This window comes from Ostrea edulis, chromosome 3 (genome assembly GCF_947568905.1).
Source record: "Ostrea edulis chromosome 3, xbOstEdul1.1, whole genome shotgun sequence".
Taxonomy (NCBI): Eukaryota; Metazoa; Mollusca; class Bivalvia; order Ostreida; family Ostreidae; genus Ostrea; species Ostrea edulis.
This window is the reverse complement of record NC_079166.1, coordinates 71,314,997-71,421,823: the sequence shown is the minus strand read 5'-3', so window position 1 is coordinate 71,421,823 and position 106,827 is coordinate 71,314,997. Positions and strand designations below refer to the sequence as shown.

The window sequence follows — 106,827 nt, the reverse complement described above, 5'->3', positions numbered from 1 at the left end:
AGTTTTGCATAAAAATATATAGGAAAAATCTTCTCAAGAACCACTGAGCCAGAAAAGCTGATATTTACATGAAAGTTTTCTGAAAAGTGCAGATTCAAGTTTGTTCAAATCATGGCCCCCGGGTAGGATGGGGCCACAAGGGGGAATCAAAGTTTTACATACAAATATAGGGAAAACCTTTGAAAATCTTCTCATAACCATTTGACCAAAGAAGTTGACATTTACATTAAAGCTTTCTGACATAGTGTGGATTCAAGTTTGCGAAAATCATGGCCTTCATGGGTAGGTTGGAGCCATAATAGGGACTAAGGTTTTACATACAAATATATATGGAAAGTCTTCAGATATGGGCCAAGGTGACTCAGGTGAGCGATGTGACCCATGGGCCTCTTGTTTAAAACATGTGCCAATGAATTATTTTGTTTTGATTTAAAAAAGCCTAAACAACTTTTGGCCTAACCAAAAAGCTCATATTTGACATACCTTGGCACGCTTATTTTCCTATAAGTGTCTTGGAGTACATGCGCCACAAAAAAGACGCATTTACACACAAAAGAGATGATCTTGTAATATACGAAGTTATTTGCTAAAATACTTGATTCTGAGTTAAAATATCATAAAACCAGCATATATTCACTTGTTATAAACATTTTAAAAATATTTACCCCCCAAATTTTTTTTTAAAATAATCTGATGTTTAAGCTGTTCAGAATAAATCTCAAAATGTCTCAATTTTCAAAATCTATATTATTATATAGGTACTCTTTTCTTTTAAAGATTATTTAGAATAATACTTAGCAAAAATCTATGGTTTATCACAATCGTTCACAGATATTTTGCATAATAGACTTTTGAACATATGTACCCCATATTGTGATGTCAGGTTATGCAAGTTATTCCTAATGTAAACCTTAAAAAAAACTTAGATATGCAAAGCAGATATGTATTACAATAAAGAATATTTCAATACAAAGTAAATTGTGTGACATAACTACAACTTTGGACCTAATAGAAGGTGGTATACCTCCCACCCACCCGTGCATTTTTCCAATTATACTGAGGTTTTGAAATGCATCCTATCAAACATATCCAGCTCAATCACACTTCCAACACTTCTCAACCATTCTTCCCTGCTACTATTATATAAGTCATAAGATGGATGAACTATTTTCACATATGTGAGGGGAAAGAAGGGAAGGGCAGAATCATTTTATGAGTGTTCATGTCCAACACCTGACAATAAAACATCATCTGATCTCGATACAATGGTCGACATAGGCCTAACTATGACGTCAATGATTTTAAACTGGGCATCATTATTTTGACGGGGGTGGTGGCTTAAGGTGACCCCACAGATTCCCTGCCTTCTTTAACGTGCACATCATTTCGTTCTAGCTCTGCCCTTGCAATCTTTAAAGGAAACAATTGTACAAATTACAATGTACATATTATTTGTGTATATATGTATATGTACTATATACATGTATTTTGCATTAAAAAAGAATTATCTGTTGTAGTATTTCTCTGTTGAAAACCTAGATTTATAGCAAGCGAAGCACTAGATCTCCTCGCGTAGCGACATGCTTGCTCCAATGAAAACAGATGCATGTATATGCATGAGATATGTGATTTGCTCTTCATGATCTAAAAAATGGGGATTACTCATAATGCTTTTGGAAAATTGTCACTGTCACTGTAGTATACTTCACTGACAACCCCGTAAATAAAATGAATAGTTTGGAAAGTACAACAAACGTTTTTAAATTCCAGACAAACTTCCAAATAATGTACCTTCTTACGTTTCATTGTTGTTGATAATTGCTTGGTTTGAAAGGCAAAAAAAAACAAACAAAAAAAAACAAACAAAAAAAAACACCGCAACTGATATGACGTCTATGACAAGCCCTTTTACTATTTATTCGTAAAGTAAGATATCTCTTTAAATAAAAGTGATATCTTTTTACACTACAGAGAAAACTTAGAGAGATGTCTTTTTACGCAAGGGAGACATGCAAGGTGAAGATAACGAACAGTGATCAATCTCATAACTCTTTAACAAAAAGAATTATCTTTTTAACTAAAATATATATCTATTTAAACAAAAGAGATATCTCTTTACGTTATGATATATCTCGTAACACTAGAAAAATATCTCTCAAAGGGAAAGATACAGCTCTATAGCAATGTAAAAAGAGATATCTCTTTTAAGTTAGAGATACATCTCTTTGAATTAAACAGATTTTCCCCCGGTGATCATTATAACGACTTCTCCCTGTTGCATCGCCATTAATATGATGCAACTGTATTTTTTAGCTAATCAAAATACTTCGAGTTAAAATTGAATGGCGAAAAAGGTTGAAGAGGTGGTTGGGGTAACGTTATCAAGTTGCCGAGAGGCTGTAAATGTAAATTCAGTCTAGCTCACATATTTTATCAATCTATTGTCTTTCTTTTTTGTTACCTCTATACACTTCATATGCGGTAAATGCAAAATCTTCGCTCGGGATTGCTACCATCATGATAAAATTTGTTTTGGCGGGCTTCCGGTTTAGGGAGAATTTCTTAACTAATACAACACATTGGAAAGAGATATCTCTTTCTCTTTGAGAGATATCTCATTTTAACGATTAAAGAGATATCGTTAATACTTTGAGAGATATCTCTCCAAGAAGTCTTAGAGAGATATCTCTAACTGAAGGAGATATCTCTCAAATCAATAGAGATCTCTCATAGTAAAAGAGATATCCCTTTAAGTGAAAGAAATATCCCTCTAATTGAAAAAGATACAATGTATCTCTCAAAGTATAAGATATATTTCTTAAAGTATATGAGATATATCTCTAAGTGTAAGAGATATCTCTAAAAGTAAAAGAGATATCTCTATTTCTAGAGATATATCTTAAAAGTAAGAGATATCTCTCATTTTATAGAGACATCTTATTTTTCGAATAAATGGTAAAATGGCTTGCCATACACGTCACAATGCATTGTTTATATCGACTGGGGTGACTGGTCGACAGGGGATGCTTACTCCTTCTAGGCACCTGATCCCACCTCTGGTGTGTCCAGGGGTCCGTGTTTGCCCAGCTCTCTATTTTGTATTGCTTATGTGAGTAATGAGATTGATCACTGCTCGTTATCTTTGTAATTCATTTCCCACGTTAAATGAAATTTTTCCACTCTCATCTTCTACGACTTTATTGCATACAAAACAGTTTATAAAACATCACACATTGGATATAAGATAGTTTACATCACTGGCTAACAGACGTATTAAAACAACTTTGTAGATATTGGGCCATCCTTCATCAATTGTTGATTTGCTATCCAAAATAACTAATTTCATCACAACTCTCAATGCCATCGTTTTAACAACAAAATAAATGGAGAATACTGGGACAACAACTGAGCGAATTTCTTTTCATCAGACAGCTTTCAATGATTCAGTCCTGTAACAGCAAATCAACAAATTTTCTACGAATATGCGTTTTTTGATATGCATTTTGTTAATAAGAGAGATGACAAGATAATTGTCTCAGTCCTATACAACCTACTGAACGTACCAAAATCAGATCCTTGCATTAGTTCATGCTTTGTCTCACAAAATATATAAAACGTGTACATATGAATACCTTTACCTAATGATCTTATCTTCAAATATCATCGACAATTCAACTTCACATAAAAAACACATGCGGGCCTTTGATTGAAAGACAATGGAAAATAATACGATCATTAACCTTACAATGATTACAAAACTGTACACAATGTGAGGAGAACTGTATCTCCTATGAAATCTTTATCGATACACGATAAATCACAGACAGTTATTTGTAATGATACTACGGATTATATACAAACTGTATAACACGAACTGTTAATTATTCAACAGTACTATATAAAACGAGGGAAACACAAAACAGCACTTCTTATGTTCATTCCCTACTGACCCTAAACGCGAACTACGTGTGTGAACTTTTGCCCCATCAGTCAATTATCATAGGCATCCTCGTAAATATGATCGTTTTATGCCACGATCAGGTGCCCATAGCCTTAACCCCAACTCCCCTATTCACACACAGACAAAATTCTCCCCGATATCTAATATAGACAAACACTTCTGTATGAGCATTCAGGAATTTCAAATTACACTAATTATAATTGCTCCTAAATTTTCCTTCAGAGATGATATCTTGTTTGGGACTAAGAATTAATATTAAGGCACATTGGAGGGGTTTGGGTAGCTGCGAACGCTTGCTTCTAATTGTAACATAAAACTACAAAATCAATGAAAAGAAAACTAAACTCTGTAAGGTAATACCAAATCTTTGATTACAACACTCTGTCACATTATAGAAGTTGGATAACAATGCACACGTGTCTATAACTCTTAGTAAAATTGTAACAATCGTGTTCGTATTAACTGTACAGAAAGGTTGTAAAAAAAATTTAGGTACTTTCACAGAGGTTTCGTAACAGTTTTTGATCTTGAATGAACTTTACCCTAAGTCGCGGTAATGTAGCATGCATTAGATTGATTGTATATTGTTTAATGTCCCTCTTAATAATCTTTCACTCATATCGAGACGTTACCACTGTCGGTGTTCCTGTTTGCTACGAATTTCTTCGCATGGCTCAAAAATGCCCTCCAAACAATATACTAGTATTCTGAAGTTGAAATAAAGAATCTACTACAGTTCCTCATTGACAATATCTTCATGGTCTTTGGTGATCAGGTCTTCCAACAGTCTGTTGGAAATCCCATGGGCACGAATTGTGATCTTTTGTTAGATGACCTATTTCTATATTCATATGAAGCAGAATACATTCAGAAACTTTTACGTGAGAAAAAAAAAAACCTCTTGCTGTGGACTTCAATTTGACATTTAGATATAGCGACGACGTTTGATCTATTATCGATATTAGCTTTCATTCATATATCGATTCGATATATCCCTGTGAGCTCGAAATAAAAGACACCACAGAGTCGTCCACTACTGCTTCATATTTAGATATTTTATTGAAAATAGATATTAACGGCAAACTAACAAGTCAACTTTATGATAAACGGGATGAGTTCAACTTTTCCATCGTCATCTTCCCAGATTTATGTAGCAATATTCCATTATACCTGCATATGGTGTTTATATCTCTCAACTGATTCGATGTGCAAGAGCTTGTTCTGCGTATGGTCAGTTTTTAAATCGAGACAAGCTACTGACATACAAGTTGATGGAACAGGGGTTTCAACAATCTCGTTTAAATTTAGTATTTCTCAAACTCTGTCGTCGTTATAACGATCTGCTTTGTCAATACAACCTATCATTGGGTCAATTGCTGTCTGACGTGTTTCATACCGATTGTTAGACCGTTCGTGGCACACTGATTTTAACTATGGATAACATCGTTTACCTGATCAAGATATAGGACTCAAGGCGGGTGTGACCGGTCGACAGGGGGTACTTACTCTTCCTAGGCACCTGATCACACCTCAGGTGTGTCCAGAGGTCGGTGTTTGTCCAACTATCTATTTTGTATTGTTTATGGGATGTATGAGATTGGTCGCTGTTCGTTATCTTCATCTTTCATACAGTAATCCTATATTCGAAAGCTAAACATTACAACAAAGACAGCATATTTCAAATTATGAGCACTATGTAAACATATTTGTTTGTTTTATAAAATTGTAGAAAGAGATGTATTTAGGTAAGTTTGTAAACGTGAGCGACATATGTACAATATGAACGAGTTCGGGATGGAGATGTCGAAAGAGGGTTAGTTAACTTGAAAATATGAACTACTGTATCAATACACACTCTCTATCAAACAGTTATATTTAATATTTTACACAATATGCGGGCATCGGGATGGATCGTCAAATATGTAAAGACCAACGTACAATTGACAGCCCAACAAAACGTATTCACGAAAGACTCCCCCCTTTTTATAGGTTTTAGGATGTATTCCTTTCTACCTGACTAAATTCATTCTATTTTGTCACCATGCATTAAGCTTTCTCTTACTACTTTGTGAGTGCCTATCAAGCGGAACCTATTATGGACAAACTTTGAAGAGTATGGAAATCGGGAAAATTGTTTCATGAATTTCCTATGCCTGTCGCTTATTAGATGGTCAAAAAATAGACAAACAAGAGTACGAACTCTGAAATTTTAACATGCCATTGATTCCAAACAGATTATTTTATCCTTACTTGAGGATCAAGCACAGGGGTGAGAGGGGAGAGGAATTTTTGCCATTTCGCATTTTTACGCGTAGACTGTGGAACGATTTGGTGTGCTAAAATAATTTTGCAAAATGACCAAATAAGCCGGTATGGTGTTACAATATGTTAATTTGAGTGATTTAGCTGAATACAAATACCTCATGAGTACATCTTGCCTTATAATCATGGGCGGATTTAGGATTTCAATTTACAGGGACGTGGAAAAAGGGGTCTGTTGGTCGACTTTAGGTTCCCAGTTGACCCTAATGGGATCCAAAGCCTCCCGAAATGTCCTGTGTTCAACTGTACTGTATTTCAATAATGAAATGTGGTGTAAAACTAATAGAGTTTTCAAGTACATATGTAACAATCTAATTTGGGAATAAATAATGTTTCAGTTTTTAAACTTAATCCAGTCATGCTTGATAACGCTCTTGTTTGCCTGTGTCTAACATATCATTTCCATAGACAGACTTGGGTGACGCCCGTACTATTTTATGTTTTTTTCTCCTGAACATCCCCAATTTAAATGTGTAGCACTCGTAATTTTAAGATCTTTTGGGGCGAACCTGCTGATTTCAAAATGATTTATTTTAAGCTCTGCTGCAATTGTAACCGGACACATCCAATATTGAAACTTAAAAATCGATAATTCATACATTTATAGTTTTAAAAATCTTAAGTGCTGTTACATAAATGATAGTGTTAATGCTTATTGATAAGTGCACATTCAAACCTTTTCTTACGTTTGTTTCCATATTTATAGAAAATTCTTCATATAACAATTTCCGTGTGTTTCTTTGGAAATAGTTTAGAATATTTAAAATTTTAGCGACCTATTTGATGCTTTGCATTAAAATTATTTTGTAGGAGTTGTGAGATTGATCACTGTTCGTTATCTTCACCTTTTTATATTTATATGACATTACTTCAACTTGTTAATCAATCTAATTAATGCATAGAGTTTTATGCATCAGACCCTGAAGCATGCTACTACACCTCCAAAGCGTTTTGTTTCGTTCCATGCAAACCGTTGACCGTTCCGTGCAGACCGTTCAGCGTTTCGTGCAAACCGTTCACCGTTCCGTGTAAACCGTTCATCGTTCCGTGCAGACTGTTCAGCGTTTCGTGCAGACCGTTTACCGTTCCGTGCAAATCGTTTCGTGCAAGAATCGGTCCGTGTATGATCAAGCCTTGCCCCTAGAAACGTGCAGATCGTTCAAGCCACGCCCTTAGAAATGTACATACCGTTCAAGTCATGTAGGAGGGGTAATTATTCTTGGGAATTTTAGCAATTATTTCAAAATGTCTCTAAGACGGGCTTTTAACAGTGAACATCTTCAAATAATCGAACAAAAATCAGTTTATCATAAAACCACCGGGCAGAGAAAAATCCGATATACCATTTGATCACCCTTGGTATATTCTAGCAAGTGTAAATATCTGCCCACAGTATTTTTTGTACATGTATATAGGAATAATTTATTTTACTTGATACATTTGTATGATCAAGTTTCACTTTTTAAATGAAAAAAACAAATATTCAAAATTATTTATTGGAACTGTCTGCATAATGCAAAGACCGACCTGTGTATAACTTGTATAATCCACGCAAATTCCAAGGTTGTTTTTTTTTTTACCACAGCAGAGGTCAGATAATCCGGGTAAGGTGTGAAAATCGGCGGGGGCAATTGAAATATGACAAAAGAGGGGTTTATATCTTTTGTCTCTCAAAAATGAATGCAGTTTTTTTTATACATGTTTAAGATTGAGGCAAATGTAACAATCTAATTAAAACTGGTTGTTAGATCCGCTCGCATATCTGTTGACCATAACAGTTAGTCATTATTTGTTTTATCTATTCATTTATATGCTTGATTTGTTTCTCAATCTATTTCAATCAGATTTTGATTGTTTCGTTTTGTTTTGTATTTTTCCTTCTTGTCCAAGGTGGCATGTTCTTATTGACTGGTTAATTCCATGTCTAGATACCACCACCCCCTTCCGCCTGAGAATATGTTCCAAGTCTTACCTGACGAGAAGTTTTTAAAAATAATTTATCTGTCTTTGAGAAGAGGCCTGGAATATACTAATTGCATACGTGTTTTAACGGTAATCAGATTGAATGTACAAAAACAGCGCAACAGATGCGACTTATTCAATGAATTTAATAGAGCAACGAATAAATAAAGTTGAATAATTAATATTCCATGACGATACAATTTATGCATCTTTTTCCTATATTTCCGAAGTTAAGAAATATTAATTTCCTTTTATTCCAACGTGTTCATAAGTCAGTTAACTATTCCTTGTTTAAACTAACCCCAGTATGAAACAAATAATGCCGGAAAAAAATCAAACCGTGCAGGTCATGCCTATCGTTTCGTGCAGACCGTTCACAACCCTCTCCCAACCAAAATATGTTTCAATCGTTCCTGACAAGAAGTTTTTTTTTTAAATCATTTTATCTGTTTTCATACACGTACACATGTATATATGATGTATAGATTTATTTAACATCTGTCGTTAGAAAGAGGCATGGAATTATATACAAATTGCAAATGTATTTCAACGACACTCAGAATGAATGTACAAAAATAGCGAAACAGACGCGACCATATCATATTCAGTTTCAATTAATTGAATAGAGCAATGAATCAATAAGATTTGATTAATCAATATTCTGTGACGATACGATTTTTGTATATTTTTCTTTTATTTCCGAAATTTTAACAAAAAATCATCTGTGTTCATTCCAATATGTTCATAAGTCATTGATCAAAAAAGTAAAAATGAAATTTACTGAGTCGTACATGAGCAAACATTTTAAAATGAATCAGTATAACTTCTTTCTCAACCTTTTTCAATATCTAGAATGGTGTCATTATATTGAAACTATTTGAACCAAATAATACCAAAAAAATAGAAGCGTGCAGGCCACGCTTACCGTTTCCTGCACACCATTCACAAAGCGTGCAAGCCACGCCTACAAAGCGGTCAGCATTTCGTGCGAAGCGTTTCGTGCAAACCGGTCATCGTTCCGTGCAGACCGTTCAGCGTTTCGTGCAAACCGTTCACCGTTCCGTGCAAGAATCGTTTCGTACCGTTCCTTGCAAGTGGTGTAGTACTGCGCTTCAGGGTCTGTATCAAGTTGAAAATGTCAATCACATATATATTTACTACAATTAAATTATAAAGAGAATTGAACAATGCAACATGAAAGGAGGGGTGAATCCAGGAATTTTTAAAGGAGGGTCTACCATTAAGTTTGGTTTTCAAAGGGGGTCCACGCCCAAAATGTGTTATTTTTACCCCTTTAAGCAAAATTTTCGGACGAAAGGGTAGTGGTGCATACCCCGGACCCACCTCTGGATCCGCCACTGAAACGTATTCTTATTGACATGGAATTCTTAAAATTCACAAACTTGAAACCAGCAATGATCTTATACATAACAGAACAAATTAATTATAAATAGCGGCTTCTATCCACAGACTCCCCACGTCTTAATTATATATGACAAAAATCTCTTTTTTTGGAACCACGTGACCACTGACGGTGATGGTCGTACTTTAGATCGGAGAGAGTAATTAGTCAATTTTGGGGTATGTAAACTATTTTTGGACCCTAAAAATTTGCACTGGTGTGGATATATATAAATATTTGCAAGTGAATTAGTGCGATTTCAGCAGTTTGTGCTATACAAAAGTGACTTTTTGTGATTGACTATTCCCACAATGAGCGAATCTAAGATGAAAAGTGAGAACTCCTCACAGGTACGAAATCCTGGTTTAACGTCTCGGTGTCTTCCCACTTAGCCAACATTTTGAAAAAATACAGGTAACTCTGTGTTGGCTAAGTGGGAATTGGGTGCAGGTAGAGAACAAAAGAATTTAATTACAGGTAGGCTATAGTCTGTTTTCAGATATAACCAGAATAAGGCAATAAGAATATTTTGTAGGATATATACATGTATAATGATAGAATATATTGAGATTCTGTCCCTTTTTTAAATAATTCATTTAATGATATTATGATTTCTATAATCAAATAACTTTAAAAATTATCTTTTTTAAATAATGAGTTGGTTTGTTTTCCTTCTATTTATGAATTTTATTTTGCTGGATATATAATAGTTTGTCTTCTTTGTCTTTTTAATCTTAATTTTGTAAATCAATTACTTTAAATTATAGCTTAACGTTAATGTACCTAAAAAATACCAAGTTTCAAATGATAAACATTAAATATTTATTTAGTTATTTTGTTTTATCATGCAAATATATATGAAATCTCAATTTAGAATTACATTTATGGTAGATACATTCATAACCATTTTTTAACATAAATATATGCTTTTGTTTATTTGTTTTCATATTATTTTAAAGCAAGTCCTTCTCAGGTAAAACATTTACCTGTGAAAACAGACTATAGCTTGCTGATCACTCAGGTGCAAAAATCAAAATGTTGGTTATGTGGGAATAGGATTTTTCAAAATGTTGGCTAAGTGGGAATAAACCAACGTCTCTGCCTTCAGCAGTCACTGGGGCGTTAAGCCATATTTCTGTAATTGACACCAGCCTAAGGGCAATAACGGCGATGTTGGACTCTTTTAATACACTGCAGGAATCGGTGAATAACATTCAGAAAGATTTGTGGAATGAAGATGGGCTAGATGATATAATAAGATATATTGCGCAGCATCATGAAGAATTTTTTGATTGCAGATGTGTCTATTGAAGGTTTAAATTTACTATTGGTAAATATGTATGGTCCAAATTGAAATGAAATGTATGACAATCAATTTTACAACAATAGCATTCGACAATAAAATCGTATTAAAATACAAGGAACTCAGAATTCTGCCGATCTTCCAGGTGGATATATTACAGAAAAGGAAGTAGTTGATTCTATAACACTATTAAAATTAAAAAGAAAGCCCCTGGGCCCGACAAAATTCAATCGGAACATTTGATTCATGGAAAAAGTGTATTATCAAAATATTTATGTGTATTATTCAACAGCATAATAAAACTAGGTAAAATCCCCTCTGGATGGAAACAAGGTTTTATGGTACCAATTTTCAAGGGTGGAAACAAACAAAAAACTTCTCCTGACAGCTACCGACCCATTTCATTATTGTCTACTATATTCAAAGTTTTTGAAAAAAATCATCTACACAAGGATTATGAACGTAACATTCAAAGAGAAATACCCGAGTCCTCAACAACAAGGTTTTCATAAAGGTTTAAGTTCAATATTCACATCTGCAATCAAAAAATTGCCACTATCATCTTTACGAACTTTGTGTACTTCTAATTCACAATTGTTATTAAAACGTATTGCTACCCCACGAGATTTTGACTTAAATGAACTATAAATCTTGATACACCAACATTCTACTCAAACCTTTTGAATAAGATTGAAGATTTTTATTCCTCACAATACATTGTAATTGGAGGTGATTTTAACTTAATTATGAATAAGAAATTGGACTACATGAATTATAAAAACATAAATAACCCAAAAGCTAGATATGAACTCTTACGTTTAATAGATAATTTGATGTATTTCGAGAAAACAACCAAAAACTAAAGTGTTTCACATGGAGAAGAAAAACTCCAATCAAACAAGCCCGGCTTGCTTTTTTCTTGATGTCTGAAATTCTATTGCCCATGTTACCAAATGTAAAATATGAAAACAGTTACCGCTCTGATCATTCTCCAGTAGTTGCATATTTTAATATAGATGAATTTAGAAAAGGAAAAGGTTTCTGGAAATTTAACAACTCTTTGTTACATGTAACAGATAAAGCTTATGTGGACTTAATAACGCAAAAAGATAATCGATATCAAAACCGAGTATGCATGCCCTGTTTATAACATAGGAAATTTATGTTCTGTTAATGATGAAAAGTTACAATTAACAATTTGTGATAAATTATTTCTGGATACTCTGATAATTGAAATCAGAGGGAAAACTATCTCATACTCTTCCTTTAAGAAAAAGAAAACAAAAGAGCGTGAAACTCAGTTAGAAAAAGAGATATTAAGATTAGAACAGAATTTAACAGAAAATACTGCAAATGATTTAGCTAACATACAAAAAGAAATTGAAGAGATTATAAAAAATAAAATGAAAGGTCATTGCATTAGATATTGAATTAAAGCTGACATGAATTAATAAATATAGTATAATTCTATACTAAAACGTTTAAGAAATTTTATCATAAACGACGTCGTGTGTCAGGATTGAGGCAAGTTTGTCTACTTCATGATAATGCTCCATCACATACATCTGAGCTTGTGAAGCAGTTTTTTGAAGTAGGAGAAGTTTACCGTCTTGCCACACTTCATGAGCGGTAAATGCGAAATCTTCGCTCAAAATTATTACCATCATGGTAAGATTTGCTTTGGTGGGCTTCCGGTTTAAGGATAATTTCTTAACTATTAAAAAGCATTGAAATGAGATATCTCTTTCGCTTTGAGAGATATCTCATTTCAACGATTAAAGAGATATATCTAATACTTTGAGAGATATATCTCCAAGAATTCTTAGAGAGACATATCTAACTGAAGGAGATATGTCTCAAAGTAATAGAGAGATCCCATAGTAAAAGAGATATCCCGTTAAGTGAAAGAGATATCCCTCTAATTGAAAAAGATACAATGTATCTCTCAAAGTATATGATATATTTCTTAAAGTATAATATATATCACTCTAAGTGAAAGAGAAATATATCTATAAGTGTAAGAGATATCTCTAAAAGTAAAATAAATATCTCTCTAAGTGAAAGCGATCTCTTTATTTTTAGAGATATTTCTTAAGTAAGAGATATAAGTAAGAGATATCTCTCATTTTATAGATATCTTACTATTCGAATAAATAGTAAAAAGGCTTGCCATACACGTCACAATGCATTGTTTACATCGACTGGTGTGACTGGACGACAGGGGATGCTTACTCCTCCTAGGCACCTGATCCCACCTCTGGTGTTTCCAGGAGTCCGTGTTTGCCCAGCTTTCTATTTTGTATTGCTTATGGAAGTAATGAGATTGATCACTGTTTGTTATTATCGCAACTTATTTCCCACGTAAAATGAAATTTTTCCACTCATCCTCTATGACATTATTGCATACAAAACAGTTTATAAAACCTCACACATTGGATATAAGATAATTTACATTACTGGTTAACAGACGTATTAAAACAGCTTTGCAGATATTGGGCCATCCTTCATAAATGGCTGATTTGCTATCCAAAATGACTAATTCCATCACAACTCTCAATGCCATCTTTTTAACAACAAATAAATGGATAATACTGGGACAAAAAACTGAGCAAATTTCATTTCATCAAACAGCTTTAAATGATTCAGTCCTATAACAGCAAATCAACAAATTTTCTAAGAATATGCGTTTTCTGATATGGATTTTTTTTAAATAAGAAAGATGACAAGATGATTGTTTCAGTCATATACAAAAACCTACTGAACGTACATGTACCAAAATCAGATCCTTGCATTAGTTCACGCTTTGTCTCACAAGATACATAAACTACATACAATTTAATACCTCTACCTAATGATCTTATCTTCAAATGTCATCGACAATTCAACTCCACATAAAAACATGTGCAGGCCTTTGATTGAAAGACAATGAGAAACAATGTATCATTAACCTTACAATGATTAGGAAACTGTACACAATGTGAGGAGAACTGTATCTCTTGTGAAATCTTTATAGATACATGATAGTTTTCTGTAGTGATACTACTGATTATATACAAACTGTATAACACGAACTGGTTAATTATTCAACAGTACTATATAAAACAAGGGAAACACAAAACAGCACTTCTTATGTTCATTACTTAAACCATGAACTTGAACTACGTGTATGAACTTTTGCCACATCAGTCAATTTTCATATGCATCCTCGTAAATAGGATCTTGAAATTTAGAGTAGTTCTCGTTTTATGATCAGCTCCCAGAGCCTTAACCTCAATTCCCATATGCACACAAAGGCAGAATTTTTCCCGATATGTATTATCGGAAATCGCTTCTGCATGAGCATAAAATCATTACATATTACAGTACTTATAAGTGCCCTTAAATTTTCCTTGAAAATGATAATCTTCTTGGAGACTAAGAATTAATATTAAGGCTCATCAGAGTAATTTGAGTAGCTGCCAACACTTGCTTTTAATTGTAACATATATATACATAGCTGTAACCAATGCTATCTTAACACCCGTTTTCAAGTGGCAGGATTATCCAAAAGGTGCTGATTCAGCATATTCTGGATTAGATGCAGAACTGTACCTCCTTTAGGTCAGTCCCAAACGTTCTAGATCGGTAAATTGCAAAATTAACTAATTACACAAAAATATGTAGTGATATTTCATTTTCACTCCGGATTTTAAAAAATATATGTTTCTATAGAAAATAGAGTAAAAAAAAAATCACCATGATATTGTCAAATAATGAGATATAGATGGGCAACTGAAATTGAATAGGAAATAAAAGATTTATTCAAACCAGACACTTAGTAATTTATGTTACAGAAGTAAATGTTCTTGAAATCCTTGCTCTAAAGTTGTACTTTTCAATATTTTTGGTGCATGGGCATTTCTTTCTTGAAAATCAAATAAAATTATGCATCCATCATATCTAAATAAACGCAAAAAGTTTATCAACATGAACTCGTATTGTGTTTTGATATACGAGTCTCAAAGTCGTGGGATGCAAGCTGGTGGCGTGAATTTCCCATTGTGATTTTATATTGTTAAATTTACCATCCCACAAGCATTCCAACATTGCACCCCTTTTCGTACACAACGAGAACATCACTTCCATAAGGATGCAATGATAATGTATACGATGTAGGAAATTTGACCAGTCCACGAGGAAATAATGTGAACTTTCCATATACTCAAAGACGGAAACGCAGTCATGGACATCGTATATATACAAAATACCAAGTATACACGATGTCGCTTTTGGCTCACTTTTGCCATACGTCAACATACATTTAGGGCCACATCATATTCACACAAAACTTTACTCTGTTCCATTGAAAGTTTTAAACACGTTATTTGAAGAAGCCAAAGCTAGTCTAATACTTGGACTTTTAACACCTGAACTAAATCTGTGATTATGTATGTTGCCTATCACAGGCTCTTTAGACCACCGTGGGTCATGGATGGTTTTTCTTCCGAACCATGCCGCCAATTCCTTAAGCTTAAATTTACAAACAATGGAATACATGCCGTCAACATAAACAACATTCTTCGTCAGTCTTGTATTCCAATATACTTCAAGTTTAAGTATACACCATGTATTTCCTACACTTATACCTCTACTATTGCATCCCAACTTTATAATTATCAACAAACTTTGTTGTGCCTAGATATAGACCATCTCATACTTAATCTACCTACGTGTTCTTCTTCGTCTTCTTTCAACTTTGAGGAATATGTTTTGCTTCCAGCTGACAAAGCTTGTAATAATTAACATTGTCTTTGTTTGTAAGGCTCAGTATTACATCTGTATTTAAACGACCTTGACATTAACTCCACTTTTGGCAATCATAGTTATACTCCAACTGCCCATTCAAAAGATGAAATTCTTCAAAAGCATGCTTCAGTTTTAGACACATTTAATATCCCAGTCAATGGGTCGGATGAATATTTACAGTTACATTACCTTCACTGGATTCCTAAACTTCATAAAAAAACGTACAAAGATACATTGCTGGATCCAGTAAATGTTCTACCAAGCGTCAATCTTTGCTCCTCACAAAATTATTAACAGCTGTGAAGGAGAAACTTAAAACGTACTGTACGACTACATTTACCAGAAATGGTGTGAATGAAATGCGGATTCTAAAACATTCTAAAAAACTTTTAGTAAATTTAAAATCGCAAAACTTTTCTCAAAGTAACATCATCAAAACACATGACTTTTCAACACTTAACACGACCATTCCTTACCATGAATTAAAGAGTATACTTTTTGACATCATAGATAGTTTCTTCTTCACCAAAAATGAAAAAAAAGGAAATATCTAGTGATCAGTCATAAAAAAAATTGTTAAACACCACTCTGATTCCACGCACAAGTACTCTGAAGATTAAATAAAAGCATGCTAGAGTTCCACATTGAAAATATCTTCGTGGCCTTTGGTTATCAGGTCTTCCAACAGTCTATTGGAATTCCCATGGGCACGAATTGTGCTCCTTTGTTACCTTACCAGTTTTTATATTCGTATAAAGCAGAAGTTATTCAAAACTTCTACATCAGAAGGAAAATATATCTTTCTGCCACCTTCAATTCGAAATTTAGATATACATGTATCAACGACGTTTTATCAATTAACAATAATCATTTCCATTCATATGTCGATTCGATATATCCCAGTGAACTCGAAATAAAAGACACTACAGAGTCGTCCACTTCTGCTTCATACTTGGATATTTTATTGGAAATAAATATTAAGGGCAAACTAACAACTCAACTTTATGACAAACGGGTTGATATCGGCTTCTCCATCGTCAACTTCCAATATTTATGTAGCAATATTCCATAATCACCTGCATATGGTGCTTATATCTTTCAACTTATTCGATATGCAAGAGCTTGTTCAGTTTTTAAATAGAGATAGACCACCGAGAAATAAGTTGAATGTTACAGAGGTTTCAAGAGCCTCGTTTAAAGTCAACATTTCGCAAATTCTATAGTCGTTATAACGATGTAGTTTGCTAATACAACCTATTATTGACATTGGGTCAAATACTGTCTGACTTGTTTCATACCAATTGTTACGCCGTTCTTGGCATGCTAATTTTGACTACGAATTTCTCCCTTTAACTGACCAAGATATAGGTTTCACGATGGGTGTAATCGATCAACAGGGGATGCTTACTCCTCCTCCACGTTTTATTGTTAGCGTCTGTCTTTAAACACCGTCACATAAACACAAAATATTTTAAAGCAACTATTTTGTACTGATGAAGTCGAGCGTCACTATTGGATAAAAGACAGGCTTATCAAGACCTTGTTTCAGCAAAGCTCGTACAGTATGAAAGGTGAAGATAACGAACAGTGATTAATCTCATAACTCCTATCGAAGCAGGCTACTGACAAACAAGTTGATGGTGCAGGGGTTCCAACAGTCTCGTTTAAAGTCAATGTTTCGCAAATTCTATGATCGTTATAACGATCTAGTTTTGCAAATACACCCTATCATTGGGTTAAATGCTGTCTGAAGTGTTTCATACCGATTGTTAGGCCATTCTTGGAACATTGATTTTGACTACGGACAACTCCATTTACCCGATCAAGATATAAGGCCCACGGCTGGTGTGACTGGTCGACAGGGGATGCTTACTCCTCCTAGGCACATGATCCCAAATCTGGTATATCCAGGCGTCCGTGTTTGCCCAACTCTCTATTTTGTATTGCTTATAGGAGTTATTAGATTGATCACTGTTCGTTATCTTCACCTTTCATTGCTGCAAATTCATGCAATACATGCTATATATGTATAAATGAAATGCATAAATTTAAAAATTCTAGTGTTAACGTAAAAATTAATGCATTTTGATGGTTCATAGAATTTTTTTTACATTTCCTCCTTTCCATCTTTAGACGCATGCGCAGAAGACGGTAAACAGTGGCGCAAGTCGTGTAGTGAGAACAAGTGTAGTGGATAAACCCAGAACATACACTTTTTATATGTAAACTAAAATTTACGTTGAGATCAGTATGACCGTTGAAAAACCAAGAGAAAGGAGAAACCCACACAGGACTTGGTGACGGGCCCAACAAGCACCTGAAGTGTGGATAACTTATATAGATCTTATGTAATACCCCTTCTCTCTTCTAGACTGACATTACTTTTATACAAGGCTAATAATTTATGCAAAATATGCTATTTTCCCACAGATCACCCTCAAAAGTCGTTCTGAATAGTCCGTTTCTACCTTCTGTAAGCTTTTGAGCAGACCACTTGTGAGATACTAATATATGTACATATAGTAGTGTCGCACAAGTTGTCAGCTAATATTATGAGTCAGTGGGATAGGACAATTTTTAAAACGTGGATAATTGTTGTTCTGTGGTATTGGCAAATACAGTTAATCTATCTGACACATACAAAAATGCAAAAAGAGACACAATAGATCGGAGAGAAATATTTATTAGTGTTTACATATAAGTTATAGTCCAATACCATTGACCCAGGAACCTCATTCTCCACCCAGAGTTCCGTGCGCTACTCACACTATACCTATGTTAACGACTTTTTACAGAAATTTTGTTAAAGTTTCTAGTATCCAACATTTATGTTTTGGACTAAATATTTAGGTAGATCATATGAAATATGAAATCATTCTCTCATCAGAAGGTGTGTTATGAAAGCTTCACATACACCTCTGTCAATGCTTGGAATCACGTGACAATATACAAATGTAATTACATGATATAAACAACCATTCTCGTTTCCTTTCCCTTTAAAAGTTCTGGCAACAGGTGATACATCAGGCTCTTTTCATAGCCCACTGACACTTTGACACATATTTATCATTTAGCTGTTTGTCTCTTATTTTACAAGTTTTATCGTATTTTTACAGCCTTTTTTACTTTTGATTCCATTTTTACATCTAAATCTCCACCACATGAATGTCCTACATTCATACGCATATTACGAGGTAGTTCCAAATTGAGGAAGTGAAGCTTGCGTAACGCGCCCTCTGGTGAGAGAATGTAAGTGAAGCTTACGTAATGCGCCCTCTGCTGAGAGAATACCAGGCGCCCATGTCTTTCTCTTTCTATTCTGTGAGCGCCTTTCAAGCAGAACCTATACCGAACAAATTTTGAAGAGAATGGAAATCCGGAAAAGTGTTTCATAAAATTCCTATGCGAATAAAAGGGTAAAACAAATATAGACAGAATAGAGGTAAAACTTTAACATGCGATAGAATACATCTTTCTCTTGTCATTCAATCTAAATATATGTTATGATATCCTTCCTTGAGGGTCAAATTCAGGGGAGGGGGATAAAAATTTGTAATTTTTGCCATCACACATTTTTTCGCATGCAAGAATATGGAACGATTTAATTTGCTAAAATAATTTTGAAAAGTGATCACATAAGCCGTTATGGCGTCAAACTATGTTAATTTTAGTGTTTTACCGGAGTACACAAAACCCCAGAGTACATATTCCCTTATAATCATGGAAGGATTTAGGTTTTCAATTTAGAGGGAGGTGGAAAAAAGGGGTCTCTTGGTTGCGATTTTAGGTTCCCAGTTGACCATGATGGGATCCAAAGCCCCCGGAACGTCCCGTGTTCAACTGTGTTTCAATAATGAAATGTGGTGTAAAACTAATAGAGTTTTCAAGTACACATGCAGCAATCTAATTTGGGAATAAATAATGTTTCAGTTTTTAAACTTAATCCAGTCATGCTTGATAACGTTCTTGGTTGCCTGTGGCTAACATATCATTTCCATAGACAGACTTGGGTGACGCCCGTACTTTTTAATATGCTTTTTTTTCTTCTAAACATCCTCGATGTACATGATGTAGCACTCGTAAGTTTAATATCTTTTGGGGCGAACTTGCTGATTTCAAAATGATCTATTTTGGGGTTTGCTGTAATTTTAACCGGACACATCCAATATTGAAACTTTAAAAAAGACCAGAATTCATACATTTATATTTCTAAAACTCTTAAGTGTTCTTACCTAAATCATAGTATTAATGCTTATTCATAAGTGCATTTTCAAATTGTGTCTTAAGTTTGTTTCTATATCTAGATAGAATATTTCATATAACAATTTCCCTATGTTTCTATGGAAATAGTTTAAAATATCTAGCATTTTAGCGGCCGATTTATCTTGTAGGAGTTGTGAGATTGATCACTCGTCACCTTTGCATTTATATATGATGTTACTTCAACTTGTTAATTATTACAATTAATGCACAGGGTTTTATGCTATCAAAATGAAAATGTCAATCACATATACATTCACTACAATTAAATTCTAAAATAAATTCAACAATGCAACATGAAAGACAGGGGCCGACCCAGGATTTTGTAAAGGGGTCTACCATTAATTGTGGTTTTCAAAGGGAGGCCACCCTTAGAATGTGTTATTTTTACCTCTTTTAAGCAAAATTGTCTGACGAAAGGGGGCTTGCAATCCCCGGCCCCACCCCTCTTTATCCGCCACTGAAAGGTATTATTATTGACATGAAATACACAAGACTCACACACTTGAAACCAGCAATGATCACATGTAAACAGAACAATTTAATTATAAATAGCTGCTTCTATTCACAGTCTCTCCACGTTTTCAATATTTATAATAATAAATGTCTTCGTGTAAACAAACTGGAATAATTTGTTTACAGGAAGAGAGTATATATATTTTTCGGCGTTCTAATTTTTCTTTATTAACCGGTTGAGTTAAATATATATATATATATATATATATATATATATATATATATATATATATATCGTCGAGAGCATGTGCATCTATCATAAGATTAAGAGGTTATATTCATAACCATAAAGAACCAAAAATAAGAGCAAATAAAGTTGGCCTTTCCAGATCAGAACATCTACTGACTAGCTAGCAATGGATTCCCCCAATATAACACCTGGAATGTAAGTAACTATTTATGATTTTAAATCAAATATGAATTGTATGAAATTCGTTCTATAGTAAAAGCTATAATAATTCATTTGATTTGTTTTCTCATAAAAGTTTCTACATTATCTCAATTTTATCAGTGAAACAGGTATACAGCATTTGTCAGAATCCGTGTTTGTGGGGCTGTGCCGTATAGTGGGGACCTCAGAACAGGTGAGGATGCGGAGAGATCTCATCGACATTGATGAAACAGTGGCAAATAAAGTAAGAACAAGTAACCAGGACATGAGGATGTGGAGTGGAAGTCAAAGAGAGGGGTTCAGATTGAAAGGATCTGATGTGGATTTTATGTATTGGTTTAACAACCACCCAGTGATCTGGGACTTATCTCAGACTCAATTTTACAATGTACATAGACAAACCCTGGTTCTCTCTGTCTCTTCTGAAAGTCCACCCGGATTTACTTTACTTCAATTACTGACACGGAGAGCAGACATCAGAGTTCTCTCAGCATTAGTCACAGTGAATGGTGGACTTTACATATCTAGTTCTAAATACAGAGAGATCACATGTTCTGAGGTAGTCCCTAACTCTACAGTACATGGTCCATGTGGCAGTGGAACTGTAGGGTCACTAGAATATGACAATGCCCACTGTTTTGCTTGTGACTTTTGGCCTCCGTCTGCCTCCTCGTGGATAGACAGATGTCACACATGGCCCCAGCCACAGGTTGTAAGGGATATAGTCAGAAGTGGATGTCACTTTGTAGCAATAGGACACAAATTAGGAAATCATGAAAGCATTGAATGGAGAATTTCATTTTCTCAGGCAGAACAAATACTTGTGTACTCAATGAATCACTGTCAATTCTTAACTTACGGTTTGCTGAAATTGCTCTTAAAAGAAGTCATTAACAATGGAGTAGGTGATAATGAGAAATTACTGTGTTCCTATCACATGAAGACAGCAGTTTTCTGGATGATTCAACAAAACACAATACCTAACTGGTGTCCACAGAATCTCCTGAAATGTTTCTGGCACTGCTTTAAACTCATCCTTAAATGGGTGTATGAGGGAGTTTGTCCTAACTTTTTTATTCCAGAAAACAATATGTTTCTCAGCAATATCCACGGAGAAGCACAGAACAGATTGTTCGTTAAACTGTTTGGTTTTTATGAAAAAGGTTTAGCATTCCTGCTACACAGTCCTTCATTGAAGTCCTATATTACAAATGTCCTTTATAATCCCAGACTCAGTATTTGTACAGATGAACACACTCTGGTATCTGAGATTAAGTTTGATGGAGAAATGTTTGGTGAGTTGAGTGACAAATCTTCAATATCCCCATCAAACCTCTACCTCAGTATGAGGTACTTAAACACAATAGAACAGTTGACAGTCTCGCCCCTGACACAGTATCAAGTTCTCATGTTACAGGTACACACAGCCTCCATCCTCCACGGTGCTGCTTTTACATTACAAAACATGTACAGCAGCACCACTGAAAACAAGCAGATGTATATTGCTGACAGAATGTCCTGTCACATGTTGAAACTAGCAGCCAAATTTGGGTGTATTTCTGACAGGTTGTACATGGCAATATATTATTACAAAACACTCAGATACACAGAAGCTTTGTCTGTAATAGAGATGACAAAGATCAATTATCTGAGGGATGACCGGTCAATAGACACAGAGATATATACCGAGGCTGTAGGGGGACAGTCCTTGTCTACAAAGTTAAGACATACTGTAGCATGGAATGTCTTATTAAACAACAAAATAGTTTATATCAATGAATTAATGACAGTGCAGATGGTTTCCTTACAGAACCATGAAAATGTATTGTTCATCCCTCCCCTAGTTGTGTTACACATGCTGGAGTTCCTGTGTTACAGACATATTGACACAATGAGAGCACAAACAGCTCTTAATGATCTACAGGTCTTAGTTCACAATCAGAGGTTGTCTGTGAACGGTAGAGACATATCATGGCAGATCCTGGGTATCTGTCAACAGATCTCGGGGAATCTCCAGGCTGCTCTATATTCCTACTAACGATGCCTCAGACAACATCCGGACAATAATGTATGAAGTGCTACACTGATGAGAATACATTGACTCCAACAAGGACAGTATAGCTCAAATGCTTTTAACTATTGAACGTCTGTCAATCATCCGTAAATCGAGTTAAAAGTGTTAATCAAAGATATTTCAGATGTTAATGTGATACGTTGCTTGATTTGTAATAAATGTGTTGTTAGATTTATGAAAGATTATTTCATTTATGCCTATTCAATTAATCAGTACACATGAAAACTTGATATACTGGATTCGACACATTTAGTAACAATATGTTAAAAACTCTTTTGTAAAAATCCAGGCCACATTTTTGGTAAATTGAATATTTTAAATCAGGACTAATGAGATAGCAACTGAGGAAATTTTGATGCATATAAAATCAAGTCATATAAGGTACATGTAGGTCCATCTAGTAATAAATAAAAACGTATCAAATAGTCTGTTTTCATTTATAGCGTAACTATTAATACTACCAACAAGCCCATACCAGTATTTAACATACCTTACCTCGTTTATTTTTCTATGCTATGTTTCGGAGCAAATGCACCCAAATATAAGGCATATACAATTTCACACAAAAAAGAGGATCTCATAATTCATGTAGTTATTTGCTAAAATACACCATGTTTGGATAAAATATGATAAAACCAACATATATTTACTTGTTGTGAATATTTTTGAACATTTACAAAGGAAAAACATAAATGATCTGATGTTTTGAAAGCTGTTCGTGGGTTTGAGAAAAAATCACAAAATGTCTCATTTTTCAAAATCTATGTTATCTAGGTACCCGATTATCTGGAATAATACCGTGCATTAACAAAAATGCATGGTTTATCACAATTATCCACAGTTATTTTGCATAATAGAGTTTTAACATGTATAGCCCCATATTTGATTTGTTTAGATTTTGTAAGTTAGTCCTAATGTAAACATTGAAGACAGTCAAATATGCAAAGAAGATATATATTAAAGTAAAGAAAATTTCAATACAAAATAGAATGTGTGACATGTGCTATTTCTAACTTAGATATATTGTAACAGAGGAAGGTGGTAACACCCCCCACCCCCACCCCACCCCACCCAATCACCCCCAGCATTTTTCAAATTATTTTCAGGATTGTGTTACTTCCTATCCTTTAACTGACAGATCATTTATAAATTCTCACATATATTTCAAGCTCACCACACTCCTGCCAACACTTCACAAACGCTAAGCCCAAAGAATTCCAAGGGCTTTTTTCGTGTCTCCAGTACGGTTTTGTCCAGGACCCACTGAGGGGACATTCAGGAGACACCCAATACTCCCTGCCTTCTTTGACATGCACATCATTTCGTCTAGTTATGCCCTTGCATTCTTCACTGTTGAGGACAATACTTGTGCAAATTACAATGTACATTCTGTAACAATTAAAATCAATGCGTACTATACATGCTAAATATACATGTATTGTAAATTTAAAAAAAAATAGCATATAGTTATCATCAGTTGTAGTATTTTTCTGTTGAGAATCTAGTTTTATATTAAATAATAAGACTAGAATATCTAAAGGTGGATTGTTACATCAAAATGTCATCACATGGCTTGCTAAAACATAACATCTGAAGTATGATTTCACAAACAAACAAAACATTCCTATAAAATAATTAAGAGCTTTTGTCACTCATTTGATGGTGATATCGCACAGGTTACTCTTACACCTCCGTGTCCTTAGGAGCGGGGCAAAAACAGCCACAATTGACCAAATTTTCTAAATCTTATTCCTCTGCAACTGCATATATTTAAGAACAAGAGGCTCATGGGCCACATCGCTCTCCTGAGCAGCAATTCCTACCAATAAACAAGCATGAGCAAAACTATCATTAGATAAGCAGCTTGGTTCAGAAAAAAAACTTTTCAAAGGTAACGACAAAACATTCACCAATTTTCAAACTTAATCATTAAACTTGACTACAGATTCATCAAATACCATATCCCCCTGCAGACGGATATGGCCTTTCATATTAACAAATATCATTTAAGGATGCTATGTACCAAGGTTGGTTCCCTATATATTCGCATATAAAACTTTAATCCCCTATTGTGGCCCCTTCCTAACCCCTGGGGACATGCTTTTTACCAACTTGAATCTTCACTTTATCAGAAAATGTTCATGTAAATTTCAGCTCTTTTGGCCCAGTGGTTCTTGAGAAGATTTTTAATTGATCCAACCCTATTTTTGCACTTTTATAATTAACATCCCTTTGAAGGGGACATGACCCTTCATTTGAACAAACTTGAATCCCGTTCACCTAAGGATGATTTGTTTCAAGTTTGATTAAAATTAGCTCAGTGGTTCTGGAGATTTTCCTATATATCAGCATTTCAAACTTCGACCCCCTTATGTGGCCCCATCCTACCCTCGGCGGCCATGATCTGAACAAATTTGAATCTACTCTAAATTAGGAAACTTTCACTTAAATCTCTACTCATATGACCTGGTGGTTCTTGATTAGAAGATTTTAAAGATTTCCCCTATATATTCGCATGTAAATTTGATCCCCTATTGTGACCCCACCCTACCCGCAGGAGTCATGATTTTACCAAACATAAATCTCCACTATGTCAGGAAGCTTTCATGTAAATTTCAGCTTTTTTGTCCAAGTGGTTCTTGAGAAAAAATATATTTTTAAATGCTCCTTTCCTAATTTTGCAGTTTTGTGATTATATCCCCTTCGAAGAGAACATAGCCCTACATTTCAACAAACTGAGATCCTCTTCACCCAAGGATGATTTGTGTCAAGTTTGATTGAAATTGGCCCAGTAGTTCTGGAGAAGATTTTCCTACATATCACCATGTAAAACTATGATACCCTTATGTGGTCCCATCCTACCCGGGGGCCATGATCTGACCAAATATGAATCTACTCTATATCAGGAAGCTTTCAGGTAAATATTCACTCTTCTAGCCCAGTGGTTCTTGAGAAGATCTTTTGAAGACTTTTTTTTTATGTTTTCGCATGTATGACTTTAATCCCCTATTGTGGCCCCAACAACTCCCTGGGGGTCATGATTTTAACAAAATTAATCTTCACTATGTCAGCAAGCTTTCAGGTAAATTTTAGCTTTCCTGGCCCAGTGGTTCTTGAGAAGGTTTTTAAATGACCCCTTCCTATTTCTGCATATCTGTGATTATCTCCCCTTTGAAGAGAGCATGACCCTTCATTTGAACAGACTTGAACCCCTTCACCCAAGGATATGTTGTGCCAAGTTTGGTTGAAATTTGCCCAGTAGTTCTGGAGAAGATGAAAATCTGACAAAACCGACGACGCCGACAAATTTTGATCAGAATAGCTCACCTAAGCCGAATAACTGCGATATTGCTATTGTATCTGAACACAAACTCAAGTCAAGTAATGTTTCATATCTGGATTCAATCCACTCTAACTACCACAACTTTGCTCGCATAGAACCCAGTTGTGATAACAATAGTTTCTCCAATCAATACTCACGTTATCTAGGTAAGGGCGGAATTGGTATCATGTATAAAAAGGAACTCAAACTGTCTATATGCGAGTTAACAGACATTGACTCATCACGTATTATTGGGTTAGAAATCACATGACCCTGTGACCCCTCCTTGTATATTTTTGGTGCATATCTCCCCGCAGATGTAATCCAATCCTATGTAACTGAGCTTAGTTTACTTGAAGATCCTGTAGCTCTTTTTTCATCTTTAGGAGATGTGGTTGTAGGAGGTGACCTTAACGCTAGCTGCTACGATAGAGATTCTGGTTGTGTTAAAGTTTGCTTAAAGACTTTGTAAAGCGCAATTACATAGGATGTCCCCGAGTCGATTTCGATGCATCTAGTCCACAATATACTTTCATTCAAACTAAGTCCACACTTGATTATATATTTTGTAGCAATTCTCTTTGTAAGAATGTTAAACTGTATCATGCTTTTGAGGAAGGTTCATTTAGCTGCACATCTGACCACTTTCCTGTTTTCATGGCTCTTGATATCGATGTTTAAAATCGTGTTATAGACAAAGCTTTTAACTGTTTACCAGCCTGTCACAAAACTGACTCTTATAAAATCCAAGAGCATCAACATTTTGTCTCTAGGGAATATGTTGCCTTGTTACAAAGAAATCTTACATGTGTACATGATACTGATATTTTTTGTTCTGATCTTAACTGTCTGTTGCATGATGCTGCATCCAAATATATCCCTGTGTCGAAAAAACCGGAATGGACACCAAAAGTAAAGCAACTTCATGATACAGAACGACAGAAACGTGGGATATGGATACGTGAAGAGCGACCACGTGGTATGTGCCACGAGTCCTACAGAAACTATAAAGGCGCCAAACGAAAATTCGCAATGAATTACAAACTGTACACGACGACTTTATGACAAATGCATTCAAGGACATCGACGAAGCTTCCGAGTGTGATGCACGACTATTTTGGAAGCTGATTAAGCGCCAACGACCTCGGAGCTCCCGCATAATGATATATCCTGAAATTGAACTTGGGAATGTAGTATTCAAACCCAGTAGATATAGCTAACTGTTTCGTGCATCACTTTGAAAATATTTACCATCCACAGGACAATGGAATCTTAAACGCTGACTTTTTCCATTCCATTGAAAATTCTTACTGCGACTTAAAAACAACCAAAAGTCTGACCGAAAACTCAGGTGGGTCCTAAACTCCAAAGTTATTCTGTGATAATATGACATACATCATCCACAGACTTTTATCAGTATAGACACTTTCATGGGCATTTAAGTTTTAAGAACGCATCTTCTTCCATACTGTTGCTAATCATTAAAATTTAGCCTAGATATGCAGAACAGGTAATTTTTTCTAGATGGCATAGCCCTTGCGACTTGTGATACTTTTAACTAATAATAAAGTGACCAAAAAGGCTGACCAGTGACGGTCTCGTTTCTTATTTCCAACAATTTTCTCCATAACACATTAAAGCTTCAATTTCTTAACTTCTCGATTGCCTAAAATTGGAGTTGTTAAGAGTGCATGGAAGACCCATTGTGTTAATGTTTCCAAATGGCAACAAATGTTCAATTACACTACAAAATGAAAGAATATTCACAAATATATATATATATATATATATATATATATATATATATATATATATTCAATTATAATATTGATATTTATTTCTATTCGAAAACTTTAATTTATATATATGTAATTCAACTTTCCTTGTAACATACAATTTGATTGGATGAGCACATTGAAAAAAAGATCGTTCATATTATATAGTGTAACTTAGTATGGGGACATGCCCCCTCGACAACCAGTACAGCACTATTTTATATACATTGAAGCACTTTTCTATGAAATTGAAAATAACAGAATTAAAAGTGCACAATAAAATACCTTTCAGTTATTGAAAATTTTTGGTATATCAAACAAGACGTATATTTTGAAGAAAAAAAAATCTTAAAAGTAATCTTACACAAAGCACTAACAGTCAAAATTCAATACAAACTCTTTGTGGGTTATAAACTGTAAATAAATTATGACCTCTGTATACTAGTCATTAGTACACAGAGGTCATAGCATATTCACAGAAACAAGTGCCTGTGATTATAAAGCGAAACTGCACGAAGTTAGATTACATCTTATAACACAGGTTAAATTAGCTTTCTTCCTTCAATAGATCAACGAAAGGTATGTAAATACATGTACATGTATACCTATAGTATCCAGATACTGCACATGTACTACATGTATCTAAAACACAAAAAGAAATAGGTGGCCTCCTCAAGAACAGATTTTCCACTCTCATCTTCTACATCTTTATTTCATACAAAACAAATTATAAAACATCACACATTGGATATAAGATAGTTTACATCACTGGCTAACAGATGCATTAAAACAGCTTTGTAGATATTGGGCCATCCTTCATCAATTGCTGATTTGCTATCCAAAATGACTAATTCCATCACAACTCTCAATGCCATCTTTTTAACAACAAAATAAATGGATAATACTGGGACAAAAACTGAGCAAATTTCTTTTCATCAGACAGCTTTAAATAATTCAGTCCTGTAACAGCAAATCAACAACTTTTCTACGAATATGCGTTTTTTGATATGGATTTTGTTAATAAGAGAGATGACAAGACGATTGTTTCAGTCATATACAACAACCTTCTGAACGTACATGTACCAAAATCAGATCCTTGCATTAGTTCACGCTTTGTCTCACAAGATACATAAACCACATTCAATTTAATACCTTTACCTAATGATCTTATCTTCAAATGTCATCGACAATTCAACTCCACATAAAAAACACATGCGGCCCTTTGATTAACAGACAATGAGAAACAATGTGATCATTAATCTTACAATGATTAGGAAACTGTACCCAATGTGAGGAGAACTGTATCTCCTATGAAATCTTTATAGATACATGATAAATCACAGACAGTTATGTGTAGTGATACTACTGATTATATACACACTGTACAACACAAACTGGTTAATTATTCAACATTACTAGATAAAACGAGGGAAACACAAAACAGCACTTCTTATGTTCATTACTTAAACCATGAACTTAAACTACGTGTATGAACTTTTGCCCCATCAGTCAATTATTATAGGCATCCTTGAAAATATGAAATTTAGAATAGTCTTCGTTTTATGCCATGGGCAGGTGTCCACAACATTGATCTGGACTACTCCCATATTCACACACAGGCAATGACCAATACATTTGTCAAAACTTCTACCCAATATATAATATGGGCAATCACTTCTGCAAGGGCATCAAGTAATTACACAATAATTATAATTGCCCATAAATTTTCCTTAAGAAATGATAATCTTGGAGACTAGGAAATTAATATTAAGGCACATCGGGGTAATTTCAGTAGCTGCCAACGCTTGTTTTTAATTGTAACATAAAACTACAAAATCAATGAAAACTTAAGCTCTGCAAGGCAATGCCAAAACCTTGATTACAACAATCTATCACATTATAACAATATTCAAATGCTGGATAACAATACACACATACCTGTATCTATAAACTCTCGGTAAAATTGTAAAATTCATGTGTGTATAAACTGTAAATAAAGACTGTAAAAAAAATTAAGTACTTTCATAGATGTTTGGTAACACTTTTCTGATTATGAATGAACTTTACTCCAAGTCGCGGTAACGCAGCATACATCAGACAACCTCTGCTTTATGGATACAATTATCCCTACATATATATATAGCTCTAACCAATGCAATCCTTATGCCCATTTTAGAGTGGCAAGATTATCCTAAAGGTGCTGATTCAGCATATTCTGGATTAGCTCCAGAACTATACCTCTCTGGGTCAGTCCCAAAAGTTCTAGATCGGTAAATGCCAAAATTAACAAATTACACGAAAATATTTAGCAATATTTCATTTTCACCCTGGATTCAAAAGAAGCATGCTTCTACAGAAAATAGATCCAAAACTCCCAATGATTTGGTTGAATAATGAGATTTTTGTAAAGTAAATGGGCAGATGAAATCCTTGCTCTAAAGTTGTACTTTTTAATGTCAATTTGATGGGCGTTTCTTTCTTCAAAAATCAAATAAAATCATGCGTCCATCATATCTAAATACATGCACAGAGTTTATCAACATGAATTCATATCGTGTTTTGATATATCTAAAAGTTGTGGGATGCAAGCTGTCGGCGTGAATTTCCCGCAGTGAATTCACATTGTAACTGTACCGGTACTTTAAACAACTAAATTTGAAATCTGCATTGCTGCAAATTCATGCAATACATACTGTATATGTATAAATGAAATACATAAATTTCAAAATACTGTGGTAACTGGTAATAATATATAGGAAAGGAGAGAATTTATGGCTGGACCAGAAATTGAACCTGGGATCATCCTGTGCTGTAACCACTGAGCTATCCAGGCCGATAACCACGGTCCATATAGCCCTAACTACTAGACATCTTTAAATTCATAGCTTTATATAAGAGAATGCTGTTGATCAATGGCAAATGGTACATGTAACACTACATTTTAAATTCATAGCTCTAAACAAGAGAATACTGCTGATCAATGGCAACTGATGATCTTGCATTCAAAATTCATACAGCTCTCTAAAGAAGAGAATACTACTATTAATCAGATCATTAATGCACCATATTTTGGCCATCATACATTTTTAATGTTAATTAGCAAAAATGTCTCCCATGGGTATCCAGATGTTTTTGACCTGCACTGAGTGATATAGAAACTCCTCCCCTTGACCTTGCTCAAGGTCACACCAGTTTCTCTCAAATCCGTAATTCACCCAGGTTCTCTTGACATTCTCTGCAGAAGTGAACTCCACAAACTTTGACCCCTCCGCTGACCCAAAGTACCACAATGACTGGACATCCTGGTGCTCAGTTAGATATTTAGTCAGGTGATCCCGGTCTCCGGTCAGAATGTTGACCACTCCACCTGGTAAGTCTGAAGTGTCAAACACCTGGAGAAAACATCAGAAATTATTCATTGAGAACCATGTCATGCAGTCCTGCCACAAAAATATAACTGCCTATAATTTTGTGCCCCCTTTTTAATTAAGAGTAAAAACTGTTTCCATGTTAGACGTTTTAACTATATTGGCCGTGATCATTATACTGTATACATATACTTTACTATAATGAAACACTTGCATGTGTATGTGCTTTACTTAAAAAATCACAATATCATTGTTAAAAACCAACGTCTCCTTGGAAAGAAGATAAAATTTACACACTATTTTTAAATATGTTGGGGATCTTACTTTAATTAACAGTCACAGAATGTGACTGAAGTGTCGCCGATAAAACTCAGTTTGCAACCGTTAAATCAGCATTAACGGTTGCAAATAACAAATGAGAAAATAGTTTAATATCTCCTAATTATTGAGGTATAAATCATTATTGCGGTGTAATTAATCATTATTAAGGTAATAATCATGATTGAGATATTAATCATTATTGGGATATTAATCATTATTGAGATGTCACCAATACCTGATATAGATCTAATGCTGACAGTGGACATTTTTCAATTAATCATTATTGAGGTAATAATCATTATTGAGGTAATAATCATTATTGGGATATTAATCATTAGTGAGATAATAATCATTATTGAGGTAATAATCATTATTGAGGTAATAATCAATAGTGAGGTAATAATCATTATTGAGGTAATAATCATTAGTGAGGTTATAATCATTATTGAGGTAATAATTATTATTGAGGTAATAATCATTAGTGAGGTAATAATAATCATTATTGAGGTAATAATTATTATTGAGGTAATAATCATTATTGAGGTAATAATCATTAGTGAGGTAATAATCATTAGTGAGGTAATAATAATCATTAGTGAGGTAATAATCATTAGTGAGGTAATAATAATCATTATTGAGGTAATAATCATTATTGGGTTATTAATCATTATTGAGATGTTAATCATTGTTATACCTGATATAGATCTAATGCTGACAGTGGGTATCTCTCACTAGGAATAATGATCATAGTGTTGCCCCTGACAACAGCTGGTGCAAACAGGGAGACAAATCCTAGGAGAGGGAACTCGTCTGGACAAGCTATTCCAATCACCCCCATTGGTTCATGGATCTTCACTGTGGCTCCATATAATGTGGTTTCCTGCGAGTCAAGAGCAAAAAAATCACATTAGGACCGATCGCCTTGGACATAGCAGTGTGCAAAACTAACTTTAAAGTCCTATAGACTTTCGGTCCATAGTCATTTCATTTCCTATAGACCACAACAAATTCTTATAGACCAAAATTTAACATGCAATATTCATTGTTATTAAAAAATAAATAATAGGCACAAATTCGATTTGGTAATTCGTTCATAGTTTAATTATATTCTTTTTCAATTTCATGCACAAGCTTTTCAATTAGAATTTCATTTTCTTTTTCATTTTGTTACAGCTCAGTTTCACTGTCTGATTCTTCATTTAAGTCACTTCTACTACGTTTCGTTTTCTCATGATTTTCTGCGACTTTAGCCTTGCTGGAACTTGTACTGACCCCTTTCCATTTGATTCTAGGGCGTGCACCTTTCACATATTTTAACAGTTCAAAAAAGGACATTCCAAATTTGCACGAAAATGGTGACCATTGAAGTAAATATCAAATTGATCCCCACCCCCTGTTGAAAATGGAATAACCTCATTCAAATGATTTGTAATTACATTGTGGAACATTTTATTACAGTTAATAGGTGAATAGAAACATCAGTGTAATACATATAAACTGGTATATGTTTAAAAAGTTATTTACTCAGAATTCCTACAGACAAGTCGGTCTATAGCTATTTTGATCGTTATAGACCGACTCGATTTTCTATAGACATTGTCTATCGGTCCATGGTTAATTTCGCACACTGCATAGTGAAGTCATACTCCTGTAACTCGTATAACGTATGCCTTGTGGTAAGGGACATAACTCATCAACATCACATACCTCATGATCCAGCAATATAACATTTTAACATCTTATACCTTATGGTCAGTTTTAAAAATGAAAAATTGACAACCAATGAGAACATGAATGCTAGGAGCGGAATTTAGCATATTTTATGATTATAAGTTAAGTCTAGTTGTCTAAACAATGATTAGGTAAATGAAAACTGAATATAACACCATCCACCGGAGAGTGTCATCTTATGAAATCCAAAAGTGAATGTGAAATGATCAAATTCATTAGCCCTATGAGTGAGACTCTGTAAGTTGTAAATAGGATAAATTTATTTTCTGCTTCTAAACATTTCAATCTACTGTGCTATGAATTTACTGTGTACCGACTACATTTACTGTGTATTTTTGGTTTAGTCTGAACACATTGAACAATCAGTCTTCAAAATTATATAAAGGAGAGGAAAATATCAATATTTCCTCTTTAAAAAAAATAAAACATTTTTCCATAAAATAAAATGTATTATATTGCTTTAATCTGTCCATGTGTGAGGTTTATAATTCCTATAACTACACCCACCTGTACTCCGCCACCGTATTTATCACAGTAAGCTCCCCAGTGGAACAATCTTTGGACCGACAGATCTACTTCCGCCACACAGTCCTGTAGTTTACGCCCCGTCATCAGCTGGATCCGCCCCGCGATTTCCTCTCGCCTGATCTCCAGGTTCTCTGCCATGTAGTAAACAATCTGTGCTCTGTTGTGTGCGGCTCGCTTTCCCCAGCTAAATATATTTTTTTTAAAAAACCACTTATATAATTATGTACATGTTATCAACATCCGGGCCTGAATATATTTAAAAAAGATCCATTTACACATACATATTATCAACAATCATTCCATAATATCTTTACTTTGTAAAATTTTAAATTCAAGGTCCAATATTTTGCACATTAGGCACTTAGGTGATATATTTTGCTGTAAAATAATTGTCCATCTTCCAATATTTAATCCTAGCTACAACACACACACAAGGAGGGGGTGTTGATATGTGTTGTGGTTTACGTCAGTATGTTACATCATCGTAAGGACATGTGACATATTGGTCAATAATTTGTTCATTCCACAACATGTTTGCAGTTTTCCCAAGCATGTGCAAAGCTGAAGGATTCTACTTTTGTTAATTAGCTGTATCTTTAAATTTTGCAACAAATGCAGGAAAAACAAAACAAAAACAAGAAATTATAGATGCCTAAAGTAACACACCAGACCGAAACATAAACACTTCATTTCCCTTCCTTCACCCTCGCTGTTTATTTTAAATTGTTATCTGATAACTGTTTACATTTTGTGAGTAAAACATTTCTCAGTTTTTTCTCAGCAATATTAATTGATAGCTATTTTGCATTTAGAAATAATTTGATAGATTTCATCATATCTATTTATATCGTACCCTGGAGCTGCAGCATGGGCAGCTTCCACTGCATTCCTGACATCCTTGCGATTACCCTCCCCCACATGACCTACGACCTTTCCCTCGGGATTGATGACCGGTCGTACATAGGGAGCGTCTGGTCTCTTCTGGCCCCCACCATAGTACATCTTGAAGGTTCTGTCTATACTGCAAAGGTAAAAATTAAAAAAAAATGTATCTATCCACTGTAGTGAATTCATTATCAATAATACTATCTATCATAAATAATGCTATTCATCGTAAATAATGCTATTCATCATAAATAATGCTATTCATCATAAATAATGCTATCTATCATAAATAATGCTATTCGTCGTAAATAATGCTATCTATCATAAATAATGCTATTCATCGTAAATAATGCTATTCGTCATAAATAATGCTATTCGTCATAAATAATGCTATTCATCATAAATGTCACAAATAATGTTATTTATCATAAATAATGTTATTTATCATAAATAATGCTATTTATCATAAATATTGCTATTTATCATAAATATTGCTATTTATCATAAATATTGCTAACATTGGCATGGTAACTATTAACTGTGACTAACCTTGACATGGTAACTATTAACTGTGACTAACCTGGGCATGGTAACTATTAACTGTGACTAACTTTGACATGGTAACTATCAACTGTGACTTATCTTGACATGGTAACTATTAACTGTGACTAACCTGGGCATGGTAACTATTAACTGTGACTAACCTTGACATGGTAACTATTAACTATGACTAACCTGGGCATGATAACTATTAACTGTGACTAACCTGGGCATGGTAACTATTAACTGTGATTAACCTTGATATAGTCACTATTAACTGTGACTAACCTGGGCATGGTAACTATTAACTGTGACTAACCTGGGCATGGTAATTATTAACTGTGACTAACCTTGACATGGTAACTATCAACTGTGACTAACCTTGACATGGTAACTATTAACTGTGACTAACCTGGGCATGGTAACTATTAACTGTGACTAACCTGGGCATGTTAATTATTAACTGTGACTAACCTTGACATGGTAACTCCATTAACTGTGACTAACCTTGACATGTTAATTATTAACTGTGACTAACCTTGATATAGTCACTATTAACTGTGACTAACCTTGACATGGTAACTATTAACTGTGACTAACCTTGACATGGTAACTATTAACTGTGACTAACCTGGGCATGTTAATTATTAACTGTGACAAACCTGGGCACAGTAACTATTAACTGTGACTAACCTTGACATGGTAACTATTAACTGTGACTAACCTGGGCATGTTAATTATTAACTGTGACTAACCTGGGCATAGTAACTCCATTAGCTGTGATTAGCTTGTTATCCACATTTTCAAATGTTGGCCTCTGTGGAAGAGTTGCACCAAATTTCTTTAGATCCACCTCCACCTTGTTTGGCCTCGGTCTGTTCTCCCATGCTGGACGGACATACTCAAACAAGCCCTGTGTTCAGAAAATCTTAAACGTAAACGCTTTCCTTCATCAGTTACCAGAATTAGATGTTTATATCTGTCCTACATACACCTGTAATTGCGATTTCATGTCTGACTCATGTGCTTATGAGCAAAGTCTTTTGAATTGAACTTTTCTAGCACTCTTAAGATGAAAAAGTCTTAGGACATTTTAAAATTCTTCCATATCCATATCAAAGTTAATATGGGCTTGTCAGTAAATGTAAACCAAACTTCAATCACATACAAAAAATTCTTCGAATTTCACAACTGATCCTTATTCACAAATACAGTTGAACTTTGGTATTTTGAACACTGATATCTCAAATACCATGGATATGTCGAAGTGATTCGGAAGTTCGAACCACTTATTCTTTAAAGGTCATAGGAGACGGTTTTTAACAATACGTTTTCTATCCATAATTATCAACTTTGTTTCATAGACTCCTCATAAAAATACTTTTTAAAGATTAAAAACGATATTAACTCAAAGAAATTGAAGTGCAAAGGTAGTCGGAATAGAAAATCGTTACCCGATTATCGTTCCTGATTTCCTGAATTTGTGACGTCATAAGAGACCACACTCAGATTTGCGAATCAAAACAAAAGCACATCCATAGACGATTTATTCGCAACTGGAGGAGGTTTTGAATGGGGAACCATAGTTTGTTATACAAGGATATCACTTTGAACTCATAATTAATGTAAATGCCAGCCACATCGACGATTTTTCATCGGAGGACGAACAAGAAGATCGATCAAGATCCTATTTATTCCGAATCGGTTGAAACAATACTGACTGGTTAATGATAAATGTATGATAATTTCAGAGTACATTCTCTGATGACAATAAGAGAAATATAGATAGTTATTACTTGCGCTTTCTAATTCCATGCAGACACAGCGACGCAGCATCGGATTTTTCCCCAAGGGGGGTGGGGGGGGGGGGGGAGTGAAGGTTGACTGACAAAAAAGGTGGGCATCCCCCTTTGGTTTTATGTGCCCAAGTTCCACCCTGACTCGGATATATTTTATAGCCAGATCGAAATTTCCTTTACACGCATCGTGAGCGCCGTTTTTTTTTTAAATTTATTTCCATAGGATTTTTACAAGTATCATGTTCAGCGATTTTAGTTTAACAGGTGAATCTAATAAATATAAATGGATTTAACATTCTTTTACAATAAAATTTGCGACATTAGGGCCTATATGAAGAATAATTTACCATAACATTAGACGCTATAAGGGCTCTTTCTTGCGTATAATATTTGGAACTGGAAACCAGAGGAAGAACGAATTCTTCGTCTGGACCAGTTATTGAAGGAACTGTCGAAAAATCCGAATGTCCTGACTGTTTTTGTAGGCCATGCGTTATGGACGAGTCACACAGACAACTTTAGGTAGGCAAAGAATTCTGGAATATGTTGAGTCATCGTGGGGTGTGGGACGATGATCAGTTCATAAGCTGTACATAGCCAGAAAATCTGTACAGTATGCAGGAACTCACGTCGGGAACTGTATGTTTGGCTGTCATACATCGTTGGATACTGGGTATCCGACGAAGGCAGTCAAATCAATACAAGAAAACGTAGAAAAAAGAATAAACTGCCTAATTTATCATGGCTAACGTTCTCATTTATACAAAATAAATTTATCGAGCTTTAATTCTTACATGTTGATTCATTCAACCGACCGGTTGTTCAAAATCCTCGGCCTTTAACGTTATTATTTGTTTAATTTTTTTTACCCTAATAAGGAAACCAACGTGCAAATTAGTGCTTCATTTAAAGAAAAAAAAGTCATCCCCCAACTCTTGCATGACCGTAAAAATTGGTTTATTTCACCCGATATAAAAACTTGTAATTTCATTATGTTCCACCATTTGCTTTGAACATTCTTTTTCAAACAGAAAAGAGGGGGGGGGGGGGGGGGGGGGGTCTGATAATGCAACTTTCAACATATAATGTTAGACCTATTCATCTTCAATTTATTTACTTATGTATTCAGAGAGAAAAATTCTGATCAGAAGAGCTTGATATAACTATTTCATAGTCAAATTTCATTTATAAACTAATCAGATCATGCATGTTTATACTAAATTATGAATATCTGTACTACATGTAGTCTACTGTCATTATATACAGTCAACGTTTTGCAGGATTTTCTCGTCTTCGCCGTGCTTGCCGTTGGTTTGTAGCCTAGTTGAAAATAGTTAGAACTGCATCTGGTCGAAGATTTAATTTCATAAACCCATTAGTTTTTGCCAAAGTAGAGTGAATACAATAAAGAAACTGATCCTCATCAACCCCCGTAATCGCGTAAAATGATTGTCAAACAACTTAGAGTTCTGTGTTCTCAGTGTAGATTTCACACCCAAGTCTTTCTGAACGTTGGATCATTTAGACAAAAGTATATAGAAATACCTGACTTGCTAAATTACAGTTGAATGTAAGCACATTGAACATTTTGACGGCTAAAACCCGCAGTTGTTAGTATAAACAAATACACATTTGCGTCAGGCTGGTCTCTTTTGACGTCATTAAGCAAGGGAGATAAGTCATTTTACTATTTTGATACTTCACACCACGGCAACATTTGACGGTCTGTAGCGCCTGTTACCTTACGATTTTTTTCTGAATGACTTCTTTACATATGTTAAGTAATTAAAGAAGAACACATTTTCGTGCAAAACAATTTTTTTTTGAAAATCGTCTCCTATGACCTTTAAGTATTTTACACTCGATATCGCGAATCCTTGGATATCTCAAAGATATTTTCTAAGTCCCATCAGGTTTGAGATAACTAGGTTTGACTGTATATCTGACAGCCAATCATTCCTCTAATCTTTGTAAAGGATTACAAAATTGTGAAAACTTGTTGCAGCCACCTAACTTAAAACCCGTGAATCACAAAAAATGCACAATGATGTATTACTGATTTACAGTGTTTTGTCATCTAAATAAGGAATGCAATGTGAAACAAGAGGTACTGTGAGCAATGCTCACTAAGAATACCCCCCGCTTACCCCAATCTCCCAAAGGGTGTTGGTAATAGGTATAAACTACCTCTTTTCTGAGTGTAAAAAACAAATGGCATGACAAACCGAACCATATTGCTACTTCGATGTCCAGTGCGTGTGACCTTTGACCTTTTGACCCCAAAATCGATAGGAAACATCTTCATCCCATGGGTAGTCCATATGTATGATATGGTGACTGTAGGTGGAAAGGATAACGCTTTAGAGCCCGGAAACCATATTGCTACTTCAATGTCCAGTGCGCTTGACCTTTGACCTTTTGACCCCCAAATCGATAGGGAACATCTTCATCCCATGGGTAGTCCATATGTATGATATGGTGACTGTAGGTGGAAAGAATAACACTTTAGAGCCCGGAAACCATATTGCTACTTCAATGTCCAGTGTGCGCTTGACCTTTGACCTTTTGACCCCAAAATCAATAGGGAACATCTTCATCCCATGGGTAGTCCATATGTATGATATGGTGACTGTAGGTGGAAAGGATAACACTTTAGAGCCCGGAAACCATATTGCTACTTCGATGTCCAGTGCGCTTGACCTTTGGACCCCAAAATCGATAGGGAACATCTTCATCCCATGGGTAGTCCATATGTATGATATGGTGATGGTAGGTGAAAAGGATAATGCTTTAGAGCCCGGAAACCATTGCGTCTACAGACGGACGGACGGACAACCCGATTCCAGTATACCCCCTCACAACTTGTTGCGGGGGGTATAATAAATATTATCAGATTAGGCTACATTTTCTATTTTAATCGCGAGATCGAACAAAAACTGCCAAAACTACAAAATATATATCATAGCTCTTGCCTCCTTTCCTCCATCTCTTCCAAATCCACTCTGTTTGTATCCACCAAACCCAGCAGCAGAATCAAACAAGTTGTGGCAGTTGATCCATACAGTGCCTGCTTTAATGCCCAGGGCAACTTCCAGGGCCAAGGGCACATTCTCTGTCCACACACTCCCACCGAGGCCATAGATTGTGTTGTTAGAGATAGCAAGGGCTTCTTTAGCCGTTCTGAAGGGCAATACAACCAGGACTGGACCAAATATCTGTAATGAAATAGGTCAACAAATCCTATCAATCAATATGGCTAGATTTTTGTTCTCGACATGCAACAAAGTAGTCATTGTAATGTGATCTTGTAAATCAGGCCTGGATTTCTAAAACTGAACTTTAGTTGAAACCTGGACTTAAGTTTTAAATTTTACTCAAATTATGACTGCTCAAAAAGAAAACTCAAACTTAAGTTTGATATTTTTTTTTGTGAAATCCAAGCCAGATTTATGAATCAGAATTATGTAGAAAAGACATTTTGCCTAAATAAGATTTTATCATTGTAGCAATATTTAGGTCATAATGCAGTATACTAAAAAAATGATGAAGAAATTCCATGCACATGGCTTGTGTCACATCAAATATTGCACACTCTTCTCATAGTAAATTCTGTGATACGCATTTGCAGGTTTTCCTTAATCATTGCCAGTGATAATTTCTGAATTACAGTTTAAATTACTTTACCTCTTCAGCTACAACCCTGGACACTGTCTGGACATTTGTGATAAGGGTGGGGGGATAAAAGCAGCCAGTACTTGGTACACTCTCCTTTATTTGGTAGACCTAAAAATGAAATCAAGTGAAGCCTTAACTACCCATCTCAGTAAAAAACTTATTTTAGGGGGGGGGGGGGTTAATAATTCATTGATTTTGTTTTACGGAGATACCCACAAACTCAAATCCTCCATGAAAGGGAGAATATGAACTACCACAACTCTAAAATTGCGAAATTAACATCACCACAAACACATTAATTTTTTCTCTTTTAAAACCATGAAAATATGACCTCCATGCCTGTGCATGTGACTAATGATTTGACAGCGTTGGAAGTAATTTTCCCTTCCTCTTCCACTGTCCTGTTAAACTGAAACTATTACATGAATAATGCTCAGCTATGTTAATCTTGAAAATCAATATCATGATGAATTGTATGAGGGCTGAACTCTGGAAATCTCCTTTTCTGCAATTAAGAGTAATTGCCCCTGATTTCAAAATTATGATTGTGCTGCTTCCTAAAAATGCCCAGAGCATGTATTTGTGTGCATTGATGGTCAAGAGGATGTGACAGGCATTGGTCTTATCCTAAAAAGTATTCTAATTTTATTCTAACACTATTCCATTCAAAATACATAATTACAGTATGTGAACATAAATCCTAAAATATATCAATAAAGATTGCTACCAATCTTTCCAGAATTTTTAAAACACTTTCAAATCTAAATTACACTCTACAAAGCAATCCATTTTCAATGAAGTGCTCATTCTTGAATATTGACCAAAGAAAAAATTGGGGAATGTAAGAACGTTTTCAGAATTTGAATTTAATAAAGAAAATCGAACTTCAAAACTGAAGAAATCTCTACATTGACCATGGTCTTACATTTTTTGATACAATATATTGAGTATTTTGTCAAATCAGGCCTTATCTCAAACTTTTGTCAATCAGGGCTTATCTCAAACTTTGTCAAATCAGGGATTATCTCAGATTTTTGTCAAATCAGGGCTTATCTCAGACAATTAACGAAATGACAGTAGCTGCAGCAGTGTAAACATGAGATGACACTTTTATTGTTTGCCTGGCACATGTTAAACACACCACACAATCTCTGATCCTCCCCTTCATTTTACCTCAGCCCCCTCCTTTCTGGCCTCCTCCACATATTCCTCGATGGTCTTCCTCTGACTCGCATCTACAATGGCTCCCATGTCCATGGCTTTATCCAGACTATTGCCCACACGGAAATGTGTCAGCCTCTCTTTCAATTTATTTACCATTTTTTCGTACACTGATTCCTGAACCAATAGTTTGGAGCCTGCACTGCAGACCTATCATAGAACACAAAAGACATGACTGTATAAAAAACTCGATTTCCCATATAAATATTATATCTTCATGCATAAAATGTAAATAGTACATGTCTATGCATTTTAAACTCATTTCCAATGTAAATAGTACATGTTTATATGCATTATAAACTCATTTCCAATGTAAATAGTACATGTTTATGCATTATAAAACTAATTTCGAATGCAAATACTAAATGTTTATGCATTATAAACTCATTTCCAATGTAAATACCCCATGTTTATGCATGAGTGAGAGAAATGAGTACCGTAACCTATAAATAGGTGTACTCCACACACAAACATTACACCTACGTTGTTCCTGTAAATACAAAGACTCACTTCTCACTAGTTATACACACTATTCTTATGTAATATACAACATACAGACAGTGCTTCCCAAGGTCTTCTGGTACTTAATGGACATTTGGTCCAGAAGTGTTTGAGATATTACTGGACCAAATCACATTTTACCAGACCAAAATTTTATAAGCAAATTAATTCCCTATTGTGGCCCCAACCTACCCTTGGGGGCCATGAATTTGACAAACTTGAAGTTACACTAAATCAGTAAGCTTAAAAGTTCATGTAAATTTGAACTTTCTGGCCCAGTGTTTCTTGAGAAGAAGGTTTTTAAAGATGTTCCTTATATATTCCCATGTACGATAAAACTTTGATACCCTATTGTTGCCCTAGCCTACCCCCGGGGGCCTTGATTTAACAGACTTTAATCTGCACTATGTCAGGAAGCTTTCATGTAAATGTAAAAAAAATTCTGGCCCAGTGGTTCTAGAGAAGAAGCAAAAAAATATTGAATACTGTGATTGTGCCAATTAGAATTATCTTTATGGTTAATCAATTTGCATAAATAAAGAAATTACTGGATCAGAAAGAACTTCGGGGTGGGTGACGATGAAAGCAGAATTTTAGACTATTTTGAAGTGAAGTTTGGAGTAAAAATTTGTTTCATTCCTTGTGTTTATTTTTTTTTTGGGGGGGGGGGAGGGGGGGGCAGGGGGTATGGTATAGTCCCCTACTGTTTTAACAGACAAAATTACCAGTTCCTGTGCTTGAACTCTTATAATGTTTCCATGGTGATTAAAGTAAATAAAACATGTCATTACAAATTTGAATATGTCAAAACAAAGCCAATCACGTCCAACCTTTTTCATTTTTAATTTTTCAATGAATTTTCTTGTTTTCTTTTTCATACTCTTTTTGTTGTTTTTTTTTCTTTTCTCTTTGTCTGTGTCAGCTTTTTTCCTCTTGATATTTTTGCCTGGAATGGCATTGGGGATGTACTTTATTAACCCAAGCATTTCACTTCAGATTCGTCAGTGAAGTAAACTTTTCCAACCAGTGTTCAACACTAGTGTTATGAAATACAAGTTTAATCTAAAACTTTTAAATTTAAAAAAATTCAAATTGTTTAATTAAAAGTGCCCATGTTGTTAAAGTACTTCTTGATCAGAGTATAGTTAATGCTTTACTTACCTGTTACTTATTACCTAATTCAAAGCTTTAAAGATGTCTATAATTTTACAGGATATTGCTCAATACGCCAGTTTCGAGATACGCTCGAGTTATTTCCCTTTGAAGAACTCTCGTACATAGTAAGGCGCGAAACAACTTGTTTACATGCGGGAGTGGGACGAATATTCATCACTGCATAAGTGAATGTACTCATTAAGTCTCTCATATGCTGTTTCATCACCCAAATTCAACTGATACACAAACTAAGTAAGTGATAAGTATTCAGGGAGTAATTAGATACATGGAATTCTTATTATATCACGTAATTTTATTGTACGTAGGTATCATATCCTGAATATTACTTTCAAATATGACATTGTTTTTATGTTTCTGCTTTAGTAAAACGTTTCTTTCAATAGTATTTTGTGTTTCCAACATTTACATATTTAAAAAGAAGCCGCTTTTGATACATTTTATCGTCTTCCTCACTGACAGAAGGTTCACTCTGTCCCACTTAGGCCCTCAAAATTCTACTAAATGTACCTCCTACACAGGAGAGCTCTTATCTCGAAACTGGCATATTGTATTATCACCCTCTCAGGGGAATTGAAGATGATTGCAAGTTTGATAAATATTTGAGTTAAACGTAAACACATTTTCTGTTTGCAACATTTGACTAAAGAACAGAATAAATTTTGGGAAATGCTGCTAAAAATTGAAAAATTAACTAATCATGTATTTTATTGAAGAAAAAAAATTTAACGGACACTTGGTCCAGCCAGCAATTGATATTTATCGGACCAAAACAAAAATTACCGGACATTTGCCAATGTCTGACGGACCTTCGGAATCACTGTACAAAAAATCCAAATACTAATAAATGAACAATGTGAACATTAAACATCAGACATGGCATACAAGACATGATTTCTTCATGGATAACACTAAAATAATCTTGTGTAAACTTGTTCTACAATTCTATTTTCAATGAGTGAATGGTATGTTCATGCATACTCAGATGCTTACTTAAAACTTTGGAATATGCAATTAGAATTTGATCTTTCTCATTTGATCTATGGATAGGGCATTTTTGCACATGTTTGCAATATCTGATCTTTGATATTTCTTTCCTGTGCCACAGTATCGACATCATTTCTTCATAATCACAAACTTTACCATCCAGGTCATTCGGTTTTGTGTTAGCTATTCCAACACAAGTTCCTTCTAAATTATGGTGCTGACTCATTGCATCCCTATCCTGTTACATTTAATCTCATGTATTTTCAATGTTTATAGAACTGTTATTAATCTGTTTAGTGGGCTTATCAAGGGAGACTGACTGAGGATTATAAATTTGGATTACTTGATTGCTGGTATGATTTTTAAAATACCCAAAATTTCTTTCTCTTTTCACTATCAAAAATCAGAAAGCCTTCATTTTGCAACTGCAGAACATGCAGCAAATACATACATTATCTAAATACAGCTAATTAAAATTGTATCTATTGCTATGTACTTCACCACAAGTGGTGATGAACATATAGTAAACAGAACCTGGACAGATGATTTTAATTAGAACTACATGTATATGAATAGTGAGTATTTATAGCTTTGACACAAGGGTCATGCATGACACCAATACTCATGTACCATCAAGTATGTATATGAAAACAAAAAAATTTCCTATGGTAATAATAGCAATAAAACCCAAACCTTGTCAAACCAGCCAAATGGGAGCTTGTTGTGTTGTTTTTCTCACCTGTCCCTGATTAAACCAGCCAATAAGAGCTTGTTTTGTTGTTCTCTCACCTGTCCCCAGTTAAACCAGCCGATAAGAGCTTGTCATGTTGTATTTCTCACCTGTCCCCGATTAAACCAGCCAATCAGAGCTTGTCGTGTTGTTTTCTCACCTGTCCCTGGTTAAACCAGCCAATAAGAACTTGTATTATTGTTTTCTCACCTGTCCCTGGTTAAACCAGATGGCATCCACCACTCCTTCCACGGCGCTGTCTAAATCAGCTGACTCGAACACCACCACAGGGGATTTCCCTCCCAGCTCTAGGGAAAGCTTCTTCCCACTTCCTGCTGTCAGTCGACGAAGAGTCTGTCCAACCTGTGGGGTGAATTGATCAACTTCAATGCAACGCTTATCACAAAGAGATATTAAAACCTTAAAATAATGGCTTGCTGTGTCATGGTCTTAAAATACATGTACCCATCTATGTTTTTTTACTTTCAATATTAATCATCTGATGCTTCATACTTCAATCAATCTTTATTCAGTGAATCGAAAGATTCTTTCCTAGAGACAATTATTCACTTGATTTTTTATTTTTTTTTTTAAATTCTACATAACACCCAAAATTTGCAGAAAAAAATCTCTTCATTCATACATTTACTACATGATGATTTCTGAAATACACAAACCCCAGTGGAACCTGTAAAGGCCACTTTGTCCACAGACGGATGGTCAGCTAGCATGCTGCCCATGGCTCCACTGCCCGTAACTACATTGAAGACACCCGGTGGAAGTCCCGCTTCTGCACAGACCTCAGCCAACAGAAGGGCAGAGAGTCGTGTGTACGTGGCAGGTTTCAGCACCACTGTGTTGCCCATCGCTAGCGCTGGGGCTATCTTCCAGGTCAGCAGCATTAAGGGGAAGTTCCACGGCACTATCGCACCAATCACACCTATGAAAAAGTATTTCAAAAATATATCCACCCTCAGGAATGTGTAGTGTGTAGATTCCTTAACATACACGAGTAATCAATAACTGATTTCATATTATTCTTATCGAATGTTGATTATGCCGAATTAAGTAAGTAATATAATTACTAAATAATTTTCATTATATAGAAAATCTACAGTTACTGTACTGTCAAACCTAATCATCTCAAACTTGATGGAGCTGAGAAAAAACTTTGAGATATCCAAGAGTTGAGATATTGAGGTTTAAATCATAGATAATATGTGGTTGGAAATTCCAACTCATTTTGACATATCCATGGTTTTCGAGATATCGATGTTTGAGATATCAAAGTTTAAATGCATTTGGACAAACTTAGATATAACTTAAATTAAGACACCTGATTTAGCATTAAGGTCACGTACACCTTGGTATTTTCTTTATACTTTACAATGACAGTCACATGCACCTAGTCAATGAACTTAAATCCCATGCTTTCCCTCATCTGTCTGAGGCAACATAAATCCCAAAGCTATCTATCAATGTACATATACTAAGTTTGTTCAGAGAAATGCCAAATTTATATATTACAGAGTTTTCATTTATCATGAATTCCTAATCACTGACCTTCGAGATTTCTTACCAACAGATTTCCACCCCCTCATCTCAGTGTCCATTAGTTGAGCCCAGCCTGCATGATGGTAGAAGTGTCTGACCACAATAGGGATATCTGCATCCCGGGTCTCTCGGATAGTCTTACCGTTGTCCACTGCCTCCACGACACTAAACAGACGCATGTGCTTCTGGATGTGTCTTGCAATGCTGAAATTCAATACAGCTGAAATTCATTACATATAAAACTATGCATGAGAAACTCTTATCTTTATCCATAATGTTCATACTTGTCTTCAGTCATGAACTGTCATTTCAAGAATCAAGGTGCTATAAATAAAACAGTCATCATCAGTACCTTCCAATCTATTAAGTAAAATCAGACTTCTTAGATCCGCGCTGTATACTTTGCGTAAGAAGATCTGACATAACCTGATTAGGGGTCATGTTCAGATGAATTTTATATCAGCCAATCAGCGAGTCGGCTTTGAAATCGTCGGTGTTAACAATTCAAGGAAAATGGCTGCGATTGTTTGGTTTGAAAGAAAACATATCGCAGCTAGATGCGACGTCACAATGCACCGTTTACGTTGACTGGCATTATATTCCTCGTGTTATTTAAGTAAACCATCTTGAAAACTATTCAAATCGTACTTATCCATATTCATACATAAATCGAAATTCACAATTAATTTAATTTGGGTGTATTTCATATCGTACGTTTTGTTGTTTGTATGAACGGAATATATTAGGCATTATTGCGAAAGTTTAAAATTCGTTAATGGAGAATATACAATTTTACAGTGTGGAATAAACTTCGTGGAAGAGAGATTACAGCAATTTGTTTATGAATAGCCAGGAACCGCCTAAATAGCCATCATTGTCTGTATGGCGCAATCTGACTGGCTGATAGTCCTCATGAATATTCCAAGCTAAAGGTCATGCGGACATGACCTCCCATGGGGTTATGTCAGATCCTATTATAGGGCTTGTGAGCGTATCCTAGGATCTGATTTTCATTAGATTGCGGTACCTTCTTGATGTAATGCAGTTTTGATTTTCTTGATAGATGTTTTAAAATATCAAGGCAATTCAAATATTGAGGGGTAGTTTCCTTCCAAAATCTATCAATGTGTTGCTGTAACATCAGTCTTCGCCAAGGCTCCCGGAATTTGTTGAAGACTGTAACATGTGAAGGGAAAGTGAACCTGTAACTTACCTATATAAATGTCTCGCTCAAACATGAGGTGAAGTCAAGTTACCTGTACAGATGTCTTGCTCGGACATGGGGTGAAGTCTTACTCCAGCTTTGGTAGGCTTTCTCTGCAGCTTTTACTGCTAAGTCTACATCAGGCTTCTCTGCTTGTGTGGTATGTGCCAATTCTTCACCTATTGATATTTTCTTTTATTGATAATACTAATAATACACAGTCAACATGAATTAGACCATAAACTTATAAAATGCAAGTATACATATATCTGCAGGATTTGTTTCTCTAAACTCTGTAATACTGACCAGTTGCAGGATTCTTTGTCATATATTTCTTCCTGCCTTCTGGTTTCACCCATTTGCCATCTATGAAAAGTCCAAAGTCTTTCCCATGATCATCTAACCATGCCTGTTAATGAACATTTACATAGAAGCCTGTTAATAAACATTTACATAGAATAAAAGTTGCTCAGTGGTGAAAAAATCTACATTCATTCTCCATGAATTTAAGAATTAGTTGATGATTCTGGTCAGTTAAATACATGTGCAACAGAGATAGGATGATTTCAAAATATATGTGACTGGAATCGAACCAAGTTAGTTCTATAAAGACAATGAAAGTGATTGCTTCAACATGTTCAACTGGTGCATGGTCTCTATCAGTTTAAAGATAATGGGGGGAAACTAACCTACTGTATAGAAAATGTGGTGTTATCCTAAAACTAGATTACACTTTCAATCAAAATTGTTTACCATTTGGCTTGATTCCCATGCATAAACATGTCAAATCAAGATAAGGTCAGGTTGAATAAAGCCATTTCTGCACATTTCACTTCGCATGAAAGCAATAGGGCATATACACTAAAAGAAGCTGACTTAACACAAACAGGACCTACAATTCATAGGTGTAAATATTCGCTTTCACTTTATAGCAATCATTATCATAAAAATATTTTGTGTCCTGACCTTTTCACTTTCATATGTATATTTTAAAATGTTGCATCTGTCATTCATTTGTAATGGCACAGAACTAACCTTAACAACATTGTCTGCTTCTGGGGCAGGTCCATAGCTCATCGTTTTAAAGATTTCTTTTACAGAATCTGGGTTCTTCTTGCTGGACTTCGCGACTGTTTCAGCCATCGGAGCCGCTGCCATGTTGCAAGTATTTTATAGGTCAAAAATATGAAAAGTCCAGAAGCATCCGAATGTAGGTAACAGGTTTCGGTACTTTTTCAGACTTTACCATATATGCATATTTGTGACGTCATAACATGGCAGCCACCACAACCTATTAATTTCGAAGAAAGTAGTGGTAAGTTTTGGTAATTTACATAGAAATGGTTGAACACATTTACATTGTGTGCAAATAATCGTATACGCTCATGTTTACTGATTGAACTTTGAAGCCAAAAACAAAATTATTTAGTCGGTTTCAAGTTGAAAGTGATCTGAAATTCCCAAACCTGCCGATCATGGTCATGGCAGTTCTAGTCAAGTTCACGGGAAGGGAAGAAGAATAGATCTTTATTTTGTAAAGATGTGTTGTATGCAATACATTTCTTACAATTCTGTAGACATGGGTAACAATTAAACATTTTAAAAACAGTTATAAAACGTTTTCTGTTTTGTAATCATGCCTTGGTAGTTGGTCATGCACGGACTTGTCACTCCAGGGAAATGATGGACGAAGTGTAGATGCTAAGGGTATATGTTTCCATGGATTTTGTGTGCTTTAATAACTCGGGCATTTAATCATGTAGATCAAAAACACTTTCGAAGGCTTGAATTTATCTTTGTTTCTCTTTCTACTTTCATTATTAAAATATGTATAGACCTTGTTCACATTTTTTCCCTGTTGTTGCAATTATGTATACAATATCCACATGTTTCAGTTTTATTTTGTATTATATCTGTGGCAGTCAGATGGGTTCGATCACTGGTGGCCAGATAGCTCAGTTGAGCACCTATCAGACTAGAGATTCAGGGGACCCAGGTTGAAATCCCAATCTGATCCATTGAATTTTCTCCTTTCCTGTTTCATTTGATGTTGTAAACCAGCCCCTGCAATGGACAGGTGAAAATGTCTGAGGATAAAGGTCCTGGGGTGATGTCTTCAAGGTGTGAAGAGATTCAAGGAGGGAGAAATGCAGTGGTCAGACAGGTGCAATCGCTGGTAGAACACCTGAGAAAATTCAGGGGCCCTGGGTTCGAATCCTGGTCTGGACTGTTGCATTTTCTCCCTTCCTGTTAGTTATACATTTAAAATCTTGTGAGATCCAGGTATGGTGAGAATCTGAGCACGTCCAAAGTCATGTTTAAAAACAGTCTAAATTACCATTGATGATTATTGAAACTATTAACCAACAGTAATAACTCATAAGAGAGGAAAGCATGCAAAAACCTCAGAATGAAAGAGTTCTGAAGTTGAAATTTTCATCTTCATCATCTGCAAAGATTGAAAGCAGTATTTAGAAATTAATAAATGAATCATGCTGGTTTTCATTTTCAGTCCATTTAAAGTATAATGATTGAAAGAATTCTGAATCGCAATGTTTTTGCTTCATATTTCATAATCTGCATTTACTTTAGCCAAGTATGTGCATTCTGGGGGTGGGTGGGGGGTAGCTGCAGAGCTATATAACTGGGTAAAATATTAGACCTCTCTGGTCTGTCCCAATATTTTCCCCAGAGAGCTGCAGATCTATCTTGGGGAATGTTGCCCAAGCTCTGTTCATCTTTTCAGATTCCTCTCTTAATTTATCAGAGTGCCATTAACAGAGAATTTACAATCTTGTTTTTATGAAATTTTAGTGCAAATCATTAAAAAAAATCAAAACCCTCGCGTTAAGGACTGAAACGCAGGATCTACAGATTGCCACATTTTAATGTCTTCATGTACTGAGCTAACCACTCGTCCAAACAGACTGGTAGATCAGGAATAAGTTCAAGTATATATTTCTTTTTCTATTTACGCTGGCACAATGAAATTTCTGTATGGAAAATTGACACTACCAACGATTTTTCTCTACCCACTGGTACCGGTACCCATTCAGTTGGGGAAAAATAGCGTCAAAATCGAAGAAATTGTGAATTTTTTACCAATGCATCAGCAATGTTTTCAGCTAGAAGAAAAGAAAAAAGAGAACAAAACAAGAAGTAGTCATCTCTTTACAAACTTTTTTACGCTAAATTGTTGTAAGACATAAGGATCGTCATAGGCTCGTTTTAGAATCGTCATAGTTCTACAAAACATGCACACTGCCATGATCTGTACTTTGATTTAATACCGGAAGTTGACATTTTAGTTAATTTGTACAACATTTCAGACTAAGTAAATTACGATGTCAGCGGTCTATTTTTCGGCAAGTAAATTGGGAATTTTTAGTCTCAAAATTGGGAAAATTGAATGGTTTTTGGCATTGGGAATGGTACCGTTTATTGGTACAAGCTATATAAGGAAAAAAATCGCTGACTACGTTCAATTCCAGAGATAAAGCTTCATATAGCAAAATTGTTGGCAGAATCAGAAATTTCTTGAGTAGGGGAGGGGGGGGGGGAGGCAGAATTTGGCTTGGTGTCTCGGGGCTGTCTTGGGGCCTCCTGTTAGTCTAGGGTGAAGCCCAGGTGGGGCCTCTTGAATATACTGATTTCTGCCAAAATAAGTGTTAGACATATTTATTTTAGTGTTTATGAACATATTTCTAATATGTTGACAAAGCTACCATTAGAGCAAGCACAGCTACATTAATATTAGATGATCCAGAAATTTTTTCCAAGCGGGTTCCGTCCCATGTAATTTTCCAGGGGTCCAATCGAAACTATTGACTAACAATAGGTACATGTATTTCAAAACAGAAAGTGCATAAAAATAGGGAAATATATTTACTCTCAGACCCTCCATATCCCCATCTATAGGCCTGACATATTAGCCTCTCTTAATGTAATTAAGATATATATATGTTTATTTGATTTAAAAGAAAAATGGGAAAATCTGTAGTGCAACATGGTGTAATGAAAATCACACAATAGGATAATGAAATTCATCAAAAATCTCTATTCAATAGCAAGACAGTGATTTTTGTAAATAAAATGCTACATGTCTAACCCCTTTGGAGATTATGGTCTATGTGTGTTTGTCTATTTGTCTGCAGCAACTGTAACCTTGGCCATAACTTGAATGGGTGGTGATAGCGCTTTCACATTTCACATGTGCATTCCTTATAACCTTGACTTTGGAGTTCAGTTTTCTACAACTATGTTTTGTTGTAAGGATACATCGAGATCCATTCACAATCCAACAGAATACTAAAGATAAAATTGAGATAATCTTCGTAAGTTCGTAGATGTACGACTTTGTGAGATCTCCACCATTTTTTTGAAGGGACTTCTTGGATTATGTGAAAGAATTTTTCTACATGAATGTACAGCTTCCAGCACAGACTTTTTCACTTGCTTTAGTCATTAGACTTGTAAAGCTCACAGTGTGATCCACTAGTGCTCTGAACTGACTTGCTGCACTTCCTATCAAATGGATCATATTTCTGAGGGGGAGAGGGGCATGCACCTGGTGTTGGATCCGCCACTGAAAAAAAAGTAGATGTCATCAACACATAATTCTCGTACTCAATATACCTATCTCCAAGATAATAGTAATAATAATATATATACAGTGCAAGACAAAAAGACAAGCATGGGTTTTTCAACTATTCACATAATGACATTTTTAGCTTGTAATATATTCAGGTCATGTGCAATTTAACATTATTGTAATATCCTTGCTACCAAAAAAAAAAATTCAATGTATTAATGAATGACATCTAAATAGCGGTCACAAAACATGTTCATGATACTAAGGACACATGTAATAAACAAAGCTGAACAGTTGTAATGTATTTGTAAGGGAAAATAAGTGGGTGTGTTCACTGACACAAGTTGCTTGAGGGTATTTTGTCATTGCAATGTTCTGCCCATGAGAAGTATTTCAAAGCAGTGATTATAACTACCTGTAAGTGGGGGTATGTATACTGAATTCACTAATGAAGAAAATATCAGAGGAGAAGGTACAGTAATTGGTGAAATGCATATGGAGCTTTTGAATTCTTGAGTTCCTATAGAGAGATTGGTCAGTATTCTTTTTAAAGATTATTCAAGTAAGTGTTAAAGTAAATAAATATGCATCATAGGTCATTTTGCCTTTGGCGAGCTCTAGATTTACTGCCAGTGATTTGTCTTGCTTAATTGTTACATGTAGCTTATTACTGCTTATGTATTGTTGTAATTGTACATCAGACCTTGAGGAATGGTGTGGGTTGAGGGGGGCAGTCACTACACGAATTGTATGTAACAAAATATTTTGTGTAGTAAATTGATAACATTGTCATGTGTTAAACACATGTTACAGTTTTGACATACTGTCCCCCACCACCTTTTGATTACCCACGCTGCACTTTGATTACCCACGCTGCACTTTGAAATTACTTCCTACATGTCTAATTTATAGAATGAAGTGCAGAGTCACCGGGGCTCACAGAGTCAATGCTACTGAAAATTGCTGAGATTGAATATTATGATTTTGGTTTTGACAGACATTAGAGTAGGTGGTCCCAGCTGTCCTCACTTGTTACTGATTCAGAATCTTTAATATCCCTATAAACACAACTCAGATTGAGTGGTGGATACAACAGACAGGTTTGGGGGGTGAATCTAGTGTATTGAACTCTCATGGAATATAGAAAACCTGAAATGTTTATGTGTAGCATGATAATTCAAATATTCAGTACATATTCTAATTTTTGTGCTGAATTTGTATGAAATTCTAAGATTCTTAATTATTGATATATCGTCACTGGAGATAATTATGATCATGAGTTGATTATTTTCCTTCTAAACAAGAGGGGCATGCATCATCCTTCATCACATATGTTTCGATGACTAAGATCATCCGCACCCAATAATGTCTTAACTCATGTCTGAACAGACACAAAAAAAAAATTATACAGCGTCGTTCCTGCAGGTTTCCATACTTTATAATTCAAGAGGAGTCGCATTAGTTGAATGCTTGCATTTGGTACAGGATTGAAGTCATTCAAGATTTAAGCTTAACCAAGATTAACTCAGTATTTTGTGGAGATGTGATGGAAATTTCAAGAAAGTGATCTGGGATGGAATATTTTTTGACTGAGGCAGTGCATTGAGTCTCTTGGATATATTTATAGCTAGTGCATCTTAATCGTCTGTCACATTGTGCAGCACCAAAAAAAAAAGGGGGAGAAAGATTCTGATAGGATAACTGAGTGATGAGCTCTCCCCGAAGATAAACTGTTGCTATAGAGATGAACTGGTTTCCATGCCGACATATACAGTTTTGTCCTCTGACAACCAGCGTATGGTCATCTTGTGATAGAGTAGGAGCATGTTTGAATTTTGATTTAGATTTTTACATTGATTTAATTATTGTAATTGATGTTTTACACAGAGCAACTTAAAAGCGAGTTAGGGACCTTTTATCAAGTTTGGCTGACTGTTCAAATCTACAATAGATTGGTGGGAATAATTCTATAAAGTTAAAGATAACATTTATAGCATAAATAGATGAATTGTCAGTTGAATATTTCCTCTATTGTAGTATTTACTTTGATTCAAAAGGACATGTACAATAATATGCATTGTTGTTTTTTTCATTGTTATTTCATGTCATATACATTATGATAATAATAATGCTTTATTTAGAGAAGGTAGCCCGATTAGTACATAGTTCTATTCTTCCACAGGGCCTTCTGAAATACTAACAATTAATGTTCAATGTGTTACTATGAGTTTAGGAAAACAAGATTCATCTAAATCTCTTTGAGAACTAATACCCATTTTGGAATAATTGGGAAATTAGCTGAGAATATCTCCCTCCTTAAAAATTTTTTTTTAAAAACCCACCCTAACGTTGTTTTATTTTAGTAGGCTTTTCTTTAATTTCAAGATGTGAAATGGGAAAGTACAGACAATCATATTATGGCTTTATTATTAAGTCCAACATTAATGTTCGTACTGGTAGTGTTGTGTGAGGAAATTCTGTATCCAGCCCGTTCCATTACACTGTGTTATGCCTTCCAGATGGTGTATACACTGTACTGCTCAAATGGAGACTGACTCAACATGGGGTCGACATCTCCATATGTATTCATTACAAATGTATCTCCCAGTCTGCTAATGCAAAAATTGCTATAGCACATGGCTTTCTCTAATGCTAATTGTAGGTGAATTAACTAGGTATATATGGTTATGAACCAGTGACATAAAGCAAAAAAAAATGGGGGGGGGGTATGTTTTATTTTTAGAATTTACACGTGTAGAAAGGTAGGGGTGGGGGTGTTCTCCTGTACTATCGTCATAGTTTGTATCACACAGGATGTATTTCAATCCACCAACCATTTGGTATCCATTAAGATATTTGCATGAGATATTTTTTAAGCTAAAGTTGATTAATATTGGTGGTTAATTGGTACACTTTTGATGATGTTACTATTTATTTTCATCTTGAGATGATATTGGAAAGCGTAGAAGTGAAGCATTTGGCTAACATGACATTTCAAACTGGGGCAATAAAGGGGGCACAGATTGATTTCTTTAATGTGCTTATGAAGTAGAAGTTGTATTACATGGGCAATGATGGTACCGATTGATTCAAGACTTCTACAAGTAGCCTTAGGACATCTTACGATTGTGTAAGGAGGTTAACAATCTTATTTGTAGTTATGGGGTGGAGGAAGAAATTTGGAGTAAAAATGGTATCAGAATCAATACCTGTATTTGCTAAAGGTCTAGACAAGCTTGTAATAGCTGATTTTACAATCACTAATTGTTATCATGTGCTGCACAGCTTCATTACTGTAAACAGGAGTATGGTGTAATGCTCACTCTGGTCACCTGGTGTCTATAGGGCTGCATACAGATGTGCAGATATTTGGGAGTTGGTGAGGCAAAACCACAAATGTCACGGTCCTACTAGGAAAACGAGTTGTTAATTCTTTCTTGGAGGAAGAGTACTGAGATGCATGTTCAGATAAATGTCTGTTGTAGCTGACTGTGTGGTGAGATCGGTATTCAGAGCGACATTCATAGAGCACTGCATCCTGCACAGACTGTTGAGACCAACTGTCAGCTACTATACGATGCACATTCTGAAGGAAGAAGTGGTGATGAAACCGATAACTTGGCTGCAGGACCTTTACACATAGAGAAAAACGACTTGTACTGTGTAACAGTGATATATGTGTGGAGACTTACTAGCATTGTGTAAGGAGGAGAGACTGTGTTGTCTGAAGTTTTGTGTCGGTGCCTTAAAACCTGCATTGCTCAACCACCACTCTGCTTTTCTTATGCCCCCCGCTGCAGTTGTGTTGATGATGACCATGGAGACTAAAAGTTTTTTCATCTGATGGCTTCGTCTGGCTTCAGATCTCTCTGTTGTTGCTTTTGTGGATCTAAAAGGAAATTCCAAAAACTACAGGTTTGGTTTTATGTTTGTGCGAGCTTTGCGGGAAGATCAGTGTCTTGTTTTTCTTATTGTTGGATGGTGACCAAGAAGTAGGAATTAGGTACTGCTAGTTTTGGTGGATGTGTGGTATATAATGTAGGAAACATTTATTTAAAAGTGAATGGATATTTTACTGTTGTAATTGCGCAAAAGTTGGCAAAGAAAACTCAATTTATTGTGAGTTTACCAAGAAATCTTATATTTAAAAAAACCCACAAATTTCATCAAAACTGACATAGCAATGCAGACATAAGATTTATTAATAGAGAAAAACTTTAAGAGTTAAAATTGGCACATTGAGTCTCATTTAAAGATGTTTTCATGATTTCATCAAACCAGAATTAAATTCAATTAAAGTATGGCATAACGCACCACCAGGCTACGATTTTTTTTTCCAAACAGCAAACTTGGTGCACCTTAATGCTTTGCTAAGTGTTTTCAGAAACATGGTGAATTTTGTTTTATTGATTTCGACATCTCTGTGGTATGTAACAAACACAATACTTGTACATACTAATTTTAGATTGATACTATGTTAAGTAATTGAACATGATGAATTTTACACCTATAATGCACAAGTTCAAGTGCAGGTACTAATTAATATTCAGTGACAGTGTTTTTAAGTGGACTATTAATGTATCACATTTTTATGAAGCAGAGGGACTATTAATGTTTATTGACACAGTTTTGTTAAGTGGAGGGACTATTGATATTTAGTATCACAGTTTTGTTAAGTGGAGGGACTATTGATATTTAGTATCACAGTTTTGTTAAGTGGAGGGACTATTGATATTTATTGACATTTTTCTTAAGTGGAGGGACTATTGATATTTAGTATCACAGTTTTGTTAAGTGGAGGGACTATTGATATTTAGTATCACAGTTTTGTTAAGTGGAGGGACTATTGATATTTATTGACAGTTTTGTTAAGTGGAGGGACTATTGATATTTAGTATCACAGTTTTGTTAAGTGGAGGGACTATTGATATTTAGTATCAGTTTTGTTAAGTGGAGGGACTATTGATATTTATTGACAGTTTTGTTAAGTGGAGGGACTATTGATATTTAGTATCACAGTTTTGTTAAGTGGAGGGACTATTGATATTTAGTATCACAGTTTTGTTAAGTGGAGGGACTATTGATATTTATTGACAGTTTTCTTAAGTGGAGGGACTATTGATATTTAGTATCACAGTTTTGTTAAGTGGAGGGACTATTGATATTTAGTATCACAGTTTTGTTAAGTGGAGGGACTATTGATATTTATTGACAGTTTTGTTAAGTGGAGGGACTATTGATATTTAGTATCACAGTTTTGTTAAGTGGAGGGACTATTGATATTTAGTATCACAGTTTTGTTAAGTGGAGGGACTATTGATATTTATTGACAGTTTTGTTAAGTGGAGGGACTATTGATATTTAGTATCACAGTTTTGTTAAGTGGAGGGACTATTGATATTTAGTATCACAGTTTTATTAAGTGGAGGGACTGTTAATATTTATTGACAGTTTTGTTAAGTGGAGGGACTATTGATATTTAGTATCACAGTTTTGTTAAGTGGAGGGACTATTGATATTTAGTATCAGTTTTGTTAAGTGGAGGGACTGTTAATATTTATTGACAGTTTTGTTAAGTGGAGGGACTGTTAATATTTATTGACAGTTTTGTTAAGTGGAGGGACTATTGATATTTAGTATCACAGTTTTGTCAAGTGGAGGGACTGTTAATATTTATTGACAGTTTTGTTAAGTGTAGGGACTGTTAATATTGACAGTTTTGTTAAGTGGAGGGACTATTGATATTTAGTATCACAGTTTTGTTAAGTGGAGGGACTGTTAATATTCAGTGGCACAGTTTTGTTAAGTGGAGGGACTATGAATATTTTATTTTCACATATCCTGATATAGAACAGAACCTTATCGAATTGTTTATCAATGAATTTAGTAGAATTGCGAACTATATGAAGGATTCAATGTTTCTGTGAAATTTATCAAACTTTTCCAAATCTGACACCACATGATATATATGTAGTATGAAATTCTACAATGTCATGATGCTTTAAAAATATTGAATTATTGTGTTAGTTTATACAAACTGATCTTCTGACACAGTTCAATTAATGTGTTAGTTTATACAAACTGATCTTCTGACACAGTTCAATTATTGTGTTAGTTTATACAAACTGATCTTCTGACACAGTTGAATTAATGTGTTAGTTTAAATACAAACTGATCTTCTGACACAGTTGAATTATTGTTTTAGTTTATACAAACTGATCTTCTGACACAGTTGAATTAATGTGTTAGTTTAAATACAAACAGATCTTCTGACACAGTTCAATTATTGTGTTAGTTTATACAAACTGATCTTCTGACACAGTTGAATTAATGTGTTAGTTTAAATACAAACAGATCTTCTGACACAGTTCAATTATTGTGTTAGTTTATACAAACTGATCTTCTGACACAGTTGAATTAATGTTTTAGTTTATACAAACTGATCTTCTGACACAGTTGAATTATTGTGTTAGTTTATACAAACTGATCTTCTGACACAGTTTGTACTAGTATTTAAATTTGGTTTTTAAACACACATAATGGTACATAATATTTCTGATAATCATCTGTGTTTGAATTCAGGTGCATTATAGTGTGTGTTGTGTATCTTTGTAGTACAGGAACTGAATCTAAGCTAGCACACTGTAGACACACTAGATAGAAGTTAACCGTGACTCCCCGACTGTCTCTGTGTAATATGTAGATACTCAGATAGCGTGATGTTGGTATTGTACAACACACATTCTCCTTTGGACGAGAAGGGAAAAAAATCATAAGTAACTTGTGGGAAAGAATTCTACAATAGTAAGGCACTGACTATGAAGTTAATCAGATGAGCTGTGAGCTAAAACATGGCTATCTTCACTTTCGAATGTAGGCATACAGTATTCTTCTGACTGTGATTAATGCCTATATATTTTCTGAATTTGATTTAGTTGTTCATAAATGTCTGTCACCCAATGAGAGAAAGATTAGGAAAGGCTTAATATCTATCTGTTTCAAACTGGTTGAACCGACATATGTATTTATAGATCTATCTCCTGAAATGATTGATATATTCAACAATTTAGAATTTTAGCTCTCATTTCACCTTGTGAAACATTGACACATGTGAAACATTGACACATGTGAAACATTGATACGTGTGAAACATTGACACATGTGAAACATTGGCACATGTGAAACATTGACACGTGTGAAACATTGACACATGTGAAACATTGACACAATGTGAAACATTGACACATGTGAAACATTGACACATGTGAAACATTGACACATGTGTACATTATATGAATGATTTCTTAAAATTTCCAATGATTTTGTAGACTTTTGAATCTGGTGAAGAAACTGAATCTCTGCCTTTGAAAACTGTTCAGACGGAACAGCCAAAGTGTGCACAGCCTACGACTCCCGTCTCAGTGAAGGAAGACAGTCCCGCCCCTGTGTCAGAAAGGGAGGTGAGTATCGTCTCACCCGTGGCAGAGAAAGAGGACACTGCTCCCATCGCCCCAGAGGAGGAGAGTCTATTGTTAGAGTTTGAAGGTGAGGGCATATCACAAACTCGGAGTAGCACCTGTACGCCCTCCCTACCTAGGGAAGCAAAATCGGAAGTAAAAAAGGACAATACACCAGATTTGATACGACAACTGAACACCGAGACTACATTTGTTGATAGAGAAGTGAAATCTGACAGTACACCAGTTATAAATAGGCAACCCAAGCCAATTCCAAGTCTGCTGATTCGTAGTAAAGGTCCAGATACACAATTAGAAGCTGCTATTACTCAAGAAAACGTTAAATCGTTAGCTAATTCAAGTGGTCCCAATAGTGGGGAGGAAACTAAAGTGCAAGAGCTATTCACAGATAAAGGGGAAGTAACTGGAGAGTCTGAGAGTGAAGAACAGAATAGCCCGTGTGTCGACAAAGTCAAGCTTCTAGAAGTTCTCAACCTTAAATTGACAAATATCATGGAAAGAGCAGGTAAGTAATGATGATGGCACCCACGTCAAATGCTTCTTGATGTTGCTAGTTAGTTTGTTTTAATGTGCTGTCGGGAACAAAGAAGTGCTGTCGGGGAAAAAAGAGAGAGGTGATTAGTTTATATTTTTCTGTTGCAGATAATTTAGTGGTGGAGCAAGTATCTGTCAATATGGCTGCAAAATCTGAACATGTTGCTCCCAACACAGAAGTGATTTCCTCTCTGGTGGAGCAGTTGGAGGCACCTGCTGAAAGGGATGCCTCTCCGGAATCAGATGGCTCCATGCACGGTAGTTCAGGATCGGAGGCATTGGAGGAAGCCCTGAAGGATGCTGGGGTTGTAAATGGACAAAAGCATGAGAACAAAGGGGGAGACAAACAGGAGAAGGGAGAAAAGAAGGAGGAAAAAATAGGGAAAAATAAAAAGAAAGAGGACAAAACCATTGGTAGGTGTATTTATATAAAGATCGGGAGAAGTAAAGAAAGAGAAGAGTAAACCAGTGTTAGATGCATAAGTCAACTGCTTGTGTAAGGGGAGATCAATATCAGTTATGGAATGGGTATGAGAGAAATAACAAGTTTATGGTCTTCCAAGATAGAAAAGCTACTTCCTGAGGCAGTGAAGCTCGAGGGGGGGGGGGGGGGGGGTCACTCTGATAAGTTCCAAGTCTCATTTCTGTTGATCTGTGGTAACGTTTGCTACTAACATTAAATCACAGATCTCATGATTCTTTGAAAGCTCCGCCTACCGACCATTTTGATTGGTTGAGAATATGAATTGGGAGAGCACTGATTTTGCAAGGAGTAGTCCTCAGATGGGGAAATAGTTATTTTCAGGGAACAAGACAGATCTATCATATTACTTTGATACAGAGACAAATCAATAAAGGTAGAATAATAGATACTGTAGTAACTCTCAGACCTAAAACTTTCAAATATTTCATCCTGATCTTCTACTGTGATTTTTTTTAGCTTGCGAGGACAAATGTCTGGAGAGCTATTGTCATGACGCAGGTGTCAGTGTCAAACTAAAGTTTAACCTGGGCTATGAATGTTGAACCAAGGGGGATAGGACTTTGATATTTCACATATACATATAGATGCCACATGACAAGGCATTTCATTTGGTACCAAGACTCATCACCTAGTGACCTTTACCTTGGACTTTGACCTACTTTTCAAAAACTTAAAACTCGGCTATATCTTTTTAACTAAGGGGAATAGGTTAAGTAGGGTAAGTTGCCCGACGATCTACATTATCTTCTAACAAGTCTTGTTTTTCTGTGCAAAAATTTGGAATGGTAAAGTGACGAAATGTGGAGAGGTAAAGAGACAAAATGTGGAAAGGTAAAGTGACAAAATGTGGAAAAGTAAAGTGACAAAATATGGAAAAGTAAAGTGACAAAAAGCAAAGTGACAAAATGTGGAAAAGAAAGTGACAAAATGTGGAAAAGTAAAGTGGCAAAATGTGGAAAAGTAAAGAGACAAAATGTGGAAAAGTAAAGTGACAAAACAGGTTTCAGACCTAGTAGGATGTACATTTGTTATATTTTATGTACTTGCAGATCACATATTGAGAGCATTGAGCAGTTTAGAAACCACAGAAGAAAAACTTGCAGCTCTGTGTAAAAAATATGCCGATTTACACGAAGATCACCGTGTTCTACAGAGCACGCATAAACAACACCAGAGGAAGTTAGCCATGGTAAACAAAGCTCCAGTTTCAGGGGATTTTTGTTTGGTTTTTTTTTTTTTGGTTATTATTTTGTTTGGTTTTTTGCTTTTTTTAACCATATTGTGAATGAATAAATGTCAGTTTTCAAGGTTAAGATCAAGCATTAAAAGATTAGATTAAAAGACGAAACCAATTGTAATCTCATCGAAACACAAGTATTTCTCAAGAGTTCAGGTACATGTAGATATAGAATGTCCGTAAAATCTCAAATCTTTGGTGTATACATGTAATTAAAATCTTATGCATGCAGATAGACAACAAAAATTGATGAAATTTCTCATGGCTATAAAAAAAAACTCGGTGAATTAGTTGATACCCTCTTTTACAGAAGTTATCCGTATCATATCTGGTGTAAAAACATTTTGATAATGTTCCATGCTGTGTTAAGTAGGAGATTGATATGGAGATGCGTGATTTATTTTTAGGTAACAAGAGAGAAGGACCAGCTCCAGACAGAACACACTAAGGCAGTGATGGCTAAAAGTAAGCTGGAGGGACTCTGTCGAGAATTACAGAAACATAACCAGGTCATCAGGGTAGGTAACTCCCAAACAGAGATTTAAATGATATATATACAGTGTATATATGTGTGTGTGTATACATATATATATACATGTATATACTGATCGTTGATGTTATTATTTTGGATTTTATTCTTTTAAAACATTTAGCAAATATATACATACACACACACACACACAAACACATGTATAATGAATTTTTGACTATGACAAAGTAAGGGAAAACATCAATCTCAAACCTACAAAAGTTTATTTACATTTTAATGTTAATATTTGATGAAATTGTACAATAAAGTTTTAATTGATATGCAAAAATTCATTTATCGATAAATACTGTCCTGAGTTCACTGTTCAACATGAACTTGTGCCTTCAAGGTATTTAAATACTATTGCATAAATTTTCTTATGATGTATAAATTGTTTCTGGTATTTAGCAAATTCATGAGTTAGGTTATAGATTTGCTAATAATCATATTTACAGGATATAATCTCCATAGCTATGTTTATTATTAAATGTATTTGGGTGTCTTTTGTCTAATTGACAACTCTATGTAAATATATCATCAAGTGTAAATTTAAATATATTTTTAAATTGATTGACAGCAAGAGAGTTTACAAAGAGCCAGAGAAGAGGATGAAAAAAGGAAGGAGATATCCAGCAAATTCCAGGTTTGTTTTACATGTGTTAACAGATGACAGGTGTGAAAGGAAACCCAGGGAATATTACTGTGCACACAAATAGGATAGGTTTATCATTTTCCTAAAAAAAAAAAAATTCACCATCAATTTATATTTACATTTCAAATGATCTTTACAAATGTTAATGATGGCCATTTCCTCATGAATGCATCGCAGCTGTGAACAGTGCATGTAAGGGTCAATATAAATATAGTATATCTATTTTAATTGCTGGGAATTCGGATAGAAATGAAAGTAGGTATAAAAAATAAATTATATATGAAAATTCATGAGGGTATGAACAGCAACAATTCACGCTGGCATACTTTTTATGAAGCACTACGCGAGTTATGAAGTATACCGACATGAAATATCACAGTTCATACCCTCAATTCAGTTCATTTCTTGAGTAAACTGAAAACAATTAACTATGTTTTAGTGCTAAGTTCTTGACAAGTTCTTTCTTTGTGCCATGCAGAAAAAAGAAAATTTACAGTAGATCTACTTGAAAATACATTGAATGTCAATTTAGGAAAAATGTCTAATTATCTTGTGCTGCTCAAATCTGAAGATCACATCTGTATAAAGTGCATATCTTCATGCACCTTATTTGGGATTTTAATTGTGACTAGGAAGTTTCAATTTATCCTGTCATATGTTTAGAATACCTGTAAAGTTAAGCTTTGGGATTTTTTTTTTTATATAATACGTCTCTTCAAGAATTCTTTTACTCATATTTAGACATCACTGACTGTAGATGAAGTACTGCAAATTTAGACATATGCTTAGCACTTAAGATCGTAGCAGTGAGGACACCTTTAATGTACCAACACCTGCCATGACACAGGGCCTCTGTTTTTAAAGTCATATCCGAAAGACCTGTGAATCTCACTTCTAAATGCTGAGCGTTTTGTGAATTTAAAGTCATATCCGAAAGACCTGTGAATCTCACTTCTAAATGCTGATCGTTTTGTGAATTTAAAGTCATATCCGAAAGACCTGTGAATCTCACTTCTAAATGCTGAGCATTTTGTGAAGGAGCAATCAGTACTTGCGTTTAAGTCTTAGGTTTGACACGGCTGTGGCACGAGCAAGGCTCAAACTCGTGACCTCCCAGTTACGACGCGAATGCCTTACCACTGAGCTACCACAACCAGCAGATGGTCATATCAATTTAAACACCATCGTACAATGTACTAAACTCTAATGAGAAGACATAACACAATCTAGAGAGTGATTATTTCAATTCACAATCAACATGAGCTTCCTTTCTTTTAACAGCAAAGTAGTCATCTTTGGAGGAAAATTATATGGCTTAATTAATTTCTTTTTGAAATGTTTAGTATGATACTGTCAAATAAAGGTAGAAAAATAAAACATTTAGTAATTTTCAGTACTTTTTTAGTTATTTTCACTTTATTTAGTAACTTTCAGTATATTTAGTAATTTTCAGTATGTTTACTAATTTTCAGTATATTCAGTAATTTTCAGACAGAGTTAAGTGCCTTGATTTGACCTGATTTGACTTGTAGACCACCATCACTGAGATTCAGCAACAGATGACCGATCACCATGACAGAAACCTCAAGCTGCGGGAAGAAAACCAGGAACTGGCGGGCAAACTGAAAAAGTTCATCGAGCAGTATGAAGTCAGGGAGAAGGTGAGATTTTTAAATATTTAGCACATTGACATTATCTAAAAGGTAAGAATTTTACTGAGGAGCTTACAACCCCCCCCCCCCCCCCCCCCCCCCCCCCCCCCCCCCACACACACACACACACACACACACCAAAATAAAAGAAAAACCAAAAAACCAAATGTATCCATGCACGCATCCTCCTACAAATAAGATGTATGAATAGAACAAGTTCTTGTTGGTATTATTGAATGTATTTTCAGAGGAGAGATAGTTTGATTCTATGTATTTTTAGGTCATCTTAGTCGCTTAGGCAGGGTTTGACACTAAGGCACGTCCGACCGACTGAGTCTACTAAATGGTCGGGTAAAATGTTAATTTACTAGTCCAACTGGTCTCGTGTTGAAAAAATAAACAAACTTTGCTTTAAACCATAAGATGTTTTATTCTTAACTAAAAATGAATAACTGTAGAGCTTGCGAGCAATTTTGAACCATATGATGACACAATCTCTATTTTTAGTTCTAATAAATAAGTCGCTGTTGGAAGTGATGTTTTACGACATTTACTCAATGTTAATGTGTATAAAGTTATGTTTTAGATGAATTTATTTTCATTTTTTTTTTTAAAAAAACCCAGTTTATTTGAATCAAATATAAGAAAGTGTTTATCAAATTAATAAATTACGTCATAAACAGCCATTTTTCAGTGTTGACATATGTGCAGGAATGTCTCTATATTCAAATACGACTTCTCGTCCTCAAGGAAAGATGTCCCAAGAGAAAAAAAGTCAAAGGTAGGGAAGAAACAAAGCAGGACTTATGAAATAGAGATTTTAAAAAAAAACGGTTGAGTTCATTTTATTCTAAATGGACTAGAGAATTTCTGTGCCTGGTGGAATTTAAAGAAACAGAAAATGTGTTTGAAAATGAAAGCATTAAATTGAATGACGAGACTGAAGCTCTTTTTTGAGACAATTAAGTACGTTTTAGTTCATGCAAACTTAATGTTTGTCATTTGAATGAAGTACATTTAAATATGGAGAAACTATCAGTTTCTAGAAAGTTAGTCGGGGCTAGTGGATATAAGGTCAGGTCTAGCAAAAATAAATTGAAGTAGCCCGACTGGTCTAGTGCTCAAAAAAGTAAATGTCAAACCCTGCTTAGGTGATCAATTGCTATTGGTCTGCATCCATCGTCATGCATCATGCATTGGCAATTTAACTTTGCTAACATCTTCATGATAACTATCATTCCAACTCTTTTCAAATTTGTATGGAGCATCTTTGGGCCTTGTCAAGAGGCAAGAGGGACATAGATTGTAAATTTCAGGATTCCTGCATCCCTTGGGGTCTCAGGGGTGGAGAAAAACTGCCAAAAATTGACCAGTTTTCAAAAATCTTCTCTAGAACTGCACATCTGTAAGGAAAAGTAAATACATAGTCATTTCGAGCAGGAAGGCCTCTACTAAAATTGTAAATTTCATGATCCCCGGGATAGAGGTTCCGACTTCAGGGCAGGTCCAAACTTGGTATATAGTGTTTATGTGTAAAACATTTAGAATATTCCTTGATGCTATTGATACTAAATTAAAACTAAATAGGTACAGTCTTTAAAAGAAGCCTATCACCAAAATTGTAAATTTCATGATCCAAGGGGTAGGGTCTTTGGTTCCAGGGTGGGACCAAAATTATCATAGTGATTGTGAAAGACTTTGTCTTTAATTTTGCTGATACTGTTGAAAAACTGAATACATATTTAGGATCAAAATTGTGAATTTCGCAACCCCAGGGTTCTGACTCTTGGCCAGTGTTAATTTGATTATGTAAAATCTTCCATCAGTGTGAGTACTTTTGGGGGCATTTGTGTTTTTAAGAACACATCTTGTTTTATACTGCTGCAGAATATTATGATTTAGCTTAGGTACTGTATGTTGAATAGGAAAATTATTATAGATTGCATAGCCTTTGGGACTAGTGATATTCTTATAACTCAGGTGACCAATAAGGCCTGTGGGTCTCTTGTTCAGTATATATATGTAATTACCCACATCTCAATGAAATATCAAAATTAATTTATTGAAAGCCATAACTATTAGTAACACTTCAGAGTACACAAACCTGAATAGTGTATTACCTTGTTTTGGGATCCCGTGGTTTAATACACATAGCTGAAATGCTTTAATTGATATACATGTTTCCTAGTGGTAAGGTTAATAATTCTGGCAGAAAATAAGAAGTCTTGCCAGCAATTCTGAAGGAAATGCTGCACTCTTAAAAGAGACTTGAAAGCTTCACTCCCAGTGCCAATGTTAATGTAGAATACCAAATATTATTGTGATGGTCTTCCTGAATGCCACTTATACCATAATACAAGACGCACTGTAACATCTCTAGAAGACATATGACCCCTGCTTTCTCTTTAGTGTCCAGGTTTCCGGTTACTTTAGTATATTTTTTTTTTTACTATTATCTAAAGTGTAGCAAAATACTGAAATATGAAATAACCCCCCCCCCCCCCCCCCCCCCCCCCCCCCAATGACAAAGTTCACTCACCTGATGGTTCTGAATTTAAAATTTCAGCAGCATCTGTATTGCATTTAAATCATTTAGGCACATATCATTACAAATGATGAGATGGATACCAATGACTTCATTATAGTTTCTGTAATATATGTTAATTAATGAAATGATCTTGTCAGTGTAACAATGAATTTGTGAAAAGGGCTTCCCCAATTTTCTGTGCTGATTTATTTTAAAAAGCACACCATCTCTTCCCTGTGTAGGAACCGCGGGGTGCTGATTAGAAATCCGACAGCATTGTGTTTCTTGTGTGATACTTATCACAATTTAAAAACAAATAATTGAAAGCAGCTGTTATCTGTTATCTCATGAAGGAGGCAAGAGAAGTAGGGATAAATAACCACCTCCAAACAGAAAGGATGCATTTCAAAGCAAATAGAAAAATAAAAGCTGAAAGAAAAATGCAGTTCTTTATAAACTAGGAGAGGCTGTTTGGAGTTTTTCCCAGATCAGTGTCATTATGTTGGAACTGTATCATTTGGAATATTCAGTCACTCAGTCATTGTTGTGAATTTCAATGTAAGTTATTACTACATGTGTACTGTTTTTGCAGTGGTTTTTTGTTTGTTTTCTAAATTAGAATTGTTTGAAATGAGATGTTCATTCTAGACATTAAAATGGATGAACAATGTTTTGAATGGTTTGGAGTTGGGGGATAGTAATTGTAAGAATTTCAGGATATATTTACTGTTGTGGGGATTGAAGTACTTGTTTTGATATGATGAGTCAGGAACTCTGTATATGTTAAACACTTATGTTGATAACATTTATGTTGACTTCATATTTAAGACGTAGATGGATGATAGTTTACAGGTTTAGATGAGAAAGTTAACGACATTTCAGGATAATGGTTTTTGGATTGTTTGTCAGATTCAAGGACTAAAATATTTTTTAGATGTTTTGTTTGATTTCTTGTTATATTTATTTACTTAGATCTGATTAAATTCTGAGACTTCATTATTTTGTTCCTAAAACTGTCAGTTATCTGATTATTACTTATATCTGGTTCTGTTTTCCTGGGACTTTGTCAGTTATCTAATTAGTGCTTATATCTGCTTCTGTTCCTAAGACCTTGTCAGTTATCTAGTTATTATTTATATATGGTTTTGTCCCTAAGACTTAATCAGTTATCTGATTATTACTTATATCTGGTTCTGTTCCTGAGACTGTCAGTTATCTAGTTAATTACTTATATCTGGTTTTGTCCCTAAGACTCTGTTAATGATTGAGTAGTCACTTAGGTCGGGCTCTGTATATTTTTATGCCCCCCCCCCCCCCCCATATTGTTTTTGTCCTTTCTGTCATTCCATCATTCTGTCTTTCCGTCATTCTGTCTGAAACTTTAACCTTGCTAATAACTTTTGAACAGTAAGTGGTAGAGCTTTGATATTTCACATGAGTATTCCTTGTGACAAGACCTTTCCGTGGGTACCAATATTTATGATCCCTTGACCTTGGAGTTTGACCTACTTTTTGAAAACTTTAACCTTGCTAATAACTTTTGAACAGTAAGTGATAGAGCTTTGATATTTCACATGAGTGACAAGACCTTTCCGTGGGTACCAACTTTTTTGACCCTGTGACCTTGACCTTGGAGTTTGATCTACTTTTTGAAAATTTTAACCTTGCTTATAACTTTTGAACTGTAAGTGGTGGAGCTTTGATATTTCACATGAGTGTTCCTTGTGGTAAGACCTTTCCATTGGTACTAAACATTTTGACCTTGACATTTGACCTACTTTTAATTTTTTTTTTACATTGGTCATAACTTCTAAATGGTTAATGTTAGAGCTTTCATATTGTACATGAACATTTCTTGTGACAAGATCTTTCTACTGGTACCAAGATATTTGTCCTTGTGACCTTGGCCATCTTCGGAATTGGCCATTATCGGGGGCATTTGTGTTTCACAAACACATCTTGTTCAGAATGTCATAATGGCCTACTTGCTTTTGAACCATACATTAAAAAATATATATCACGAACAAATTTTCGTCCAATTAAATTTCACTCACATAGTCGCTCAGCTCAGTGAGTTGACATGTGACCAGTCTTCTGTAGGAGATATAGATTTTTTTGTCCCCAATTAATTTCTACTAAATGTCCATTTTGTTTACTAGATAATGTAGATTTAAAGTTTAAGATCTCAAAATATTTTTGTACATGTCCTCCACTTTCCATTCATAAAAGTTTTCTCTGGCACAAGAATTTGTGATGTCACAACTGACAATCGCTTCTTCATTCCAGCAAGTGGAGAAGGTGATGCAGCACAGAGAACTGGAGCAAAAGTTAGCCGACGCCAAGTTAGAGCAAGCCAATGCTTACCTTGCCGAGGAGCAGGAAAGGAGCAGAAAGGAGCATGCTGTGGTAAGAAAAAGCATTTTCAGCATGTTTGTTGATTTGTTTTTTTTATTTTCTCTCTCTCTCTCTCTCTCTCTCTCTCTCTCTCTCTCTCTCTCTCTCTCTCTCTCTCTCTCTTTTGTTGTTAAATTTAATCAATGGGATGCCATAGGGATTGAAAATTGTCTAACATCAGATTACATAGATATTACGTAATTAAAAGGCAGCCCGTGAATTATACAGGTGATTTAGTTTGCTTCACAAATAGTTAATCAATGTCTGTTTAAAGCTCACCTGATATGATTTTATTCAGATTTTATTTAGCAGACTGTCAGGGTTTTTTTGGTACATTTTTTTCCAGTTTAGTGGAATCAGATAAGGTTTTATCAATGTCACACATGAATCATATCCAATATATCATAGATATATCATATAATATATATATTGTATAGGGTTAATCTGACCCACTTAAATGACTTTTCAAGTTTTAAAGCAAAGTTTACGTCATTTTGATTAGGGAATGAAGATAATTTTGACCTATGTTACATGTTTAATGTAATGCAACTTGGTTCAGTTTACATAAATTGCACCAAGTTACATGTACATTATACCTTATAATGTATGTCAAAATTAGCTTCATTCCTTATGATTTAATGTAAAACGGAAAAAAACTACACTGAACAAATCTTCATTTATACAAAAAGTAAACAAACACTGAGAAATAGAAATCACTTGCACTACGCAAGGATTCACTTAGTGACAGACTGACGAGGTATTGAACGAGAAAACCGCCATCTTGGTTTTGCATAACTGGAGCATGTACTTTATTGATCAAATTTGTAAACGCAAGGTGGTGTTTGCAACAAATCTTAATAACAGAAGATATGTGTAGGCAACATATGTAGGCCTAATGTTTACTGCACAGCACAAAATTAACTTTTGTATTGCTACAACAGTAAATACCAGGAAGTTTTTAAAAATCTAATCCTGACATCACATAAAATTCGTCATGCATCAGAAAATGCTTTTATGATTTGCGGTCTTTTGACATTATAAAAGTTTTAGACTGAATTATAACTTACCATTGCATATGCAGCATTGTAGCCTATTAAATCTGACACAGTAAGATGTAAACCATTCACAGAATGCGATCCACATGTCAATCAATTTGGCGTGACGTCACCCGGAACATTTTGTAATACATGATGCATTAAAAACTTATAGGTGGACAAAAAATGTACCACGTATTGTTGGTTTGAATGAATAAAGAAACTTGAACTTGATCAAGCAATCCCCCCCCCCCCCCCCCCCCCCCAAGTGAAAATATATTTCATAATGAGACAGCAAAGTTGCAAGTACTTGATATAGGTCTACCACTATTTCACATATGGTATTATTGTGTCATAGTTAGTATCAAATTTTTACCGTTAATGTTTTGTGTACTTGCAAGTCAATCAAAAAATTTGAGAAAAAAGTCAAACAAAGATATTTTATTGTGCACATTTTGTTCCGTTGATTTTCTATTTTATAAAATTGAGAAAAAAGTCGAACAAAGATATTTTATTGTGCACATTTTGTTCCATTGATTTTCTATTTTATAAAATTGAGAAAAAGGTCAAACAAAGATATTTTATTGTGCACATTTTGTTCCGTTGATTTTCTATTTTATGAAATTGAGAAAAAGGTCAAACAAAGATATTTTATTGTGCACATTTTGTTCCATTGATTTTCTATTTTATAAAATTGAGAAAAAGGTCAAACAAAGATATTTTATTGTGCACATTTTGTTCCGTTGATTTTCTATTTTACAGAATTAAGTCCTACAACTTAACGGTGCTACGATGTAAAATTTCAGGGGGAAAAAGTAATGCTGTTTGAGTTGACAAAAAAAAATTAAGGGGGTGTGTCCCCATACCAAGTTACATTATACAATATAAACTAGATTTTTTCCGTGTGCTCAGTCAATGAAATAGTGTGTTATAAGTCCAGTAATGTTTGTTATTTATTGATAGAATTACTGGTGATTCTGAAATATGACATCTTGTACACATGTCATACAGTTTTTCACAGATTGTTTTACTTTTGATGAAAAAGTGTTCATTTTTATACAAATACCAATATGAAGCATATGAGAGAAAAAGGTTCATCTCGTTACTATATATGGTCAGTCATTAGTAGAAAAGAAATTTGTGTGAGGTTTTCATTTGTTTTTGAAATAAAGAAGAAGTAAAATTTACATCTTTTAATGAAAAAATAACTACTACAGACAATAAAATGGCTTACCAGTTTATAATTTGTGACATCATTCAGATGACATGAAATTGAGCATAACGGGTTGTAATGAATTTTATCATTATTTTGTCACATAAGAATTGAAGATTGGAAAAAAAAATTGTTTCAAATCTCAAGAATTTTAAATGAATTTTTACAATTTTTGTGGGCCATATTTTTATAGTCCACAGAATTAACTTTGATGATTTTGCAAATTATTTCATGTTTTAACAGTTATGATGAGTTATGCCCTTATATTACAAACACAGACACTAATTCCTTAAACATGTCATTGTTTGCTTTATAATTACTGGGTACCGACATATTTATTTTAGATGTATGAATATTTAAGATCTGTTGTTAAAGCGAACCATCCTTTCCTCTTTTAATAGACAAACATTTTGTCTTTTTTGACAGGCTGCTGAAAGTGCCAAGCGTGCTGCTTTGTTAGAAACACAGGTAAGTGGCTTATGTCAGCAGAATTTAGTGACGTCTAAATATATTGATTAAAAGTACGAATTGGTGCAGGTCTCGCTCTAGCTGCAATAATGTAGCCCTATCCAATTTTTTTTTATTCTGACGTTTTCGGGATCTCCCTAAAAAAAAAAAAAAAAAAATCAGAGAGGGCTACATTATTGCAGCTAGTCTCGCTCATGTGCTACCAGTAAATTGTTGATTGCTTTCTGTCTGTATATAGTTTTATATATCTATAGATAATACACTGTATATCCAAGTTTATGATGCATTTATTGTATAATTGTACTTCACTTTGTGCAGTCGAGTTTGGAAAAATCAATACAGTTCTCCGTTGTGTCCTATTAAAGTAATGCTGAAAATGTGTATTAATGATGTATGTAACTTTTACAGTTAGCCATGTATAAAGAAAGGTACGAGGAGTTCCAGTCCACCATCAACAGGAGTAATGATATGTTCCAGAAGTTTAAAACAGAGATGGAAAAGGTATTATCAGCTTTGTAAACTATCTAAATTACAAGGAGAAAAAATCCTAATGCACATTTTTATTTTTTCATTTTAAGTATGAATTTTGATGGACAATGAAATGTAACACATGGACAATAAAACACAGTTATAACCAACCTCTAGGGCCAGCAAAAATCAAACTTCATTATATCCAATACAGTTTTTGTTATTTTCCTCTCATAGGGAAATAAATATCACTTCGCAATAAGCGTGAATTCATTATAACCATGTTCATTATAAGAGTGGTTTTACTGTATTGTGTGGTGATAAGAAATTATCTACAATACCATAACAAAATGTGATCTCTCTTTTACCATTTTGTCACTGTGTCTCCAGATGACAAAAAGAATTAAAAAATTGGAGAAAGATGGTGCTGCCTGGAAGAATAAATGGGAAAATGCCAACAAAGCTTTACTGGAAATGGCTGAGGAGGTGAGTACCTCCACACACCGACGAGATGGCTTTTAGTGATTACACTCGGGCAGGGCAAATTTCGTGGTGATTACACCTGGGCTGGGCAGATCTCATTCATCTTGCTTTTCCAATTTTTCAGTGACCGTAACTCTTACATTAGAGTGCTTGGTTTAATGTAAATTAGTTACACGGAAAAGAAAGCATTTTATGATGTGAAGTGCATAATATGCACTGAATACGTAGACAAGCTTCATAACTGAATATTTTATACCAAGACAATATTAAGGTAGCTCACTACATCAAGACGTATCCATTTTATGACTCTATCACAAGATGGTGATTCAAATGTTTTGTTATATTACTTCTCTTTATATCTATCGAATTGTTTGTATATCTGCTACGTAGCTAAGTGGATAAGGTATCGGGCTACTGAACAGCAGATCGCGAGTTCAAATCCGCCAGTGTCTTTTGTGAAGTGAAGATTTGAAAATCATGGGTTTTTTCTCCAAAATTGCATTTTTTGTCCATTTTGACATATATACTTATTGCATATCTTCATGTCTTTCATGATTAAAACATTTCGTGCTGATTTGATAAACTTTTTCTAGGTGTAGTGAACCACCTTAATTAAGCAAGTTGATATAGTTTGATTTTGTTTTTTGGTTGTTTTTTTTTATAGAAAACACTGTATGACAGGGAGAAACCACTGCTCCTTAGTAAGATCCAGAAACTCGAGTCATTGTGCAGAGCTATGCAAGCTGAGAGACTTGGGAGAAAGGCGGCTGAAGCCAGTAACATAGGTAAAATAGAATTGTAATTCAGCTGAAGCCATTAACATCCGTAAAATAGAATTGTAATTCAGCTGAAGCCATTAACATCCGTAAATAGAATTGTAATTCAGCTGAAGCCATTAACATCGGTAAATAGAATTGTAATTCAGCTGAAGCCATTAACATCCGTAAAATAGAATTGTAATTCAGCTGAAGCCATTAACATCCGTAAAATAGAATTGTAATTCAGCTGAAGCCATTAACATCGGTAAATAGCATCGTGATTCATCGAGTAACGGCATGGAGATATTCCCCCACAAAACAATGAAAATGTTAATAATTCGCCAAACCTACAGAAGCAGGTTAATGGCAAAGATTGAGGAAGGATAAGAGTCCTATTTAGTCCCCTTCTAAAAATCATATTTATAAAGGGAATGAGGTTGACCTCAGATTTAAAGAGAAACAAAATGTCTACCATGTACATCAAAGATATTGGTTACGGAGCAATACGAAAAAGTTAATGATATTCTATTGAAGTTACACATCACACACACACACTTCAAAACAAAACATTTAATTTTCATTAGATTTTATATGCCATGTTTTGTTGTTTCGTAGTTTTAACGCATCATGAGGTATGCCATTGTGAAGCGTCACAGTTCAAACTCTCATGTATTTTCAAAAATGAAATTTGTTCCTTAAGTAACCAATCACCCCATAGGGCAACAGACAATTAAAGGCACCTGTTTATGTTTTAATAATTTGGTAATAGTTAGAATACACAAAAAGAGTGAATTAAGAATTTTCATTATTTCCAGAATTCACTTTTAATCCCTGGAAATGAAGAGAAGTTTTTGTTTTCTTTGCTCTCATTATGACCTAAAACTAAAACTTCTCATGATGCAACATTGAGCAAAGACTGCTTTCTGATCTGCCATATTTTTATATCCGTGTCAAAGTAGAACATCCGGATATTTAATGTCAAGTGAAGTACACAGCATCAAAAGTGACACAATATCTCAATTTTACTTCCGTTAAGATGCTGGTGTCTGTAAACATTTTTCTTTTTCAGAAAATATTGTGCAGTTTTAAACTGTGTTTCTATCACAGATGTGCTTTATGGTGTAAATATAAAGTTTGTCCAAGCCTGCATTCTTAAGTTCTCTAGAGAATAAAATACTGCTCCAAAATTACAGTAATGTCAAAATTCCAAAACTGACTGCAAAATGCCATGTTCATGATGTCAAAATTCTAATTCATCTTGCACGAAATAGACTTTATTTCAAAACATAGGTATGAATGTTAATTTCTGTGGGCAAATCGAGCACACTTATCATTCATGTGTATAGTTTGTTAGCCATTTTTGTCACTTGGTTTAAAATTAAACATTTGTATGACAGGTGAAGTGCAGTTTATAATTTTACATATACATGTAATGACATATAGGTGGCTTTTGAAGCAATGCAAAATTTTATGTATTTTCCATTTTGTTATTTTAATGTACATGGAAGTGGACTATTCTAAAGAATGTTTTCTCAAGAACATTACCTTATAACCAATTATTTCGTAAACAACAGGTCATTTAACGGCACATTTGTCTGGCAGTTGCCAAAATTGTGTAATGGGAAAGGATTGGGAGGCAAATATGACCCTTATCTTTTTTTTTTTGGTTTAACTTATGGTTGTGCTCAGTTTTATCACTGCATAGATTAATTGAAATTTCTCTATGATTTCAGATATATCAAAAATAGACGAAGAGTTACCGAAAGTTTTGTCCACCTCCTCAGCTCTCCCCAAATCCTCACCACTCAACACTAAACCAGAGGCTGGCAATGACCCTCCCACTGCATCAGAACCTGAGGGAAAATCCCACCCCCCAGAGCCCAGCGGGCAGGGACAGACAAATGATGGTGCCAATGCTGATCCCACAGATGAAAGCCAGTCTTCAGACAAATCCGAGGAAACTCCAGCCGAGTCAAACTTAGAGAGTCAACCTAATGCCTTAACAACTGAAACATAGCAAAAATGAGGACTTCTCTTGAGTTTCGATGCATTTTCATTTTCGCAAACCATGTTGTAAAATATGTTTCCACCAAGGACAGCTTTGAATTTATTTGGTTGTTTTTAGTATGCAAGATGAGCAAAGATGTTTTAGAGCAATATTTAAAACTGAATTATTAAAAGTTTATTGGAGAATAAAGAAGAGTTGTTTTATTATTTAATTTTCTTGTGCTTTTAGGCCAAGTAAAATTAATTAAAAGATTATCATTCCCGCCCGCCCCTCGAAAATCGCCCCGCCCCAATTTTTTTTATTTTTCAAAATTACGATTTCCGGATATTTTTATGTCCGGTCCAGTATCGTAAACGTACTTTGTTTCACGTTGCCTTTTAGAAACCCAAATACACATGTAATTATGATTTATAAAACCTTTTCTCAATGAGAGAAGGCATTTTCGAGGTCAAGAATACCATGGCGAAAAATAAAAAATAAAATCCTCCCACCCGCCCCATTTTTTGGTGAAGTTTGAATGATAATCTACTAATTAATTTAACTTGGCCTTATGTTTAACAAATTGACTTTTGGTTATGCTTAAGGCAGAATGCATCATCATGCTCTGAATACTATGTTGTATCATAAGCCAAAATTTTGTCTTATATGCTCGGCTTTAGATGGGACGTACTATGGTACAGCGTTGTCTGTACATCTGTCTGTTCAGGGTTTTTTGTTTCTCTTTTCATCTCTGTCACATACCAAGCTGAAACTCTGTGTAGCTGCTGCTTTGTGGGTCTCTTTAGATCATGTTGCAATTGTGATCCATTTTGACCTCTTTTGCAGGAGTTATGCCCTTCATTTGAAAATGGAGAGTGTATGATTTGTTCATCTAACGCCTTCCACAGTTCTCAACTGAGGAGCTTCTCATTTATGGAGTGTTTTTATGGGTATTAAAGATGTGCACTTGGCAAGGATTATGATTTTCTCAAGTCCTCAAGAAAATTGCAGGTTGTTGAACTCGGTAAATTTTGGGGAAATATTTGAAACGCGAAGTATTTGGTTTGTCCTTTTACATCCTGCTGCAGTTTTTAAAGCTTGGACCCTTAAATTATACAATGCAAAAAAAAAAAAAAACCATTTTCACTACCTTAAGTAAAGTCTTGAGAAAAGCAGCCTGCATACGCTTGTGACCGGCGTATTGTGTACTGTTTCCGGTGCTCTTATCAAAGGAACACAAAGATGACGATCAGCTGGCAACAGTAGGTCGCCACATTCATTAAAAGCCACAACTTTATGAAACTAAAGAAAAGTTTATGCTAATCCAGTGTTTAACATGGAGGATTGGAGTTGCTCATTTAATTTTGAATTGTCACCGGGAAGTGGGCAAGACAAGGTTAGATAAACGTCAAGTTTATCTAGATATGCAACTGTTATTTCCCTGTCTACTTTTAGCTTAACACGTCATCACAGATGAAACGTAGAGATAATCGGAAGATCCGCCTTTTCTTCATCTTCGCTAGCCAAGGGTTGTCGGTCCTCTCCACTCCCAGTTTATGGGGAGCGGAGTGGACCGAAAATCCTTGGCTAGCAAAGATGCCTTTTCACGGATCCGGTTCTGATTTAATATTGCAGCTTTTAATTTATATGGTCGGAATTAAGGATGTACTCTACATCGTCATAATGGCTGACTTCCTTTTAAAATATGGATGAAAATATAAATATCAGCAATATTGGTCTATTCATTTCAAAAATCACCGCCTAGCTGAGTAGGTTAGCACGTCGACTGCTGAACTGTAGATGCGGGTTCGGCTCCAGCAGGGGTTTTAAAAGAAATTTCGGATTGCTATCGACTAAAACTGCATTTTTTGACTAAATAAGGTAAATTTGCAAGTTTTTAATTTCAAAACATTGTACATATCCTCCACATTTCATCTATATTAAATTTCTCTGATGTTGCATCTTCCTTAACTGGTAAATGATAAACATATTGATTTATATATATCTTGAGACCCCACATGTCTAGAGATGTGATATTGGAAGAGGACTGGGGTGGGACGAAGAGAAGAATCTTATTCATGTTGAGATTGCGTTTTAATTTCAAATACTGAATTTAAACAGAAGCATTCTATAATCAATGTGTTTCGTGATTTGTCATCATCATTTATCAATAATTCTTGTTGAAAATGTTTCGAAACAAGACTAAATATCATTTTGAATTTTGATGGCTGTCATCACAGACCTCGCTTTGTGGCATTACATGTATTTACTAAGTTCAACGTCCATGATTCTTTCAAAAATAGGTAAGAAATACCAAATTTAAAACTGATCTGTGACCCATTGATAAACGTTTACGCATCAATTTTAGCTGCAGGGATAGACAAAAACAACCAAAAAAGGGTCCATGAACATTGCAAATTGATTGCAACACGAGGCAAACTTATATGATGCCCAACACATATGCTATAGTAATTTGGATGGGTAGTTATACGTGAACTTCCCGATAGGGCTACTTTGTAAATGAAAGAAAAATAATACTGGTAGATTAAATGGTGAAATTTTGAGTTATCTCTCTTTGAACTTGCCAAGATAAAGATTTGGACGTTTGTGCAATTCCCACGACACATTTCAACTTGTATTGAAGTGTATCGTAGGAAAGTGGAATATTTAAGCCTAACTTTAGACTGACGTTCGTAGAGCACACGTGATACATGTACAGACGCGAGAATAACAAGGACAGCAGCCGTAGTGCCTATATAACCTCACTCCTAGATGTACGTACTTGGCTGCCTAACATCACTCCTAGATGTACGTACAAGGCTTCCTAACCTCACTCCTAAATGTATGTACTAGGCTGCCTAACCTCACTCCTAGATGTACGTACAAGGCTGTCTAACTCACTCCTAGATGTACGTACAAGGCTGTCTAACCTCACCAGGGCCGTAAATTACATGGAGGCGGAGGAGGCAGCTGCCTCCTCCAACTTTTGAGCCAAACAAAATTAAAATTTAAAGTTCATTAGAATTTATGTTGTTTCCAATAACTAAGAACATGATACCTCCCTTAAAAAGCATTCCAAATCTTTCTTTTAGAATGAGTTAGTCAAGTAACATCTTAGAAGGCCCTAGAATCAAGGATTTTGCACGAAACGTGTTCAGTGTGCACAAAATGTGCTCAGCGTCTGGGGGCCTGGGCGGCCCCCAGACCCCCGCCTAATTTCCTGCCTCCTCCAAATTGAAGGTTAATTTACGGCCCTGCTCACTCCTAGATGTACGTACAAGGCTGTCTAACCTCACTCCTAGATGTAGGTTGTTTAACTCACTCCTAGATGTCAATCTCTACCCAGAGTTATCGTTCCTTACACTGTGTAAGTGAGAGCAAGGAACGACAACTCTGGGTAGAGATTGCCTAGATGTACGTACAAGACTGTCTAACCTCACTCCTAGATGTACGTACTAGGCTGCCTAACCTCACCCCTAGATGTACGTACAAGGCTGTCTTGGTGCCTTAACCAATATGTGAGGCGCCTGGCACGATTCACGTATTGATTGATTGTATATTGTTTAACGTCCCTCTCGAGAATTTTTCACTCAAATGGAGACGTCAACATTGCCAGTGAAGGGCTGCAAAATTTAGGCCTATGCTCGACGCTTAAATACGGCCTTTGAGCAGGGAGGGATCTGTATCGTGCCACACCTGCTGTGACACGGGACCTCGGTTTTTACGGTCTCATCCGAAGGACAGTCCCATTGAGTCGTCTCCTACGACAAGCAAGGATTACTGAGGACCTATTCTAACCCGGATCCCCACGGGGACGATTCACGTATAGAAGAAACCGAATAGTTCTGTAGATTTCCTCGTTTAGTTTGATTTTTTTATGACCAAAAGCGATACCGTATATCGGGTATAGTTTTGGCGCACTGAAAATAATGTCGCCTTGTCTTGGTGGATGAGGAAACTACAAAAATACAAAAAGCGCCAAATTCCCATTCATATTTTAAAATAGTACATGTAGCAAATTTAAGTTTTTAATTTAATAACGACGCAAAATGTACCCAATTATACATTTTGTGCTATTACATATTGCGTCGATTGAACACAAAATGGAATAACGCAAAATCTCATGAATGTAATTATGTATATTATAAGATCTATTGAGCGCCAAATTAGCATAAACTCCAATAATCGAAGATATCATTAATTATAGACATCATTAATTTGAATCAATGCGTGCTTTAAATGAATCAAAGATATATTTATTATCAATTAATGAGAGCAATATTGAGTTAATGTTCTCTTTAATCAGCGTTAGTATTGCGTTCCTCGTTGAAATCGACGCAAAATGCAAACAAATATGAAATCTGCATCAGTGGCGATCATAATATACATCATTTGGGTTTTAATGTGCAGATAAAATTCATCATTAAAAAAAAATTACATAAATATTGTTTTTATTACATTTAGTGATATTTTATTTTTCGTTGTCATCGACGCAAAATGTGATAGTACAATTATTTTACATGTAAAAGAAATCTTAAAATTAAAGAGAATATTTATTACAATTTGCGTAATAAAATTCTGCGTTGAACTCCACGCAAAATGCAATACTTGAATTTACTACAGCTTTCATCATAATAACATTCTGTGTGCTACAAATGATCGCAGTATAATGATACTAAATCAAAACAAAAACAGAACGATCGTTGCAGTCAACCAGGAAAGTATCACGCATGTATCATATATATATATATATATATATATATATATATATATATATGCCACTATAAATAGTGCGTTAGTGTATTTTTGTTAAGCAATTTGGGTGAAAAACGTTGCAGAGTCAAAACTCACACAACTATAATGTACGACTGCGGAAGAAGAAAATTGCATATGTATGTACAAGTGCCCTCCTCCCAGTGCCCGGATGCATGAGCTATAAAAACATTCATTGCCATATAAAGAAATAAACAAAAATTGTAATACGACCTTATGTTTCGGAACTGCAAATGTAGAACACTTGAAATCAGATACCACGTCGTATAAATAGGATCTATTTTAAGTATGATAATAAACTAAAGAATGTCGTTGTTGTGTTTTTTCTGCAGTGAATATTGCAACAGTTGATTTGATGTTTTATTCGATTACATAGTATGCAAAACATCGGCATTTCCTGCCTTTAAAAAGTCATGTCATGTGTAGGAGTAATAAACTGATAAAGGATAATTTAAAAAAAAAAAAAAAAAAAAAAAAAAGATTCATAGGAAAGGTGCTAATATCGGAAAAGTACTACGTTAGGAAAATATCAATGGGTCTCTCGCTTATCATTGCATGATTTTTGCGACTTGACCAAACTTAAAATAGCGGGGTTGTCCTCGTCATTGAAATGTCAGACTGTTTTAATGAGAACCAACACCTCGTACATTTATTTTCATGCACTATAAACACTGTCATCGCAATGTAGACCTTCAGATCGCCGTTGCTTGGGTTTTGTATGCATAGCCTTTTTAAAAGAAAGGTGTTCAATAGATATTAAGAAGTAGGGCATTACCGTAAGTGACCTAATCAAGCCCTGTAAGCAATTCTGTATGTGCAATATTGAACGCATGCCAAAAAAAAAACCTCCGCATTTGATTAAAGATCTATGCAAGACACGTGAACATTGTGAATGCGATATTAGTTATGGTCAAACTTGAGATTGTAGCAATAAACCTACATGCATTATCTGAATGTTCAGCTGTTCTGGTAATGACTGGTATATACTCCATCCCCGCTTTTATGACTGAATCAGTAAAATGTGCTGATCTTGGCAATGAATTTACAACACACGTAATCATGTTTAACTTGTAAACACCAAATGTCGGTGATTTGTCACGTGATTTAACCAGCACCTTTCAAGGCTACTTTTTCAGTGACTGGTTTATTTTTTTTTTTTTAGACAACACAATACTTTACCGGTTGGCATGAATATATATATATATATATATATATATATATATATATATATATAAAACAAAACAATATTTCATTTTTTTTTTCAACATTTAATTATTAAAAAATAACATAGAAAACATTGTGAAATGCCATTTAAACAGATATTTCCCATCCATACTGAAACTTTTGTCACAGCTGGAAAGTCCAGTAGAAATGACATGTTCAGAAAATGAAGTCCATTCTAACACAGATGACATAAACTTGAACACGTGTCCGTTAACTTCATCCCACGACAGTAACGAATCTCCGAGGGAAAAAAAATACAATGTGTGTACACAAAATACTATATAGATGTATAGACAAAAATGCTGCCCAGCGAAGTATTCAAAATTCCTAAATACATGCGTATATACATTTACCAGACACTATTAAACTGTCCAAACCCACCGATATTTCCGTCAAACAATCCATTTTTTACGAAATTGCATTTTCGCCAGCAGTTTGTTTTATATATATGTATAGATAACGTTTTAGTTCCAAATTATGCTGACTGATAAAATATGTGAAAAATAAACACACACGTAAGAAAAGCCATTTCCGAAATGTTGCGCAGAATAGCAGTGGAAGATACAGGCACTTTACATTATATAATGCAATTGTCACTGCCATGTGGAAAAAAATATGACACAGCAAACCGTGATTTAAAAAAAAAAATCCAGTTGAAAATAAACTACGTATAATACTATGACACGAATTCATTAGCACTTTTCAGTATATGCACCAAATATTGATAAAACACGATTGTTTATTTTTTTCCTTCCTTTCTTAAGACGTCTAACACTGAACCAATACGTAAAACATTTGTAAATACAAACTCGGTCCATCCCACACAGTAACGTCGCTCCGTAGTGCAATCCGAACGTTCCTCGTTCCCACAGGAAAACAAAATGAAGTGGTGATGTTACGCATGAATAAAGAACTAGAAGATGGATTATATTGCAATAGTTTGATGTTGGGAGTATAAAATCTACGGAGACGCTAAAGTTCAATTCCATATAGGCTGCTTGACAACGAATGTGTCCGACATTGGACGAATGAAGTGGTAGTCGTACGCTTTGCAGTATGGACAGGCTATCATCCTGCTGTACTCGCTGTAGAACGACAAGCCCGTATTGACGTCAACCACAGCGCGTCGGCAATGCTTGCACGTTAGGCGTTTCTGGCAGCACGGCATGGCCGCGAAGATATCGTACGAGTACATGGTTCCTAAAAGTAGCGTGCTTCCGTCCCATTTCTTCTTACAGGCGGCACATCGAATATCGGACCCACCCTCCAGACAGCCGACACACACAGCGTTGATGAATTGCAGACGGCCTTCAGATATCACCTGGACGACGTTTTCATCGTAAGCCTGTGGTGACAAGAAGAACGTACCGTCGATCATAGGGTACCGGTCGAACACTGGCAGGACCGCTTTGCACAACACACAGTTAAGGGAGCTAACTTTGTACGAACTTAGATGAGTAAGGACGAATGATCTCGTCTCATCGTTGCCTTGGCTATCCTCCTCCATCTTTATATGGTATGGGTTTTGTTTATGTTTTGGTAGTATGCTGAACGCCGACATGTCGACCCGGCGCCGGAAATACGCGCCTGCTTGAAGCGTACAGTCGGACGGGCAATCGAACTTAGGCTTCTGTTGCTTAGGAAACGAGAAGTTTCCATTAACGACGGGTGACTGTGGTATAGGAGAGGCGGATCCAGTCGATCCGGCAGAATTTGGAGGCGAGCTGCCGGTACTTACTGTGCTCTCACAGCTGTTGGTACGTAAACGCATGTGCGCAAATCCATTGACGAGGGGTGTGTTGATTGGGCTACTTCTCACTGGAAGACTAGAGCTAAATGTGGGGTTGCTGCTGTTGCTTGGGCTGGTTGCTGTGGCGGTGTTGTTGTTTAGGTTGTTGAAGTGGTTTATATTGACGGGTGCTGATTGGCCGTGGTTTACGTTCACGTTTGTTGAATGACCCGGTTTCCCGTTACTCACGACGGCCACGGGTTTGTCATTCTTTTTCTTGTGCTTTTTCTTGCTTTTCAGTGCGTTGTCAACAGGTTTGGGTGGTGGTAGGTAGTTTAAGTCTTTTCTCAGATGGCCTCGACCACACTTGCAGTCGCATGCTTTAAATGCAAGGTCGTAACCCTTTTTGGTCCACAAATTCTGCAGACGTTGCTTTTCACTCCAACTTCGGGCTCGTCCGCATGACTTGAGATACGCCAAAACAACTCCCTCCCATTCATTAAAACAGTCTTTATGCATCCAGATTCCTACTGTGCACTGGTCATTATTACAATACACTTTTACCGCATCGGATGGGTCGCTGGTATCTATCAATTCATCCGGCGTGAGACAGGCAGTCGGCGAACAACACGCTACGTGAGCTTGCTGGTGGCCATTTTGAGCAGCACGCACGTTAGCGTTCTGGTGCACGTTGTTATTCGTATCCTCTCTATTTCCTTTTTGACTCTTGTTATGCTTATGGTGCGGCATTTTTAAAACAGTATAAACTTTCCTTTAGCATCAAAAAATACAACTGCCACAGCCAGGAAATCTCCTATCGGCACAAAACATTCACATACACACGCCGGTCGCTACAATCTGCCGGCAAAACTTGCTTGTTTTTGTTGATACTCTGTGGGCTTACTCGTAATGGCTTTCAAAATCTACGATGATTGGCTGTGAATTCGGTCACCGTATCTGATTGGTGCTCTGTGACCTATGAACTTCAATGATTGATATGGATCCAGCAATGTAACGGAAAAAAATGTGTTTACGTTTGCAGGAGAACTAGGTCGAGGTCGGTTGACTCATATACTGTATTGACAATTATAGCGGGGATTGTTTACCACGGCTTGTTCTCCTTGAAAAATACTTGCTGTTTATGCATTATAAAGTGTGATAGCTGCAACTTCTGTTATCGACAGTAAAGTAGTAAACTAGGTCGGCGTAGAACCGCGATCTATTTTTAAGTCGGAATATTCTTGAGATTTAGTTCATATTTTTTGTGCGTACGCCACATGATGTGATGCCTCTCGAGAAAATATTGTAAAGAATATCTTTAATATTGGGCTATTTTTAAAGTAGATTTTTTTTTTCTATCAAAGATTTTTTTTTTAATTTGGTTTCGGAAAATGTATCATTTGCATGTTCAGTTTATATTCAAAATCGGAGACACAGGCAGTGGTAAATTTTCTGCATATTTATGTAGGCAGTTCTTTTAAACTCTATTTTAGGCCTGAAGACATTCACAATGTTAATCAGAGCACGGAGTTCTAGAGTTTATTTCAACATCGGTCTATTCAGGTGAAGATATTTTTATCTGCTCTCCATTCATCCTAAGAATATATATAGATTTTAAATAGCTGGGCTATACAGATCTTATACATTTGAACTTAAGAACTGTATTTTTTTTTTAAAAATGGAATGGTAAAACTTGTATTCCATGTATGACCATGGGTATGATAATTATGATATATTATACTGGGAGTTCAGAGTATCCGTGTCTTTATCACGTGCATTTAGGTACATATGTTCTATCGGGTCAGTCCTCATTTGGAAAGACAATCGAATCCATTCTGTTCTTACAAGATGTTGTAATTTCTTATTTTTATTCTTTAGCATTATCATTTTCAATTCTGATATATCCTACCATCATCATCATCATTATTATATTTTTGTTGAAAAATTCTGATGGTTAATAGCAATATGATTTTGGTACATTTTTGTTTTTGGAGAAATAACCCGTCATATCAATGGGGGAGGGGGGAGGGGGTTGGTTGGTTTCCAATCTATAAAGGGGTTTAACATTTAGTATATGTTACAACCGAGATAAATTAGGCTCAAGTTATGCAACAATATACTTTTATGTACAATTATTTTAAAGCAACATCGGATGGAATCCTCGATCCATTTCATCGATCCGCGTCTGACTTTTAATTAATTCAAGTCTTCAAATATTTAGTTGTTTAACGAAGTAAGTTGAAACTGATTATTAATTCTAGATAATTTGCACCATTTATGGGAAATCTATAGATTTAATCATGTTTATAAACACATGTTTCTTTTTAAAATACACTGACGCTTAACATTTTAGTTTTAGTTGATAGCTTTGGGCGAAAAAGCACTATTATAATGAGCTTGAAACATATAAGCATGCATACCATTTACACCGTAACTAACAAACACTATTTATTGGGATTGCATACACTTGCTATTTCTTTCAGCTTAAGTGAAATCTAAAATAAAAATAATATTTAAAAAAACCAATAAGAAAATAGAAAAAGAAAAGAAAAGGCTCAAGAAATACATGCCAAGAGCAGATAAAACTTTTTTCGGATTAGTTCTGGATGGCTCCTATCCTACCCCCCCCCCCCCCCCCCCCCCCCCGATATTGCCTCCTACAGTCTGGATACATGTACATGTATGATACATTCCCATGGAACTCTTTACTTTGCGTTTTTGGCTTAAATGGTTCACAATGCATGTGTGTTTGTGCGTAATAATAATGCTATTTTTTTTTTAGAATGTAACTATTTCATTCGACAACCATTTTTAACATTAAGAACTTCATTGAATAATAGAATAGACTAGGCATTTCTATGTATTTCACTTTATACTGCATCGATTAATGTGAAAGAGTGCACTTAGCCCGGGCTGTGTTTATTTCTCACCACGAACACCAACATTGATTTGGTGTTATACATGTACATGTATATTCTTTTGATGGCCGACAGTACATTCTTTTGATGGCCGGCAAACTCCAACATCTGTGAATGATGGACTTTCAGAGGCGTACCTTCGTTAGGCTCGAGTAGGCACGTGCCTACACATTTTTTTTTTCATTTTCAAAACACATTTTTGTCCAAAAATATTTTTAGCAAAAAATGTTCATATATATTTCTAGTTTTTAAAATCGGATATAAAATTATTATTCCGTCGGGCCTTTTCTTTTTATAATATATTCTACATGTTATGAATAATAGTTAATTTTTTATTTTTTTTAATTTTTTTTTTTGTTTTTTTTTTTTGGTAAAGTTCTGCTGATCGCAATGACTCACTCGACTTAACAGTTTAAAAATCTTTGAACAGTTGTACAATATCTAATGCCTATTGCAATTATTTTTAATGCTCAGAGTAGTGCAATTTAAATGAGTCCCAATATTTCAAAATTTCTCGGGGGTGACCCACGACCCCCCCCCCCCCCCCCCCCAACAGTAAGGGACAACCCCCTCCCACACCCACCCACCTCCCATCGGTCAAACCTTTATCTTTCCGGCCCACACATTGAAATAGTCCTAGCCACGCCCCTGGCTTTACTGGTTATATATATATATATATATATATATATATATATATATATATATATACACGTAATACTTTCCTATTGATATTAAGGCCGGCGTGCACTGGTGACACATTGTGCAGTGATACAGAGATTCCACACCATACACAGAATGCTCGAGATAGAATATAATCATTACGTATAGAGTTATATGCGTCTGTGTTACCGTCAACCCCCCCCCCCCCTCCACCCCACCACTACCACCACCCTTCCCCGTCCATTCAGCACCCGGCAGGACTAACGTTAATTCAAGAACTAGTTTGTGTATCGAGTATACACAATTGTACACACAGGCTGATCTAATGTGTAAGTGTGCTCAGCTCTATGGTGGAGAACCACACACGTTCTGAACTGTATCTAACTAGATCTATAGTGAAGAGCTGCATAGGAAGGATGACTTGATCCCCCAGAACTGTTAGTCACATTCCGTCACCATGTTTATATTTAGCCAAGGAAATTCCACGATTAACATAAAAGCGAACATAAATGCTTGTTCTTTATGTAGAGTGATTTCTACAGATTTAGAAAAAACAAAAATCCATAAATGTATGATTTCTGCATGATTATTATATCTTTTTTCCAAAGTTGACGGTTCACGTTCTACTTTATTATGTGCTCAGAGAATCATTCAATCATTTATTTTTAGTTGGGGGGAGTGTCCGGAATATTTGTTTTCCTACTCAATCCGAGACAGGCTATCACCAGATAGGTAAATCTGTTAAAACTAGTACTAAATTGCCTTGCCCTCGTAATCTACCGAAATTAAATAATTTCACATTCTATATTTGAGAACTACCAGCACTATGTAACGTGTGAATGTGCCGTAAACTCACTAATTTTCAGAGTCTATACGTTTTGCTGTTTTCGCGGTACGCGGGTTTGCTCACAAATGGAAATCTTCATCGAACACGAGATAGAAAGAGAAATACCGCAGTGATTGATGACATCTCTTCTTCCATGAAATCCTGATATTTGTAGTTTAGGAAGAAGACATTAAACATTATACCTTTAGTGCCGTACAGATGTTGTAGAGGAACTCTCTAGTTAACGTCTCAGTGAATGCTTTATAATTGTCGAGATGTTATCACATAACAATTAAACATTCTGTTGTGTTGATACTGAAATAGAAACTTAATTTCAAGTAAAATTTAAGAATCATGCAACAATGTCAATTGTGCAAGTATTTACACTTCGTCGGGTTTTTCTAGTTAAATATCTTTCCACAGCATCGGAAGACACAGAAATCGTAATTTTGAATTGTATATTTAGTTTATTTTCTGTTTATTGAATGCGAAAGCGCTTTGGAATGAATGTGAAATCTTCATCTGAAATTTATCTATATACATTTATATACGATTATTTTTATCATGCGTTCCTATAAATTGATAGCAATTGCTTTTCTCGATGTTTATGCAATACAACTACATGTAGTAAGTATACGCGAGAACAGTAGGTAATAATTATGATATGTACAGGTGTAGATGTACAGGTGTATATATACAGGTGTATAGATGTACAGGTGTATATGTACAGATGTATATATGTACAGGTGTAGATGTACAGGTGTATATGTACAGGTGTATAGATGTACAGGTGTATACGTACAGGTATATAAATGTACAGGTGCAGATGTACAGGTGTATATGTACAGGTGTATAGATGTACAGGTGTATATGTACAGGTGTATACGTACAGGTGTATAGATGTACAGGTGTAGATGTACAGGTGTATAGATGTACAGGTGTATATGTACAGGTGTAAACAGGACAACGCTGGGATGAATATATAATGTAGTCTCGTATAGAGAAGGAAACTTGAAATTTAATGAGAATATTTACATTGTGTATAGTAATTTAGTGGGACATAACGTAAACACGCACCGGATGTGGACATGTTATGGTGTTCAAGCTAAGAAATGCGAATCGTTCAGTAGCCTAGGTCACGCAAGCCGTTTGACTTCCCACTCGTCTCGTAGAACACTGCATTGACAAACGTGTAGGTGACCTAGACTAATCGTTCAGGGGTAATTCAACGATGGTTTACATTGACACTGTTAATTTTCCTGCAATGCGAACATCGATGGCCCCCTGTTTCCAACGACGAATAACGCAAGTTGTATTTATCTTATCACTTGGTTGTTCTTCACGACAAATGACTGTAGCGTTTGAAAAAAAACAATATAAAAACAACAAGAACAAAAAAGAAAACCAAACAAAAAAAACAACAACAAAAAAAACACCCACCCACCCGCAACATCGTTTTTACTACTTTACAGATCCAACAAAGTTTCTTACCAAGAAAAAGCCAAGTACATGTAGTTTCTAATAAATGTATATACATGTAATTTCTAATAAATGTATATACATGTAGTTTCTAATAAATGTATATATATGTAGTTTCTAATAAATGTATATACATGTAGTTGGTTTTAAGATTTGTACGTATGTTCTCAATCATATTTATTGAGGAAAATGATAACATTGTGTTTTGTCGTTATGTACAATGCGTAGAAATTATGACTGTTGATATTAGGACTAGGTACAAAACGGTCACTCTTCAATATGTGTTTGCGTGTTTAGACCGCTCGTATCGGCCATCATATGTCCCAGAGCTGAAATATACTGCATATGTCATAATTGTATATATCCCATCACTAATTATTGTATATATGTCCCAGTAATAAAGTATAATTGTATATATGTGCCAGTAATAAAGTATAGTTGTATATGTCCCAGTAGTAAAGTATAATTGTATATGTCCCATCACTAATAATTGTATATATGTCCCAGTCATAAAGTATAATTGTATATGTCCCAGTAATAAAGTATTGTTGTATATGTCCCAGTAATAAAGTATTATTGTATATGTCCCAGTAATAAAGTATAATTGTATATATGTCCCATCACTAAAGTATAATTGTATAAATATGTCCCAGTCATAAAGTATAATTGTATATGTCCCATCACTAAAGTATAATTGTATATGTCCCATCACTAAAGTATTATTGTATATGTCCAGTAATAAAGTATAGTTGTATATGTCAAGTAATAATGTATAATTGTATATGTCCAGTAATAAAGTATAATTGTATATATGTCCCAGTCATAAAGTATAATTGTATATGTCCCAGTCATAAAGTATAATTGTATATGTCCCAGTAATAAAGTATAATTGTATATATGTCCCATCACTAAAGTATAATTGTATAAATATGTCCCAGTCATAAAGTATAATTGTATATGTCCCAGTCATAAAATATAATTGTATATATGTCCCAGTAATAAAGTATAATTGTATATGTCCCATCACTAAAGTATAATTGTATATGTCCCATCACTAAAGTATTATTGTATATGTCCAGTAATAAAGTATAGTTGTATATGTCCAGTAATAATGTATAATTGTATATGTCCAGTAATAAAGTATAATTGTATATATGTCCCAGTCATAAAGTATAATTGTATATGTCCCAGTAATAAAGTATAATTGTATATGTCCCAGCGCTGAAGTATTGTACATAGTTGTATATATTTGTATTCATAATGAACGGGCATTCCACAAGATGCTATACCTCTTTTCATTATTAATTTCAAAATAGTAAACTTTAAAGCATGGGCATTTATGTACAGAAAGTTTTAGAAAAGGAAATTGATAAAGGCTTGCTCGGAGCTTTCTGTGTTTGTATTTAACCCATCTTCCGAAGTAGTGATTCACCATATTTCTCACAAAACAATATATATAATGTATGTAATGTAACGTATGTATATGTATGTGTTTGAATTTTCTAAAGAAATAAAATTCATTTTGGAAAATACATGATGGTACGACAAGCCGGGGTATTTCATTTTATTTCTTTGTTTCATTTCTGTCGAAATTGCCGGTCTTTAAAATAAACGTAGTACACGAGTTTATAAAGATTCATTCGCGTAATGTTCACTATTGCATCACATGTCTGAGAAAATGTCTATGTAATAATTGGTAACAATATCAAATAATCTTTTCTATCATATTTCTTTGCAAATTGATATTGCTTTCATCTGTGACAATGAATATATGTTTTTTTGCAAACTAGTTCGATCCGGTTTTTAGAACCACCTATCCGTGTAATCATGACCAAATATGGAGCGTCATCAAGGTCAAAGGGTGCATTGACTGTTAACCATATAGTATTCTAGTACTTAGATTTAGTCTATATTTTAAAACAATGCATATATATATATATATATATATATATATATATATATATATATAAACAATGATATGTCTTTCTTTATTGTTTTATTCGATGATGAAGGTAGCAATCATTAATTGAAGAAAATATTTTACATACAGTTTATGAATTTTTTCTGCAATGCTATCTACCTTCATCATTCGATTAAACAATAAAGAAAATTTTATTGTTTAATTGTAGGAAAAAACCCATTGGAACTTTAATGTAAATGTTCAGGATTTCGTTGTATATTGATTGCAGTGATTTGAAAAGCTGTCCAGTTCAGTTTATTTCACATAAACCATGGAATGGAACAAAGTGTATCGTTCATAAATCTGAATTTTATAGTTCAAAAGTTTACTTGTGCAATGATTTCATTAATTGCAGACTGAAAAGACGTAGGGATGAAACTCCATTCTCTCGCGGAACGATCAAATATAATTCCGATTGCTACACTCCAAATATGGCGGTAATTTGTTCGTGTCATTCTCGTGAATTAATTCTATTAATTTCGAGTCACCGATTTTCCTCTTCCTGCATGGTAAAGGTCAAATCGTGCGTTTTCCTCACCAGCTGCAAACCCAACATAATAATTCTCTTGTTTTCGTTGTGTTTGGTTGTTGCACATCTTCTGATGTTTGTGGGTTCTTCGAGCAAAACGTAGCAAGGTTAGCTTAAAGAGCTTGCCTTCCAAATAACAACGTACTATGATTGACAGTGAAAAAAGCCGGCTTTCATGAATGTCCCTGTCAAACTGATGAATCGAGAAAACAGACATAAATGAGGATCCATTCATTGATTTTTTGGCGGGGTAAAATGTTCAAGGTCGGGGTTACTACGATCTTACAAGCCCGACACGGAACAAAGACTTATTTGATTGGTCTCTCTGTCCTTACGACCTTCAGTATCACAAAATGCCTGATACTCAGAGTTTGAGCGGGGGTCATCTTTGTTAGAGCTCATGCAGACTCATGCAGCTGTTGTTTACGATTGAGACCAATGTAACGTTACATTGAAGGGTCAATCTCAGGTTGCCATGCCGTGCCTGAAGCACTAGTTGAAAATGTCAATCGGTGAAAGTTTCCTTTCATCATTTCTTTGAATCTTCCATTTAAACCTTAAAGCCCTCACCCTTTTTTGGAGTGTTGTGTATCGTAAGCCACTTCTATCTCTCCTCAGTAAATCATAGCATTTCTGGGTATGGTCATTATATCATTATATCAATTGATGATATAATATTTGAGAGTTTTAATTAAAAATGTAGAAAGATGTAAAAGCCCGTTACATCGATTATCGAGAATTTATAAATCATATTTTTATATTAGCTAATATTTTAAGTAAAATAGAGCATTTTTGACAAATTATTATGAATTACAAATAAAGCATCTAAAATGCAAGAAAGCGAAGCAAATACGATTAATGACTAGGTGTTTGTTTTGTAGATAGAAGCGAATTTTAGCAACTTGAGCCAAACCTTCAATGCGGAAGAAGCCATAAAACGTGAATGAACCTAAACAGCGACGCAAACTGACGCAAAAAGCAGGCCAAGCGCTCATTGAGTTCACGGCCAGGTGAAGGGGTACTCATTTAAAAATAGAATTCAGTTAATATATGTACAACATGCTCTCTGTTCTCTTGAGGTTTTTTTTTTCCTGGTCAAACTTGATCAATATCTGATGAAGGTATGCCTTACAGTGTTTGATAGCTAGCTACAACATGGACTCAGGTATTGTCAGACATTGCATTGTTCTATTCAAACACAGATTACTTGTCGAAACATAATATGAGACTTGATTTAAATCTTTTAATGGTGGAAGAAACTACAGGGTGCTCCTCACTGTAATACTATATGTGTATCGTACGTCTAGGGTAAAATTATGTCACATTGTAATTTTTGAAATTTACTGGGTGTCTGTACGGTAAATACAAAAAAAAAAAATAATTACAATATGACAGATAACATTTATATAAAGTGACTTGTGCTAATTTTAAAAGATCGTAGGGAAAAGACATATCCTTCTGATATCAAATTTTATTTTACAATATACAGTGTAATATTTCATAATACAGATGTATTTTCCTCATTATATGAAGACTGAAGAAAATACACTGTAGTGTGGCAATCACTGATGAAATATAATTCACTTGTGACATAATGTAGTACGTGTGGTTCCAGGGGCGGATTGAGAAATTTGAAAGGGGGTGAGGTTCTACCAATAATTTTGGTTTCCACTCTCAAAATGCGTTATTTTTACCTTTTTTAGTGTCTGACGATAAGGAGGGGGGGAGGCGACCCCCGGAACCACATCTGGATCCACCACTGGGTTCCATCCGCATCCGTTAATGTTATTATCAAATGCTACAGTGAAAGAAATGCCCCTATTCAAGAATTCCTAGAGATATATTTTATTTACAAGTTTTCGCATTCATTTATATATACAATTATAGACTTCCATATCAAATTAGAAAAATCCCCTGCACGTCACAGTGCTTTCATAAAGAAATGAGAACAAGAAAACAGCAGAGGAAATATTATTTAGTGAATATAACACTAAGTACATGCATTCACCACTAATGACACAAACTATACACTAATGACACACAATATACACTAATGACACAAAATATACACCAATGACACAAAATATACACCAATGGCACAAAATATAAACTAATGACACAAAATATAAACTATGACACAAAATATACACTGATGACACAAAATATACACTAATGACACAAAATATACACTAATGACACAATATACACTAATGACACACAATATACACCAATGACACAAAATATAAACTAATGACACAAAATATAAACTATGACACAAAATATACACTGATGACACAAAATATAAACTAATGACACAAAATATACACTAATGACACAAAATATACACCAATGACACAAAATATACACTAATGACACAAAATATAAACTAATGACACAATATACACTAATGACACACAATATACACCAATGACACAAAATATAAACTAATGACACAAAATATAAACTATGACACAAAATATACACTGATGACACAAAATATAAACTAATGACACAAAATATACACTAATGACACAAAATATACACCAATGACACAAAATATACACTAATGACACAAAATAAACACTAATGACACAAAATATACACCAATGACACAAAATATACACTAATGACACAAAATATAAACTAATGACACAATATACACTAATGACACACAATATACACCAATGACACAAAATATAAACTAATGACACAAAATATACACTAATGACACAAAATATACTCTAATGACACAAAATATACACTAATGACACAAAATATAAACTATGACACAAAATATACACTGATGACACAAAATATAAACTAATGACACAAAATATACAGACACAAAATATACAATAATGACACACAATATACACTAATGACACAAAATATACACTAATGACACAAAATATACACTAATGACACAAAATATACACCAATGACACAATATACACTAATGACACAAAATATACACCAATGACACAAAATATACACTAATGACACAAAATATACACTAATGACATAAAATATACACCAATGACACAAAATATACACTAATGACACAATATACACTAATGACACAAAATATACACCAATGGCACAATATATACACTAATGACATAAAATACACTTATACAAAAGATATACTCTAATGACACACAATATACATTAATGACACAAAATATACACTAATGACACAAAATATAAACTAATGACACAAAATACATGTACACTTATACAGAAGATATACTCTAATGACACAAAAAATACACTTGTAGAAAATATATACACTTATACAAAATATACACTAATGACAAAAGATATACACTGATGACAAAATATACACTTATGATAATGTAGTATTGATGTCAATTTGCATCAAGTGATGATACGAGTGCACCATGAGAGACATCAACCACTAATGATATGCTTTTTCATGTGCTACAATTTTTATCATTCATAAATTAGCAAATTCATTCACTATCAAACAATAGGAAATAGTTTCAGTCATTAATGTCGTCGTGTTTTTTTTTTACGATACTGTTATACATGTTGTATCATAAAGGGCTGGAAATTTAACTACTACAGCATTGTATTTTATTTTTTTTACCGAATTAGAAATTCTATATTGCATTCCACACATACACTGATTGGAGAGGTTTACAAGGAGTGTCGTTCAGCTTCACTGATTCTAAACCCAAGTAAAATACAAATATATAAATCATAACCAAACATGTTCAAACCACGTACATATAGCTGAAATAATAAAACGGCTATAAAACGAGTACAGTGTTTACTCATAAACACTTGTATTTACCAAGTATAGGTTGGTACACACACAAAATAGGTAACTGCGCCGTGAAATTTAAACTGCTCATAATCTATGTCTATTGATATCAACGGCCACTCTATTGATATCAACGGACACGTGCAGTCAGTATGCGTGTATGCCGAATATAATACCTGGTATTCAATATGACTTATTGATCTTTGATAGCAATTTCTAGTTCTGTGTGTGGCCAAAAATGTAAATTTAAGGACATATGCGTGCAAAAATGGGACCTGATTACTTATTGTCCCGAGTCTTTACAACCAATTTAGTGTGTAGGACTACTGCAAAAACCAGTGAAATCTACAGTCTATTATTCAGAGGCAATTCTATCATGTTCTTAAGAATTAGCTGAGCGTCACTATACTTTGGTTGATTTCCTGTGCACAGATCGAAGCGCCGTAGCACTGCAATAAACATGGCTGTTTGAATTTTCCAGTACGAATATGAATTACGTTGCTAATAATATGGGCACCAATTTTGAGATGTGTTCTATTAATATTATAAAGTGCCAGGTCAGAAATAAAACTGCATCGGAAACATTTTAACAAACGCGGAAAAGTTGTTTCTAATTAGTCTTCATCTAAAAACAAGTTGATAATCAATATTTGTCTGCTTCCGGGTGCTTCGCCATCTGTGACCCCAACAGGACTTTCTGTATGCCCGAAGGGTTGGGGGGCAACATTTAAGACGTTCCTAAAAATGCTGGATCTGCCCCTGCATGAGTGGTTTATGTATTTCGCATGAATCCGGAACTTTGTTTAGGATTCCTCGTGGAAGGGGATTATTAGGGAACACAACACCAGCTATCTATGAACATCTCCACGTCAAGGGCATACAAAATCTGCAATTGAAAGAAGAAAATAAGCGTTTTTCACTCTACAAAACATGAATGTTTTAGATCTAGCAGGCACTCTGTCGATATTAAAACAAAAGGTTCCAAGAAAACAATTCCGTCTGAGGCATCTAGAAAAACTGTTCCTTTCCTTAGTTAAAATCAACGTGCAGCGTGTATCATCAGAAATCAGCTATTTGGCAGGTGTACATGTAATTTGCATTCCTAAACATTTCGATGCATTTAGTAAAAACAAGCCAAAAAAAAAAAAAAAACCCTAACCCTAACCCTAACCCTAACCCAAACAAAAAAAACATAAAAAAAAACAAGAACAAAAACCAAACAAAAACAACAACAACCAACCCCAACCCCCAAATAAAAACCAAAAATGAAAAAAACAAAAAAAAAAAAAAAACAACAAACAAACAACCTAATTAATGCTTCTTAGAACTATTTATTTCATTTCTCGGTAAAAGCACTCAACATTTCAAATTGACACAGATAGGGAATAAATGTCTGACTTGTTTTTAATATGGGAATGTACACACATGTATTTCGCCGATATTCATATGCAAAATTTCCCCATCTTTCCATTGTTATACGAGCATATTACAAACATAAATCATTGAATGCAGAAATATCTTTAATTTTCACACAGATTCAATATGTTTTCGTGTTTAAATCTTTAGGTTTAATATTAAGAGAACCAAACATGACGGACGTATTCAATTTATTTTCACACCAAGTGTACAGGAATTGTTATGCATCGATTTCCTGCATTTTCTACAATAGACGTTCGTAATTAATTACGAGACGTGTAGATGTTCCAAGGGTTACTCTTTCTGTTTCTGATTGTTGCATTCAAGATGACGATACCACAACATAAAATATGAATGACTGATTCGTTACACAAATGTGTAGGGTATACATGTACATGTATAAATATATGATTACATACACACGTCCTTTTTGCAGCCTATATACCTGTTTTGACATTGATTATTGGTTTGTGTACTTCCCACGAAAACAAAATTGTTGTTTGTGAAAACGAAAGTGGAATATTTATGCTTCATTACCGTTTTAAGAACCAGACACTTGCCACAACATTCCAATTTCTGTGACCGAGGTTCTAAAAATAACTATGATGTAATTCCCAAATTACATAATACCCTTAAATATACACCTTCGCGATGACAGAATAATTGTTGAGAATGTTTCTTGCCCCGTCTTCCCGGTGTATGCATTTTCCCCGTTATACCAGATAGTTTACATTGGAAATTTATAAGGAGAACATGAAAATGTATCAAAAGTGTGAGAATTTATCAATTGACTTTTTTGAAATAACGTTTTTGTTTTCTTGATGTCATCGGTATTGGTACCCTAAGATAGATCCCATTAATTCGAGATTGATAAATTCGATTTCATAGTCTAATTCCCCAAATCTTTTTTTTTTTTTATTATTATTCTGAAATTTTGGCAGGAGGGCTAATAGGACAGAACAATAGAAAATTCTGATCTGAATAACTTATAGTATTCCGCCGGGCAAAACTATGTGAAACAGGAATATGATATGCCTGTACAACATTTTAATTTTCTCATATGCATTAGTCAGATGATCAATGTGCACCATTTCTATTCAAAAGTCCATGTTAAACAAAAATCCAATCAGTCAAATACATATACCGATATTGACGGTTTTTCCAGTCGATGGATGATGCAAACACATGGGCATATCCATTATAAATCAATCCAACTACATCCATTCCTAATAACATATCATTAAGGAATACGCGTATTGCAGACTTCAGTACAGTTATATTGCGGAGGGTTATCTGTCAGAAAGGACCCCGTTTTCGCGTGCAATTTCGCACGTTTGCAGGTTTTCTAGTAGGCGAGAAAATTATCAAACGTTTCCATATATCACGATTAATTTCTGGCAGCCGTGTAAAGAAAATATTCTATCATTGTTAACAATGAGTTTATTTTGAGAAATAATCAATTCAAAAGGTAAATAATATTGTATATCGTGCTGAGTAAAAGTTTGGTGAGTAGGAGTAAAATTGCATTTCTGGAGGCAGACGTTAAGTACTCGTTATAGCAAACAGAAGTAAAAGTGCATCTGAAATGATCCGTTACGTAACAACACGTGCATATCTAATTTGAATATATTCTATTCTGCTTGATTTAATAAATATAAGTCTTTCATCCTTGTAAATATGCTGTGTCCAAACTTCTTTAGGAGCCCTTGAAGATACGCCATGTCCTTCTGTACGAATGCATTAAACAACCTCTACCTTTCCCAATAGGACTTGAATTCAGAGATAACCGGAGTCCTCTTATGGCGTTGGTAACCTTGGACGTCGCTAAGAGACAGTTCAGATTTTACGTGCTGATAGACACGTCTAGCTGTTTTCACCTTTGTCGTTTGGCCGCACGCGACCTCAAAACACTTATCGTAAACGACACATGTATCATTAAAATGGAATGAATAAAGGTTCATCGAACAACTGATACAAGGACTGCAGACTTAGTACATACTACTATATTTACGTAAGAGTGAGTAGTTTCATCTACATATCACAGAACTCCGTGATAATGCATTAGGTAGTATCCCCAGGCATTGATATTCTGTTCAACAATTACATGCCATTGGTAATTTGAAATGTTCAACCTACAGAATGCCAAATTAACACATCAAATCCATTGTTTCATATACTTAACGCTTACAAACTTCAATCTCATTTGAAGTTGGGATTGTTTGGGGTTGTATGGGGCTTAAATGAATATTTGAAGGTATGTTTGGACACAAGTATAGTGGGGAAATATGTTAAGAATATTTTACATTAAATTTATGAGACAGCAACACAAGAATACAACGATATCAGGCCTCAACCGTGCGCAGCTTTTTATGCGCCGTAAATGGAAGGTTTTTATAAGGGGTGGAACTGTAGCTCTCTGTTCCGTCAAAACATTTTTTCAGAGAGCTACAGTTCTGCAGCTATAAGTACATGAATATGTAACAAAGGAGTCCGAACTGGAAAAAAATATATTCCCACACGTGTTCGGCGATAAGCTCAGCATCTGCCCGTCGCACTGTGACGTCAAATGTTTTGAACATCACGAAAGCTGTATATTTCATTTCTTGCCACTTAATGTGCCCCCGTTTTATCTTTGATAGGTTTAATTACTTGAAAAAAGGTATAAATATTTGAAGATAGGTACATATATTTTGAATATACATGTATATGTTAATTTGGCGTTCCATATCAACTTATGAATCAAATCTTATATGTATTAATATTTCAAAATGACATTTTCAACAATATGGAAATTGTTGCCATTTTCAATTTAAATGATTTTGGCCAGGTTTTGTCGTAAAAAAAGAAGAAGAAAATTTCAATAGGGTGAGTGGAACATGACAGAGAAAATTCATTACATAACGAACAGTGATCTACTAGCAATACAAAATAGAGAGTTGGGCAAACACGGACCCCTGGACACACCAGAGGTGGGAGCAGGTGCCTAGGAGGAGTAAGAATCCCCTGTCGACCGGTCACACCCGCCGTGAACCCTATATCTTGATCAGGTAAACAGCGTTATCCGTAGTCAAAATCAGTGTGCCAAGAATGGTCTAACAATCGGTATGAAACACGTCAGACATCATTTGACCCAATGATAGATTGTATTGTTATTGATGCTTGTTGAGATATCTTATAAATCATAATGTCTGATTTCATCGAAGGTCATCCATATAAAGGTCAAGGTCACAAAGACTTTGCGATTTTTTTTATCAACTAAGGGGTTGGAATATATTTTGTTTCTTGATTTAAAAAAATCTTATATATGCACTAAATCACCCAACTTTTTATACGGATTGCAAAGGCGGTTGTAACAGGAAAATACAATGGAAGTATATATATATATATATATATATATATATATATATATATATATATATATATATATATATAAATAAGTGTGTGTGTGTATTATAAAGTATCTATATCCATACGAAATGTGTTCGAATCTCTCTTTGAAAAAGGATTTTTCTTTTAAGGGTTTTTCCCCCATTGCAATGCCATTTTGTTATTGGATCGTTCAAAACCTTATTGCTTTTTATATTCACTCTATTTAGCTTCCACGTCATATTTCTTGGCTTTAGAGAACTGTATTTATGGAATATAACTGTCTAATTTTATCGTGGCCTTGTAGGACTGTGTTATGGAATATATCTGTCTAGTTATCATGGGAATATAGAAGTAATGGAAACATGATGTAATCAGGGAATCCGGTTATGTTCAGTTATATCCCCTGTGATACAAAGATACTTAGTCTAGACATCAATATCCTCTAATTATATGTTTTGGTACAAGTTGTTTTGTTTATAAGAATGGGTTTTTAAATCATTTGCGCTTCGCATTGCCTTTGCCAAGAAATAAGATGCAATGAAACAGCAAAGGTGTTCTTGAGATAAAATGTCACAAAATGTATACACAAGAATGTATGTCATTCGAAAGTGTAATGAAGAAAGGCGTGTATCACCTGACTGTCCTTAATAAAATTAGAGTATCATTACCTCTAATCAGCGGCACTTTTTGTACGTTTATATTTCAATTTATGTATAAACAAAGATGTATGTCAATGGAAAGTTACAGGAGTGTATTACACGAAACGGACCTTAATAATCCACGGCAATCTTTGTACGTGTATATTTAAATCTACACCATTTTACTAAACCAAGACAGTGATATTGAAGATATGAAATAACAAAGTTCCACTCCCTGCAACGTTGTAGTTTGAATGATTATTTGTCTTGTTCGACAGTAACTGTATCACGTAAGCAACGTATGCAGTGACCTTAGGTCAAACGCCCGAAGAATTAAATTCCGAGCTGCATAAACAGTTGTTGACTTTGAAAGAAATGTTGGAAAAACTAAGTCTAGATTGACTGAATCTGTACGAAAAGGACGGAAGAAGGAATGAAATACGCAGGTTTCGAGATAGGAGCTCTTCTGTTTAGGAGGTGCTTTTAGTACTACTCTGAATGCCTAAGTGGGACAGAGATCACTTATGTTACAGTCAGTGAGGAGGAGAATGAATTTATGAAAAGCGGCTTCTATTTAAGGATGTAAATGTAAAAAAGAAATGTTTTCTTAAAATCAAACCTTAGAAACGATGTCATTTTTACTTCTAATATCCTAGATATGATACGTAGTAGCAACGAGATAACATGGTATGATAAGAATTTCAAGTGTTGATCAACTCCCTGAGTGCTTCCTACTTACTTGTTTTGTACATCGATCGAATGTGAGTGATGAAACTGCCTATGAGAAACTTTACCGTGTATATTTACAAGTTTACGCAATGATGGGTATATGTTCCATCCCATCGTCGCAAACCACGGGTTATTGTTTCATTCTATTTCACATAGAATGAAACAATAACCCGTGGTTTGCGACGATGTGAAATAGAATGAAACATTAAACCGTGGTTTGGGACGATGGTCCCATCCCGGGTGTAAAACAAATATTTCGGGCCTTAGTATATACAAGAGTTCTCAGAAGGGAACTAACTCGGACGCATCTCGATGTATTTAGTATAAAATTATCATAGAGGGTCAGAACTTCATAAATATTTCGTGTAGGCATAAGATACAAAAGTGTACCCTTGCCTCTGATGCCAACTTCGATACTAATTTGCTTGCAGCATCTTGTACATGCACATGCTTCGGTTATTATCAAAAGATAATGAGTGATGGCGAATTCAATTAAACGGACAACACGGGGTTACATTTGACAAGTTTAATTACGCTAATTATATGCGGAGTAAAATATTGTAACCATATGCAACGGATAATCTCTGTCAAATGAACATAGAAAAATAAATTCCATAAAATCTGCATTAGAAATTACAGTTTGTATATAGTGCTTAAAGTAATTATAGTGTGAGAGTAGATAGTTGTAAAGACATTGTACATGCATATCTATGTCAAATTTATATTTAGTTATGAAATGATATTTACTTCAAGTTTGGCGTTGGTTACAACAAGACGTGACTGCATGCACGTCTGTAATATTGATACAAATTACTGACGTCTAGAGAAAGTCCCACGCAATTCAAATTTATCATAAAAATCCAAAAATATAAATAACACACGTGCTATTAAGCATTTCCTCGCATCTTAAAGAAAATATGTATTTGGCAACGTCGAAATGTTATCTTTAATCACCCCTTGATACAATGTATATGAAATATCATTTGTGGTAAAAATCGAGATGAGAATATAGGGAAGGGATATGAAATATGTTAATTGAAACCTATCCTTAAACGAAAAGTCTACGGACTTTAAAGTGGAGAGTGCTGTTTGTGAACGTACACGGTATTGACTTTAGGACGTCCATGGAACCATGCCGTTCCCTAGACGAGTACGTGACCATCAACACAGGAAAGCGCGACTCAATGAATTATATATTTTGAATTTAACTAAACATGATAAAGGTGAAATACTACTATGTGAAACTGCCTGTAAGGCAACACATAGCGATTCTCGAATCACATAACTGATGTGTACATCAGTACTGGTCAATAAGTACTTATCACATAGTATTTGCGGATATACTGGTCAATAAGTACTTATCACATAGTACTTGCGGATTCAATTTAACTTGGATTGCATATTGTAACGATACGCCCTGCTTAGCACGTATAACACCATATGAAACTTTCTTTCCAGTTCGTGACGTCAGGTAGAGGCTGCATTCTAATGAAAAACAAACAAAGGAAATACTTTACAAACACATCTATTAAGCACTGCAATCAACATAAAATTGGCACGTGTAGAGTTTGCTCTGAAATATTGGGAATTTGGCTTTTGAAATAGAAAACAATAATACGTGTACTTATTAAGTAAGCGTTGGCAAAATATTTATTGACATAGAGCAGAAGTTTTTTTTTCATATTGTGGTGTTTGCTTTTTTCTCTTGCGAGAAAATATCACCTGGCGGACCGTTTGACCGACAAAAACCAGAGGTCAGACCTGTTTATTACCACTGTAGCACATTCCTGCACAACTTTGAACTGCGACCTTGTAGTTCGTGCAATTGACCAGACGGCACGAATGTAATCAGATGACGTTTGTGACATAGGAGAAGAAACAATAAAACGACGTGTAGAACAATACAGACATGTAAACAAACAACGAATTACAGCCCAGACAGATAACGTGAAATGATTTTAAGTGATTGAAAACATGAGTTCATTGAGAAATAAAGTTATCACGTGGGAGATAACTGTACGGCAAACGTATGCCTTTTTTGTCGCTAGCGCATTGTGAGACGCATTCCTTATTATGTGGTTGCTGTACAATTTGCAACTAAAAAAAGATACCAAAAATATTATCATAGCAACTGTTATGAAATTAATGGATGTATAAGGTAGAAACTGTTGTAATTCGCATTTTTTTTTTCAAGATTGGGGGAAATTCAAACATAATAAATATATTTCAAACTTGTAAATGCTGACGTGTGATGTTCTCATGGTGATAGCGTAATTTTAATGTAACAAATAATCTCATTATATTCACATTTCCGACGTTTTTTGTCTTTGACTTCTTTACACATATAGCCTCATACAGCTGTGAATAATGCGCGTACGAATATTGATAAATAAGGCATGTCTATTTCAACGGCTGGGAATTTCTACAAAAATGAAAGTAGAATGTTAGTTTCAATTTTGAATATAATACATTGGGGGTACGTATGAACTGCAATACTTCACGCCAGCATACTTTTCCTGCTGCGTTAACGCGCTTCATGAAACATGCAAGTGTAACATTAAATAGTGACTCCGTTGAAAAACGACCCCAGAGGTCAATTATTAATTGATCCCGATGAAAATTTAACGTTCAAAAGCGATGGTTGAAGAGTGATCAACGTTAAATTTTGAACAGTAATGGGGACATTTTTTAACGGTTTCTTAAAGGTTACATACATAATGTAAAGAAACATTTGGTATATGGGGTTGAAATTTGACCCTAGATATAACAGAGATATGGACTGTTCAGAAAACGTTTTGTAAATTTAGGGCAAATTTTCAATGTTGAAATACGACCCCACCACTTGTCCAAGATATGAACTGTACAGAAAACATTTGTACATTTAGGGTCATTTTTCAATATTGAATTTTCACCCCATCAGAAATGATGTCTAAGGGTAAGTTTTAGTAAGGATCAAGATTTCACAATTGGAAGGGTAGTTAAGTAACGGTCTGAGTCAATTTTCAACGTTTAAAATTGATCAAACATTCGTACAAAATGACCCCTGGCCCGGTCGTTGTTTAACGGGTTTACTATTTGATGTTACACCGGCGTGAAGTGTCGCAGTTCTCTCATGGATATATTTAAAAACAAAACTCATTTCTCAAATATACCCGGAAAAGGTGTCTACAGGTGAATAACGAAATCCAGTCAGTATAGTGTAACAGGAATTTTAAGGGAGAAAATGCAACGGACCAGACCGGGATTCGAACCCCCTGAATCTCTACTCAGGTGCTCTACCAACTGAGCTATCTGGCCACCGGCGATCGAACCCGGCTGACCGCTACATTAGTATAAACTGCATTCAGTCAGTTGCGCACTGGTATTCATTCTCGATACCGACTAACATGCATCTGACAGCGCTCTCACGTGATCGTCTGCTAGAACGTCTGCTAACGAGGAGGAGTGGAAAATAATGAAACTTTTCTACAGTGATATCTCATTTAGGTGATTGCAACGCCTCGCAAACTGCAGAGCCTAATTCCTGCAACCCGACCAGGAAGTAATCGATTGTGAGACGGAAGCGTAAGGTTCGTCTGGTCGATAAACAGTTCATCAACCCTTGGACTCTGAATCGCTCTTCCTGCATATTTGTTTCATAAATAACAGGACACGGTAATGACAAAGGATTTTCCTGGTGTTTGTCTGAACAAATTCATTCACATTTTGCCTCGCAGTATGGTCGAATGACCTCCTTGGAGAATTGTATAATTTCATTGTGACAAAAAACGATAACAAGTAGAGTGAAATTAGTGCCATAAATCGAGATGTTACATAATGTACATTTCTAATACTTCACACGTCAAAGGTGATAACCGGCGAGATTTCATCGATATAATTTTAGAACGTCATTAATCACACGCTAGGCCTTCATGCGACTCTACTTTATTTCCTCCCCGTCTGAAAAGGAAACACAATGTGCATACATAAACAGAAATAGCTTGTATTTTCAAGGTACACATTGGACTGATT

At 35.0% G+C, this 106,827-nt stretch overlaps 4 protein-coding genes and 2 long non-coding RNA genes across 8 annotated transcripts; 3 read left to right on the top strand and 3 right to left on the bottom strand.

Annotated features, from left to right (window-relative positions):
• Nucleotides 1-10,302: 10,302 nt before the first annotated feature.
• Nucleotides 10,303-10,702, bottom strand: LOC130052796 (uncharacterized). Its single transcript, XR_008801190.1, has 2 exons — nucleotides 10,665-10,702; nucleotides 10,303-10,633 (listed from the first exon to the last, which is right to left on the bottom strand). It is a non-coding gene; the product is annotated as an uncharacterized LOC130052796 (long non-coding RNA).
• An 8,300-nt stretch (nucleotides 10,703-19,002) lies between these two features.
• On the top strand, nucleotides 19,003-22,940 carry LOC125676262 (uncharacterized). The gene is made up of 2 exons (XM_048914155.2): nucleotides 19,003-19,056; nucleotides 20,997-22,940. The coding sequence occupies exons 1-2, from the start codon at nucleotides 19,003-19,005 to the stop codon at nucleotides 22,938-22,940; spliced, it is 1,998 nt and encodes a 665-aa protein (XP_048770112.2).
• Nucleotides 22,941-28,764: 5,824 nt separating this feature from the next.
• On the bottom strand, nucleotides 28,765-49,558 carry LOC125675612 (aldehyde dehydrogenase family 16 member A1-like). Its single transcript, XM_048913371.2, has 14 exons — nucleotides 49,326-49,558; nucleotides 48,597-48,699; nucleotides 48,343-48,469; nucleotides 47,112-47,290; nucleotides 46,210-46,472; nucleotides 45,743-45,895; nucleotides 42,094-42,291; nucleotides 40,930-41,028; nucleotides 40,218-40,460; nucleotides 36,202-36,359; nucleotides 34,875-35,042; nucleotides 34,001-34,205; nucleotides 32,457-32,642; nucleotides 28,765-31,465 (listed from the first exon to the last, which is right to left on the bottom strand). Exons 1-14 carry the CDS (start codon nucleotides 49,446-49,448, stop codon nucleotides 31,166-31,168), a joined length of 2,505 nt encoding a protein of 834 aa, XP_048769328.2. The 5' UTR covers nucleotides 49,449-49,558; the 3' UTR covers nucleotides 28,765-31,165.
• LOC125675613 (alpha-taxilin-like) lies at nucleotides 49,518-76,989 on the top strand. Of its 3 annotated transcripts, none has more exons than XM_056158781.1 (13): nucleotides 49,518-49,605; nucleotides 60,210-60,864; nucleotides 61,002-61,307; nucleotides 62,427-62,566; nucleotides 63,022-63,132; nucleotides 63,721-63,786; nucleotides 65,328-65,456; nucleotides 70,261-70,380; nucleotides 73,042-73,083; nucleotides 73,492-73,584; nucleotides 73,942-74,037; nucleotides 74,699-74,819; nucleotides 76,526-76,989. In XM_056158781.1, the coding sequence occupies exons 2-13, from the start codon at nucleotides 60,852-60,854 to the stop codon at nucleotides 76,807-76,809; spliced, it is 1,521 nt and encodes a 506-aa protein (XP_056014756.1). In that variant the 5' UTR covers nucleotides 49,518-49,605; nucleotides 60,210-60,851; the 3' UTR covers nucleotides 76,810-76,989. The 3 variants fall into 3 exon arrangements, with proteins under 3 accessions (XP_056014756.1, XP_048769330.2, XP_048769329.2); XM_048913373.2 differs by lacking the exon at nucleotides 49,518-49,605 and adding an exon at nucleotides 53,640-54,697; XM_048913372.2 differs by lacking the exon at nucleotides 49,518-49,605 and adding an exon at nucleotides 54,283-56,796.
• Nucleotides 76,990-77,270: 281 nt separating this feature from the next.
• Nucleotides 77,271-99,495, top strand: LOC130052795 (uncharacterized). Its single transcript, XR_008801189.1, has 2 exons — nucleotides 77,271-78,660; nucleotides 93,759-99,495. It is a non-coding gene; the product is annotated as an uncharacterized LOC130052795 (long non-coding RNA).
• On the bottom strand, nucleotides 83,515-85,891 carry LOC125675616 (headcase protein-like). The gene has a single exon (XM_048913376.2). It carries the CDS (start codon nucleotides 85,253-85,255, stop codon nucleotides 83,756-83,758), a length of 1,500 nt encoding a protein of 499 aa, XP_048769333.1. The 5' UTR covers nucleotides 85,256-85,891; the 3' UTR covers nucleotides 83,515-83,755.
• Nucleotides 99,496-106,827: the final 7,332 nt, after the last annotated feature.

What these genes read in the sequence shown, in the direction of transcription:
- LOC125676262 (XM_048914155.2), top strand. Translation starts at nt 19,003, where the DNA reads ATGCGCCCTCTGCTGAGAGAATACCAGGCGCCCATGTCTTTCTCTTTC. An exon ending in TGTCTTTCTCTTTCTATTCT is followed by an intron (nt 19,057 to 20,996) that starts GTGAGCGCCTTT and finishes TTCTCATAAAAG; the next exon opens with TTTCTACATTATCTCAATTT.
- LOC125675612 (XM_048913371.2), bottom strand. Translation starts at nt 49,448, where the DNA reads ATGGCAGCGGCTCCGATGGCTGAAACAGTCGCGAAGTCCAGCAAGAAG. An exon ending in GAGGGGGTGGAAATCTGTTG is followed by an intron (nt 46,473 to 47,111) that starts GTAAGAAATCTC and finishes ACTTTTTCATAG; the next exon opens with GTGTGATTGGTGCGATAGTG. An exon ending in GCCCATGCTGCAGCTCCAGG is followed by an intron (nt 34,206 to 34,874) that starts GTACGATATAAA and finishes AAATATATTTAG; the next exon opens with CTGGGGAAAGCGAGCCGCAC.
- LOC125675613 (XM_048913373.2), top strand. Translation starts at nt 54,626, where the DNA reads ATGAACTGGTTTCCATGCCGACATATACAGTTTTGTCCTCTGACAACC. An exon ending in TATGGTCATCTTGTGATAGA is followed by an intron (nt 54,698 to 60,209) that starts GTAGGAGCATGT and finishes ATGATTTTGTAG; the next exon opens with ACTTTTGAATCTGGTGAAGA. An exon ending in TACTGGAAATGGCTGAGGAG is followed by an intron (nt 74,038 to 74,698) that starts GTGAGTACCTCC and finishes TTTTTTTTATAG; the next exon opens with AAAACACTGTATGACAGGGA.
- LOC125675616 (XM_048913376.2), bottom strand. Translation starts at nt 85,255, where the DNA reads ATGCCGCACCATAAGCATAACAAGAGTCAAAAAGGAAATAGAGAGGAT.